Genomic DNA, 144,179 nt, shown 5'->3' on the forward strand with positions numbered 1-144,179 from the left:
AATTCTTCCATCTGTTTTAGTTATTTCATGTTTGGTGTTTTTGTTGCCATTTTAAAGCATTTGCAATCATTTTAGCTGAGCATCCACAATCAACTTTTAATCAAATAACGTTGTTCCTTCAAGCAGTGTTTGGAACGGCCAATTTTACTTAAAAATTAAATTGTATATTTTTTGTTTAAAAAAATAGACATGTATAGGTCATTTTTTCTCATCTAGAAAATACATCTTGATTTTTTTTATATTTGTACTAAAAACAAGACAAAACACTTTGCCAATACACTCTTGTCCAATCAGATTCAAGGCTTGGAGCTAACTGTACTTGTACAGTATATAACCACATGACAGATTCGCAGAGTACACTTTTCAGTGTTTGGACTGGGACTTTCACTTTGCATCTATTGAAGGTGAGTAGCCTATTCTCTCAATCTCTGGTCAAATATATTAGAGATCCTCTAAAATTCCATTAAAAATAACTAAATCAGCTACACTTAGCTATACTTTTTTCTAAAAGAAATAACACAAATGAATATAAGTAAAAATCTGTACTTTTGGTAAGTTATATTTTACTTCACTCTTAAAAATAAAGATACTTCACCTTTTTTGGTTTTTCAAAAACAATTTCTTTATACATTTTTATAATCTTAAGAACCCCTTTTCACCGTAAAGAACCTTTTGTGAATCAGAAAGGTTCTTCCGATGTTAAAGGTGCTTTAAAGAACCATTTAGAGAGAAAAGGTATGGAATCGTGAAGCACCTTTACTTTTTACCTTTATGTGTTTAAGAGCAACCTATGACTGGAATACACAACTGGTTTAAGATTGTTTTGCTCTTTAAATAGAAAGATCATTTGTTTCATTTAGTTTGTATTTGTGATATGTGTCTTGTTATATTATTACATAATGACAGCTTTGTTAATCATATTTTACTTTCATGTTCTTTTCTGTCTCTTGTTCTGCTACAATTAGCCATAGTTACTACAAAAACACATCTAATTTTCGTAAGTGAACTAACAGTAACACTGCAAAAAAATTACATAGCTTCCACATTTAGGGTGAATTCCAAACAGCGTTTTGCAAACTTGTAGGGGACTTTGGGAAAAGGACGCTATAAACAGACACTCCAAATAAAAAGAAAATTAAGTTTTCATTGCTCTATTTGCCAAGTGTATTAATGGCCACACTATATACAATCACGCAAATCCCTGCAAAATTTATGCATCAAGAGCTTTGATCTTTGAGGAAAATGTGGCGTATAGGGATGATCTCTTCAGACTGAAATTCGCCCCTTTTTACTGGTATTTTGGTACTGATGTGTGAATGATATCTTACTGGTAAAAAGACGAAATGTCATTGCTTTTGTGAACTACACATTTGTGTAGTTACTGGTAAACTAATTCTTGTAATTTCATGGTAATTTACAGATATAACTACTGTATGTGAAAGAGCCGTTTTTGTAATTGGCTTTCTAAGACCTGAGTCTACTCTAGGCTAATTCCAGGAATGTTCCAACTCACAAATTTCCGTGGGATAGTCACAGAATTTTTTGCTAATTTTCCCGTGGCATTCTCATGGATCTCCGCATTTTTCCATGGCCCTCCCACGAAGTGTCTTTTTCCGTGGCATTCTCACGGATTGGTTACTCAACTGTTTGTCCTATTTTCTTACCATTGTCGCTTCGGTTTAGGGTTAGATTTACATAAAATGACATCCTTGCCCAAACCCAACTCTAACCCCAACGCCAGGTGACAATTGTTTAAAGTTTATAAAAGAATAAAGCAGAAAAATAGTATAAACCAATACTTAAAGTGACATTCTAACGCAAACACCAAATCTAACCCTAAACCGAAGCGACAATACTTTGAAAATAGGAAAAAGCAGTCAAGTAACCAATCCGTGAGAATGCCACGGAAAAATACAGCCCGTGGCAGGGCCACGGACAAATGCGGTAATCTGTGAGAATGCCACGGAAAAATGGGCAAAAAATTCTGTGACTATCGCACGGAACTTTGTGAGATCATGTTGAATGTACAGTTGTGTTCAAAAAATAGCTGTGTACTAATAAAAGTTAAAAAAGTTGGAAATGTTATAAATAGATTTTATTTCCTAATTTAAAATTTATTTAAAACATTACACATTCCATTCTAAACGAAGCATTACCACAATGTATCATGTCTGTCTTGTTCTTTTAAAGGAAGCAAAGAAAGTGAATATTAAATAGCTGTGTCAAAATTTTCTTCAAAACTGAAGAAATAACTTCACTTTAAACTACTTATTTACGAATATTTAGTTGCATAACCACTATTGTTCCTAACTGCTGGCATAGACACAGGTATGATAATAGTAAGCAAGTAAAAGCGCAGACGGTTTTCTTTTTGGTTGAGCTTGTGAATGCAGTCAGCACTTTTATAACTGATTGTGTTTAACCATGTGGTACACCAGCTTTAACTCAGCTTCTGTAACCTATAGTATTTAAGTCTAGGATCCACATTTACTGTGAATTTTTAGGTTTTACTTCAACTGTATTTTTATGTCACCCCACAAGTTTTCAATGGGGTTTTCAATGCCATGTTAGCAAGGCCGCCTTAATGCACGGGCTTACCAGGGCTGAAGTAGATTGTGGGTATACCTCATGCCATCTAATAAAGAAGTGGGTATACTCCGTATACCCTGCACTACACCACTGGAAAACGTCATATTGGTTTGTAACTTGTCAGGTTTTCTGTCAATCAGTTGCACGTTACATGGCTGCAGATTGGTCCGTGGTAACTTACCGTGAAATAAAATGTCAGTCAGACAGAACAGATTTTTCTATTCCGCGTAATGTAATTAAATGCGCGTTGTCAACTTGGCATTCCTGAATTTCATAATAAGCACTAGTGAGGTGCAGGTCTCTCTCTCTTTCGCACGCGCTCGCTCTCTCTGTGCTTGTGCAGGTGAGTCTCTGGCTGCGTCCGAAACCGCATACTGTATAGTAGGTACTGAATTAGATGAAGTACCTACTTACTTGGCATTAAAACAGTAGGTACTGTATAGTATGAATCCTGTTAGTATGAATGAGATTCGGACGTACTACATCCGCCATGTTGCTACATCACGTGACATACGTCGTCATCACGTCATGTCATTTCAGCGTGAAAAGAGCCGCGTGCCTCTTCTTCTCCGTTGGATAACTCCTCGTCCGGGGCATCATGGGATAGTGAAGCGTCCATTGTATGCACACTGCAAAATCTAACCGGAAGTAGTAGGTCATCCGGGTACTTTTCGCATACTGTTTTTCGAATACTATGTATTCGGACATACTACTCGCCTCGCCTACTGCTTTTCGCGTACTTTATAGTATGTAGTAGGCGGTTTCGGACGCAGCATCTGTCATGCAGAAAGATCTAGTTTGATGCGACGTTAGCTCACAGTACACACATTCTGTTGGTTTAGAAAGATGACGTAACGGTAAAGGTGCAAGTCTAGAAAGTAAAGAGCGACAAAAGATCTTATATACAGGTATGTTCCCTTACAGGTATGTTCCCTGTCTGTTTTGTGCATATTCATACTTGTTCGTTTTACTTTGCATAAATACTAAATACACTGCATACTATATCTTCAATAGCCTACAAAATAAATAACTGATTAAAAAACAAGATTCTGTCTATAAAGACTTATATTTTGTTATCATTAATGCATTTTCACTTCAAAACTAACTTTTTTAATGCGTCTCCCCCTGTTATACATGTTATGTAATGTTGTATGTTTTCTTTAATGTAATGTTTAGTGAACATGCAATAAAATAAATAAATAAATAAAAAACTTCTTACATTTTAAAACTATGGTGAGCATTTAGTTAGTGAGTGGCAATTTTCTGCAAATTTGTATATTCCAAAAACTATATTTAAGCAATATCGCTCGAGTAGGAGTGTGATATAGCTCTATATCATGATGATATAAGCTATATCACACGACTCCGAGAGCGATATTGCTTTTATACAACACTTCAACGGCACACGTTTGAAAAACGAAAACTAGAAAACAACAGCGGAGTTATTTTAAAAGCCTCTTTGTTTGAGAACTACTTCTTCCGCCACGGATTCGAGGGCGGCCAGAATGACAGGTAAAACTTTCGGCTGCTTTGAAGCTCATAACAACTCAATGGACGGAAAAGCCGTTACTTTATATTACCGTTTCTTGGTCACAAAGTGTAGTTTTAAGATTAGTTCAGTCGAGAATGTATATGTAATATATTTAAATCTGCAGTCGATTAGTAAAGATAGCGCCTGTTTGAACGTTTGCTTAGTGAGATTTGGTACGAATGAGAACCAAAGCATGAGCGGACATCAGTGTTCACTCGCCCCGCTGACCACCGCCCTCTCTGGGCTACATCTCTGACAGAGATACCCTGGCTCTCATGTTGGCCTTGTTTGTTTATGATCGTCAAAATGAGATCAAATCAGCAGTATTTGGTGTCATGGTCAAACTATTACTTGTTTTTTAATTCATATTTAGTGTCTTTTGTGTTGTTATTGTTTTGGCACATATAGCACATATAGCACATAAAAACATATAGCTTATAAACAATTTCACTCATTTTGGTTTTATCATCACCACAAGTTGCTGTGTGTGGTTGTTAAATAAAGTGTCTTGTGTTTATGCTCAAGTGGGCTCAGTGATATGTTAATAAAAATATTATGGTGTTTTCTGGGTCAAAGAGGGAAAACTCACTGTTGTATGTCTTAAAAGAAACTAATGCATTTTGTGATGTAGATTACCTAGATATTACACTTTTTTTTAAAAATTTGACTATAAATCGAGGGTATGGGGGGCCTCTTAGCCCCAGGGCCTCACATTCGGTTAAGGCATTTCCTCTTTGGAAAAAGCTACATATTTTTTTTAAGAATTCTGATGTGTTCAAACTAATCTATCAGTGATTCTTGGGAATTTGGATAAAACAGGTTTAAATTTTGAAAAAAAAGTTAGTTAAATTACAAAATCTGAAGGCATATCATTATAGTCCAAGGTCTTGGCTGTTCAGCATTTACTGGTGCAATCTCCCCATTCGTATTTTTTTCATAAAATAGGCGTTTTTCCAGTTATTACTCATACAACATTTACTTTAAGCCTAAACAGAAAAAGTAAAAAAAAATATTTAATAAACATATTTTTGTATTAATAACTCAAGAGCACTAAAGAAACATATTGTAAGCATATTCATTTAAAAAACAAATAAAACTCCGTCTGACGGTGGTGACATTGGCCCTTATTATTCCAAAATGTATACCACTCAAGTCAATGGCTGCTTGCTTAAACTTTATGTAAATATTTGGTCCAAAAAATAACAATCCTGAACACTGTGATGACCAAATATCAAATCATAACTTCCGAAAATACAAGGGGTCGCCTGATGTACTGTTGATTTTTGACCATCCTTGTTCTTTCTAGAGGTGATGAATGGCTGAATCTTTGCATCTGTTTTAGTTATTTTATGTTTGGTGTTTTTGTTGCCATTTTAAAGCATTTGCAGTCATTTTAGCTGAGCATCCCCAATCAACTTTTAATCAAATAACGTTGTTCCTTCAATCAATGTTTGGAACGGCCAATTTTACTTAGAAATTTAGAGGCAGGTATATTTTATAACAATGGGTGAAACATTTGCTTCCCCTCTTTCTTAATAAAGAACCAAAAGTTAATTTGTATTTTTCACAAAATTAAGAAATTTTCATTTAAACTTCACACTTTCAAAGAATGACTCAATTACTCAGAACAGGTAGTGTGGATATCATTACCATCAGGTCTATTGTTTTTCAATTACACTCCTAAATCTGAAAAGTAAATAATTTGCAATGCAGAAATATTACTACTACTAATAACAATGTCTTATCAGGTTACTGACGTATATAGAAAACAAAAGCTTTTCAAGCCGTGAACAGACCACCTATCACTTGCAATTTAGCATTTTTATTTACATTTTACAGACTGCTGCTTCCAGAGATAACTGCACGCAACAATGCCTAAGGTATGCAAATCTTAATTTTTGTAGCAACACCATGTTTTTTTTGTGGTAAGGTATCCATACCAACTCATAATGGGTAAAAATGGGATTCAAATTGTGTAATGAAAAAGATCTCAAACCTACTAATTTCTAAACTGTGTATTTGTTCTACAGACAGAAGTCAAGCCTTACTGGGATCTCTCAGTCAAAGTTTTACGTGGGAATATCAAAAAATCATACGACTACTGTAAGACAGAAGTCCATTTTATCAGCATCCAAATTATAAAATACTAACTTCATTTTTGTACCATCAATTTCTAAAGGATTAAAAAAATATGCTAGAAAAGCAAGTTCAAACGTGTGTGTTTACAGTTTTCAGCTGTGTTGTCTTTCAGACTTGCTCTGTGTTTGTATAACATTGGCTGCTTACACAAAGCGAGAGTGAGATGAATCCATGTGCTTACACAAAGCGAGGGTGAGATAAATCCATGTGCAGGAGGTTTATTATAAAAGTAAATCCACACAGGCAGGCAAACAAATCCAACAGTGGTTCCCAAACTTTTTTCCTGTGCACCCCCTTCTATATCCCAACCGGGTTGGCGCACCCCCAATCCCCACTTCAAAAAAAACAAAGCTTTGTTTTCTCGCCATAAAGACATCATGCGCAAATAACCAGGGGCCGGTTGCACCAGCCGGATGTAAATTCAATTAAATTTTATTTATATAGCGCTTTTCACAAGTGTTAATTGTTGCAAAGCAGCTTTACATGAGTAGATGTAAAGGAGAACACAGAAAATCAATAGATAATATAAGAAGTAGATATAGTGGCTAAGGTTAAACTGTACAAGCGAGCATATTAATAATATAACGTATACAGTAAAGTGCTATGTTAAGCCAAAGTTGGCTGACTCTCCCTGGAACGAAAAAACCGGTAGGGATAGGAGGCGGGTAAGCGGATTAAACTGGTTTGCCGGTGGTCGTTGGTCAGGCATCGGCTGGTCATCACGTTGAAGGACAGCCAGTAGATCAGTGGTGCGATGACCTTCACAGCAACAGGAACTGGGTCTGTTTGTCTCATTGTCCTCGGGGTCAAGGACGAGACAAAAACAGAGTTCTATTAGCGTAGGGGCCGTTCGCATGTAATGCAAGTGTCATACATCATAGTGGTTTAAGTCCGCTCGGTTCCAGACAGGCTAACTATTGGGGCAATAGCCTATTACCCATATGAGGTATGTGAGTGCTTTGCTCTAGACAAAATAACTACTGCGGGAAAAGTACATTTACTGGACTTTTATGTGAATGCTTTGTAAAAGAAAAATGTCTTAAGTTTAGATTTAAATTGATCGACTGTGTCTGATAATCGAACATTATTTGGTAAATCATTCCAGAGCTTAGGGGCTAAGTAGGAAAAGGATCTACCACCTTTAGACACTTTTGATATTCTAGGGATAATTAAGAGGCCAGAATTTTGTGAGCGCAGTTTACGTGATGGATTGTATTCTGATAGTAGTTCTTTAATATACGAGGGCGCTAGGCCATTTAAGGCTTTGTAGGTGATTAGTAATATTTTAAATTGTATGCGATATTTAACTGGTAGCCAGTGTAAAGATGCCAGAATTGGACTGATGTGGTCATACTTTTTAGATCGAGTAAGCACTCTTGCGGCGGCGTTTTGAACCAACTGTAGCTTGTTTACCTGATTAGCATGGCATCCCCCGAGTAACGAGTTACAATAGTCTATTCTAGAGGTCATAAAAGCATGGATAAGCTTTTCTGCATCTGATGCAGACAGCATATGGCGTATTTTTGAGATATTTCTAAGATGGAAGAATGTTGTGCGGCAGACGTTGGAGATATGACTATCGAAAGATAGATTGCTGTCGAACATCACGCCTAAATTCTTAACCGTGGAAGATGGCACCACCGTGCAGCCATCTATGGGCAACTTGTAATCTGACATATTATGTTTGTAGCAATTCGGTTCAATAATAAGTATCTCTGTCTTATTGGAGTTTAGCATAAGAAAGTTATGTGCCATCCAGTCCCTAATATCACTAATGCAGTCTGTTAGCTTAGAAAACTTGTGGGTTTCGCTAGGATGCGACGAGATGTAAAGCTGGGTATCATCCGCATAGCAGTGAAAACTTATGTTATGTTTCCTGATAATGTCTCCTAGAGGTAACATATATAACTAGAATAGGATAGGGCCTAGAACTGATCCCTGAGGTACGCCGTATTTAACGGGAGAGTGATATGACTCTTCCTCATTTACATAAACAAAGTGATATCGATTGGTTAGATACGATCTAAACCCGGCTAACGCCTGACCACTGATGCCAACATAGTTTTCTAGTCTATTGAGTAAGATTGTGTGATCTATTGTGTCAAAGGCTGCACTAAGGTCTAATAATATAAGGATTGAGATTTCACCACGATTGGATGTTAATAGGAGGTCATTTGTAACTCTAAGCAGCGCTGTCTCTGTGCTATGGTGGGGCCTGAATCCTGATTGGAACTTTTCATATGTATTATTATTTTCTACGAATGTGCGTAGCTGGCTTGCCACTACTTTTTCTAATATTTTAGAAAGAAAAGGTAGATTTGAGATTGGTCTAAAGTTATTAAGATCTCCCTGGTCAAGGTTTGGTTTTTTAATGAGCGGTCTAATAACTGCTAGTTTGAAAGCTGTTGGAATGTATCCTAATTCTAGAGATGAGTTAAAGATATTTAGTACCGTGTCTAACACTACATGAAATACCTCTTTTAGTAATTTTGTGGGAACGGGGTCTAGTATACAGGACGATGATTTGGATGACGTTACTAATTTAGAGAGGTCTTCTATTGTAGTAGGTTTAAATGACTCAAAATGTTCGTTTGGTAATCTAGTGGAAAATGTATTATTGGGTAGAATGGTGGATGCTTGCGTAGTTTCTATGTTTTTCCTAATAAACATAATTTTGTTAGTAAAGAAGTTCATGAAGTCATCACTATTGTGTTGGAGTTTACTATTGGTTTCTGTTTGTTCTTTGTTTCTAGTCAGTTTCGCAACTGTGCTAAATAGGAATAGAGGGTTGTTATGATTTTCTTTAATAAGCGTACTGAGAAAGGTAGATCTGGCAGTTTTAATAGCCTGTCTGTAGTGTTGAACACTCTCTTTCCATGCTGAACGCCATACCTCTAACTTTGTGCTTCGGTAGTTTCTTTCCATTTTTCTAGCTACTTTTTTGAGGGCTGCAGTCTGATGGTCATACCATGGAGCTGGCGGTTTTTCTTTGATTCTCTTTTTTCGAATGGGAGCAACGGAATCCAACGTGCTAGAGCAGACGTTGTTCAGGTTTTCTTTTATAATATCCAGATCTTCACGGTTATCTGCTACATGTTTCATTTGAGACAGGTCTGGAAGAGTGCTAATAAAGCTATCTTTAGTGGTGGAAATTATTGTTCTGGCTAATCGGTAGCATGCTGTAGACTGAGCGGTCCTATCTAGAAGGATTGTGTATGACACAAGGCAATGGTCTGAAACGGCATCGCTCTGGGGTGATATTTCGATGTCATTAATATTGCGTCCGAGTGACAGAATTAAGTCTAATGTGTGATTACGAGTATGTGTGGGCCCTGACACGTTTTGTTTAATGCCGAGAGAGTTTAGAACATCCATAAATAACACAGTCTCACCCCATGTCGTCAATATTTGACGACACTTGACCATTCGTCAATATGTGACGCGGAGGGTATACCTTTCGCGTCATTTTTTGACGAACTGGGGACTTCAATACTATTACGTCCGTTGCATTCTCTTCTCCTATTTTCTTACCATTTTCGCGTCGGTTTAGGGTTAGATTACGCAAAATTAAACAGTGTACGCGAAATTAAACAGTGTACGCGAAATTAAACAGTTGTCACCTGGCGTTGGGGTTAGAAACAGTTGTCACCTGGCATTGGGGTTAGAGTTAGGTTTGGGTAGGGATGTCATTATGTAAATCTAACCCTAAACCGACGCGAAAATGGTAAGAAAATAGGAGAAGAGAATGCAACGGACGTAATAGTATTGAAGTCCCCAGTTCGTCAAAAAATGACGCGAAAGGTATACCCTCCGCGTCACATATTGACGAATGGTCAAGTGTCGTCAAATATTGACGACATGGGGTGAGACTGGGTTGCCATAAACGACGTCCTAATGCATCTTTTGGATTATCCACATGGATATTAAAATCACCAACGATAAGAGCTTTATCTACAGTGACTGTAAGCTCTGATAGGAAGTCCGCTATTTCTTTAAGAAAATCTGTCTGGTGGCCCGGAGGCCTATATATGGTAGCTAAAATGAACGAAAGCCGTTTGTTGTTGCGATCAGTTATTTCCATATTTAACAGTATTATTTCAAATGAATTAAATTTTAGGTTGGATTTATGGTTTACTTTGAATATTTTATTGTATATTGTAGCTACACCACCCCCTTTTCTTTTTAGATGAGGAACGTGTTTATAATAATAGTCTTGTGGGGTGGATACGTTTAAACTGATGTAATCATCTGCTTTAAGCCAGGTCTCTGTTAGACAGAGTGCATCTTAGTTTTGGTCAGTAATTATTTAATTGACAATAGGTTCTTTATTGGTAAGCGATCTAATGTTAAGAAGGCCAACTTTTAACATATGAGTTTCATCTGTTAATGTATTGTGTTCTAATTTTATGTTAATAAGATTTGTACGAGACGAGGTAAACGGTGCTCTGTATTTATTTGTTCGAGGAACAGACACAGTCGAGATGTGTTGTACTCTGGTAAAAAAGGCTCTATGTGCTGGGATATATGTGATCTTGACATGTCAAGGCAGCTAACAGACTGATGGGTAAGCCTTTCTGTCTGTTTCCTGACCTGGGCCCTGGATAGTCAGACAATATCAAAAGTAAGACTATTGATCAGATTTCTAGAGAGTATAGCACGTCCTTCCGGAGACGGATGGAGGCCATCTCTCTTTAGCAGGTCAGGTCTTCCGCGGAAATGCTTCCAATTGTCTATAAACCCTACGTTATGCTGAGGGCACCACTTTGACATCCAGCCATGAAGAGACACTAATCTACTGTAAGTTTCATCCCCTCAGTAGGCGGGGAGGGGACCAGAGCAAATTACATTGTCTGACATTGTTTTTGCAATTTCACACACCTCTTTAATAGTATCTTTGGTGATCTCCGACTGGCGGAGTCTGGTGTCATTCGTGCTGGCATGAATAACAATCTTAGAAAACTTACGTTTAGCATTAGCCAGCACTTTAAGTTTGGATCTAATGTCAGACGCTCTGGCTCCCGGTATACAATCGACTATGGTGGCTGGTGCCTCAATGCCAACGTTCCTGAGTATAGAATCTCCAATAACCAGGGCACCTTTAACAGATGTCTCAGCCGGTGTATTGCTGAGTGGAGAAAATCTTCTTGATATTAAAACAGGAACGTGATTTGGATGCCGAATGTGACTATGCCGCCTGACAGTCACCCAGTTAGTCAGCCACCTTGACTCTGAAGTCGGAACCGAGCCATGTGTATTACGCTTAACACTAGGCGCACCCGAAACAGTGTTTGTAACATTAACATTAGCGGTCTTACTGTCCTCAACTAGCGTTCGGATGCGCGCTTCTAGTTCTGCAACCTTCTCCGTCAGCCTTACTACTTCAATACACTTAGCACATGTAAACCCCTCTATGCTGACGGAAGAAGCTAAACTGTACATGTGGCAAGTAGTGCAGGTTACAATGACAAGCGGAGTCTTACCGTTTTCATGCTGGGCGATGGCGTCTCCATTCGCCCGAACGTGGTCCGTGAAGCTGCATCGAGATGGGTGCTCGCTCGTTGCATGCCTCGGTCGTCTCCGGGTGTCTGGAGCCAGGGTGATGTGAGGCACGCTGTACCGCCTGGTGCGAACGCCGGGCCAAAACTCCTCCGCAGCTTCCCGCTCTGGTGAGGAAAGGTCTGAAAAACATACATCGGATGAGTCCGCCATTAGATCGAAAAGGAAGGCAGATTTACAGTAAACAGACAGTGAGCAAGTGCTAACTTCAGCCGGCACCGTTTGCTGATGCTAGCGGGCTATATGCTAACACTAGGTGTTTACTAGTGATAGATCGTTTTACTTATTAATACTGTTCAATAATCGTCACGGTAAAGTATTTCCTAAGATAAACTAGTACGTTATATTATATAGATAGGAACGAGATAGTAAGAAAATAGGATTTAGATGATGAACTCGACGGAGCTCCAATGCACGGAGCAGCGTTGCTGCGTTTGTTGATGCTAGCGGGCTATATGCTAATACTGGGTGTTTACCAGTGATAAATCGTTTTAGTTATTGATACTGTTGAATAATCGTCACGATAAAGTATTCCTAGGATGAACTAGTAAGTTATATTATATAGATAGGAACAAGATAGTAGGAAAAAAGGATTTAGATGACGTCTCTCTCTCTTGCCCAACTTCTTAAAGAAGTGTTGGGTGTAAGCATAGATATGTATAAAGGCTAGATGTCCCGCCCGGGTGAACGTGATTTCACCAAGTAAGATGTGATCCTGGATCAACATTTTCATTAACCAATCAGATTGCAGGATTATGATTAGTGTGTATGTTAGATTTAGGTTTAGAATTGGGTTAGGGGCTTTTAAGAAATACTCCTCAAACTATTATTTCACACTAATTTGAGGGTTCAAAAATGGTTAGGGTTTGAGTTAAGGGTAGGTTTGGGTATCTTTGATTAAAACGTTGATCCAGGATCAACAAAAAATTTTGATCCAGGATCACAACTTACTTGGTGAAATCACGGCGACCGTGTCGCCCGCGCTGCTGGCCAATTTAGTGGAATGTCCGCATTTTGGCGGCCATCTTACCACAGGACGCTCGCTCACTCGTACATTGAGTTTTAATGGTACATGTACTTTTAAATGACCATGACTTGCTTAATTAGGGGTCAAGCACCGAAGGTGCTGTGACACCTATTGGAATTGTTAGTATTATTATTATTCTGCTTCTTCTTCTTCTTAGCCATAGGCGTCTATGGCAGCCCTACGAACCGTACATAGGAAAATGATGAAATTTGGCACAGTTGTAGTGGTGGTCTTAAAAAGTCATGTGACTAAAAATGGGGTCTCTAGTACTAACTCTATAGCGCCACCAGCAGTGCAAAAATTCAATGTTCAAATGGTTATAACTGCTGATCCGCTTGATCTATGAAAATTCTACTTAGTACACGTGATTGCTCTCCTCACGCTTGTTGTTTTTAATACCTTACAGTAAAACTCCACCCATTACAGTAGTGGCCATTTTGAAATGTACAGTATTCCGTTTATTCGCTACTCCTCCTTCAAATTTGGTTCAATTGTTATGAAATTTGGCACAGGTGAACTTTGGAGTGAGCCGCACAGAAATGACCAAACAGAATTTTGATATTTATCTTTATTCAAAAGTAATAAATGCGGAAACCTAACGAGGTTGACGCAAAAATGGTTCTGAAGCTGTAGCTCGGTCATTCTTTGATCAATTGAAATGCAATTTGGTACACTTCATGTGGACCATGAACTTGGGGTTCATGCCAAATTTGGTGACAGCGCCACCTATGGGTCATGAGATATGAAAATAGGCTATTTTTGCCCATAACTTCTGAACTGTTTGTCAGAAAATTATGATCTTGATGTCTATGGATTGCTTACCTCATGCCGCATCTGTCGATGTGTATTATGCCGGGTTTGACCGAACCGCCTGTCCGCCATTTTGAAATTTCACATAATTTGTTATATTTTTTGAACTATTGGACATATCCGCGCAAAAATTAGTAAGGAGCTTCGACATGATGTCCTGAAGGTACCTGGGAAGTCAGAGTACAGCGCCACCTAGGGGTTATAAACTATAACAGTTCTCATGGAACTGCTTATAACTTCTGAATACTTTGTCTGATATTAATTTCTTTGTGAAATTGTATTCACTGGTTCATGCCGATTGCAACGATGCCTCGTTTGTCATTTTCCAACATTCTGTTCATGTGTTATTGTAAAGCATATGGTGTATGATTTTTTCGCTACTCCTTTTACAAATGTTGTTTATTTTATGCCAGGTACTGCTCGTATAATGTTTGGAGCAATTCGCACAGAAATGACCGAACAGATTTTTGATATTCTGTTCTCTTTCTTAGAAATACCACTCCAAAGTTGACCGTGCCTGTGACGTTGTCTATTTGTCATAGTAAATTAATGTGACTGTATATTACATTGTATAGCATTACTATACAGAATGATGTTCTTGTCTTCAATCTCATTTGAGCTTTTTGATTCTCATATACATTGTATTTCTGATAGTTCTGGTCTGCACTGTCAGTTCTGCATCTGTGTTGATTGGCACATGTCAATCCTTGAAGCACCTAAGCTGTTTTTTTGCTGCCCCTTGAGCTGTGTTAACTGAGTTGCACATCTGGTTAATCACATGCCATGAGATTCTGAGGTCATGGGTTCGAAACCCATGTGCAGTGGAATTTTTTTTTGTGATTCTCATACTATACATTGTATTTCAGTTATTTGTGCTCTCTGTTGTTATTTCTACACTTTTGGTAATTGCTGGATATCAATGTTTATAGCTGTAAAGCTGTATTCTATAGCTTGGACACACCAACTCAGTGGTTTAATCGTTAACTCAGTGGCGCATGCAGTTAGTGCCGTGCTTTGGGAACCTGAGGTCATGGGTTCAAATCCCAGCTCTTATTTTCACTTATTGAGATTTCCTTTTGTGTTCCCTTTAACACGTTCTTCTCGACCTGTCTGGTTTTCCACACGTGTTATATTTTTGCCATCTTTTCTGTTGTTGCTCCGCACTGCAGTGGTTCTGCTCTGCATTTGCTTTGCTTCGGGTTCGGGCTCTGTATTGCGTGCTTTCTGCGCTTTGCGCATTTGCTGTGTCGTGTGGTTTTTGCTGTGCTTTGGGTCCTCATTGCGCTGAAGGTGCTTGACCCCGCAATTGCTGCTTGCAGCTATATTTTTTTTAATTGGTTTGTTATAAACATCAAAGATGTACCTATGACACTGCATGCTTATACTAAAAAAAAGAAAAAAATCATGAACATGTTAAAGCATCCAGAATTATAGCTACGTTAATAAAGTTTGTAAGAAACCAAACCTTTTGAAAATTGGTAGAAAATTGATCAAGTTATGGTCATTTAAAAGTACCTGCACTATTAAACTCAATGCTACGAGTGAGCGAGCTTTCTGAGGTAGGATGGCCGCCAGGTGAGGACGTTAGAGACTCCGCCGTAAGACATCTAGCCTTTATACATATCTATGGGTGTAAGTCCTACGTCGGGCTTAGCTACGTCCGACATTGTGAAAAATATTTACGCCTGTTGCTCCATCTGAAACTACGACCAGACGCAGCTACGCTCAGCGTAGATGATGCACACCCCCGTGTATGCATTTAACCACTATGATATTTAGATGCCATTCGAGTTTACTATGGTAAAAAACGTAGCCAGCTAATAGACGACATATGAGAGCTTTCCTCATGTTTACCAGTGCGCTCTCCCTCAAGATGCGTGCGTTACGTGCAGACCCATCAAACACATTTACGAAAGCCTTTACTGTTCGCACAAAAGGTATAATAGTTTGCCGATTCATTATAACAGCTCAAGTTTCAAACAAAATTAAATGAAAGCTTTTAATAAGTTCTCTACAGTGTCTTTGTAAGTATTTATGTATTTTATTATATAATCGTTGGCGTTCTCTACTATGCATGAAACCACATTGCTTGCCATCCTGTGCATTAGACACGCCCATGTCTCGTCCCATTTGATTTTTTTTATTTTTGCCATAGAAAAAGTCTCTCTCTCTTGGTCCCTCTCTTCCTTCGTGATTAACAACTTTATCATAAGAAACTAGACAGTTTCCCTGATTTCAACCAGTTAAGCATATTTATAATATTTATGGAATGAATGAAACGAATTGGCACGCATATAGAAGCTGCAGTCGACGTTTCTATCAAATCCTAATAAATTATCGTTTTTTATTTAAAATAAAAGCGATTACAAAGGAAATGTTTACTTATGTTTTTATTAATTTATTGTATGGAAAAATCCCACTTAAAGAAACAGACCGCCATTACATTTTTCCTCTCACTTTGGGAATCCCTGAAATAGGGCAATCCAAATAGCGTAATCCAAATTAACAGGCGTGGGTCAAAATCCAGAATGTCATGACACGGTAGGAGAGACAGGACGCAAACGCAAAGTTCGAAAATAAATATCATTTAATGATAAAACACGAGGAATGACACGGTGAATACAGGGAACACAGGAACATCAATACCGGGAACAGACGAGGAAGCAATGACAATAATCCACAGGCTGACAGAACAAAGGCGTATAAATACAAACACAATCAAACATACAACAGGTGTGTTGGCGTAATGAGTCCATGAGAGTCCAGGTGAAACGGATAAGTGCAAAACATCCGTGACACAGAATATCCAAAAACAAGAACAGGAATACAGAACAGGAACAGGAACAGGAACAGGAACAGGAACAGGAACAGGAACAGGAACAAGACAAAAACCACGATACGCTTGGTAATGCAGCAGGAAACAGAATACTTCGCCGAGTGATATGAGTTTGAACCAGTTTTATAGTAACAAACAGGAAGTGGAATGTGAAGCATGGCATGACATGATTTCAAAATAAAAGACAGGAAACAGAACATGATATCAAAATAAAAGACCTGACAACAAAACAAACAGAACACACGACAAAACCCTTACAGTTTGTAAGAAAGTGCTTTATGTTGCTTCTTCAATTTCACTTTTAAAAATAATGTTATGCAGCTTCAACAAATTTCAGATTTTGTTTATGTACGTTGGGTCATATAAATGAAAATGTAAGCGTTTAAATCACCCTACCATTTCTAATCCTATCCAATTTTTTTCTTAGTATCTGAAGCTGACTGCTATGTTATCTTGAACTTACCCACGGCATCTGCTCGTACATATCGCACCAAGACGATTGATAATAACAACAATCCTGTATGGAATGAAACCTTCCACTTCAGGTTGCAAAGCAATGTCAAGGTAAACTTTCAGGGCAAATGTGTCTTTATATTTTCTTATGTTGAGTCTGGTGGTATGTTATATTGGTTAAAGTAAAATTTAGGCAAAAATAGTTCTTAGCATCGTGAAGCACCTTAATTTGTAAAAGTGCATTCCTCTTTAAGATGCACCTTGAGTCATTGAGTTTAATGTCACCTCTCTTCTCCACTACGCAGAATATTCTGGAGCTCCAGGTCTATGACAATGACCCGTGTATGAGAGATGATCATATTGCCACTGTCCTGTTTGACATTAATAACCTCACACCAGAAAAGATGGAGGAAAAATGTTTCATTTTAAATGATACGGTCAGTGCTATGTGGAGATATCATGGCATACAATTGAAAAGAAAACTTCAATGAAATGTAATGTGTATTATTGTGTATATGTGTCACCTTTTTTACAGACAAAAGATGAGCTGTGGGTGGAGTTTGAGATGACACAGAGGTAAGGACTGCCTGATTTTATGGTCATTTGTAAAATGAGTGATGTTTTATAGCTTGCATAGTTCATGTTAAGAGCAATGTCCTGATAAATATGAACTAAGCAGTGGTCTTGCCTGTGTCTGCACATTGCAGCTCTGAGGTGCCGAGCCCATGCGTGTCTAATGGGGTGTTGGTGGTAAGAACCCTTACTGCAATTTTATTACTAGTCCTTACAATAATATAGTGCTTTTATAAGACAATGTATATTATGTCTCATTTAATGTTAAAGCTGAAAAATGTGCTATAGTAAATGTGTCCCTTGGCTATGTTCACATGGCACCAGAATATTGTTGTCAAACATGTACAGTATTTGACTCCTTAATATGGTTGCATTCACAAGGCAGATCGTTTTTTTTTGTGGGTGTGAAAAATCACATTCTACAACTGAACTCACACCTAATAATTGTCATGTCTCACAACTACATTTACAGATAAGCTCTGATGTGTGAATTGTACTGGACAAGTTGTCTGTCACATCATTGCTCTCTGTTTTGAGGCTGCTTTCACTTAGCATTAACATGCGTTTTCGTCGAACGGATCACAAGTGGACGACGTTAATGCCAGGTGTAAACGGTGTTCAAAACGTTTTGAGCTCGTCCACTTTCGACCACTTTCAACCACATTTAGAGGTAGTCGAAAACACTTTCGATCGGATTGCTTTTGGAGTGTAAACGCACATGTGGTTGAATGTGTTCGAACAGCCAAACACGACCGCCTTCTTTCTGCCCATTTATCTAATCTGAGGTACTGAGCACAATGTTTTATGTCTTTTCTGACTTCTGACGCGAACACACGGAGAACAGCGCTATTATTAGCCTTTCACACATTGCCAAAAATGACTTTCTTAAAATGAAGTTTTTTGTCTTGTTTTCAGTAGAAATATCTAAAAATTCTTTAATCAAGATGTATTATTTTGTGTAACAAATGACCTAAGAAAATAACTCTAGTTTTTAGACAAAACATATCAAATTGAAGTGAATTTGTGCTTAAAACAAGAAAAAAAAATCTGCCAATGCAATAAGATTTTTTGTTCTTGAAATTACTAACACTGTGCCGTACACGGTACACCCCCTCCCTTGCTGGTGAGGCTGCATTACGTCATTGTAACTTTGAAGCATTAAATCTTCAAAATATACGGTCATGTGGCACATCGTTGGAAAGCTTAGACTTTAGGGATTCCATTAAGCGCACACACAAAGCATAATATGATTTTTAGCAGTCATAAAACTGTAATCTAGTTGTTAGCTACCTGAACCGGCGGCGCCGATTTAGGATATTTCCTTACCTTCAAAATCTTCCCTTTATCCGCTTCGGTGAAATTGTCCAAAACAAATTGTTCATAAATCCCCAAAAGTCCAAGGAAATGGAATATCCAAGCCTTTTAATTCAAAACGATTTGTTCATCTCACAATCTTGACGTTTCTGACTGAATTACGATATAAATGGTTTATACAATTAGTTCACATTCGTTCGGAAAATATATAATGAATATATTCAGATGTCACGTTTATTGTGCAACGTCTGAGGAACAAATACGCCCCCTTGTGGAATTTCAGCTGTTCCATAAGAGGCTATACTACAAGAAAAAATCAGCAAAAATGTCTTGTTCCATTGGCAGATTTTTTTGCTTGTTTTAAGCACAAATTCGCTTAAATTTGCTAAGACAAATTTTCTTAGGTCATTTGCTCATCAAGAAAATACATCTTGATTTAAGAATCTTTTGATATTTCTACTGAAAACAAGACAAAAATGCTAAGTAAGAGTCATTTTTTGCAGTGCATTGATAAAATTAAAGCGGCTGATCTCCGCAGTTTCATTTTGCAAGTGTATGAAAGTTGTGCCATCTTATTTCATCAATTGCGCTGAAATATCAGAGAAAGCTCTATCATATTCATGTACAAAACACTGTGCAGCATGTTTACTTAAAACAGTGGTTCTCAAACTGGGGGCCGGGGCCCCCAGGGGGGCCGCGAGATGGGGGCCCCCCAGTTTTATGACATTTTATAAAATACATTCATTTATCATGAATTCTGTGTAATTAAACCTAAAAAATAATAAGCCAACTAACCAACAGCACTACTAGGTATAATTTAATATTCAATTTTAGAACTGTTTTTGTCATAAATTTTCTTTCGGGGGGCCGCGAAAGAATGCACCGTACACAAGGGGGGGCCGCGCGCAGAAAAAGTTTGAGAACCACTGACTTAAAACACAAGCAGTGGACTCTGACATACACTGCAAAAAATGATAAAGAAAAAATTCGTAGCATTGTTGTCTTGTTTTCAGTAAAAATATCTAAATATTCCTAAATTAAGATGCTTTTTCTTGATGAGCAAAACAACCCAAGAAAACGAGTCTAGTTTTTAGACCAAAAATATCAAATTTAAGTGATTTTGTGCATAAAACAAGCAACAAAATCTGGCAATGGGGTAAGCAAATAATTTTTTTAGTGTAATAAATTTAGTGGTTAAGAAAAATGTTCAAGATTTTTTTTTTTTTTTTTGCTTGTTTGATCCACAGGTTCACTTAAATTTGATATTTTTGGTCTAAAAACTAGACTCATTTTCTTGGGTCGTTTTGCTCATCAAGAAAAAGCGACTTAATTTTTGGATATTTTTACTGAAAACAAGACAAAGATGCTAGGATTTTTTTTCTTGAAAATCAGTTTTTGCAGTGTAATATTTGTTCGTGTCCATATAAACTCGTCATTACTCCCACTCGCGTTTCAATGACAGCGGAGAGACTCGCCCACCGTCTCAACAGACCATCCCCACAGTATTCAGGACAGAAGCGGTCGAAAGTGGACAAAAGAGACGGATTTACATACAGGTGTAAACGTAATGTGTCTCTCCCCTCTACTTGTGATCTCATCGACGAAAACACATCTTAATACCAAGTGTAAACAGCCCCATAGACTTTGTTCAATTGGCACCACATTACGGTTTTCAAACATGGTTGCGTGCACACGCAGGTCATTAGTAATTCCCACACAGTAGATAACATATCTGGAGCGATCACTGGACATAGCTTTTCTGTCAAAAGAGAATGGAAAAATCTACTCATTGTTTGACCATAGAGACAGAGCGCAGCGTGTCATAACCTGAAAATCACGCCCACCGGGGGAAAACATTCCAACCGTCTCGATTGACTTTGTATTGCGAGAGGCCACCTCCTTGTCATTTCTGGCTTATAACAAAAACAGAATAATGGCTAAAAGCTGATGTGTGACAATATGTACAGCTAACAAGCCAAAAAACCCAGAAATACGTTTTTATGAGCTGTTGAGACGTAAAACCCAGCCTTTATGGAGACAAAAGTGGATCGCCGACTACGTTTCCCCCTAGTGGCCGCAGTTCTACTAATATGAGTACTATGAAAAGTTGCCTGTTTCCACTTTTGTGTCTTTAAACACTCGTTTTTTGGGGTCAACAGCTTATAAAAACATATTTCGGGGTTCTTTGGCTTGTTAGCTGTACATATCGTCACACAGCAGCTTTTAGGCATTATTCTGTATTTTGTTATAAGCCAGAAATGACAAGGAGGCAGCCTCTCGCAATACAAAGTCAGTAGGTGTGTTCGACATCGGCTGCGGCTGGTTGTAACCGATCGGCGAGATTAGCCGCGTGCAGGCGGGGAGGAGCTGAAAACGGAGACGTGAAGTTGGACGGGCTGTGGTTCCCGTAGCTTGCTGCACGCATGGCTGATCACGTGCCGTTTGCTTGCTTAATCGCATTAAACATGATTTGTAAGATGTAAACTACATAAAAAGTGAATTATACTGTTTTAAATGTCCGTTTATGAGCATGAGTGGAACTGAAGAGGCTTACAGCATCTGTTTTTACAATAATAAAGTTCAACATAAGCATATATTATTTAAATACCAAAGTTGTGGGGTATACGTTTTTTATCCATTTTAATTTGATAAAGATGACACAATATAACATCGCGACTACATGAAAATAGCTTTAACTGTTATAAAAATACAGATTTGTGAGCATTTGTGGAACTGATGGCGTGAAAAGAAACACGAAACACACGTGATTGTTGTCATGTGGTGAATCCGACCAATCGTGAAGCAGCTGTGTCGTCATTACAGCCCGTGCAGCTCCTCTTCGCAAGCTGCGCTGGCTGACTCCGGCGGCTGATCTTGAATCGCTCTCGTGGTACTTAAAAACCACATGACACAGTCACGTGCCTGCAGCGCCAGCTTAAGTCGGACAAAATTACTAACCGGAATGCACTGCTTCAAGTCAGCCACCGATCGGTCTGCGCAGAGCCGCATGAAGTCGAACACACCTAATGGAGACGGTTGGATTGTTTTCGCCCCCGGTGGGTGTGGTTTTCACATTTGCATAACTGCGCTCTGTCTCTATGTTTCAGACGTAGCTCATTGGGACTGATATGAAACTCTATGGTTTCAAGAATAATAAAATACTGGCCATTTGAAACTCGAAATTCATTTATTTTGTCCCATTGTTTTCCATTTTGCGGGTGGTAAAACTACTGTGTACGTCGTTCAAATTAATTGAAATTTCGTTTACTTGTAGTTTAGCAATTAAACTTAATGTATATTACAATTTCAAGAATGTTTTCTGCACCTCGCCTGAGGAAATCTGAAGTTGCGTCGAGGGAAACCAAACTGACAGCCGCGACAGCGGAGATTATCACGTACATACATAAGGCTTGCGTCTTGTAGTCTCTGCTCTCGGTGGGACGAATTAGGAAGCGTACATTAAGGGTCCTCTGAAAAGCCACAGCCAAAGGATTAAATTAAATCAGTTCTGGGCGCACGGAGAGGTGCTGGTACGCTCAAGAGCTATTTTTGGAAGTGGCGGTACTGAGTACAGGGGCGTTCCGGCCCACTTAAAGCACTGGTCGTTCCCCTAGACAGATATTTATGAGAGAGTTTCAGTGCTGGGTAGCCTAATGGTGCTTTTCCATTGCATAGTACAATACGGTTTGGGTCAGCTTACTTTAGGGGGCTTTTCCACTGGATACTGTAGGGGAGAGCGGGGTAAGTTGTCACACGGGTAAGTTGTCACACTGTTAATAACTCCAACACTAGAGGCTCTATCTCAAAAATCAAATAGCCACTTTATGTGACTTCTTCTTCTATAGTGAACTTCCTGTTCACATGTGGTCAAGATCACTGTAATCTGAGGTTAGCACAATTTTCTTATTTTTCTGCTTAAAAAGTAAAAAAAAATCACTTTACATTTTATGCAATACAACTTTGTTAGGTGTGAATGTTTAAAATGATTATTTTGCACAAAATAGAGGAGACCGTAAAGTGTCTTTTGATACTTTAGCTAAAGTGATATGATGAGCTAAACTTGAGATTTAGACAACATTAGCACACAAGTAAGTATGGGGCAAGTTGTCTCAATGACTTTGGGGCAAGTCGTCACATCTGACAACTTGCCCCTGTACAAACAAACACATCGAACATGCTCAGAAAACATGATATAGAAAAGAATAAGCCTCAATCTAGCAAAAAGCTGTTTCAAAAGAAAGGGAAGCAGAAATCTGGACCTATGAAAAACAAGGCAGCTAAAAGAAGAAAAATCATGCAAGAGTCATCATCAGATGATGAAGAGTGCTTCTGCCTCGTCTGTGTAGAGCCATTTTCAAAGAGTCGTCCAAAGGAGACCTGGGTAAAATGTGTAAAATGCAACAATTGGGCCCATGATGCTTGCACCTCAGGCCAGGCAATTTATGTGTGTCAGAATTGTGATTCTGGAGATGAGTCCTATTAGTCATACAGGGCATCTGTTTTGTTCAGAGGTTAAACATGTTAAGTTAAGCAAGTTATCTGCAGCGTTCCATTCAGTTATCTGGTTTTATGTGAAAGCCATAGAACATTTGAACCAAAGTTCAAAGTAAAGTGGTCTTGCCACTTAATTGAAATGTGCATTATTTGGATTGAAATAATTGTTTTTCCAGATTCTCCAGGCACGGATGTTTATATTTCCAGTTTGGTTTGAGTTTAAAAATTAAAATCAATATTCACAATTAAGTAGTTGTGTTCTTATTTTTAGATAATCTAGTGTGACAACTTACCCGCCCTAGTGTGACAACTTACCCTCCGATGGGGCAAATTGTCACAAGTGCACAGTCACTATTCAACAGTCTACAACTCTGTAATGAGATAAGATATAAAGATGTTATGAATACAACATATGTGCCCAGGACTTCCTTCTTTCATTTGGTATGAGATTTATACCATTTTGATGTATGGTGCTCAGTAAATGTTACACAGTGTGAAAAGTGTGACAACATACCCCGCTCTCCCCTACTTAGTACTGTTTTTTTAGTATTACCTCAGTTGGGGTTCCAAGCGAGTTGAGCTGATACTTAAACGTGACGTGAAAACACTATAGATCACTGATTGGTCTGAGAGAATTGTCACTACCAGCCTAATGCTAAACGCAAGTCAAGATTAGCTTCATGTGTGCGCTGTCAATCAAGCCTGTTGTCATTTGTGCTTTGTTGTAAGTTCCCAAACTCCCTTTTAGCAGTAAAACACATCCACAGGTTGAGAATCAGCAATACAATACCAGTGTTTTCCAGGCTTGCGGTTTGTGACGGCACATAAGTAAATGTGGATGTCACTACCAAAATGTTGCCATGTGAATGCAGCCTTTTTGTGACATTAGATTAAATACTTATAGTTTCACTAGGCAACAAGCTCTCACACCACCAACCTGTTCAAATAGCAAAAGAATGTGTATTAGATCATCTTTTCAGATAAGCATTTTCTTGTGAAACCAGGCAGGTCCTTTTTGTGAGCTGACGGTGGGGTTAGACATGCTTCTTAAGAACTCTGGAGGTAAATGAAGATATTGACTATTTGTTGGTCTAAAGAAAATGTAATAGAAAACCAATATATTCACAGCATGCATTTTCACTGGATAAAATTAAAAAAAGTGCTGAGGTTAACAGCAATTTTCACTTTAGAAATGATAAAAAATATGATCCTATTTTTACGTGAATCTTTTTTTTGTATCTTTCAGCGATACGTAATATGGTGTTGAACCTGAAAGGGGCATATAAAGAGGATCATGTCATCTCACAAGAGAACAATCAGACATTCTTAGACACATTATGTTATTACATCAACCGAAACATGGAAACTGAACTTAATCTCACCTCTGTAAGTGTAATCTTCAGTAAAAATGTGCATACAATAGGCATTGTTCACACACGTCACACTTGTGGAAGTACCCACATGTGTTTTTCATTTTTGCTGCTATAAAAACAATTTATTAACAACAAAATGTATTATTTACATTATTTTGCTTTTATACCATGGGTCTGTTGAATGCTTTATGATGATTGGATGAGAAATGTAATAATGGTGTTGATTATTTATAAAACTCACGTAACCTCTCAAATGTCTTAAAATAACCATCAGAGCAATGTTTTGTGGTAACTGTGCACTTTTAGAACGGATGTGTTGATTCTGGGACAACACACTAAATGCATTGCGTTACTTTTAACAAAACTTTTATTTAAACACAAATTGACACATAATGTGTTAAAATTACACATGTGTTAAAAGCTTAACACAAAAATATGTGTAAAAAATTAACAAATACTTTCTAAGAGTGTGGTATAAGCATTAACACCTTGTGTGTATTATTTTTGAATAATTCAGTGGCCTGGAATCAGTTTGCAAGACTCAGTATGTGAACAGATTTTTAAAGTTTTTTTAAGTTCCAACTTTAATGTTTTGTTTCATTTGTTGTGTTGTTTGTCCAGTCTGAGGGATATCAAGTTGCAAATCAAAAGACTCAAGAAACTGGAGCTTCTATCCCTTTGAAACCACTACCAGCCCAACACCAAATTACAGTGTCTTTGCCCCTGGGAGAGGTGAGTACTGGCAAGATCATTGTATATATTTGTGTACATATGTATATTTGTGTGCATTGTATGTGAACAAACCTTTCTAAAATATTTTTAAAGGAAAAAGTTGACGTGGAGCTGAAAACAGATGATCGGTAACAAACCTCACATTGATCTTAAGTAATAATACTGTTTAGGTGTAAAACAGTGTGTTACTAGACTCATTTAATTACGTTTATGTGTACGTTTATGTGTATTTTAGTGATACCGAAGAACTCGATGTACGTTTGGCTTTTAATATGTCGAAGGAAGAAAAACATTTTCTGGCAAAGAGGAGTAAAGTTGTATCAGAGGCACTTCAGAAATTTCTAAATCTCACCACTCCACCTGATCCCAGCAAGGTACACTCAGCACTTTTTATGTATTTTATATACTACATTTGTAATATGTGTAACTTTGTTATAAACCATTCATAGTCTCACTCTTACACTATTTGATACTATCTTACCTTCATACTATTTTTCTAAAACAGTCTGTGCCCATTTCTAGTTCAAACATGATGTTTTTCGATTACTGAAATAGCTAAATTATTTGAAATATTTTATATTATAACATAAACATATAGTTAGAGCTAAGCTAGAGCAGAGGTCCCCAACCACCGGGTCGCGACCCAGTACTGGGTCGTGGACTAGTTGCCACCGGGTCGCACGAACGTCCCGGATTTTTTTTTTATAATAGCCACGTAATAGCTTAATCGGGTATTTTGTACTTTAAGAGCTGACTTGAAATAACATCAATCATTTCCACTGTTGTACAGAGTCGCACTCTCTCTTTTTCTTGGTGTCTCTCTCTCTCTACCAGCGCATCAGCGATCACATTGCTGTCATAAGAGTTTTGAGCATACAGTACTTCTAAAACACAATCGATCAAAGAATTGCAGAGTTATAACTTTATGAATAATTTGCAAATGTACCTCGCAAATCATGTAAATACGCGGAGACGTTCAACTGTGTGACATGGACATCGCAAATGACTGAAAAGTAATTATTTTATTCTTCTTTAAAACAACTTCAGAATTATCCAGCGATCGTGGCACCATGATCATAATAAACTATTAATCATATTTTAACGGCTGTGCTTTTAATGTAGGTTTGAAAGGAACCTAAACTGTCCTATGTCAATCATCATTAAAATCATATGGTAAACATGAGTCTCCGCGCCTCTGCGCCCAGCCGCAATTCTTCCTAGCATCTCTCCTCCTTCACTGCATTTTTTTTTGTTCTGTTACTTGGACTTGGGGCTCGAGCCCGACCAAGATTTGAGCTGCCTTCGAGAACAGCAAGCCAAGTTCATTACCATTAATTATTAAGACTAAATGGACAGGTAAACTAGTGAAACAATGAAAGTAAAAAAACAATCCGCCAAAATATGGTTTTACAGATCTATAGAAAATATACTATAAATAAAGCAATTTGTTATGTTTATTCCGTTTAAAACGTTATACATTTCAAAAAGAGATTTTTCAGCAATTTCTTTGAACAGCAACTCAGCGACCAAGACCCCCCTCCCCCAATCTAACCCCCCGGTACGCAATTTTTTTAAAAGCTGGAACCGGTCCGCAGTGTAAAAAAAGTTGGGGACCCCTGAGCTAGAGCATAGAGTAAAAAATGCCATAGAAAACTCATGGACTGATTGAAGATAAAAGTATACCCAATACTACTGTAAGCTTATTTGAAAAAAGATTCATGTCAAATGCATTAATTTAGATGGCTATAAAGTGTGGTGTAAAGTGCAGAATTTCCATGTTAACTCAATCCCATGTCATTGAAAGCTCCAATGCCCCCTGTCCCATTTACTTGGAGGGCCCAATTTTAGAGACCAAGATGGCAGTATGTTTACATCGCGAGGCTCTGCATCTCCCCAGTTTGTGCAGTTTTATAGTATTTTTCCTACTCATCTCGGCTCTGTTTATATATTTATTGTACATTTGTAACATATTGAAGTTATATCTTATATATTCTGTACTTACTGCTTATTGCACTTCTGGTTAGATGCTAACTACATTTCATTGCCCTGTACCTCACATGTGCAATGACAATAAAGTTGAATCTAATCTTATCTATTGCACATTTGGTCTGATTAGTCTGATGTGATTGATTAATGTTTGTGTTTGACTCCTCAGGTTCCAGTGATAGCTGTGGTGTCTTCAGGAGGTGGGACTCGAGCAATGACGGGCACCTATGGAGCTATTAAAGGGCTGCAGGAGATCCAACTTCTTGATGCTGTCAGCTACATCACAGGGCTTTCTGGCTCCACCTGGTAAGCAAAAGAAAGGCTACAGGCACAACACTTGTGTGCATCAATGTAAAACCTAAAAAAAAAAACATTATAAGAACCTGCTTGGTAAAACATATCTATAATAGATTATGTGCTTAATTTCAAAATTAGAGAAGCCAGTGGGTCACCCTGATATGATTCAATAATATGAATCTCATGTAAAATGTAAATGTAAACAACAATACAAGAAAACAAACCACTAAAACAAGATTTTGGCAGATCTGTTGTTAAAGATGTCAAATAAGTCTTTGGTGTCCCCAGAGTGCAAATGTGAAGTTTTAGCTCAAAATACCATATAGATAATTTATTATGACATGTTAAAATTGCCACTTTGTTGGTGTAAGCAAACATATACAGTTTTTGGTGTGTTTTTAAAATGCTATTAAAAGGATGGTATTATCTCCTTCTGACATCACAAGGGGAGTTGCTGGGTTGTTCTTTTTCACATTTTTAAGGTTGAAAGAAGCACTGTGGATCCAAATATAGCACTTCAACACTAAAAAAGTCAGATTTTCATGATATGTCCTCTTTAAGAGCCTTTTCTCTGTTTTTCAGGACTTTGGCCCAATCCCATTTCTCTGTCTTACCCCTTCCCCTTACCCCTACCCCTTAGTTTTGCATGTTCACGTGAGAGTAAGGACCAATCAAGATAGCCCTTTCGCTCTCGTGAACGTGCAAAACTAAGGGGTAGGGGTAAGGGGAAGGGGTAAGACAGAGAAATGGGATTGGGCCTTAATCTTCTCTTTACTGCGACCCCAATTGGTCTAAAAGTGACATCAATACGTTTATAGAGTCTTCAAAGAAAGAGATCTCTAAAAGTAAATTCAGTGTATTTTCCCGTAAGCAGCTGTCATACTACAAAAAGAAGATGGATGAAAGAGAAAAAGAAGGGCATACCGTCTCTCTTATTGATATGTGGGGTCTAGCTATAGAGTATCTTATTCAAGGACAGGTAATGAATACAGAAAGATTCCTTTGTATCTGTGTTGAAACAAAAGTATATGTTGTATATGATGTTGGATAGCAATGATAGTTTTTTTAAATGAGGCATTATCTAAAATGTTAAATGTGTAAGTGGGAGTGATTTAGTAAACAACAACCTATTACATTTTAATAATGAGTAAGAGTGAAAATGACTAATTAATTAATATATTTCTTTTATAGAAACCCTTCGGTACACTGACTGAAATGCAGAAGGCAGTGTCAGAAGGCCAGAATCCTTTACCCATCTTCACAGCTGATAATATGAAGGATGGCAGGTCAGAATGTACAAAAGAGGCGGCCGGTATGTACTGTACTGTATTATACTGTACATTGTACTGTATCAGCAAGGAACAAATATACAAAATACTAGATCATTGCTGTTCTGTTTGTAGTCAAAAAAATTGTCAAAAAATAGTCCCAAGCTGTCACTGGTGCAGTACATTTTGAAAAATGTGGTAATATGTAGCACTAGATACAGATATGTACCCATGTACCTGTGAGGTACTAATATGAACTCTTTATGTGCAAAGGTGTAAGTGACAGCTAGGGACCATATTTGTCAATTTTCTATCACACATATAAAAGCTTTTTTTTATTGTAAAATTGTACAATTATTTTCCAAAATTTTTGTGAAGGCAACTGAATACTACTCTGTTTGGATAAGTGACCTGCCAAAAAAAATGCCCACATATTTTGCTATATGTCATATTTGCTTTTGGCAGTCCCCAATAACAGGTTTACATGAATATATTTTATAATATGCATTTTATTTTTCCAAACGAAATTAATCTTTCATCTTGCCAAACCCCCCCCCCCCCCCCTTTGCATGACGTGACGCTACTCTGCTCTGATTGGTAGTAGTTGCACATTAGTCTGTGTTTACAGTGGAAAGGAACTATAGTGTATGGTGCTCGCATCACGTTGTTATATAAATAAAGCCTCAAAAGGATGTTGCTTAACATTTAAGCAAACCAGGCCCACAGCTTGGTAGCAAACACCCAAACAATATGTTTGCATTAGCCGAAATAACACAGAGTACATATAAAGCACTGCAGTTTGTAAACCAATGTATTGCTCTATCTTTCATCGTGAAATTTTGTTTTCATTATGGGGAAAAAATGGATTTCATAGGGCCCTACATACTGCAAACTGAAATTAGTTAATTGAAGTTAATTTTCATGATGGCATGATATGTGCTCTTTAATAATTTCTTTTCAATTGTCTGAAAAACTAAAACTTATTTAGCTTATTGTTATTTAAACTTTCACTTGTTTAATTCATATGTATATAGTGCTTTCTCACAATGTTGCAATTATTAATAAGTGGAACTGGAATAGAATAGAATCATTGCACTTTTTTTTATTATTTTATAAAAAAAAATAATCAATAAATCAATATTTATTTTCCACTTGTGGCATGGCTTCTTGTCATTTCATTTTTCTGGTTGTAAAAAATATCTTTTAACCCAATGCCCATTTTTACACATTTAGAATGGTGTGAGTTCACCCCATATGAAGTTGGCATTCCTAAGTATGGCGGGTTTGTACCTGCTCAGAACTTTGGGAGTGAATATTATCTCGGTCACCTGGTCAAGAAACTTCCTGAAACTAGTGTGTCCTATCTGTTGGGTGAGTTTGAATGTGTTTGTGTCTGTGCTTATATACATACTTCTGTTTGTAGTTTTCACTAGTTGTTTGTTATGAGTGGAATTTAGTGCAATGTATATTCAGTTTATAAACATATACATACATACATTTTTGTACTGTATTTGTGCTTATGTAGGAATATGGAGCAGCTTTTGTTCAGCGAATCTGACAAATGTCTGGGGTGCCGTCACTGGCGTCGCCCCCTCATGGAGCCCTGAGACTCCAAATGAAGCGAGTAATACAGGTAAGAGTTTGTTTACACCTGGTATATAGATGCATTTTGGTCGATCAAATCACAAGTGGACGTCACTAAAGAGGTGTGTAACACGGTGTGTGAAATGTTTTGAGCTAGTCCACTTTCGCCCACATTCAGAGATAGTTGAAAACGCATTAGACCGGATTGCTTTTGTGGTGTAGGTGCACATGTGGTCAAATGCTTTCGAAAAGCCACAAAACACTGCCTACTCTCCTCCTAATCTAATGTATAATGTATCGAGCACAATACTTTAACATAGGACATGACTTCTAGCGCTAACCATCAGTGTAAGGCGCTATATTTAGACTTTCATTGATGAAACTAAGCGTCTCTCCACCATTTTTTTTTTACATTTTGCATTTTGTGAAAGTTGTGCAACCTCATTTCATCAATTGCTCTAAAATATCTAAGAAAGCTCTTACATATACATGTACAAAACTCTGTGCAGCATGTTTACTATTAACACAAGCAGAAGACTCTAAAATTAGTTTGCATCAATTTAAACCCATCATTTCCTCTGCGCGCGTTTAAACGAAAGCAGACGGAGTCGCCCACAGACCACCCGCTCTATAATCAGGACAGAAGCAGTCGAAAGTGAACAAAAGAGACGGACGTCTCATCCACTTGTGATCAGATTGACCAAAATGCATCTAAATACAAGGTATAAACAGCCTCAAAGTAAGATTTTGCTATGGAATAGGTGTTCATGATTATACACAGTTATATGTTAATGAGTTAATGATTATGTATCAACTATCTGTCACTCTGCATCTTTTAAAGAGACTGAAAATAGGACAAAAACACTCGGCACGTCCGTGTTGAGCCCAGTGGGTGACTTTGCAAGTATGATAAGCGGTTTTATGACCAGTCGCCCAATCATTAGCCAGATGTCCAACTTCCTGAGGGGTCTGCAGCTACACAGGGATTACAACGAGAACTCTGCCTTTGTTGCATGGAAAGGTCAAGAGCATTCATATCACTGAACACAAGTGTGCATTCCTAACTATTTACAGTGTTTAAGTGCTATGGTAAAGTAGAAATGGTTAGATGAATCAAGTATTATTAATTGGAAAGTGACTTCTGCACAGTGGCGGCTGGTGCTAAAAAAAATGGGGGGGGGGGGGGGGGCGCAAACACACTAAAAATCAAACTTTTACTGTAGTAATTCAGTACTCTTAATAGCCATTTATCAGGTGATGAGTATCATTAGCATTTAATGCTGAAAATGTTACAGTTGAAATCAAACGCACGAAATAAATGTAATATGAATCTGTAATTAACTAATATCAAGGTAATCATTCACACGCACGCACACACACACACAGAGAGAGAGAGAGAGGTTGCGATAGACATTTTCAATCATTTTTTTTTGGAAAAACAGCGTTGTAAAGAGTCCTTCACAGTCATTTATTATCCGTCATTTCATGTTTTAATTATTTTCATTTTCGTTCACATGTCCATTTCTAATCATAAACTTACAAGACGAGCATACAAGTCAAATGTGTTTATTCATTTGTTTAGAGAACAGATAAATGGAGACCGTGCATCACTTTACCATCACACGAAGCAGATGAATTAATGTTTTTTTTCTCACACTGACAGCGGAGGCAATAAAACACGGAGCTTTATGCTGAACAGGCAAATATGAACAAATCAAATAACAAAATACTACTGCGATTAAAATATCAATAAACATGTAAAAATCTGAATTGAACTAAACTCATCTGAAACCATCTTATGTAATAAACGCATGAAGGCAGAATAATGCAGACTCTTGTCATTAGATTTTGTATCTTTACCTTAGACAGGCGTCTTGTGCAGCGCTCCTGTAGTGTTCAACTTCAGCAGCCATGCGCAGACCAATCAGTGTATGACATCAAAATATCACGAGAATATCTAGAAACCAGGGCGTCATTTGAGCAACACACTGCCACCAACTGGACATACATAGGAATTACATTCTCAAGTTGAGTTATATGGGCATCTGCCAAAATGGCACTCATATTTTTCTTTATCCTGCTTAAATTTTCTCCGTCAAAGACTTTTCGTTTAACGCGACTGAACACACACAAAAAGAGACACTAAAGTTGCCTAATCACAGGCTCGTACGTTTCTTTTGGCTTTTATAGCAATAGCACAAGCACATTTTCCCCTCACAACAGACTAAGTAACGTCTCGGTTACATATGTAACCCTCGTTCCCTGAAGGAAGGAAACGGAGACGTCACGTTGTGACCGACGAATTGGGAACCGCTTCGCGGGTGACCTATCTGCTTCGAGAAACCTTTAAAACGCCAATGAACTTGGCATGCAGATAATTGCATCTGCCGGCGCCGCCCCGCCGCACAGGTATTTCATGAGCGGCAGGTGCAGTTATCAAATCAGCTATTTTTTTGCTGAGAAAGCTGGACAGAAAGAAAAATGTCCGGCCGATATCAGCAATGGAACAGCAAACTGTGGTGACAGGACATGACATCTCCGTTCCCCTCCTCCAGGGAACGAGGGCCACACATGCAACCCAGACGTTTCCTTTCAATCGGTCACTACGACTTCAACGTCGTGACCAACGAATTGGGAATCCCTACCAAAGCGCCACTGAAGCTGACCCTTCCAGTGCCTGCGTAAACCCTCCGACTCTCGGGAATCCTCCTCAGGGGAATCCTCCAGGGAGGGGCTGTCGCGAGGAGAGTGAGCTCTGGAAACCAACTCCTGGTGGCCCAATATGGAGCAACTAAAAGAATGTTCTCCTCGTCCTCCCTGACTTTGCACAATGTCTGTGCAATGAGGCGCACTGGGGGAAATGCGTATTTGCGAAGACCTCTCGGCCAGCTGTGCGCCAATGCATCCACGCCGAGTGATCCCTCGTTCAGTGAATAAAATAGGTGACAGTGGGTTGTTTCTGGAGATGCAAACAGATCTATCTGCGCTCTGCCGAAACGTCTCCAAATCAGCTGGACCGACTGAGGGTGGAGTCGCCACTCGCCGGGGCGCGCTGCTCGGGAAAGCGCGTCTGCCGCTGCGTTGAGCGACCCCGGGATGTGAATGGCACAAAGAGACCTCAGATTCTTCTGACTCCAAAAAAGGAGATGGCGGGCGAGATGCGACATGTGACGAGAGCGCACTCCGCCTTGGCGATTGATATACGCAACAGTCGCAATGTTGTCTGTGCGAACTAATACATCTTTGCCTCTGAACTTGCTGCTGAAGCGGACGAGCGCAAGATATACAGCCCACAGTTCTCGGCAATTTATGTGCCAATGCAGCTGGGGTGATGTCCATACTCCTGAAGCTGCAAGCTCGCCATACATGGCTCCCCACCCTGTGTTGGAGGCATCTGTGCATACTATTGCATGTCTGGAGACCTGTCTCAGTGGCACCCCCGCCCTGAGAAACGCTGGGTCTGACCACGGGGTGAAAGTGAGACGGCATTTGGGTGTGATTGTGACACGGTGAAAGCCGGTGAGCCACGCTCTCCTCGGGACTCGGTCGTGAAGCCAATGCTGAAGCGGTCTCATATGCAGCAAACCGAGCGGTGTTACAGCCGCGGCTGCAGCCATATGCCCCAGTAGTTTCTGAAATTGTTTCAGAGGGACCGCAGTCTTGCCCGAAAACGTATTCAAGCAAGCCAGAATCGACTGAACGCGCGCCTCCGTGAGGCGTGCTGTAAGATTGACCGAATCCAATTCAATGCCGAGAAAAGAGATCTTCTGTGTCGGGCACAGTTTGCTCTTCTCTCGGTTGACCTGAAAATCGAGACGGGCGAGGTGTTTGAGCACCCGATCTAGATGAGTGCAAAGCATTTGACGCGACTGTGCTATAATGAGCCAATCGTCGAGATATGCCAAGATGCGAACACCGCTCTCTCTGAGAGGCTTTAAAGCGCCCTCTGCTACTTTTGTGAAGACGCGGGGAGAGAGAGAGAGCCCGAACGGTAAGACTTTGTACTGATATGCTCTTCCCTCGAACGCAAAGCGGAGAAACGGCCTGTGCCGGGGAAGTATTGAGAAAGTATGCGTCCTTCAGGTCGATGGCTGCAAACCAATCCTGTGGGCGAATGCATTGAAATATGGTTTTCTGCGTAAGCATTTTGAACGGCATCTTGTGAAGTGCTCGATTCAGAACGCGCAGATCCAGGATCGGTCGCAACCCGCCGCTTTTCTTGGGTACGATAAAGTAAGGGCTGTAAAACCCTGACCTCATCTCGGCTGGAGGAACCGGCTGAATCGCCAATAAGACAGCAATCTCTGCACGTAGTACGTGCGCATCGGCGGGTTTCACTATAGTGAAACGAATGCCTGTAAATTTGGGAGGTCGCCGGGCGAATTGTATCGCATAGCCAAGACGGATCGTGCGTAAAAGCCAGTGCGACGGACTGGGACGTTGCTGCCAAGCTTCCAGATACCGGGCGAGGGGAATTAACGGCACAATCGTAGTACCCGCGGCGAGCGGAACGGCGGTGCTCGATGACGCGCTCTCTTGGGCTGCGTTGACATGTGTATTGTGAGAATGAGCACTCACCTGACTCCGCTGATGGATGGCTGCGCGGGGAAGACTCTGATGAAGATATCTCGGTGCGCTTAACACATCCGCTGGCGAGAGAGGAGGGGGAGGACGTAGGGTTATGAGCCCATCCGTCACACCCGACTGCCTCTGATGACCTGGAGGAGGAAGAGGAATTCGCTCTTTTTGTGGTTTTGTGGGTGCCGGCTGAAAAGCCGGCAGAACGGAAATTAACGAAAACCAAAGATTCCCCACCCGGTCCTCCTCCGGGGGGGGGGGGGGGTGGTGCATTCACCATCTCCCGAAGAGCGATCCCCTCCACCTCCAGGTCGCCCATCACAGCTTAGTGGGCTGAGCGGGCGGCCCAAAGTACCAATCGTCTAGGCGGGACGGTACGTCTAGGCGGGACGGTACGTCTAGGCGGGACGGTACGGGAGGGGGAGAAGCTCTCCACTCCAACCCGACCGCCTCCGCAGTCCGAGCGAGCATGGCCGCCATCTCCGGGTCAAGATCGGGAACCACAACCCTTCCCAAAGGAGGGAGAGGATCCGGATCCACGTCTGAAAATGACGGCCCCCCCTCCGATGTTACGACAGACACAGAATCCTCGGGAGGTCCAACAGAGGCAGAAAGCGACGCAGAACGCGCGCTCTCCGTCTCCATCGGAACCTCAGATGGTTGCGGATCCGGTGGCTGAGAGCAGCTGGACGAACCAGCTTGCCGATTCAGCACCGTGAGGCGGAGGTCGTCTCTCCGTAGCTTCACAGCCGCCTTCTTAGCGGTGATCAGCAACGGAGGGCGGTGTTCCCGGAGAAACGCCACACGACCCCGCAGATCCGCAAGAGTCAGGCTCTCGCAAGCGGAGCATGTCCCTCCCACGAAAGCCGCCTCAGCATGCTGGAGAGATAAGAGATAACATAAGAGACAACGATCGTGTCCATCGCGAGGACCCATGTACTTGCCGCATCCTGAAGTTGAACACGGACGAAAAGACATCTTTAAAAAGACGCTTTAACGCCCGTGAGCAGTGAACGGCTGTCTTTAAAAAGACGCAAGTGTTTTAGCTGTGTAGTTGATGAAGAACACAGGGAGGAGAACGCACACACTCAAATAAAAGAGAGTGAAAAGAAAGGTGGAAACACTCGCGAGCCTCGCTGTGGTGCCTTCGCCCAACCAACTGACATGCAGAGATGTATTCCTGAGATTAGAGCAGCTTCTCGTGAGCAGTGTTAGTCTGCCAGCTTTCGAAGCTAAAAAGCTGATTTGATAACTGCACCTGCCGCTCATTAAATACCTGTGCGGCGGGGCGGCGCCGGCAGATGCAATTATCTGCATGCCAAGTTCATTGGCGTTTTAAAGGTTTCTCGAAGCAGATAGGTCACCCGCGAAGCAGTTCCCAATTTGTCGGTCACGACGTGACGTCGTAGTGACCGACTGAAAGGGAACTGTTACATACAGTCCATCAGCTCAATATACGCTTCGTGAAGTTTCCTTAAAAACAGTGGTTTTCTCGTGGGTGCTTTTTAAACTCTACAACAACAAAACTAACAACAAAGTTGACCAAGCCACGTAATATACAGGATTATATGAGCAGCACTCGCTCTCATTATGTCCACGCAACACAAGCTCAAACGTGCCACAAAAGTTCATGGCGTGCACGTCTATCACGCATTCAGACTTTAAAACAGCAAACAGGGAAAAAATAAAACTCAAGAAGACTTACATGATATCCAGCTAGCCAACTCCGTTTGCCATGAGAAGTGGTGGAGAACACAGACTGCCATCAATTGACTCCGTTGGTCGATCTGGTCCAAGCTTCTTAATCCTTTATTTATTCATCAATTAAATACTTTGTATAGGGTGATTTTGTAAGGATAAAAGCATATTTTCCTTCATCTCAAGATATTTCACTTGCTTTCACCGATCTGTACTGTAGCTATCAGTTAACACAGCAATCTCCAACGCGGTTATAAGACTCTTCGAACCATCCAATCACAGGAGGTAAAAAACATTAAAAGCAATATTGATTCGCTTTCAACATAAGTGGGAGTGTTTGGGACGCACAGTCTTGCGCCCCAGGGTGGATCCGAAACCAGCCACTTAGAGCTCAGCCTCAGGTCACATGTTTTTACCCTTTTTCCTGACCTACATAGACACTCATTAGGGGTGCGCCCCAGACACACAAACATGACACACACACAACAAACTCAGTTTTGATTTTTAATTGTTTTAAATAAATTATAACATGACTAACAGTGAAATAGTACAACTAAATGAATTTATTTTGTATTAATTTGCACTATATATTTAACTTTTTGGTAACATGTTAAAGTAGCTTTCCTCTCTGGCCAGCTTTAAGGGGGCGGCGCCCCAGCGCCCCCTAGTGACCAGCCGCCACTGCTTCTGCATATGTTTCGATTATGTTGGCATCCCGAAACAGCTGTCATTAAATACCTGTAATTCAGTACTCACTTACTTTAATTATTTAATAATACAGTAATGTTGCAGCAGTAAGCATGTCAATGAGATGATGTAATTTAGTGTTGTCTGTTATTACGCGAAATATAATCATGGCTTTAAATCTAATCTGATTCTGTGTTGGCATGCAGTAGTTCAATGTAATATTACGGATTTGTTTGCAGAAAAGCACCCAGATGCCTTTCCTAACACCCTGACTCCAATGGATCCTCAGCTTAGCCTAGTTGATGGTGGATTTGCCATAAATTCAGGCTATATTCCTGTGTTAGGCTCTCAAAGACATGCAGATGTTATTCTGTCTGTAAACTTCTCCTGTGACCCAGACCAGTTAATGGTAAGTGATAGCTGAAATATTGGTAAATGTTTGGTTTAAGAAGGAAATGCATTACCAGGATTATGTACAATTTGGTGTTGTTAATGTTTTTGTAATGTTTGAATGTGCCCAACAGGTCCTGAAGCAAACATATGATTACTGTATGGATCGCAAGATTCCATTTCCAAAGATTGATTTCAAAAAGGTGGAGTCAGAGCCGTTGCAGGAAGTTTATGTGTTTGAGGATCAAGAAAATCCAGAGGCTCCAATAGTGATTCACTTTCCCTTTGTCAACATCACATACAAACAATTCAAGGCTCCTGGTAAGCACTGCCAACACTCTGGGCATCTCATTCTGATTTATATCCAGTTTTTGTAAGGTAGCTGCACTAAACTCCTTGCACTAAGTATAACAATGATGTGTTTGATGCAGGTGTGAAAAGAGTTGGCGAGAAGGAACTGAAGGAGGGAGATGTTAATGTTGACATCACTGATGGCTCCTCCCCTTACATTACTCGCAACCTTACATACACACCGGAGGACTACGACAAGTTGGTTAACCTCATTTCCTACAACATCGTAAACAACAAAGATGTTATTTTGGAAACTCTGAACCAAGCGGTTAAGAGGAAATCCGCATAAAGAGACAAGTTCATGTCTGATAGATCCAAGTAGAAACATACATTTGTGTTCTATTTCATCTATTACATTAATTCATTTAGCATAAATTCAATTAAATCTTTCATTTATTATATCATTTTATCATTTACTTTTTTCTTGTATCATTCTTTTATATTACATTAAAGGAGCATTTTACCCGTAGACACATTAATCTTTATTGAAAGTGTGTCATATTTGTAGTCAAAATGTAACATACATTTCGAATTTGGTGCCTATTTGACAGAGAAAATGGGTGTTTTTTTAGTCTCACCCTCTCAACAAAGATATTGGACTTCCTGCTTTCAATGATGCAAAATGATGATTTTTACATCATTAAAAGAAGGAAGTGCAACACTGAAATCTGTATTTCTCCTGTCTCAGGAGGAAATGATGCACGACCATTCAAAAACATGATTGGGGTTCTAACAATACAAAGCTTAATGCAAATGGGTGAAGTGTCCCTTTAATTGTCATTTTATGTACACCCTAAAAACAAACGGTACTAGCACTAAAAGTGGTTCTTGTGTTCAGTATGAACCCAGCAGGCACATGACCGACCTTCAACGTTGAATTTTGGTTGAAATAAGGTCAGTTGTTTGTTCAACAATGGTTCCTCTATGATTATGAGCCAAGAACAACTTTTAGTGTTATTTAGCACCGTTTGTTTTTATAGTGTAGTTATTCTATTCTACATTACTTTTTTAAATTTTGTTTAATCTTATGTTGGCACTGTATTGCCTTTTAATGCTGATATGAGTCTCCAATGGTCTTGAGAATGTTCCACTGTCTTTGTTTGTTATAATACCTAAATCTGCTCTTAGTCCGACCATTGACAAAGTTAGTCAGACCATCGAGAAAGCAAATAAGATTATTCAATAAAACCTCTCAATTTTATTATTACATCACTTCATCTCCTGCCTGTTTTCTCATTCATCTCTGCATTGTGGCTTAACTCACAACAGAGTTTCAGTTACGGACTAAGTCATTTTTCCCTGACATGAGAGAGAACTAATGAGCTAAATCTTAGGTGGATCTGTGCTATCTAACAATTTTGGACATAGCCCATAGTTGGATCAATTGTGTTGTTTAATAAAGCTTGCTAACAAAAGCACAAAAGTTTTAGGACCAGTGATCTGGACCTTTATATTTGCTTATAAATGTCCGTCCAGAAAAGTAATTTAATCCCTTGCAATGTCAGTGCTATTTAAAGGCGGGATGCATGAATTTTTAAAAACACTTTGGAGAAGAGAGTCGGGCCGAGTATTAAAACACACTTTTAGCCAATCAGCAGTAAGGTGCGTGTCTACTAACCGGGTTGCGTATGTGTGAGGCGGGCCTATCAAATGAAGGTCCAGATTCTATTGGGCTGAGGGCGTGTTTGTTTAGGTGATTTCAAATATCAACATTGGCTTTCAGAGATCATGCACCCCGCCTTTAAATGTATTAAATATATTTGCAATATGACACTGTATGCATATATATTATACTGATGTTCAATGTATGCCATTGCTTTAAGACCTTAATAAAAATGAGAAAAATTATCACTTTTTATGTTTATATTTGATCATTTTGTTGGTAATTTAGCATACAGTAGCCGAGAACTGAATGCATTTACATTGTCATGTTTTTCCATTGTTTTTCTAGCGTTGGGTGTGCCAAACATTCTTATTCATATGACATAAGTGAATAGTTTCACTTACTCTCCATCAATCCTTATCTTTGCTGAATTGTTGTAGAAGCAGGATTTGCAAGCTTGTTAACCATCTCTCAACACCTCAACACACCAAAACAACATCAGCATCAACACCTAAACTCTTTTATTGGGCTAAAACAGAAAAGTCTTATTATCAATTATGGTGGATTAGTAAACATTGTTTCCCAGTGTAGTGTTGGGTAGTTCTTTTAAGGCGATTCTAGTATAAATGAGATGCATTTTTCCAATCTTTGGGAAAAGTTACTAACAACTACATTTTTCAATGAATAGCTCTGTGTCTAAATGCTGATTGCTTAATGGCTCTTCATTGAGCTATTTTTAGTATCTGCAGATTAGAATTACCACATCTTTATTTTTTGTTGCATAATAATATAGTCATGTTATTTTTAATTGTATGCGCCAACAAAGGAATGACTCTGCACTGTCTCATGCCAAATAATAGTCAAAGCTTATGTCATGAAAAAAAAGAGTAAATTATTTGTTGGAAATGGCTTATAATGAAGGATTATAATGATCTCAGTTTAATTCAATGATAAAGGGCTAAACTTGAATGGGTGGACAGGTCAAGGGTTATTTCAAAATATGTGTTTGTTGCATCATATGACCCATGTGCATCATGCTCTTGTCAAAATAGCTGCACAGATGTCAAAAGGATTTATGATAAAAGAGACGCTCATTTTTAGTTCTGCTAAAAGTAAATAATATGTCACTGTGAAGTACGTGTTCCTGGATCATCTGCATCTTTTCTTGGCCCTAAAACAACATTTTGGTCAAGGAAACATTTACATTTATTAATTTAGCAGACACTTCTATCCAAAGCGACTTACAAATAAAAAAGCATAACAATTTGTTTAAGGAGCCAAGAATAAGCACAATCTACAAAGCTATGTCTACAAGTAGTAGAGTTAGGAAGCTAAGAGATTAACAACATAAAAGATGAGTTAGATGTGCATTTTGTTTCATGTCTTTATGAAGGTTCAGTTGCCATTGGGTGGTCCACCAGAGAAGAGCTGAATACTGTAGGTACATGTTTTGCCCATTCCTTGCCACTTAAATTCCAGAAAATAATAGCGTGATAAGAAAGTGTGTAAAAGGCCCTTATCCAGACCAATCTTAAATCTAATACTATTATGTGATTGGTTGATAGAAACGTTGGTTCAGGACCAACAATGATGTTGATGCAGGGACCTGTTGTCATACATGGTGAAACCGAGTTTACTGCACTGTAAAAAATTATTTGCTGCCTTAAATTTTTTGTTGAATCAACTCATATTTAGAAATCATATCAACTTCCTATTATTTGTCTTGACTAGAGATAAGTTGTTATAACTTATACAGTTAAAATATGTCAACTTCATTTTAAGTTTGTCAAGATAAATAATAGTAAGTTGATATGACTTGTAAATCTGAGTTGATTAAACAAAAACATTTAAGGTGGGAAATAATTTTTTACAGTGTGGCGATCTTTAAGGAACATTGACATGTTAGAGAAAATAGAAACTTTCATAAACGTGGCATGAGATTAAGATAAAAATGAAGACAAACCCAAAACATTATAAAACATTTTTATCAGGGCGCGTAACACTGTGAACAAACAAGTTCCACAGGTTTTCTGTATTATATTAGACTATTAGTAAGACATACCATAATGTTATTGTATATTTTGGCTTTGACACATAGCTGTAGTCGTACTCAGAAGGCAAACATGCAGAAGGTAATAAACATTTGCTTACATATATTTGACTATGATGAAACAACCTTATTATGAAGTATTAAATGTACACTTTATTATTTTATATATTTTTATATTTTAAATTTTACTCTTTATTTAAATTTTATGTGACTTGCTGTTGTTTTATGTCTGTCCTGGAAGCTTCAAGTAGCAAAGAAAATTCCTTGTGCTTGGCAATAAAACTCTTAAAATGAAATACATGTATTTTACTGGTGGAACATGTCACAACCACTTTTGACATATATTAAATGATCCATGCACCTTCAACTAGCGCGTGCTAAAGCACTGTGAAGAAAGAAAGCAGTTAATAAAACAAATGTCTCTTGTCAGTTAAATGATGATGAAAAGACAAACCACCACATTAAACTGGTTTAGTAACATTAGATATTTCGGTAACACTTTATAAGGTTCATTAGTTAACATTAATTCATGTATTAACTAACATGAACAAACCATGAGCAATACATTTGTTACAGTCTTTATTAATCTTTGTTAATGTTAGTGAATAGAAATAAAGCTGTTCATTGTTTGTTCATGTTAGTTCACAGTGCATTAACTAACGTTAACAAGTTTTTAATAAAGTATTATTGTTTAAAATAACATTAACAAAGATTAATAAATGATGTATAAGTGCAGCTCATTATTAGTTTTTGTTAACTAATGTAGTTAACTAATGTTAACTTATGAACCTTATTGTAATGTGTTACCAATATTTCTGTTGTTTTATCTGTGATTACAACAGAATTGTGTGTGCTTCAGATTTAAAGACTGATGCTATTTTTTCATGTTTACAGGAGTTCATGCCATACTGGAACCTCAATGTCACAGTGTTGAGAGCAAAATTCAATCAGTCACATGACCTATGTGAGCCAAACCAAAAAATCAAATATACAATTTTGTAGAGGGACTAAGCACTTAATTTAAATACTGTGTATAAACTGGATTTGATTTGTTATATACAACATATGGTAGCATATTCTACAAAAAAATATGTTTTTTATCTTTCTCTTAAGTGACGAATTCTGACTGCTACGTTGTCTTAAAAATACCCACGGCTTGCACCTGCTCTCATCGCACCAAGACCATCACAAACAACAATGCACCAGAATGGAATGAAACCTTCCGATTCAGAGTACACAGTGGTGTCAAGGTACATAATTCAGTTTGGCTTATCCAACAACAGTCACCCATTTCCTATCCTTTCTGTTCCTAACTTAACCAATACATATTATTTTAGTTACATATTGTTGTATGAGATATATTCTTTACACATAATGCCATTGATGTTGAAATGATCCTATAATGAACAGTAAAATCCTGAGGAAACTGTACAAACATGCAGGTTATTATTTTGGATGCCCTTGGTCTCTAACTATCACCATATAACCCCAGAGATACTTCATTGTATTTTTGCTTTGATCGCGAGACTGCGAAATATTTTACACCTAAAACTTCTGTAACTTATCCATTGACTTTACTCGATTAACATGCATGTTCTTGTTTTCTCAGAACATTCTGGAATTCTACATCTATGATGCTGACACCTTTACAAAAGATGACTGCTGTTCTACCATCCTGTTTGATATCAGTAACCTCACACTTGGACAAAAGATGACAAAATGCTTCATTTCTGATGATGATGAGGTCAGTTCTTTTAAAATTGTAACATGCATGCACAATAGTTTTTAGAGATTAGGTTTTACAGATTTACGGAAAACAGCATTGAAAATATTTCTCTACAGGCCCAATAATCGCATTTCTTTACGATTGCATTTTATAGTATATTTTCTTCATCTAAATTCTGTATTGGAAAAATACATTTTCGTTGATTCTGACTAAACGTGTGCACTTCTTTGAATCAGTAAACATGAATTTGTAATTTAAATTAATATAGGGTGTAGTCGGTTAAATTTGCCTGATTGTTTTCATTGTTTCCTTTCAGAAAAATAATGAGTTGTGGGTGGAGTTTAAGGTGACACCAAGGTGAGTAAAAATTGTTAAACGTTTGGGAAAACAGGTAACACTTTACAATAAGGTTCATTAGTTAATATTAGTTAACTACATTAGTTAAAACGAACTAATAATGAACTGCACGTATGCAGCATTTATTAATCTTTGTTCATGTTAATTTCAGCAATTACTAATACTTTATTAAAAGCTTGTTAACGTTAGTTAATGCATCATAAACTAACATAAACAAACAATGAACAGCTTTACTTCTATTAACTAACATTAACAAAGATTAATAAATACTGTATCAAAAAATGTATTGCTCATGGTTTGTTCATGTTAATGAATTCATTAACTAATGTTAACTAATAAACCTTATTGTAAAGTGTTACTGGAAAACATTTGCAAAACAGTAATATTGTCCAGTTATGCAGTACAAACGAAGGGATTTTACTGTAATATGCAAATATATTGATTATGGTATTGTACTGTAGGTTTTTACACTTTTACTGCTAAATCTACAGTATCTACAGTGTGTTATTTGTTACGAATGCCATCTGTTCCTTTCCTTATGTACTATATTAAAGCCCTGAGAATCCTGTGCAGTACCTCTCTAATGGAGTGTTAATGGTAAGAACATTCATTACTATTGTGCTACACTCAGTATAAACTTGTTAAAATGTTGTACTGTATATATATTTTTTAAATGATGATATAAAAAGGACATTTTCCTAGTAAACTCAGATATATTCTTAAAAATACATAGACTTGCATACATTTAAAAACAGCTTTTCCAACAGAGTTTTATCACTCTGACTTGCATATTGTATCCAGTAGAACACTAAAGCTTTTGTGTCCTCATGGCTCGATTATTGTAATTCCCTTGATATGTGAATAAGTCAATCAAACATAAATCGACTCAAAATTGTTAAAAATGCAGCTGCCAGACTTTTTGTTCATATCTGCCCTGTTATGCTCTTTGAACTGGTTGCCAGTATAGAATTGAGTTTAAAATCGAGGGGTCCTATTTTAACGATCTAAGCGCATTGTCTAAAGTGCATGGCGCACGGTCTAAATGGGTGTGTCGGAACCCAATTTTGCTAATTTAAGGACAGGAAAAATGGTTTATGCACCAAGCGCACGACCTAAAAGGGTTATTCCTATTTTCGTAATGAGTATTGGGTGTGTTTTGTGCATAACATGCAATAAACCAATGAGAGTTTCAGCTCTCATCCCCTTTAAAAGCAAGTTGCACATGCAATGGCTAGGCGCCATGCCTAAGCTAGAAAGCGGAATTTGTAAACTGAAAAACTAAGCGGAGGAAGAAGACCACCAGTTTAAGATTAATGTTAAAAATTGTGTTGCTTTTATTTGTATTGAAATTATTATTTCTTTTTTATTAAAACCTTTAATAGCTTTTTTCTTTCAGTCATGCAAATAGCCTAAAACTAGCAGGCTTTTAATTGCTGTAAATGTTTTGATATCCTACATAATAACTGTAATCTCATAAAATAATTTGCAAATATCCAAGAAAAGGTTTGTACTTTAAAAATACAAACAAGAGATAAAGTTTTTTTCCATTTTAATCCTTTAATTATTCACATTTAAAAGTTTTTTTGTGTTGCTGCGGATCCATGTGCTTGATAACCAAATCCTGTTGTGGTCCCGTTTATAGGCGCATATTTCTATCACGCTCATTAAATAACAAAAACACGATATCGCCATTGACTCTATACTGTACCCAGGTTTTTGTTGGTCAATGGTGTAGTATATTTTAGTTGCCTCAAAATAGCAACGCGCCAACAATGCACCTGAACACACCTCGTTTTTAGATCAAAACGCCCATGGGCGCAAAATGGGGCGCAAATGCATTTGCTATTTAAATAACGTGGCGCTAAACGTGAAAATTATCATTGCGCTGGGTTGAAACTAGCAAAAGACACTTGCGTCGCCCATTGCGCTGCATTGCGCCGGGTGTATGATAGAGCCCATAATATTTGTTTTTAAAGCTTTAAGTGAATACCTGAGTGATCTTTTATGCCAAAATATATTTGCTAGACCATTGAGGTCTTCTGAGAAAAGAGTGCTGATGGTTCCTAAATCCAGACTGAAGCTGAGGGGTGACCGTGCCTTTTCAGTCGTTGGGCCAAAACTGTGGAAGAGTCTCCCACTGATTAGTTCCATCAGAATCTGAATTTAAATCTAAATTAAAAATGTAACTTTTTTCCAAATATAATTTTCCGTAGAGTTAGATCCTAGTCCTTAGGATCTTTCATCTATCAGTGATTTTATTTTCCGTCTTAGTTTTGTTAGTTTTTGTCTTTTTAGCAAGGTTTGTACAGCACAGTGGTCAACTACTGTTGATTTTATTGTGCTTTATTAATACATTTTGATTTGATTTTGATTAAATTCGCTTTATATTTCATTTCAGGCAGCTCCGTTGTGTGCACTGGAAGTGAAAGCAGATAATCTAAGGACTAATGGTAAACAAAGGGGATTCCGATCAGTTTTTAGTTCAGACATTTAAAACTAATGTATGCACTATCTCTGACAGTAATAATTAAATAAAGAAGAGAATCGTAAATACTAAATATACTTTACTCAGGCTAATACAACATTTTGATTAATTTTATGACCTGTAGAAATAGATATTGAAGCATTTTCCCAGACAGGGTTTAAATTAATCCGGGACTAGACCTAGACTAGAATAGTTTTTACACAAAAAATACTGGAGTGCATCTTGAGACAAAACAATGGCACTGACATACTGTATGTTAATGAAAGATATTTTTAAATGAGGGCAGCTCAAACATGCATTTTAGTCTGGGATTAGGACAAGGCATGTCCGGGAAACCACCATGCTTAGGTTTTCTGTATATGTATATATTGCTTGTACATGTGTCTTTGTTTATTTCAGTAAACAACCTTCTATTAAAACTGAGAGGTGCGTTTAAAGAAGACTGTGTGCTGTCAGACTCTATGTCCTACTACATCAATCGAGACCTGGAAACCGAATTTAGTCTCATGCCATCACAGGTGAGTTCTGACTTACTGTAGACTGACATTTTTAATGTATATATAAGTTTATTGGTGCTATAAATGTGTTAAAATAGTGGATTAGATCAAGCTTAACAATTGTTTTATCATCTGTCCATTGTCCAGGATGTAACAGAAGTAGATGGTGTATATGTCAACCAGCTAAACCCGCTGTCCACTGTCCCTATAAAACCTGTACCAACTAAAAAAAAGATCAAACTCTCTTTGCCTGTTGGAGAGGTGAGTACTAAAAGTATTTTTTCCTCATCCCTTTATAAAAATGGTGTTAAGTACTATCACAGTAATGTTTAATGTTTAAAACTTAACATAACAACCTTTTACATCTTCACAGGGTTCAGTACATCTGCAAGTAAAGACAGAACACCGGTAAACCGGATTTAATCATTTATTAATAATCAATAGGTTTGTTGGTACTAAATGCTACAAAAATATCTAAAACAGTTGGTAATCGTCAAAGAAATATGTTAATATTGTGTGTGTTGAAGCTCGAGTGAAGACATGAATGTACGCCTGGATTTTGATATCCCAAACGAAGAAAAGAATTTTATGGTGATGAGGAGGAAAGTTGTGTCACAAGCGCTACAGAGAGCTCTGAAACTCACCTCACCACCAGAACCCAGCAAGGCAGGAAACAGTACAATAAATACAGTCAACAACACAGAGATATTATTTATTTATTTATTTGTTTGTTTTGTGACATCTCAGGTCCCAGTGGTGGCTGTGGTGTGTTCTGGAGGTGGGTCTCGGGCACTGACGGCCACATATGGAAGCTTTCGAGGTCTACAGAAGCTCCAACTCCTTGATGCTGTCAGCTACATCACAGGAGTTTCTGGCTCCACCTGGTGAGCAAAAGCAGAACTACAGGCTCCTATTTAACCAATTAGAACCCATTTATATTGTAATTACGTCTTGGAAACCTATATAGTACTGTATAAGGCAAAATAGACAAACAAAACACACTCAATGCTTTCCCTCTTATTTTTCTTCTCGTCTTATAGGGCTTTGGCCTCTCTTTATGGTGATGCTGACTGGTCAAGCAATGACATGAACGTGACTATGGAGTCTCTTAAAAAAGAACTCTCTAAAAATGTGTCAAGTTTGTTTTCTCCCGAGCAGCTGCGACACTACAAAGAAAAGATGGAAGAGAAAGCAAAACAAGGACATTCTGTGTCTCTCATTGACATGTGGGGGCTGGCTATAGAGTACCTCATTCATGGGAAGGTAATGAATGTTAGTTTTGGATCTATTTCTGAATTGTTGTGCAAAATCGATCTGTTTATGCAGTAGAAAATCTCTCAAGGGCTCCAGGTGTCAAAAATTACAGTTTTTATTGTTCAAACAACAAAGCTGGGATGCCCAAAAACCTAATCCCTCTTAATATCTGACTCCCTAATTTATACACATCAAATCATGATTTCATTATCAGGTGACTCACACTCCCTTTGCAGGCTCTCGTAGGGTCTGCAACTATTAATTATTAATTTTCTATTATACTTTAAAGGCGGGGTGCATAATCTTTGAAAAACACGGGAGTCGGCCCGAGTACCAAAATACACACTGTAAAAAATTCAGTAGAAATTACAATGTTATTGTACTTGCAGCTGGTTGCCGGTAACTTACCGTAGATTTAAATTTATGTTATTTACTGACAACATTTTGTTCAAAGTTAAATGAACATTAAACATTTACAATCTTTGTCTTTATAGAGTAAAATTAAAATAACAGCATCAAGCAAAGCATTTTGGGAATTAAAATCTGAAGCAAAAAAACAAACAGAAAAAGATTGATAATGATTTCTGGTTCCCAGAATGCTTTGCAAGAGGCTGTTATTGTATAGTTTTATTCTGTAAAGATAAAGACTTGTTAACATTTAATATATTTATCTTTGAACAAACTCTTGCCATTAATAACATGAATTTAAATTTACGGTAAGTTACCGGCAACCAGCTGGAAGTAGGGTGACCACCTGCTAATAAGCCCAAGGGGGGACAAGGGGTATGTTTCGAGGGACAATGGGATACTCCCTGGCGCGGCGGTGCACCCAACCCACGGGCAAACTTATCTATAGTGGTTTACCCATTTCTAGCACCTTACACTGCAAAAATGATTTTCATTCTTAGTATTTTTGTCTTGATTTCAGTAAAAATATCTAAAAATTTCTAAATTAAGATGCTTTTTCTTGATGAGCAAAACGACTCAAAAAAATAAGTCTAGTTTTTAGAACAAAAATATCAAATTTAATTGATTTTGTGCATAAAACAAGCAAAACAATCTGCCAATGGGGTAAGCAAAAAATCTTGAAAATTTTTCTTAAACACCAAATTCAAGAAAATTCATTGGCAGATTTTTTTGTATGTTTTATGCACAAAATCACTTAACTTTGATATTTTTGGTCTAAAAACTAGAGTTATTTTCTTGGGTCGTTTTGCTCATCAAGAAAAAGCATCTTATTTTAAGAATTTTTAGATATTTTTACTAAAAACAAGACAAAAATAGCCTACTAAGAATTTTTTTTCTTGATAATCATTTTTTTGCAGTGTACATGGCACATTAATAATGCCCTATTCCCCTAAACATGATGTATGCTCATGAATAGGCCAACCAATGTATATTTTTTTTTATAAAGATTCATAATATTTTGAACATTCAATGAATTGACAGATGCACTTCCACTTACGATTTACTTTAGCTAGCCTATTTAATTTAATTGATTTTTAATTACAATTTATTCACTTTAAATAAACTATAATATAAAATTATAGGATTAACACGAATTGTAGTTGCTCAACAACACTGGAACAGTTTTAAAAAGTCACAACTCCAGAGGTTCACGGAACGAGAAGGGGGAGGAAGGATGGTGAACTTGCATGTTAGTAAAGGTGTAACAATCAGACCTATCATCTGAGTTACAAAAGATAAAAAAGGGTCAGATTTTGACTGTGTGAGATTAAAAGAGTTAAAATGACGAGACAAACCAGTGTAATCAACTTAAATAAGTGTATTTACAAACACAAGGTACTTAAAACAACACACTAAAACTTAAGACTGTTAAAAGAAGGAAATATAAAAACCAAAGCTAAAACAATCTAAAAGTCCAAGTGTGCTAAAAGTCCAAGTGTTAAGTGTCCTCCAGCGTATATACAATAAAAGTGTAATCCACAAAACGTGTTTGGAAGGGTAAGTCCACAATGAAAGGTAACTCCACAATCCAACAGAGGTTTAGCTTTAGCATATGCTAACAATGTGCTTCTGCTGCTTCGTTTTATACTGGCATTGTTTCCTGTCATGTGATTACTCACATGACAGGCCGCCCAAACAAAATAAAAGACATAAACACATAAAATAGCAAAAGGATTCAAATGGAATAAAATGGCTAAGAAAATATGTAAAACCTATTTAAAACTCAAATATACATAAAACCAGAATACAATGTATAAAATGAGCGTTAACATGTTTCTTGTGTGACAGTGTCACAAAGGCAGGCGCAGGAAAAAAATGTTAGGTGTCCTGGGGACATCTTATGGACTTTTAGCCACAAATATTTATTTTCCCAGTTTTTCTTGTACCCACACCTTCTCTTTTTAATTAATGATATCGGTGCAGAGTCAGACTCCGTCTCCTTCTCCATTTTTCAAATTGGAAAGCGCACATCTAAAAGTTATGCACGTGCGTGACTGCGTGCGCACTGCGCTGTCATGACAACAAATTAGTCAGCAGTTCAACTGAGGGGCAACAGTAGCGTGCGAGTAGCGAGTGGCGAGTGACGTTTGGCTGCCTGTAGCTCAAGGATATAGAGAGACCAACTTTTTTTTGAGCAAGCATTGATTATGCGTGACAGGGTCTCAATTTGCGGGACGCATGAATTGTGCTTCAAACACTGTGCGCGCACCCGCTACACCGGAAGGGTGGTCACTCTAGCCTGAACTGTCAAGTAATGTTTGTTTGGCTGCCTGGGGCTCGAGGATATAGAGAGACCAACTTTTTTGGGGAAAGCATTGATTATGCGTGACAGGGTCTCAATTTGCGGGAAGCAAGATTTGTGCTTCAAACGCTGTGCACACACGCGCTACGCGGGACGGGTGGTCACCCTAGCTGGAAGTAACACTGTAATTTCTACGGAATTTTTTTACAGTGCACTTGTAGCCAATCAGCAGTAAGGTGCTTGTCTACTAACTGACATCGTGGCCTGGTTTGCGTATGTGTGGGGCGGGTCTATCAAAAGAAGGTCCAGATACTATTGCGGTATTAATTGTTTAGGTGATTTCAAATGTCAACATTGGCTTTCAGAGATCATGCACCCCGCCTTTAACTGTGGTGAGAGCACAAAGTCAGTATATAAAAGTATCAAAAAGTTCTTAGGTTATTCTTAAACGTGCACATGTCTTCTCAAAATTGTAATATATTCATTTATTCAGTGATACTCATATTCAATGAATATATGAAAGTGAACCATACATTTATAAAAATATACCATAGAATCAGATATGGTGAATTTTAAAGTTAAGGTTACATAGATGCTTAATTTATTGTAAGCTAAATAAGAAAGCATATCATTGTGTTCACCAGTAATTCTGTATTAATCCAAAAATTCTTTGAATTCAGAAAAAAATGGTTAACCTGTCTGACCAGCAAACAGCGCTGTTAAAGGGCCAGAACCCACTTCCAATCTACACAGCTATTAACATGAAGAATGACAAGAAAGGAAGTACAACAGAGGCTGGTAAATACTGATGTCTTGATGCATAGAGTAACCAGTAATCCTGATATAATGGGCTAAATGGAAAAAGGAATTTAGAAATATTTCATATTCTTTAACTGTAAAACATTTAATCAAATTAGTTAAAGCAAGTAAATTCAACTTACACTGAAAAAAATAAAGACTGGATTTACTTAAAAATATAGTGCATAATTTTTGCATTCATTTTTATTTATGCAATTGTTTAAAAGTTCAAGTAAAACTTATTCAATAATAGTGGATGCAAAAATGATGCACTATATTTTCAAGTAAATTCAGCCTATTATTTTTTTACAGTGTACTACATTGTTTTTTAATAATGATAAGTTCACATAACTAAAACTAGATAGAAAAAATAATTTAATTTAATTAAACTGAATGCTTTTATTGTCATTGCAATGAAATTAGGAGCGCTACTCCTGATTGGTGTTCAACATAATAGCCACAGACAATAAACGAGGACCAGAGACATTAAACATATAAGTACAGACATTAACCTTAACTATAAGACTGTACAGTACACTTTTACACATGTTACCCATAGTGATATTCACATTATGCAGTCTGAATGAAGTGACATTTTCAAATAAAGTGACTATTGTTATATAAAGTGACTATTTAGTAAAGTGACCATGTATGATATTGCACATTTCCAGTATTACATAAATAAATAAATTAATAAGTGTGCAAACGGCAATATTTCAGACATAAAGAAGAGATTTTGGTAAAAAATCTCTTTAAAAAAATCTCTTAAAGTAACATAAAGCCATATGTTGATATAAGGTAATGTATAATATGCATTCTGGGTTATTATTTGCTGTCTTTATTTAGAATGGTGTGAATTCACCCCATATGAAGTTGGACTTCTCAGGTATGGCGCCTTTATACCTGCACAAAACTTTGGGAGTGAATACTATCTTGGTCACCTGGTCAAGAAACTGCCTGAAATCGGGATGTCCTCACTATTGGGTAAATAAATGTAAACTTTATGGTGACAAGGCAGCAAATCAACTTGTTTTTGAAGTCAAAAATAGTAATTTATGATTCCTTATGTTTAATGTACTTGATACATTTTACACATTTAATGATGCGTTTTATAATGTGTGCGTTTGTGTTTGCAGGAATATGGAGCAGTGTTTTCTCTTTTAATCTGACTGAAATTTGGAGTTTTGTCACTGGAGTTACTCCATTCTGGTCCAGCAAGATAGGAGAAAAAGTCACACACACAGGTGAGAGAAAATGGATAAAACCACAAAGTATAGGGTTCACACATTTTTGCCACACCTGCCAATAGTGAGGGAACTAAGATGATATACTGGCCATAATTTTCTATGATACTGGCCATAATTTTCTATGATACTGTATTTTGCCTAATGTATTTTATTTGAAAACTTCTCATATATTCTTTAACTGTAGACACAGATGGTAAAGCATCAACGCTGGACACGGTCCATGTCAGTCCCATGACTGAACTGGCAAAAAGACTAACCGACTTTCTTACCAGCCGCCCCATTATCAGCCAAGCGTACAACTTTCTGAGAGGTTTCCACCTGCACAAAAACTACACTGAGAACAGTGACTTCATCGCATGGAAGGGTCAGAAAATGATTTATTTTGGTATAATTAGTATTGAGACCTAACAGTCAACTGTATTAAATTAAGAATAGCAATATTATAATGTGATCTCTCTAATGTGTCTGTAGAAAACCACCCAGATGCTTTCCCAAACTCTCTTACACCAGCAGACTCCGCACTTGGCCTTGTAGACTCTGGTTTTATGCTCAATATAGCATTTCCTCCTGTACTACGCCCTAAGAGACGTGCAGATGTTATTTTGTCTCTGAACTACTCTTGGAATGTGGACCACTTCAAGGTGAGGAAGACCTTAAGGCCTAAAGGGTTACTGTATGTATTCTTCCTCATAATTTTTCACCATTTTAGGTATTTTAAACCATCAGAGGTCAAATGACTAAAGTCTTGTGATGATTTTTTATTTCAACCATTTAAGAAGTCATGAAAGATTTGTAAAAGCTAAGTAGTTACATGCAATCAAAGGGCAATACTGTAGGTGTTGTAGCCTCTTTTTCCTATTTGAAGTGAAGATGAGTGGTACCCGGTAGGGTCTTCTGCTGTTGTAGCCCATCCACCTCAAGGTTGTGCGTGTTGTGGCTTCACAAATGCTTTGCTGCATACCTCGGTTGTAACGAGTGGATATTTCAGTCAAAGTTGCTCTTCTATCAGCTTGAATCAGTCGGCACATTCTCCTCTGACCTCTTGCATGAAGAGGTCACAGGACTGCCGCATACTGGATGTTTTTCGCTTTTGACACCTTTCTTTGTAAACCCTAGAACTGGTTGTGCGTGAAAATCAAAACAGTAAGACATTTAAAATCGCAATGAAAAATAAAGAATTAATGCATTTGATTTAATTAAAATAATTTATGATGTGTTAAAACAGAAAAAATGAAATCAAAATGTCTTAATCATGTTTTCATAATGTTTGAATGTGTCGTATAGGCCCTGAGGCAAACTTATGAGTACTGCATTGATCACAAGATTCCATTTCCAAGGATTGATTTCAAAAAGTTGGATTCAGAGCCGATTAAGGAAGTTCATGTGTTCGAGGATCAAGAAAATCCAGAGGCTCCTGTAGTGCTTTACTTTCCTTTGATCAACATCACATTCAAACAGTTTAAAGCTTCTGGTAAGCACTGCTTTGGATACCATGCGTATACACAGGGACATGTCTCACACACGTTTTAACTCGCCACCTCTATTCCTGCCCATGTTTTTTGTTTGGTACTTAAGCTGCGTCCAAAAGCTTAGCCAGCTGACCTGTTGCCTAATAGACAGCGTAACATAATTCTATTTGAAATATTAACAGAGATAGCCTTTGTGATAATTACATTTTAAAAATACAATACAAATTTCTTGCTAGAAAGGCAAATTAAAGGGTTTAAAAACGTAAAATAAAAATTCCCGCATGCTCACACATATAATTGTGAGACCAAACGATGAAGGTATCTTAGGAGACGGGAAGTAAACCAAAATTGGATTCGGACTTGCCTGATGGCATGTTAACTCCGATTAATATCATTATCTCATTTGTGACGGAGGTAGCGTTTAGCTCCTTCACTGCCAAAAATGATGTTAATTCTTTACACCTTGTGTGTGTCATGCCATTTAAGACATTATTTCATGTAAAAAAATGAAAGGGACAACACAAGTTGTGTTAAAAACAGTGATGGGAGTAACGCGTTACAATTAATTCTGTTACTGTAATTCCACTACTGTAGGCGGTAATAAACATGTAACAAAGTATTTTTTTAAATCAAGTAACGCAGTTACAATTAGTGAAATTTAAATGAGTGGGTTACTCACGTTACTCTATTTTGTGATAAATGAACTAAAAGTAGTGGAATTACAGTAACAGAATTAATTGTAACGCGTTACTCCCATCACTGTTTTTAACACAACTTGTGTTGTCCCTTTCATTTATTTTAACATGAAATAATGCCTTAAATGGCATGACACACACAATGTGTAAAAAATTAACACATAATTTTTTGCAGTGTTATAGCATATATCAACTGACCCCTGTCACCCCACTTTTAAGATGCTAACTACACCCCTAATGTAACATTCACAGTATTATACCATTATTGCTCACAGTAACATTTATGAATGCTTTAAATTTTAAAGGAAATCTTCTTCAAAATGTTTCTGTTTGTCTATTTGCGTTGTAGGAGTGAAGAGAGAGGGTAAGCTTGAGATGAAGGAAGGCGATTTTGATATCGACTTCACTAGTAACTCTTGTCCATTTGCTACGCACAATTTTACTTATGAACCTGAGGACTTTAAGAAGTTGTCCGACCTCACCACCTACAACATTGTAAACAACAAAGACATTATTCTAAACACCCTGAACAAAGCACTTAAGAAAAACATGAAGTGAACCCAAAGTGATGTTATGTCAGAAAGGATTAATCTGGGGCTGAAAGAAGCACCAAAGTGAAATGAAGTAGCACATTCAAATTCAATTAGCAGTATAGGATGATTTTAACAATAATTTAAACTGTATATTCTTTACTAAATTTACAAGCTGTTACCCACCTTTGTAGATTTTATTCCAGAATTTGAAGCAGATGAAAAAAAATGTTGTGTTAAATCTGTAAGATAGTTATTTAAGGTTTGTATTTTACTGTTTGATTATAGTTGATAATGTGTGACAGTGGTTAATGCTACTTGCTGTTAAATTTCTGTCCACTAGATGGACCTTCTTAACTTTTGATTGCAAACTTGGCAAATTGAGTTGTTTTTCTGAATTTATTCATTTCAATTTTTATTAAAAAAATCCTACATATCATGATGTGATCCTACATAATGTATTATGATGCGATGTGATAATATAGTCAGAAAACTTAGCTGAGGACAATTTATCACTAAATAAATTATTAATTAGAAAAAACGCCACAGTTTTTCCAAATGTTACTATGTTCTTACCTCAACTCAGACGAATTAATACATAATCATCTTTTTTCAATGTGTACACTTAATCTTTTGTGTTGTGAATGTGTTAGCATTTAGCCTAGCCCATTCATTGGGATCCAAACAGGGATGAATTTAGAAGCCACCAAGCACTTTCATTTTTTTTCTATTTAAAGACTGTTACATGAGTAGTTACACGAGTACGTAGGGTGGCACAAAATAAAACATGGCGTTTTATTAAGCGCATAAAAATGAGATCTATATTTTATGGCGGAAAACATGAAACCATGGAAGTGCTTGGTGGCTTCTAAATTCATCTATGTTTGGATTCTGAGGAATAAATGGGGCTGGGCTGAATGCTAGAACATTCACGACACGCTGAACAAAGATTGGGTGCACGCATTGAATGAAGATATATGTATTGGTTCGTCTAGGCTGAGGTAAGAACATAGTAAAATATTGATAAACGGTGGTGTTTTCCTTTAAGACGATTTGTGTGGCTTATTAAGCTGCCTTAATTCTTTTTTTAATTGCCATTTACTGTATTGTTTCCCATCTGGGTGTATGAATGGAACACTACTTTCATAACTGTGTGAACTTTGAATACCGGCCACACCAATGAACATACTGTACAAATTAGTATCAACACCCTTTCTGAAACTTTCATCATAGCAACGTACTGTTTATATGTCAAGCCTTATAACAAAAAGATGTCTCTCCGTCACATCATGTCTTACAATGATCTTCAGATGTAACTACATTCAAAACAGCATCACAGCCTTTCATACTGTAAACATGCTGTAAACACACACACAGAGAAACCTTGTGTGTGGGACTATACTTTCCCATGTCACGGACAAAGAAAAGCCTATGTTAATAATTCCAAAAAACATCATGTTATAACAAGCCTAAGGCCTTTTCTGAGGAACTACTTTGGTAACAAGTGTGAACAAGTACAGCGTGTGAGAGCAAGTGATACTTACTGTAGCTGTGTTGTGCGCTATAGGCTTGACTAATAGAAAGACTGATTCATGTTCTTTATACAGTATAAATAAATCATTCACTTACCAGTAAAGTTTCACTTAATAACTCACCTGTTTGCTTTGCTCTTCTCAGCTTTGCTTTGCTCTTTTAAATTACATGTACATGATCTTATGAAGAAGCTTAATTGGAAAGTGAATACCAGTATTATTTGAAAAACATGTATCAGATTTAAATTATATTCAGAAGCGTAATGATTTTGCCTGAGGCTGGAAGGATTATAACGTTCCCAGTTTATTTAAATAAGAGGGCTTGGCTGAAACTGGATGGGCTACATGCACCTTAACTGTAAGAATGAAATTGCAAATAACACAAGAAAAACTGAAAACTGTTACTCATGGAAACTTAAAACAATAGCATGATCTTAAGGCTTAAAGGAGATATATTAGGAAGAAACCAAAAACTCGATTTACATTTTTTTTTTAGGGCGCAAAGGGCTAGTGACTAACAAGTTCTTCAGGTTTTCAGTGTTATATACACAGACTAGTGAGATTGACATTTCTTCTTTTGCCTTCAAGTGTTGACTGTGGTCTTGCTGAGAACACAAACATGCAGAAGGTAAACTTTTCCTCACAAATATTTGACTTTGATGAATTAACCTGATTGTTTGATAGCATTATAACCTTACTAACATACCTTGCTATGTGATAAATAGACCTTATTGACATGATTTGCTTCAGCATAATGCAAAATTTTCCTGCATCAGGAAAAAGAGCTAAAGGCAGAAATAAAGTTTAACAAAAGCATTAATGTGTTATACTGATCAATGACCGCTGTTCATGAAGCGGGAGCAGAATTGTGTTTGTTGCATTTATGCAGAAATGTTTAAGTAAAGCAACTTACAGTGCATTACAAGCTATGTTTTTCAGTCAGCATGTGTGCATCTTGGCGGAGTGCAACTCTATACCGAAAGCAGTAGTTGTCATGAAAATCGTGCTTTTGTTTGTTTACTTTTTTCTTGACGTAAGGTCCAGCTTAAAAGAATGACTGCCATTGCCAAACTTTAAAAATGTTGTTGTTGACTGTAGATCGGTGCTTGGCTTATATTACATAAACATACAAAATATTGATTTCTAGACCCTTTGTCTATGCATTTGAATTCACAGCTCTTGTTTCATCTTATACACATTTATCTGTTTAAAGTGTTCTGTTGACAGATTTCTACCTGAATTTTGTTTTAACCTGTTTTATAGGAGTTAATGCCATATTGGAATCTCACCATCACAGTGTTGAGAGCGAAATTAAGTCAGTCACGTGATATATGTGAGTCAACACCTTCCTTTGTTGTATTTAAAGGGATAGTTCACAAAAATTACTATGATGATAAGCACATGGTGCCCACTGACTTCCATAATAGCTTAAACAAATATGGTGGAAGTCAATGGGTACGGTAAACTGTGTGCTTACCATCATTTATCAATTTTTTTTAGTAAATCATTACAGATTTTTTTGTGAACTATCCCATGATATGCAATAAATAACATTAAGAATGTACTTCTCTGGAAATAATGTATGAGGCACCTGCATTGTATTTGTTATAAGAGTTATATTTTAGTCTTATTAGCTATGATTCGTTGCATACTTTCCTCTTAAAATTACTGTTTTCCCTCTTCAGTTTCTAAATCTGACTGCTACGTCCTCTTAAAATTACCCACGGCCTGCGCCTGCTGTCATCGCACCAAAACCATCAAAAACAACAATGCACCAGAATGGAATGAAACCTTTCGTTTCAGAGTACACAGTGGTGTCAAGGTACATAATTCAGTTTGTCAAGCTTGAAACTAAGCTATATAACTTTAAACCACACACTTGCTGTTCCTAATTAAAAAAAGAGCGTCTAAAAACTTGCATTTCTTTTCCCTTGGAATAAAGATCCAACCAACATGATCTCACAAAGTTCTGTGGTATAGTCACAGAGTAGTTTGCTCATTTATCCGTGTCATTGTCACGAAAAAGAAAGTCCGTGGTACGGCCACGGAAAAATGCAGAGATCCGTGACACGAATAAATGAACAAAATATTCCGTGACTATACCACGGAAATTCATGAGATCAGGGATCCAACAAAGATGTGAAACCTGAACCCTTTTCTGCGTGCTTTCAGATGACTTCACCACTATCTTCTTGATTCCGCAGAATATTCTGGAACTCTACATCTATGATGCTGACTTTATTACAAAAGATGACTGCTGTTCCTCTATCCTGTTTGATATCAGTAACCTCACACTTGGACAAAAGCTGAAAAAATGCTTCATTACAGATGATGAGGTCAGTTCTCTGTAAAATTCTGACATGTGTTAGTAATGCATATTAGTAGCAATAAATAACGTGACACATGTGGTTTTTTTATATACTGTATGGTTGATACATTTCCACATTTTTTAATCAATAAACAACAGCAAATATCACTCCACAGGCCCTTATAGACCTTAAAGGAAAACACCACCTTTTTATATTTTATTATGTTCTTACCTCACCTTAGACAAATTAATACATACCTATCTTTTTTCAATGCGTGCACTTTTAATCTTTGTACAGCGCATTGTGAATGTGTTAGCATTTAGCCTAGCCCCATTCATTCCTATGGCTCCAAACAGGGATGAATTTAGAAGCCACCAAACACTGATGTTTTCCTATTTAAAGGGGACATTTCACAAGACTTTTTATGATGTTGAATAAATCTTTGGTGTCTCCAGAGTACATATGTGAAGTTCTAGCTCAAAATATTGTATAGATAATTTGTTATAGCATGTTAAAATTGCCCCTCTGTAGGTGTGAGCAAAAATGTGTAAATTTTGGGTGTGTGCTGTTAAATGCAAATGAGCTGATTTCTGCACTAACTGGCAGTGCTGTGGTTGGATAGTGCAGATTAAGGGGCGTATTATCCCCTTCTGACATCACAAGGGGAGCCGAATTTCAAAGACCTATTTTTTTACATGCTTGCAGAGAATGGTTTAGTAAAACCAAGTTACTGGATACATTTCATTTTTTTAGAAGCACTGGGAACCCAATTATAGCACTTAAACACAGAAAAATCTGATTTTCATGATATATCCCCTTTAAAGACTGTTACATGAGTAGTTACACAAGTAAGTATGGTGGCACAAAATTAAACTTTTGTTTGGACCCATAGGAATGAATGGGGCTAGACTACATGCTAACACATTTAAGAAGCGCTGTACAAAGATTAAAAGTGCACGCATTGAAAAAAGATAGGTATGTATTAATTCTTCTAAGTTGAGCTAAGAACATAGTAAAATATTGAAAAACGGTGGTGTTTTCCTTTAATAATGATTGTTGCATTTAGTCATCATTGTATTTGCGTAGTTTAAATATTATTTATACTGCTGACATTAGAAATGTTTGTTGTCCATTCCTTAATCAGAGGATAAAAATCAGATGCTAGAAATGTTTTTAGGTGTAGTCTGATCCTTTAGTCTGATAATTATGCATATGATTTTTCTAGAAAAAGAATGAGCTGTGGGTGGAGTTTAATATGACAGAGAGGTGAGTAATAAAAACTGTAAACAATTTGAGAAAATATCTGCAACCAATAATACTCTTTTGAATAGTTGATATTGTTAACCAATTATGCAATGACATTATATACAGTACTGTGCAAAAGACACCACCATCGCATAATTAGATTTGTTGTTTTTGCAATTGTGTAGTGATCATATATCATTATTTCTTAGGTTTTGTATTAGAATACAACCAGAATACAAAATACAGGAAATGTGTATGTAGTATTAAAAACAGTATAAAAGTATAAGCTATAGTGTCAAGTATTTAGGGTAAACTCCCCTTCCACTTGAGCAATAGCGACAGCTGCAGAATCTAAATGAAATTAAATCCTAATTTCTCATTCTAATCAAATGACTTGACTCAAAAAAGAGAGGTCACACTAAATACTGACTGATGCCTGAAAAAGACATTTAGTTCTGAAAATTGTTTTGTTTTTGATTTTGTGTACATATTTCCGGTATTTTCTGTTTGTATCTTCATAAAAGTGAATTAAAAGTGAATTAATTATTAATGTATTTAACTGATACATTCTCATATATGTATTTAACTGATACATTCTCATATATTTCTTCTGTATTAAAGCCCTGAAAGCCCAGAGCCTTACCTATCAAATGGAGTGTTGATGGTAAGATCCTTTATTTCAGTTTGGTTACACAAAAGAACAGGTTCCAATACTTATCTGAGAAGTATATTTTTCTTAAGAAAATTATAATAGGAAACATTTTATCCATTTGAATTTTGTTAAGATATTAAAATATACTTCCCCAACACAATTGTAGAATTCAGTAAATCTGAATGCACAATCCTAAACCACTTTTAATTTTTCTAGGCAGCTCCATTCTGTGCACTAGACGTGACGGCAGAAAAATTACGGACTGATGGTAAGCAGTGGAGAATCTTTCTGGGTTTCAGACTTTCAAAACTAATTCAAAATTTCTTCAAAGAATATACTGATCAGCTCCTATCCATACACTGTAAAAAAAGTGCTGTAATTATGTAGCTGGTTGCCAGTAACTTACTGCAGAAGATAAGACTGAAAATGTTTAATGTTCATTTAACTTTGAACAAACTGCTAGCAGTAAATAACATACATGTAACATCTACAGATAGTTACTGGCAGCTATAGTCGCCACTAATACCCCGTACTACGGTAATTTCTACAGATTTTTTTTTATAGTGAAAGTGAGTGCTAAGCCTCTAAAATTGCTATATTGTTATAAGTATGCGTGTAACCAGAACAACTTCATTATTTTTTGACCTGTATGCTCATTTTCCTATGATGCAATAATACCTACTGTGGAAATAATTTACTCAGGTGTTGATAAACAAGTACTGTACAACCACAAGGATTTTTTTTTAGTATGACTTCAAATAAGCTGCACAAAATCTCTACAGAAACTGTAGATCATCTAGGGCTATAGGCATTTCTTGCGTAACTAACTGCAGTTTCATGCTACGTTTTGCATACTAATTTTCTCATTCCATATAGTATGATAGTAGATGATTTCTTAATAGAAAGTTATCTAATGTAAACATTGCCTATCCATTTATAATTTGATATGTTTATACCAGTAGCGTTACAGCGTACATTTTATTTTGGTTAAATGTACATTTTACAATTCTAAACAATTGCATGTGTGTTTTTTTGTTTGTGTTTACCTCAGTGAAAAGCCTACTTTTAAAACTGAGGGGTGCGTTTAAGGAAGACAATATCATCTCAGGCTCTGTGGAAAATCCCAGCTTCTCACAAACTATGCGCTACTACATCAATCGAGACTTGGAGACTGAATTTAGTCTCATACCATCACAGGATGTGTCCTCACATTGATATTTGATATTCTTACCTATTTGGGTTTGCACCTTATTAAGTGTAGCAAACACATCAACCATCAATATCCATAACAATTCTGAATATTTTAAACTTTAATTAAGTCACTACATTTTAATGTTAAATATTGTATTTGATTTTGCTGTAGTAGTAGTAATACATAGATGTTTTCACTTCAGTTATTTGGTTGCTATCAAAGTATACGAACAATGTTCAGTGTGATACCTGTATGTTTAAATTCCTGAAATATCATGATCTGACCATTATCTATTTAATATTTGTCCAGGATGTGAAAAAAGAAGATAGCGTAGATGGATCTACTGTAAACCCCTTGGCCTCTGTCCCTCTAAGAACAATATCAGCTAAAAAACAAATCAAACTCTCTATGCCTGTTGGAAAGGTGAGTACTAGCAACTGTTGGTACACTTTGATAAATTATTTGTAGTGACTTATATGCAAATAAAGTATGTATATTGTTATAAGTATTTAAATATATAAAGGAATACTACCTAAGATGAAAATATACATTTTTTTATAGGGCACATTAGATCTGCAAGTAAAGACAGAGGACCGGTAAACAGTTTGAAAAATTTATCCATAACCAGTGCAAAAACTTCATTTAAGTTTGTTAATACCAAAATGTCAATATGTTGAATTTTTAGAATAATATTGTTTGTCTCTGTGTTTTTAAGCTCTAGTGAAGACATGAATTTACGACTGGGTTTTGATATCCCGACGGAGGAGAAGAATTTTCTGATGAAGAGGAGGAAAGTCGTGTCACAAGCACTACAGAGAGCTTTGAAACTCACCTCACCACCTGAACCCAGCAAGGCAGGAACACATTAGCCTAAAAACACAGTCAACAAACACAGAGATCTATTGAAAACAGATTTGTTCATTTTATTGTTTGTTTGTTTGTTTTGTGTGACTCCAACAGGTGCCAGTGATAGCTGTGGTGTGTTCTGGAGGTGGGTCTCGAGCAATGACGGGCACATATGGAGCTCTTAGAGGTCTACAGAAGCTCCAACTCCTTGATGCTATCAGCTACATCACAGGGTCTTCTGGCTCCACCTGGTGAGCAAAAGGGGTCCTACAATTTGAATCGGAATACAATTTGACAAGACCAATGTTGAAAATTTAGCACAACAGTAAAAATTTGAATTTCCTCGTAGGACTTTATCCTCTCTTTATGGTGATGCTGACTGGTCAAGCAGGGACTTGAATGTCACTATGGAGTCGGTTAAAAAGGAAATCACAAAAAGCATGTCTAGTTTATTTTCCATGGAGCAGCTGCGGCACTACAAAGAAAAGATGGAAGAGAAAGAAAAACAAGGACATCTCGTCTCTCTCATTGATCTGTGGGGTCTGGCTGTAGAGTACCTCATAAATGGAAAGGTAATGAAGACAAAGTTTTGGCTTTTGGTTTTGCATCTGTTTCATAGATAACACAGATAACATTGTATACATAAAGCAGAATATCATTATCTCCATTAAATATGTATTTTTAAGTTCATTCAAATATTTATTAATTAAATAATGAATTATTTCTTATTCAGAAAAAAATGGCTACACTCTCTGAACAGCAGGTGGCACTATTAAAGGGCCAGAACCCTCTTCCAATCTATACAGCTATCAACATGAAGAATGGCAAGACAGGAAGTACAGTAGAGTCTGGTAAATACTGACGTCTTGAGAACAAAGTCTTTAAAAACTGAAAGAGCATGCAAAGCTGTTTCTAAATGCAAAGGCTGCAACCTCCGGAGGTCGCATTTGCGCGCTGCATGTCATTTCGCTTGGTTTATTTAAGTTAAATAATCATTTTATTGCCAAAGTTATAAGCATAATATAACAATTAACTGTTAACTAAGAATAATAGTCAACTTTATAATTGTTAATATTCTGAAATAGCCTACGTCTTTTTGAGGCATGCAGCCTACAAATGTGACCTCGGAATTTGCCTGCAGCCTTCAGATTAAGAAACGGCCTGCATGTTGTCCGAGTACATATCAGTAAATAAAGAAAGTATTTTTAAAAACCTGCATAAATCTGCATGTTTTGATTTGGTATAATGGTTTTAAATTATCTTGAGATCAAGGGGGCCCCCTAGTGGTGCGGGGCCCTATGCAAATTTGCGTATAGGAAAGACCGGCACTGAGCAGAACAAAAAAATGTTTACAAGTTTGAAACAATTTAAGGGTGAGTAGCCTAAATGATGTCAGAATTTTCTTTTTTGTGTGAACTATCCCTTTAAAGGTACAGTGTGGGTTTTAGCGGCAACTGGTGGTCAGATTGCTAATTGCAGCCAAACTCAATTTCGAAATACAATGAGAAGTTACGGTAGCGGTCTGAGACAATGGCCTTGTCCCAAATGGACTTATGGACTTCTTCAGATTCAACACTTTGATGACATCATGTAGTGCAGACCTTAGGGACCCTTGACGCAACTTGGGACAAATTCAAACATCATGCCGGAAATAAGTTGCCCATCAGTATGAACTCCTCTCACCCATCGTCTGATTCGTCTGATTGCCCTTTCGCAAGGACTTCTGGGTTGGTAAAGTGCGTGAAGCCTGCTGCAGTGCGGGCTTCGCCGAAGACTGCATCAAGGGTGTGAAATGGGCGCTGATGAGCACACTTCGGGGCATATAAATGACAGATGGGACACCCTACGGACTCGTAGACTAAGCGAGCACGCACAATTCAAGGCCACAAGACCGAAAGTCCACATAAAGTGCGCCATTTGGGGCAGGACCAATGTAGGGACGAAAAACACTCTGTAGGACAGTTTGTTCGTTTAGGGCTAATGTAGAAACATGACGGTGACTTTCATGATAGGAGACCCGCTGTGTATATGGCTCTTTGTAAGATAATAAAAACAATACAGTACCACTTATTATCTAAGGTCTTCATACACCACTGATAATATACAGTACTGTGCAAAAGATTTGTTGTTTTTGTAATGTTATAGTGATCATATATAATTGTTTCTTTAATAGAATACATATAGAAAATACAGGAAATGTGTATTAAGTATTAAAAACTGTATAAAAATGTAAACTGATGTGTCAGGTTTTTAGGGTAAACTCCCCTTCCACTTAAGCAATATCAGGATCTCTAAAACCAAAATAAAATTAAATCCTAATTTCTTATTTTAAAGAAATTAGTATTTTAACTTCATTCTGCTCCAAAACGCTCAAGATGTGTTTAATGCAAAGAGAGGTCACACTAAACACTGACGATGCGATGCCTAAAGAAGACATTTAGTCCTGAAAATTTCAATTTTTGTACATAGTTCCTGTATTTTCTGTTTGTATCTTAATAAAATAGGTTGAAAAATAAATATGGATGGACATTAAAACTTCTAAAACAACAAGTGGCGGCCTAAGACTTTTGCACAGTACTGTAGTTATGTATATTATATTGCATTTCTGTCATGAAAGTTACACCTCTAAAGATGTAGAACAAAGAATAAAAGAACAGCAAAGGTCAAATCTAAAGGTTCATACCGTCTTTTCTGTCTTTTTTTAGAATGGTGTGAATTTACCCCATACGAGGTTGGATTTCTGAAGTATGGTGCCTTCATACCTGCACAGAACTTTGGGAGTGAATATTATCTTGGTCACATGGTCAGGAAACTGCCTGAAACTGGGATCTTCTCTCTATTGGGAATATAGTTTTTAAGTCTCCAACAGTGGCGGCTGGTGACTGCTCTTCCGAGGGGCACAAATTCAAAATATGTGTCATGTGTGTTGCTCGTGTTTTCAAAATATGTGTTTGTTGTGTCATGTGAACCATGTGCATCACATGTTAAAAGAGACGCTCATGTTCACAAAATACACGCAAGACATTCCCTTAACAGTAAACTCTGATTACGCATGAGATTATGGGAGTATCTGGCAAAGTGAGTGTCTTTTTTATTTTAAACCCTTAGGGGCTGTTTAGACTTGGTATTAAGATGTGTTTTCATCGATCGGATCACAAGTGGACGAGAGAGACACATTACGTTTACACCTAGTATTTAAATGAAAGGCTAAAAATAGCGCTGTTCACCGTATGTTTATGCCAGAACTCAAAAAAAGACGTAAAACTTGTGTTTAATATCTCAGATTAGATAAATGGGCGGAGAGAAGGCATTCGCGTGTGGCTGTTTGAACACATTCAACCACATGTGTGTTCCGCAACTCCAAAACGATCCGATCGAAAGTGGTTTCGACTACCTCTGGATGTGGTTGAAAGTGTTCGAAAGTGGACGAGCTCAAAACATTTTGAACACCGTTTACACCTGGCATTAACGTTGTCCACTTGTGATCAGATCGACAAAAACGCATGTTAATGCCAATTGTAAACAGCCTCTTTGACGCATCTGCAGCAGGCACTTATTTTGAGAAAACACGTGATGCACATAGGTTCACTCGACACGCAGAACACGTATTTTGAAATGACGAACCACACACATGATGGTCTACATGCATGTTGTGACGAACTTCGCATCGTGCGACTTCGAAAAAAGAAGTCACCAGCCGCCACTGATCTCCAATGGTTTTAAACAGGAAATTAGTTTTAACTGATATGTTTATTATTAAAGTCAAAAGTTATGATTGAAGCTCGGTATGATGCATTTAATGGATTTCACATGGGTGTTTGTTTGCAGGAATATGGAGCAGTGTTTTCTCTCTGAGTCTGACTCAGATTTGGACTTGTGCCACTGGAGTTACTCCATCCTGGGCTGACCAGGTTGGAGAAGAAGTGACGAATGCAGGTGAGGGAAACAAAGGTTTTGATCTGTGTATATGCAAATGATGAAACTGTAATTTTAATTATTTTGAATTTTCATTCAACTTTAGACATAGATGATAAAGCATCAACGATGGATACGCGTTACGTCAGTCCTATGACTGAACTGGCAAAAAGAGTGAGCAACTTTCTTACCAGCCGCCCCATTATTAGCCAAGCGTACAACTTTCTGCGAGGTTTCTACCTGCACAAGAACTACACTGAGAACAGTGACTTCAACACATGGAATGGTCAGAGCATGGTTTATGTTTTGTATAAATAGTATTGCCATGTGTGAAATATAGCATTGGAAAACTGTAAATAGCATTTTTATAATGTGAACTCTGTACGGTGTCTACAGAAGACCATCCAGATGCTTTTCCGAACTCTCTGACACCAGCAGACTCTAAGCTTGAACTGATAGACTCTGCTGTTGTGATCAAGTCAGGATTTCCTCCTGTACTACGCGCCAAGAGACGTGCAGATGTTATTCTGTCTCTGAACTACGCTTGGGATGTGAACCACTTCAAGGTGAGGAAGACCTGAGGGACTATTAGATAATGTGAAAAATGTGTACAAAATGTGTTTTACTTTTTTAAAGCAACACTATGTAGCTTTTTTACCTTTAAATAATGTCTCTAAAATTATTTCAGTGATAGAACAACTTAAAGCTGGACAAATTGTACTGTTGCTGCAACCTGAGCAGCCTCCTAGCTGCTACAAGCACACAGTGGCGGTGGAGGGTAGAGCACACAGCCCTGCCCCTCCCCCTGCCTGCAGAAGAGTGTCTGATAGCAGGCACTGTTGCACTTTGCAACCACATGGGGAAGCTGTAAGTCATTTTTACATGGAAACTACATAGTGTTGCTTTAAAGTATTTTTTTATAAAAAAAATTCATTCTAAAGTTCAGCAATGGATTAGTATAGTTTTAATTTCTATTTTGCTTTACATTTATATTTATATGGAGCCCCTAAGGGGAGATGGAGAAAAAATTAAATAGTTTAGTTTCGCGTGCGCACGTGAAACTATTGTGTGCACACATAAAACTATCGCGGTGAAACGTGGAACTATCCCGTGAAAGTATTTTCACGTGAAAGCGAACGTTTCATGAGCGCACGCAAAAGCTTCATGTGTGCACGCGAACATTTCACGTCCGCACACGATAGTTTCACATGCGCACACGAAACTAAACTTCTAAAATTCTGCACATGAAGGTTTCGTGTCAGCACATAAAAGTTTCACGTGAGCATGCAAAAGTTTCGCGTGAGCACGTAAAAAGTTTTGCATGAGCACATGAAACTAAACCTTAGATTTTTTTACTTCAATGTCACCTTAGAGGCTCGGTATATTTATGCATTTGGCAGCTTTTATCCAAAGCAACTTACAGTGAATTACAATGTATACATTGTATCAGGATGTGTGTTCCCTGGTATCAAACCCATGACCTTTTGCAAAACAAACGCAATGCTCTACCTAACTACTCATGCTCCTATTAACTCATTCCCATACAAGTAACGTGCATTACGTAATAATATTACTTTTCTGAAGTAACGAGTAAAGTAATGCATTACTTTTTAAAAGTACACATTAATATTTGAGTTACTTTTTTAAAAAAGTAATGCAAGTAACTTTTTTAGTTTAGTTAATTCGATAAAAAAATCATGTACTGAATTAAACTAAACCTAGTCACATTATGCAATCTATGCACACAAGCCTGTGTGGGAAAAGTTTGAGTCCGAAACGGAGATGGAAGGCCAGATCTCGACATTTTTGTGATGAAATATGCAAATTGTGAATGCAGAACTTTTCAGTCATAAAAACACCTGCAAGGCCTAAAAGAGATCAAGCCTCAGCCAAGAAAAAGTAACGGAAAAGTAGCTAAAAGTACTTTCCATGAAAAGTAACTAAGCAACGCAATTAGTTACTTTTTTGGAAGTAACTTAATATTGTAACGCATTACTTTTAAAAGTAACTTTCCCCAACCCTGCTTATTCCCCGCCAGCCATTTTTCAAAAGTTGCCCGCCAGCATTTTTTGCGATTTTTATAAAAGTTTTACAAAATGCCTTCCAGGAAAATTTAAAAAAATATATAAATATAAAAATATATAAAATGAAAGAACAGACCCTCTGATTTCAAACAAACAATAAACAAACATAACGGGAAAAAACTTTCATCCTATTTATATTTTTATAAACTCTTAAATATGGGTATTTTTCTTTAAAAATAATTGTGTTTTTTAGCAAAATGCTAAAATAATTGCATTTTTGTGAAGGAATTTTGTTAGAGATCAGATTCAGAACGATTATCAAAACACACACAGAGTTTAAAATGAGTAAATAACGTTTTTGCTTCAGTTTTTTCATAAATTGGTTAAGTGTACCATCTAGTGGATAATCATTAAAAAATAACACGTTTTTTATGCAAATGTTTTTTTTAATTAGCGAGATAACTCGTCAATGGCGGGTAAAGAGTTAAAAAGTGATGCATCATCAAGAACTGTAAAAATATTCCTGTGCGTGGATCATGTGTTGTAATGTTTGTGTATGTGTCCAATAGCCCCTGAAACAAACTCACGAGTACTGCATCGATCGCAAGATTCCATTTCCGAAAATCAATTTTAAAAAGTTGGAGTCAGAGCCGATGAAGGAAGTTTATGTGTTTGAGGATAAAGAAAATCCAGAGGCTCCAATAGTGATTCACTTTCCCTTGATCAACATCACATTCAAACAGTTCAAGGCTCCTGGTAAGCACTGCCAACACTTTGGACACACCTACTGTATTTTCACAATATTATTTTTCACAGTAACTTATGAGAATTCTTTTTTAGCATGAAGACCTAAAATAGACCCAATTGAATAAAAATACAAAGGGAATCTTTTTCGACATCAAATTAAAATGTTCCTGTGTGTGTATTTGTGTGATAGGTGTGAAGAGAGAAGGAAAGATCGAGATGAAGGAAGGTGATTTTGATATTGACTATTCCAGCCTCACTTGTCCATTTGCTACGGCCAGACTGACTTACTCACTTGAAGACTTTCAGAAGTTGTCCAACCTCACCACTTACAACATTTTAAACAACAAAGATATAATTATGAACACATTAAACAAAGTAGTTAAGAAAAACATGGAGGGAACTCCTGTACAGACACAAATGACACAGTCTTGTGATGCCAGCTTCATTAAGGGTAGATCTGCAGCTAAGTTTTAATTGAAAACCTTAAGGGCTGTAGGATTCATATATAGGGCTGGGATGCTAATGGTAATTCATACTGCAGGGGTGAGCGGGACACAAACTACTGTAACGCAGGGTTAATTATAACAGCTATTTACATAGTTACACAGGGCCAAGCAAGCTGTGCTTTTTATCTTTTTCTCTCACTGTTAGAAGACAATCTCCTATTCATTTGTGAAAAGTTTTGATGCGTGTACCAAATCCATGTGTTTTGTAGATCTTTATAGATGGTCACTTTGTGTGACGGCTTTCTCCAATGTATTTGACTGTTTTATTACACACATATACGCACGCACGCACGCACACACACACCTCCAGTATTAACATTATACTGTAACTATTAAATTTGTTTCATGAAATATACACTGGAAGCTCTTGTGAGTCATTAGGTTTCTATTACACATATGTTGACTTAAGTTGAATGATTAATTCTTTGAGAATGTTGGTTACTGTTCTGCCATTTCGAAAAGATTTGGTTGACAAAACCGAGCTCTCATGTGAAGCCAGACTGATGATTTAGGATGAAAATACAGTGCTTCATCATAAGCATGTTCCATTTTTTTGCAACTCTTTAGCAGCTGAGCTATTTTTGGACAGATAACAAAGAAACACGAAGAAGGTGGGGATTTTCTATTTTGGCAACCAATATTTCATACAAACTTCCCCCTCAAAGTGACTTGCTAGTTTACTGGGAAATATTGCAACACAAAAATGACAAGTCTTAGAAGATAAGATAAAACAGTATGTCTGTAATCCGTCTGTTAGCTTAGCTTTATCCAAATCAAATACAGCAAAACAGACAAACAAAACAGGAAAAAACAACTACTTTTCTTTCAACAAACAACTAGGAGCAAAACAAGCGGCACAGTAAAGCCATGAGCTTCATTTGCTGTGAGAAAATGTAGATCAAAGAAGCTTTGAACAAGCAGATTTTGTATATGTCACATACAAAATAGCCTTTAAACAAGAAAATAAACTATTTGAAAATAAATGTGACAAAATATAAAAAAAATAATAGTTTGTTGAACAACAACAAAACAACAACAAAACCAAACAAACAATATTACAAAGTTTTGCAAGCAGATCAGAACACTCAAATCAGCTCTATGTGAGATGCAGGCTGATCTCACGAGAATCCATACATATTTTACAATTTTGCTAATTTATACAAAGTGAATGGTGCAAAAGTATGATTCTTATGAAAAGAAAAACCTAACCCAGCACCTAACCCCAAAATCACAGGGGTCAAAGCAAATGGTACAAAAACTTACAAATGTGGTCGTATGAATAAATACGATTTAGCCACTCCCGTGAGATAGCATGAACTTTACATTCTCATCTTACTGTAAGCCTTGCAAAATGTCTAGAACTACTGTAATATTATTACTAATAATTCTTTCATGTATTAGAAGGATTCTAACACGTTGGCGAGCCCAGTGCTTTAAGTGGCCCAAAAGTAGTGCCGGTACTCTATTATTTTTATTTTATTTTTTTGCTGACTCGACTCCTCCACTGAGGTAACAACAATTATTGAAGGGGTTTTATATACCAAAAAATGAAATGTGGGGTTTAATTAAAAATATCATGTCATCAGGTTCCACACAATTTGATTAAGTAATCTCAACAAACAATAATTTAGTTCATTTTACAAAAGAAGTTTAAGTAAACGTAACAAACCTTAGTAGAGTCAACAAATAAAAATTGAGTTAACTGTACATTTTCTTTATTAATGATGACATAAAATTTGAATAATGCCATTTTATAAACTCTTACCCTCTTAATTAGAATTTAAGTCAACTTCTTTATTTTATTACAGTTTATCAAACATATCACAAACATATTCGAAATGCAATGTAACATTCCAAACCGTTTCTTTGTTTTGTTCTAAAATATATATCAGAACAAATTCATTGACTCATATTTGCACACTTATTACTCACTTACTTATCTAATGGTGCTACACTTCTCCAAAAGTGTGCCAGAACAACAAATACCCAAAATACACTGCAAAATCCTCAGCCAATGAGATGCAAGTCTGTATTGGTTTTATTAATCTGTTACTTTTATGTTATGTTGGCTGAACAAATAAGTTTTAGGTAAAGCTGACAAGACACACTTTTTTTGTTGAATGAACTAGATTAAATTAACTTCACATTGTTAAATAGATTTTTTTAAGTTATCACAACATGAAAGATTTAAGTAAAATTGGCAAACGTGAAAGTAAATTTTTTTGAGTGGCAGTCAACAGACGACCTTATAAAAAATTATAAATAATTTTATTAGTTTGTGGATTTGCTTGAGCTATAAATAGCTACTGAACATTTTGAAAAAAATACCCTTAGAAAGAACTACTGTAGAAAGAGCTATTGAACATAAATAACATGTGTAAAAGGTAGGTATGTGAGTAAAATTTTCAACATGGTTAAATGCTAAAACTAGCTTGAAAAAACTTTAAAATGACACCAAGGCCATATGGGTTCAAGAATAAAAAAATACTGCCCATTTGAAACTCGATAGTCATCACTTTATTTTGTCCCATTGTTTTTCATTTTGGTTGTGGTAAAACCCTGTGCGCGTCGTTCAAATTCATTGAAATTTCATTCACTTGTAGTTTAGCAATTAAACTAAATGTATATTACAATTTCAAGAATGTTTTTACGCCACACATGGCCTTAGGAAATCCGAAGTTGCGTCGAGACAAACCGAACTGACAGCCGCAACAGCGGAAATACCTACAGAAGGGTATTGGAGAAAGCTTGCGTCTGACCTGCAGTGATATCATTCTGGCTTGGTGGGATGTCAGCCAGCGAGTCCTCTGATTCTGACCTTGTTCATTTACTACTCATAGTCTGAAGCCAGGAGGGCATATTAAGTGTTCATTGTATTTTTTATTTTTACCGAGCAGCTATAGACCCTTTTACAGCGCATGTGAATTTTTGGCAACGGAAGTGGTGTTATTCCCCATTGGTTCTAACGTGTTAGGAACTCAGAAAGTTTATCAAAAAGTTTCCCAGAATCAAAATGTCTGGTTGTTGCATTTGGTTGCACTAATTTAATACTAATATACGTATATATGTATCTGGCCACTTTATATTTGGGCATCTGCTAACGTCTTCTTTCCACTCCACTATAGTACACGGATCTGGTAGCTGTGTTGAAAAAGTTGATAAAGGAATTTAACTTTCTCTATCTGTGTTACTTCACTGCTGATTCTCACACAAACACACAAACACACACCTCCCCGGACCATTTTAAGTTGTTGACACCGACTGCAGCAAAAGCGGCGCATGCACTTTTAACTGGTAAAACTCTAGGGTGTATGGGTAATGTAGTCTCTGCTTTCGGTGGGACGAATTAGGAAGCGTGCATTGTGAAGGGCGCTCTGAAAACGGCAGCGCAGCCAAAGGATTAAATTAAACCTCTGATTTAAACAGATGTGCAAATGAGCATACCGGTATGCTAAAAAAGCACATTCTGGGCGCACAGAGAGATGGTGGTATGCTCAAGAGCTATATTTGGAAGTGGTGGTACTGAGTACTGGCGCGTACCGGCCCACTTAAAGCACTGGGCGAGCCACTCAAAACTGTGCTGCCAAATTTAAGAAAATCTAACAAGGTATATATAACTGATTTGAGATGAGCACAAAACAAGCTATCAAGAAGATATTCCATAGTGCAAAAACATTGACAAGTGAGATAAAGTAATGAGATACTGTATGGATTTGTGACCCAGCACACACTCTTAGAACGGATGTGTTTAAAACAACACATTAGTGTTGATTACGGGACAAAACACTAATGCGTTGTCCCAGAATCCACCCATCTCTGTTATTATTCAAACAACACATTTTGTGTTACTTTCAACACAACTTGTGTTTAATTTTAACACAAAATCAACACAAAATGACACATAATGTGTTAAAATTACACATAATGTGTTAAAAGCTTAACACAAAAAGATAAAACTTTAAAAAGAGAAAAAATTAACACATCCTTTCTAAGAGTGCAGGGTCATTGTCTGTTTTCCATAGCGGCTGCGTTTTCTGCGGTCATGTGATTTTGGTTTGAGATTAGCATTTGGCCTTGTGACCCTGTGGTTTGATTGAAAACTGCAAATGGGGGAAACAGTCATGATCTGAGGATGAAACCACAAGAATGAGGGAGGCAAGGATGAACAGAGTGGAAAAGTCGGATAAAGTGTTGGATGTCGGATTGGAGGAGGGTAGTGTCAGAAAAAAATGAGATCAGTGGGATGGTAAACAAGTGTTTTTATAAAGACAGAGATTTGGAAGGAAATGACAATCGATAAGGATAGAGGGAAATGAGAGTAGATCTCAACCTGGACCCCAGCATGAACTTACAGTGGATGTCAGAAGGTTCACTGTTCTCTGGTACACAGACCTCTTAGTGACCTTTTGCCTCAATACTCTCTCTGCATCTTCACTCCATTCTCCCAAATATGGACATTTGATGCTTAGCAGAACATGTTGTGAGATCTGACAGCTTGCAGATCGGATGCATTCTTGAACAGACTGGGAAAATGTGATATTATAAATCCATAACATAAACAGTGGCAGATAGTTATGCTGAAAATGTGTTTGAGGGACAGTAGATGGTTTATGTAGCTGTTGAATTACATGACAATATTGACTGAGAACACAACAGACACTTCCTTGGATTTCTTTGCCTTGCTTATTATAATAAATTCCAGCCATTGTTAAACAAACCGTTTTACTACTAATTATAAAACCAAACATCAAAAATCAATATCAATTCTTGATTGTATCAAAAGATGTTGATACAGTATATAAAACCCTTCTTGTTCTTGTTTATACTTGTGTTCTTGTGGACTTCACTTGTGACACGCACTCACTGCCCAAATACTTTTCCAATTCCAAGTTCACATCAAACCTAGTTCACAATACATACCCGAATACTTTTATAGCCTAACTGTGCATTCAAACCAGATGCAGAATAGGCATCAAAAACACCCTATTCGCACGTAGTTGGACATTTTGAGTTTACTCGCTTCTTTTGCGCATGAAATTCTAGTCATTTAAGACATTCACGCGTATATTCGCGTTGGGGGCGGCTTATATAGCTGAAATTGAGTAAACTTACATGTTCAACCTCCTCACTCTTCCAAACAAGATCCTTTTAATTCTTGTAAAAGTATGAAGATGTCTCATGTAGTGATGATGATTGTCCTCCATTGTTGTTTTGTTTTTCTGCCTCCGCTCGCTTCTTGTAATCACATCATTGCTACAGCAAGCTCCTGATTGGTTAACGCAGTGCGAAAATCCACCAAAGCTCAGATTTTTCAACTAGTGCAGATAACGCGGCAATGCTCATTTCGCGCGCCATAGTTTTAAAAGTTCTGCATAGTTCCTCTGCACGCTTACCGCGCCGCAGGATGCCTATTCGCGTCTTTGCATTGACTTAAAGGACAAGTTTGGTATTTTACACTTAAAGCCCTGTTTTCAGATTGTTTATGATGAAATAGAACAGTTTTGACTGAAATTTCGACATATGCGGCTGCCTCAAGAATTTTCAGGTGTTTGTGTTTCACCTCCCACCTTAACAATGGGTTTATAGGTGCACCGGAAAAATCCTTCCCAAAATGCACCAAACCTTTGTCCACAAAGACGTGAATCCCACCGAGTGGTCAGGGGTGCTCACTGACATGCCCACACAAAAATCGCCGCAAAATATGCACTCCAACAGGTTTTATCATAGTTTTTGCCAACTCTATTGACTTGTATTAGATGTGCTGTGAGGTACAGTATTACTCCGCGCCGGGAACTTTGTTTCTATTCTTGCAATTGGCAATGGCGGATTAGCGCCACCACCTGGGCTGGAGTGTCTATTATTCAAGCTCTAAGCGGAAGAATATACGGGTGTGAGGGGTTTGGAAAAATAGGTCCACAAGTTAACAACGAATGCTAAAACACCTGTTGGAAAGCATCTTTTGCGGCGATTTTTGTGTGGGCGTGCCGGTGGGCACCCCTGGCCACTCGGTGGGTTTCACGTCTTTGTGGACGGGGGTTTAGTGCATTTTGGGAGGGATTGTTCCAGTGCACCATTGGGCCCATTGTGGAGGTGTGAGGCGAAACACAAACACCAGAAAATTCTCAGGGCAGCCGCATATGTCGAAATTTCAGTCAAAACCATTCTATTTCACCATAAACAATCTGAAAACAGGGCTTTAAGTGTAAAATACCGAACTTGTCCTTTAACTGATGTAAATCATTACATTTTAATTGATGTAAATCACTCGCGCTTGCTGCCTCTTCCACGTCTGGTGTGAATGCTACATAAGAGGTTTGTTTACAGTGTTGTGTTGCAGGAGTGCAGCAGGCGAAAGTAGTAAAAACACGAAAAGGAGTTGTATGGACTCCAAATGAGTCAAGTGGAATGGATTTGAGGAAGCCACAGCATGGAAGTCAAGGCTGCAGCAAAAACACGGAACAGAGTTACATTTATTAGGGAATTCCTCTAGTCTAGTGGAATATTTGACTGACGGCGCTCTAACAAAAGTAAACAGACATATGTGCTAAATTAGAGAAAAAGTAAATGGGTCCCATATCATTGGTCTTTAAAATTCAAATGTAAATGTTAAATCTGTGCTTATCAGTTAAAATAGTGCCTAATAAAAACCAGAGAGCAGGGTATGATGACAAAACGTTATTTTTTGTACCTTTTGTACCTATGGGTATACAACACCCATAAATATTATACCCTGAGGACCTATTGTGTTCCTTTACAGGGACACTCCCCTTTTTTGAAAATATACTCATGTTCCAGCTCCCCTAGAGTTAAACATTTGATTTTTTACCGTTTTGGAATCCATTCAGCCGATCTCCGGGTCTGGCGCTACCACTTTTGGCATAGTTTGGCACAATCCATTGAATCTGATTGGACCATTGGCATTGCACTAAAAAAATAAGCAAAGAGTTTCTTTTCCTATTTGAAGCTTGACTCTTTTGTGGTTACATCGCGTACTAGGACCGACAGAAAATTAAAAATTACCATTTCTAGGCAGATATGGCTAGGAACTATACTCTCATTCTGGCGTAATAATCAAGGACTTTGCTGCCGTAACATGGCTGCAGGAGGAGCAATGATATTACGTGGTGCCCGAAAATAGTCCCCCGTCATTGAAAGTTACTAAAGCCGTTTTCACACAGACATTCCGTAAAATACACGGGAAAGGCATCCGGGATTTTTCCGGGATCCTTAGATTTTTTGTTCATTCACACTGCCATGATTACCCGGCATCTGATGGTCCCGGAAAGACACATGACCTATTGAAAGTCCCGCCCTCTCTTCTACGCAGCGTCTGAAGTTTGCTTATTATATATTATTTCTCTCTCCAAGAACCACTCGCATGCATTTTTGTTTATGATAAGATTATAAAGGAGCGCGTGACGCGCCGTTCTAATGCTGGTGAATGATCTCAGCTTCTGAGTGGATATTTGACGAGCTCCCTGATCTCTGCTTTAATACAGTTTTCAGACATTTCTCATCGTGATTGTTTATATGCATTTAAAACTCGCATTTTGAGGAGCTGAACGATATATCTTGTTGGGATGACGCGCGGGTATTTTCGTTAATTATAGCTCATATGAGCATGTGACACGATATTTTTTATGCTGCTGAATGATCTCCGTTTAAACGCAGTAAGTAACGAGCTAACTTACCTGATATCTGCTTCAGTCCAGTTTGCTAACATTTCTCGTAGTGAATGTTGTAAATCCCTCATTTTAAAGAGTTGAACCAACTTCATGTTGCCATGACACGCGCGTCCTCACTATGGCTCGTGCGTCATTGTTTATACGTCTCATTTATCATTTCCTGATAACTGCTTCAATCTAGTTTGCAACATTTCTTGTGGTGAATGTTTATATGCATGTTATCTCTCGTTTTAAAGAGCTGAACCATAACTTTTGTTGTGATGACGCGCGCATCCTCACTACGACACGCCCATTACGGCATTCTTTCGGCTTCTTGTTCACACAGAGGGTTATCCGTGTATCTGACTAGGTCCTCTTTCCGGCAACGATCCCAGAAAATATGCGGGACGTGTTTGTGTTCACACAGACGCTTGTCTGGCAATTTTACAGGTATTTTCTGGGACCAAAGGTCTGTGTGAATGGGGTTTAAGGGGACTATTTTCTGCTGCTGCGTAATATCATTGCGGGGAGCTGGAAAATGAGTATTTTCAAAAAATGAAAGTGTCCCTTTAAGGACCGACAATATTGTGTACCAGTTAAATGTTAAGGGCACAAAACATTTAACTGTACCTATAAAGTTACACAATAGGTCCTTAAGGTACAGTAAAATTTACCCCAAAAGGTACAAAATTGTATTGTGTTTTGTATACCTGTAAAGGTACAAAACTAAACCTTGGGGTACCACTGTACAGTTTTGCACTTTTTTCTGACAGTGTAAAAGGTTAGTCAACCAACATAGGATCACAGCACATCTCAGTTCTCACAAAGAGGCATTCTTTGTCCTCACATCTTTCGAAGTTCGCTCTTAAAGGTTGCCTGGGACCAAGGTTGCCAAGGTTGTCTTCAAGTGTTGCGTTCTTGAAACTGAGAAACAGCTAAAGTGTCAACAGTACATCTGTTTTCAATTATCTAGTAACTGCTAGTTTTGATTATGTGTCCTTCCTAGGAAACTACCCCGCTGCTGTATTGTGAGGTGAAATTGTTTTAGTGAGTCAAAATGACATTAAATTAATTGCAGACATTTGTGTAGAAAAGTCACTTTGCACTGGCCAAGTGCATGTCTGGCATCATTTAAAAAAATGTTAAAACCCCCTTCAGCTAATACACAAAGTTGGCAACATAAACTAAATTAACAAACCCATACGACATGGGGAAATTTTGTTGAAGGACAGTCTCAACTAAATATGATGATGTTAATAGAAACAGCCAGTTTCGCAAGCCAGTTACACAGCAATTCTTTAGCATAGCCAGTTCATCAGAGCACACGATTTTATAACTGTAAACCACTGAGATTCCTGTAGCTCAGTTGGTAGCACATTGTAATAATGGTTATAAAATGTATACCTTGAATGCATTGTAAGTCACTAGATAAAGCACCTGCCAAATGTGTTAAAGTATATATCTTATCTGGCTTGTGCTGCATTTATCAAAAGTCAATTTTTCGTTCCTGAATTAAACAATACTCCACATTTGACCAATGCACCACAAGTCTGCATGCCAGCTAAGTCATCCCACATCTGTTCCCATCCCACAAGGTTATGCTTTGCATTTGTTGCTGTACCAGAACTTAATTTTAATTATTTTATTTTAATTTGCATTATCAACCATAAAAATGAGATTATGAAATGTCTAGGCTTCACTTGCTTATAGTAAACGTCCTCTGCCAGCTGCTTAGAGACATGATTGTTAAGTGTATGCACCAACACTCGAGGGACACGGAAGGTCAGTCTTCATTAAACTCTGGAATTATAATCTTCATCTCACAGGTATAGCAGGTCAATTAATTGTCAAAACCAAGTCTCTAGTGCAGTGGTTTTCAATCTGGGGTAGGCAAATTAAATTTATTCAAGACTTATTATTTACATTTCTATAAGAATCTTTGTAAAAAGCTTTTAGGCTTCATATCTGCCTTGGCAAGTTCTGTTTTAAAGGCATTACTTCCTTTGGCAACTATCTAGTGTACCTTTGTGAAAGTGGGCTCCACTTACTAGCAGGTACTATACGAAATTACTTGTTTCAAGTCAAATGTGTGTCACTTCACATTTCTTCAAAAAAGTGGGTCTTCCATTTAAAAATTATATCATTGTGATCTAACCAGTGTGATAAAAAGGGGTTATTTGTACAAATTTACAGGTTTTGCATGGATTGTTAATAAACCATGTATAGTATAATGTTGTACAATCAATACTTTGTGTAACTGTAGGATTATCCTCCTAGTGGATGAAGGCTCTGCTCTGTGGCCACACATTTTCGTTTACCAGGGTTATTTTTGCACTTATATGTGCACTTAAATGTTAAATATGTACATTTTTAGTAGAGAATAATTAAATGTAAAATTGTTAAAGGTCCCATTCTTATGTGTTTTTGAGGCTTTGGTTGCGTTTACAGTGCACATTGTAACATGTGTTCATGTTTCACGTGTAATAAAACGTGGTATTTTTCACACAATATACTTATCTGTATAACGCTGTTTTCACTGTCCTAAAAAATGGGCTGTCTTCCTTGTCCTATAAAGTCCCTCCTTCAGAAATACGTATCGAGTTCTGATCAGAGCCGGCACCAGACCATAACTAACAGGGGGGCACGCTGCTTCCAAAAGGGGGGGCTTATGTAAATTAAAACAACGCTAACTTACCTTTAAAAAAGCTGAAGGCGGCGTGTGCGAACATTAAAATTCCTTAAAACAGTGTCCTGTAGATTTGAAAATTCCGCCTCGACCTCTTATCTCCGAGTTTGAGCCTATCTGTGTTTGCATGAAGTCAGATGAAGCAGGCAGTGCTGGTTCGTTCTAAATGTTCTAATATCCATATTTTACACGATCCATAAAATGCCGCGAAAAAACACGTTGCTAGTATCAAGTCACATTAATATGCTAAAGACGTAAAGATGCATGAGACACCGCAATACTGTACAACCAATTAGAGAAACTGGTCTATTTTAATTTAAAAAACATATATCAACTATATTTTCCTCATTTGATTACATTAAAAGTCATGAAACATTCAATGTTTAATTTATTTTAATTATTCTTGATATATATTAAATTAACAAAAAACTGCGTAGGGGGGCACAGCAACCTGTTTGGGGGGGAACGGCCCGCAAAGCCCCCCCCCCCCCTTGACGCCGGCCTTGGTTCTGATTAGTTTGTTTAGTGTTGTGATTCGACAGCAGCTTAGCTTAGCAGAGCCGTTTGAGCCAAAGCTGGCGACTGACGTATTCCTGTGGGCAGAGTTTAGTCAAAAACTTTTTTATTGATGCATTAAAGCATCAAGTAGATGGCTGTAGTCCAAACCAGCCATTCACTGTAGGCTTTTGAAAGGGGAATTCTGTTAAAGAAAATATATCGCCTGGCAGTGAACTTTGAGCTTAATCATTTTGCATGTATCATTTATGCTCTTAGAGCAACATTACACACTAACTAAAGTTTGAAAAATGGGATCAGGAAGAACGTGACCTTTAAAAGCGTGCAAAACTGCATTGTTAATTTTGGGCACTGACAAAGATGTTTAAATTTAATTTTGTGTTTTTCTTCAGCCTTGTCAAACACAAGGGACTGTAATGTTTGAGGTAAGAGGATTTATGCTAAAGAACGAGAATTAGAGCAAAAATTAAAATCTTTAAAATAAACATAAGAGGTGGTCTCATGGCCACAGTAATGTTTCAATTTTTCATTTCCAACCACAAATTCAATAATGCTTAATATCAACATATATTCAGTTATGCAACCCAAATGATGCAGTCACTTATTTTGTTTATAACGTCCCTTAAAATTAATACAAATATTAGCATGCTACAGCTTAATTTTGTGACTTGCAAAACAGTCAATTACTACTGTTGTGTATATAGTAAAGTTTGTATAACTGTGTGTGTTTACAACAGTATGATTCTACTAAGGAGGTATGTGTCAGGAATTGCAGGAGACGAACCCAACCGCAGACGTGGATGTAACAACAAAACTTTATTTAAACTAAAACAGGAAAACAAAAACCCACAATGGGGCCAACGAGACAAACAAGGCTATAAACTAATGATATAATAAACACTAGACTGATACAAAAACTAGACTAAACTTCAACAAATAACACTGAACTTGACTAGACTAGATATATGTTACACAGTACTCACGGTAAACGACACAAAACGGACTCAGAACACCAGACACAAGGATATAAATAGAGGGTATGCATTGACATCACTTTCCACGTGATCACGCCAGAGCACGCCCTGTTGAGTGGCAAATGTTTAACAAAATGGCTGGTTTTCATAACAGCTGCTGCGAAAATGCCAGTAAAACTGACTATTATCAGCTTAAATTAAATTTAGTTGGACTTGATAGCAGAGGTGGACAATACTTAGTTACATTAGTTACATTTGCCAACCATCTGTGCTTTATTATGGTATTGGGAATAATTTACTTCACTACATACATTCTATGGCATAGAATCATACTGTGTATTCTTTAATATTGCATTTACTTGAGTAAAAGTACATTAATGTACTTAAATATTAAATGTAAAACAAAAACGTGTATTTATGAAATGTAATAGAGTACAAATTATGATAATATGCTTCGGAATGTATGTTTTCCAAAGAAAAACACGGATAAAATACAAATACTTGAAAAAATACTTTTAAGTAGAAAGTAAAGTGTCCACCTCTGCTTGTTAGTGAAAACGCATCTAAATGGGAAAAGGCTGTTGTGCGGTAGACTGTACTGTGTTTTCCCTGACTTCACACTGTATACAAATTCCACAAACCATTTGTGGACCCCATTTACTTCCATAGTATTCTTTTTCCTACAATGGATGTGAATGGGGTCCACGAACAGTTTAAACATTTCTCAAAATATTTTCCTTTGTGTTCATTAGAAAAAAGAAATGTATACAGGTTTGTAACAACATGAGAGTAAATGATAACAGAATTTTTATTTTAGGATGAACTATCCCTTTAAATAGTTGGCAAGTAACCATCAGAAAAAAAATGCCACAGCTTGACTCCTCTGACTGGAGTATCAAATTGATGGAACCCAAAGTCTAACATAAGGTTTCAATCCGCAAAGAGGCTTGTCTTCATAAAAAGATAAAATTATTTTTTGTAAAGTGCTTTGTTGTCGTAATGTATTAGGAATCAGGTATCATGTCAAAATGTATACAAGAGAGGGTTGCCTTTGGTTTCTGCCTGGAATGTATCCATCTGTCAAGCACACATCATCTGCTCCACTGTACTGTATATTGTATCTGAACTATAGATGAGCAGACGATTCTGGAATTTCAAATACAGTACAATACTCTACATTTCATTGTGTATAAAACATACCATATGGAGTAAACGGTTATTTCCATAGGTAAGTATGTAAGACAATCTGTCTCCCCTGTGCAATATATTTAAATTTTATGGACCACATCTCAGAGCCTCGGGTATCAACATTCTCTCAGAGTTTCCCAGTATAGCTTAAGAGGCCATTCATGTCCAATTTCCAGACAACATTACCTGACTATATCAATTTAGTGGGAATTGCAAAAACAACTTTCTGCTTATTTAGTCCCAGTCACTAGAAATATATCTCCCATCTGAGATCTGCGACTCTAAAACCGGGCCTATTAGTCCTTCTGCCTAAAGACCAGTAAAGCTTAAAATCAAACTGTACAATGTTTAATAGTGCTGTACAGTTGTTGCTTGTCAGATTGTTCAAACATGATGCCAGCTATAAACCCTGTCATGCTGTGGGATCTCAGCTGTCAATGTTAGACTGTACAACAGTCAAGACTCATTAAAAACAGACACACTGCATGTGTCTTAAAGGGGCCTCAACTATGAAGACTTGAATGCTTTAATACATTATATTTGCTGTCTACGGGTAAAATCCATGTAGTATATAAACATAAAATATTTGTATTACTTCAAAAAATATCAACATGTAATACTCAATTAAGGCCGAGGAGGGCGCCATTATGTTTTGCGCATAGTGCATTCTGGGTCGTTGCAAAATTACTATATAGTTACTACAGTCACTATAGTAAATATTATGGTATCTACTATAGTCTTTTATTTTACTCCCAACTCCCACAGATCGTCTTTATTTTGATTATCTTTCATTTGCATGTTTTCTTTATTGTTCATTATTTATGTTTTCTCACAGGTTTTATAGACGTATTGTCGTGGTTGCTTCTGGATGGAACTTAACTTCCGGTCTTTGTTTCTTAAATGGTCTGGCTAGTGGTTAAACTGAACTCTATACCTTGTCGAAAATGCAAAGACGAGCGGATCATGGATCACCGCTAGCAGGCACGTGCACAGGTAGGGCTTAACCTGTGCAGAGCACATGCCCTTTTCGTCCTTACACTCCAAATTGCCCTTTTTTTAGGTGTTTTATTTAATTTTTTTTATTTAATTTTCTTCAATAAATCAATGTTTTTGGTAACCCGCTTACGTATGTCTCTCTGTTTTACAAATATATCAAATTTAAGCGGATCCTTAAATCTTTTTGTATCCGCTCAAACTGTCAGTCAAACTTGGGTGTGTCTCATAAGTCTTGAAAAGTGAGGCTCTTTGATCGCCCCCTGGTGGCTGGCTGCAGTACAAGTCATTAAAAAAAATATTTACACTTCCAAAAAAAGTTTCCGAAAGATGGTTTTGGTCCTTTCAAGTATTTGTTATCACGCTAATATATGTTCAAGTGTGCATTTTTGTGATAAGTTTCATTTAAGCTATAGAAATGGGGCGTGTCGTCAAGATTGGCATGTTTGAATTGGTCGCGCAAGCATTTGGGCGGAAGTTTGATACCGCAGCTCTGCCTCTGGCTCCATGGACGATTCCTTCTGCGCATGCCTTGGCTCCAAACTAACGTTTTTACGTAACATGGCGGCGACCATGGTCGGACATTTTTGTCTTCAATTCATAACAATGGACGGAGGCGACGTTGCGTCGTCCATCTTTTTTTTACAGTCTATGGTCAAACTTCTTAACTCCGCCCCTGAGCTCAAACTGTCAATCAAACCTCTTAACTCCGCCCAATAAGTGCAGCGAACTGATATTCCACAGCAGAGCAGCTAAACGTCTTGAAATAAATATCTTGTTGTTTGAGTGCAACGTTGTCAACGTTCTTTAGGAAAGAAACACTTGTATGTCTATAACGGTTCATGTTTTATGAATTAGAGCAGGGCCTGATTATCCACTGACAGGACCGGGCGAGTGGGCAATTGGGGGGCACCAAGGGTTCCATACTGCAACCAAATGGAGTTTTTGACACAGCACAAGCAGAGTTTGACAACAATAAAACTGGATAGAAGACGAGAAACGTGTAAAGGATACAAGTATGTATTGCCCTGTTACATCTCAATTACACATTACAATATGCTATCTGGATTTAACTTATTGTATATGTATGTATCTTATGCCTAGAATTAATCAAGGGGGCTAAATGATTCTTTGGTTCATAACTTTCTATTCTGAAAGCAAGTGCATAAAGTTTATTAAGTCTATTTAGTATTTTTCAGTAATGCAGTTATTTTGGGGAAAATGTGTATAATTGCACGTTGATTTTAAGGTGTGCTAAAAATGTTCTGCTTGCACTCCTAAAATTTTCTCCTAATACCAAAAAAGTTAGCACTGAATGACTTAACTTTTTAAAATTTGTCATTGCTGGCTTATTTAAAGGAAAGTGTAGTGCATGAGAGAGAACAACCAACCTTAGGGGTTGTGCACACCAAAACCTTTAAACACGGCTGAAACGCCTGGAGGACGCCGAATGCCAGCTGTTTTTTTAGCTGAGTGCCAGCTTTCTGTGATTGGACAGCCATGTGAGAACTGACATTGACGAGCGGAGCTTTTCACCCAAAGTTGAATATTTCCTAGCTCTGGTTTTCAGCGCGGAAGAAAAACGCTAGTTGCTAGCCTCCTTAGTGCACTATCAAGAGACCAAGGTCCCTGGTCCTTTGCACAGTTTTTGCTAGGTAGGCAGATACTGTACATGTTGGATATGCTATGGTATAGCTATAGTATAATCTCCTATTTTGATCTTTAATCTTCTATTTTCCCCTCTTATCAATGACATACATAAACAACATGTTAACTAAATAATAAAAATTAGCTCATAAAACCAAACAGAATAGCTAAAAAATATTTTTATTGAACTTTATGTATACAAAGCAGAGAATTTTATATATTTTATAAAGAATTAAATAAGAGGGAGTACACAAGAGCAAACACATGACTCAACAAATAATACAAACAACCACCCAGAAATCTAATTGTTAGTCAAACTTTACATCTAGAAGGCCAAATATCCTTTGCACTGTATAATGCCAAGCTATGATAAAATTACATTTTTCATTCATTAAAAGTGAATGGTTCAGTCATTAATATAGTGAATAAATATAAAGCTTTTAAGACGATTATTATGTGCTATGTATTTGGAAAGGGGGTGCCTTTTTTCAGTTTCATCTGTAAAGGGGACATTTCACAAGACTTTTTAAAAATGTCAAATAAATATTTGGGGTCCCCAGAGCACGTATGTGAAGTTTTAGCTGAAAATACGACAATTTTTAGTATAAAATTGACACTTTGTAGGTGTGAGCAAAAATGTGCACCCTGCCTTTTTTCAGTTTCAGCACATGCCCCTCAAAAGGTCTGTGCACGGCCCTGATGTGAAGGGAGGTTTGGCAGCCGATCTGTAAAGGGGACATTTCACAAGACTTTTTTAAGATGTCAAATAAATCTTTGGGGTCCCCAGAGTACGTATGTGAAGCAGAGTCCTGCACGGGTCCATTTTTGGAGACCCGTTCCCGTCCGTACCCGCAAAGTTCAGCACCAGATACGTCACCCGTGCTAATATCAAAATTAAATCCGCCCAGACCCGTTAATATTTGGCCCGTTACCCGACCCGTAAAGTTACCCGCATAAATCACACACGCTAAAATCATTCCAATTAAAGTGCTTTATTTTTTTTATCTCGTACCTCTCTCAACATCACAACAGCGTCATGAATAGGCTAATGAAACCATATCTCAATGAAACAGGCTAAAGTGCGCTCTGTTTTGTGCCATTTAACTAAGTAGCCTATCGGCACAAATGGAACCTGATAACTATACACAAATAGACATATTAATGAAAAAAACAAGAACAACCTACCTACACAACCCCTGCTGTGCTCCTATAATGCCTAGCGTACACCAAAGGATTTTCACAGTCCCAGACTAAAGACCGGCAGTCTTTAGGAATCTAACTGGAGTCTCGGCGCGCTCCCGTCGTCTCGATCGTTAACTGTGAGGTGATAATCTGCAGTCGGCGACCCGATTTATGCCAGTCTTTCTTTAGTCTTTCATATCAAAAATGTTTGATATTATCGCAAGTCCCAGCGTAGTCTCATGACGTAAAACAATCAACAACCAATAAACTCGTTCTCCGGAAACAGGAAGCCATCAGTCACAACAAAGAAACATGTCGACGGACGTGGAAACACAACGAGCGCGAAGTAGGCGAAAATGGACCGTGGATAAAGAGGAGCGCATTGATGAGCGGTGGGCAGAGCAGCCGTGTCTTTTTGATGTAAACAGCCATACCACGACAGAGTGGAAAAAGAAAAGAAGTGGAGCGATATTGCCTGTATGTGTTAACATGCTAACTCTACCACTCTATTGAATGGCATAACGTGCTAATGTTTTCTGGTATGTGCTTACATTCTTCACACCGCAAGCGTGAGCAACGCGTAAGCGGCGCGTGTTTTTTTCGGCGCCCATGTTAACAAGTTAAAGCACAAGCACGTACACCGCACGCGTGCGGTCATACACGTGACGCCATAAATGTCATAAATGTGTATTTCAAACAGTCATGACTTTGAGCAATGTAAAAGAAAGCAATGAAATATTTAAAAACATCAGAAGACTGCGCTGTCATTCACTCTCTGCCCAGCAAATGAGTCCTCATATAGCTTAATACTGTTCAGAGAAACAGATAACGTACATCTATAAATCTAAATCTGCTTAAAATGTTGACGGGAAACACGATCGACTGCTTCATGCTGTCAATCACTGAGTGATTTTTTTTAATTTTATCTTAAAACGTAAGAGAAACAGATTTAATAATGTGCCAAGGGCTTTTTATGTCTATAATTGTGTATTGTGTCTATATCTGTCATTACACGAACCAGAACAGCACGAAAACAATGTTGGTTAAACAAATCACAGCTATATAAATTACACTGACAGTCAAAACCCGTCTTGAAGAGGTTTTGTTCATTAATGCATATAAAATAATGTGAACTTGAGATTTTTATACTGTTATTACAGCTTTTCTCAGTCGCTTGGTACATTTCTCGAATCATACTCACAATTTGCAAAACAGTAAGTGCATTTCTCAAAACAATTCGGACAAGTAGCAAAACACCATGGATAACCTGCAAAAGCCAGTCTCTTACTCAAAATTCATCTCTCAAATATCTGTGTCAATGAACATGTCGGTGCCATCAGAATGACAAGTCAATGTGTCATTGTGCATGGATAAGACAGTCAAATTGTTTAGTCAAGTTGTCAATATAACAGTTTACTCTGAAGTGATTTCCTGATGTAAACTATCGCTAAAGTTTTGACGACAAGTATTGTAAATTGTAATTTACACCTTATAGTGTAAGTTATGTGGGAGTTTGATTGCAAGAGACTAAACAAAATTTACATTTACGCTTTTACTGTTTGTACTGTAATTCATTGACAAACATGTCATTGCCATACAGAAAGGAAAAGCACTGCATAGCCCAAAGAAAAAAAGTAGAAATGTGAACATTGAACAATATCTTTAGGGAAAACTGTACATGCAGTGTCTTACACTGAAGTCTTCCTATACCTCCTGACCTAGCAAGCATGTTTGGCTAACAAGGCTAAATTTGGGCTGCCGGTGAAAGTCTAATAGACATCTAACCATAGCCAAAAAATAGACAATGCAAATACTTTTAGATCATGTAAAAGAAATGAAAGCAAACACCTTGACCACCTGTTGGAATATCATACATCTTCAAGTTATTTTGGCAAAAATGGCATGTAACCAAATTCAAGGTTATTTAGGGTAGAAGTGGGTTACTATTGGGTCTATAATTAGCCGTCATTTCAACATCTCAGTTTTGGCTTGCTGGGGACGTTTCTGTCTGTTAGAGAAAGTCAAGATTCACCTGGGAGCAATTTACCAAGTCAGGACAGATTTAGAAAAAACTTCTAATAGAAATTTATAAATAAATATGTCTGACCGGCACAATAATGAGAACTGTATTATGAGAACTTGTTCAATAATTTTGCATGTAAAGACTTGTACTATGAACTGATGCCTAAATGTTGTGGGGGGTAAGACTATTCAACAGAGACCCATTATAATACATTTTGATCAACATGACATAAGCAATCGATAATGTAAAAAGCAGAGAATTGTACATAATCATTTGCATGGATGTACCAAAGCATTTGCAACTTGTTCAAAGAAATAAGAAACTGCTTTTTTGATGTGCACAAGTGACACAATGATGTAAGAAATGAACAAGTACTTTTGAGAATTTCAATTCTGATCTGAGAATTGTACCAAAGCGACTGAGAAAAACTGTAAACTGCACAGTATGTGCTGCAAACGCAGCTGGTGTGAAAGCACAATGGACACGCGCATACATTTTTGTTAAATCACTGCTGAGCATGATGATAAAAAGCTAAAATAATCTTGTTGTAGTCTTGTAAATAGTGTCACTACAAGATTCAGTGTTTGTAAAATCTTTAGTCTGAGACTAAAAACTGTGAACCCAAGTCTTTAGATGTGAGCTGATAATCTTATAAAGTCTTTTCTAAATCTTTTCAAAGTCTTTAGGTGTACACAAAGCATTAGTCTCGTCTCGAAATGCTTTCTAAGAGAAGACGTTCAGCTTCCGGCTATCATCAGCAAAACTTTATGCCAGAGTCCTGCAACGCTCGCTCCAACTAGGCTACGAGAAGAATCAACAAAGGTTGCGCACTGTTGTTGTGGCGGTGACGTGATGGGTCAAATGTCATATGTTGCGCGTGTAATGGTAATTAGGGCGTGCACACCAAAGCTTTTACCCCCGCGGCCGTTTTTCAAATAAGCCAGCGGTCAGCGGTTTTTCTGCGCTCGGCGCTGAGCGTCGAGAGAGATTCAAGTTTGGGTGAAATGCTCCGCTCCTCAATGTCAGTTCTCACACGGCCGTCCAATCACAGTGGAGAAGGGGCGGGACAAGTATATCACAACAACCAACCGGCTCACAGCTTAGGTATCACAGCTAAAAAGCGCTTGGCTGAAAAAACAGCCGTGTTTAAAAGTTTTGGTGTGCACATCCTTAGACATACAAATTTTGCACATATTTTCATTTTCACTACTACCCGCCCACACGGAGTTAATTATCCGCCCGCGGCCCCGCCCGTAAATTTTAGGAATGTCACAGTCCACCCGTTTGAGACACTTTTACCCGACCCGTTGCAGGACTCTGATGTGAAGTTTTAGCTGAAAATACGATAATTTTTAGTATAGCATGTTAAAATTGCCACTTTGTAAGTGTGAGCAAAAATGTGCCATTTTGGGTGTGTCTTTTTAAATGTAAATGAGCTGATCTTTGCACTAAATGGCAGTGCCATGGTTGGATAATGCAGATTAAAGGGCGGTTACAAGGGGAGCAAAATTTCACTTTTGCTATTTTTTCACATGCTTGCAAAGAGCATGGTTAAGAATGGTTACCAAAACTAAGTTACCGGGTTGATCTTTTTCACATTTAGTTGATGCACTGGGACCCAATTATAGCACTTAAACATGGAAAAAGTCAGATATTTTATGATATGTCCCCTTTAACACTGTATACATTAATTTTACACAGTAAAATAAAGTTTTTAAAAATCGTTAGCTATGATTTGAACTACGGTTATCTACTTGTTATTTATTTTGCTCGTTAACAGAAATAAACTCTTAAAGAACTCTGTTGTTATTGATTCTTTGCAGAAGTTTACCGGCAAATACATTTGTTCCACGGAAGCTGTTTGTTTATGTTGTTACTGTTGAAACTGTCAATTAAAAGGGGGTTAACAAAAGACATTGATGTTCTTGTATTTTAATGGCACGGAGGAGTCAAGAGCACATAGAGTCACCCACTGTCTGTGTGCATTTATAACTTCTGTTTCATGTTATTTTACAATCTACTGATTAAAGGCTTGTTCAGCATGTTTACATTGCTGTAGCTTTAGAACATGTTTTAATTGCAATCTTTCACTTGTTGTGATGTAAACAAAAGGGTGGCCACCAAGTAAAAATATATTTTTTTAAGTTTATTAAAATTCTGAAATTTCTACAGTTTTTCATTTCACATTAATTTAGCCAATCCCAGCATCAATATTATAACATACCATTCTTTATAGTTGGGGTACCGTTTAAAAGTTCTTGCACGGCCAGTTATTGGAGAAAATTTTTTAAATTTTATCAAAATTCGTTATTAATAGCTGTCTGTGAATGTGTTAAACTAGAGATTACTGGCAAAAAATAGCAAAAAAATACAGATTTTGGCCTATACACTGAAAAAAATTATTCATTTAATTTAATACATTTTTTAAGGTATGCGGTTGCAATCAATTTATTTAAGCTACATTTAAACAAAAAAGATTAGTAAAGTAAAATAAAATATAAAACTTTTGTTTAAATGTAGCTTAAATAAATTGATTGCAACCACTTACCTTAAAAAAATTGATTAAATTCAATGAATCTTTTTTTCAGTGTACAAGAAATATTTAAAAATTGACATGATTTACAATTTGATGACCAAATTGTAGGTAAAATAATAATGTTGTATGGCTTAAATTCAGGATTTGAATGCTTGTGCCCAAGCAAAAAAAAAATTAAAACGACTAGCATATAGGCTGATTTGATGAGATTCATATACAGTCATCTCTGTTGCTTACTGTTTTGACATTTCATCAAGACACCAGGTAAGAGTTCCTTTAAGTAGACTGCCTGATAGCAAATTAGAGAGAAGACCTGAATAAAATATCTAAAAGTAATTGGATATTCTCATTGACTTGATTAACATCATGAGCTTCCTCAGAACAAGCAGGATTTCTGAGCAGTGACGGGTGGATCGGCATTCAGATGAGATGTTTATAAACAACTCGCTCACTCATGAAATTAGACATGCTTTTGTCATGAATATAAATTAAGGGGATGTGTCTTATTCAAACAACATTTTTAATCCCAAACACATGGGGCCAATCAAATTAAACTGTGATTTTAAGAGGGACTGAAAATATAACTTGCCTTGAATAAAAAGTTTGTTTTAGCTGAGTTTTGTGGCATTTCAAATGGTAAAAGTCTCTCTGTGGCTGTGATTCTCAAACATAGCACAACTCTTTAGCTAATTTAGTGGTGATTTTGGCTTCACTTATTATTAAAGCATGTGGAAAGAATTTCATAGATGAGATTGAGGAACATACACAAAATTACTAATAACACGATATACCACAAGACCAATATCTACTTCTTTAAGAAGAACTTTTATTTAATTATTTAATCTTTAATACAGCACCCCCTTGCTGTGAATAAATAACCAACTCTTTCAAACCAGGTGAATAATCTTGACTATTCAAAAAGGGTTTAATTGATCATTTGAGGATGTTTACTTTTTTGTTCTCTTTATGTTTTAACCAAAGTAAGCAAGAGATAGAGAGGGCAGAAGAGAGCAAGAGAGCGTGAACAGTGGGAATTTATTTGAAAACATTTTCACAGATGCGTGTTGTGCAAGCACAGGGAGACCACATTTGGGAGTTAAGTCTGTGTCTGCCAGCTTTCCATTACTATCTTTTATAAATCTATCTGTCTATCCTTCCAACCAAATAATTCGCCTACCAGACAGAGATAGGCAGGTAAATGTATTTGTTCAGACCACCTTTATTTAACACCTAGCCTAAATCCATTTGGTCTGTTTTCTGCATTGAACCTAACTGTTTAATTTCTGATTTTGGGATACAAACAGACCATTGAACAAATGTGAAGATGTGACAGTGTTGGTCAAATCCCATTTGTTATGGGGAATTAAATTTTGATTTCCCAGTGGGTAGCTCACTTTGAAGAGGTGGGCTGTTGACACTCATACATAGCAACACAGAGAGATATACAAAAAGACATAGATAGAGAGATTAGCTCTGAGACATGGCACTTAAAACTAGAGCATGATACTGCTACAACACACCAATATAGTTTTAAAAAGTAAAAAAAACCTTTGACAATATACATAAATTCATATTTTGTATTTACACAGCTGAGATTTCCAAAATAAAAAACTTATTGGACTGTACCCGTGTAGCTATAACCAGTGATGGGCAGTTATAATGTGTTACTGTAATCCAATTACTTTTTCCAAGAAACGAGGAAAGTAAGGGATTACAAATGCAAAAACAGTAATTAGATTACTGTTACTTCCCCGTAAGCAGGCTGCGTTACTGCATTTAACCTTGATATGTTTCGTGAGTCTGTCTCGTGTCGTGGCGTAAGTTAAGTGACAATGACGTTTGAGCACCGCGCTGTCAGTCAGTGTAGTGTTGAACATGAAGAGACAACATGGAGCGAAGAAGAGAACTATGCAGCGTTTAATACTTGAAAGTACCGACATTACTTTGAGTTTAACTCTAAAGGTGACAAAAACTTCAGCGTTCGCTGTACACTCTGCGTGGGAATAAAACTTTTATCTACAGCGAAAAATTCCACCTCAAATCTTAGCAAACACCTTGCAAGCCGGTACAGGAATGTGAAATTTTGTGGAAAAAAACCTGAACCCCCAGCTGACATGACCGCTGCGACTCCATCTCATATAGAGTGTTACAACGTAAATAGTCCTCAGATATATTATATTCTATTACAAGACGCTGATGCGAAATCTAATGTAAACAACAGACTATATATCTATATTTCATTGATTATACGCATTTGTGGATAAAAATGGTCATTGGATGTATTCCATTAGACAGTTTTTATGGGTTATTCACACATCTGAAACAGACTGGATTCCACTCGCGATCATTATATTAACACAAAGGTAAGAAGTCCCATTAATATTTTGCATGTTGTCATCTGGACTTCTGTCACAAAATACTACATTTATAATGCTAGAGCATCTGTATCTCAAAACAGACACCCTACACTGATGCTAAACCTGTAGACCTTTTAAATGATGTATAGTAATGTTAATATTATTAATGTTTGTAGACAGTAGGCTATATAGATATTGTTTACACCTTTAAAAAACCGACATCATCATGCACACAAATTAATGTGCGTGGAGAGGTTAAAAAAAGAGAATGTTTCATGATTTAGTTCAATTTTAGATGATGGAATATGCAGAAAGAATAGAATTAGACTGAAAGGTCTGTTGCTTTATAGCATATTCAGGTCGTACATCATGTTTCTGAAAAGTAACTTAGTAAAGTAACTACTAAAGTAACTAATTTCCTTCTAAAAATAAGTAATCAGTAAAGTAACTGGATTACTTTCTTGGAGAAGTAATCAATAATCAGTAACTAATTACTATTTCCAAGTAACTTGACCAACACTGGCCATAACTGATATAGAAACTGAATTTAGACAATCCAGCATTAAACAGCAATGATGCATATATAAACTCTGACTAATTTTTCCATCATGGTTATATTCAGCGATAATCTGGAAATCACTGTTGCTAAACATCTATTGCACAAATCAGGGATTGACCTTCTGACAGTGTGCAGACATGTTGAAATGACGCAAGAGATTACGTCATACATCAAATCAAGTGGACAATGAGCCAGTTCTGGACAAACAAATTTATGTTTACTAAGATCATTTCTGGCATAATGTGAATATTGTCCAAATGTGCACATATCCAGACATTGCGGTGCCTTTCCAGCAATGTAAGCACTTCCTTCAAGATAAGCAATATGGGAGCTGTGTGTGTGTGAGCAAACATGCTGCAAATTAAATACCTCATAACTCATGTAACTCACAATAAGGCTTGTGCCCACAGAATTCAAATATCCATCATTCACAAAGACTTACACATTCTGTTCTCTTATATATATATATATATACACACACACACACACACACACACACACACACACACACACACACACACACACACACACACACACACACACACACACACACACACACACACACACACACACACATAAGAAAACACACACATTTTCAAGTGTATGGAAGAAGAATTAAATGAATGACAGCGCACAAACATCACAGCCATTTTTAGATCAAGTTTATTCATTATGATTCTATTACAAAATGACTCCCACATGAGTAAAATCTATTTTATTATACTTTAAAATGAGTGTTTTTACATTATCATCTCTTATTGTCATAAGGACAAACCCTTAGCCTCTTTTCAATTAATGCAGCTTAATATTGTTTGTGTTGAGACACTGGACTGCTGTCTTATGTTTGTGGTCTGGCAAATTGCATGCCCACTGAGTGCTAGAAAACAGATAATTTAATTTGTATTCAATCAATAACAATTAAACTGTATAATGACTTCTATTTAAACAGCATGTGCTTCTTTATATCCCTCATTTATGTTGGCATCTCTGCTGTAGTGAATGCATCTTGTTTTATCTTTTCAGACTTTCCCACAGGAAAATGATCTGTCGTCTGCCAGAAGTTTAGACCGCATGAGGACAACTAGCTTCTCCTTTTGTTCCTGTTGCAGTGCGCTAAACCTACAGATACTGTATCATCAATCTAAAAGCTTTGCCACGATCCTTTGTGAATCCATCAAAGGGAAGATAAGAGTGGAGAGATTTTTTAATACCTTCCTGTATTATTTACAAAAATAACCAGAGTGCATACCTGTACGTTTCTTTTTAATGTGCTGCAACCGACTACATCCTGCTATATGAATTAACCAAAGAATATAAACAAGACAGTCAATTCGTGTAAACATGAGAGATAAGACAGCATTGTTCATGGCCTGCATTAAAAAATGTTCAACACAGATGTGAGGCATTTACAGGAAATTCAATTCACATTTATTCAAAATTTCACTATACAATAAATCTGTTCACAGTTCAGTTGGTTGGAAATCGAATTAGAAACACAAAGGTCATGGGTTCGATTTCTGGGAAAACACATATAGCTTAAATGCTGTAAATCACTTGTAAATGTACACATTGTGGACATGTACTGTGCAATTACTTTACTTTTATTTTAAAAGATTTTTAACAGACAAATCACAACCAATTTTACCCTCTCATTACAGTCTATTCTGTATTTTCCATTCAGTTTCATTATGAATCGGTTGAATAGTAAAAGGTATATTCATATAACCACATGAGGCTCGTGGAAGCAGAGCGCATCAGTTTCAGTATGTGCTGGATATCAATCCTACCCCCTCCAGAACCCCCTGCTACGAGAGAGAGAGAGAGAGAGAGAGAGAGAGAGAGAGAGAGAGAGAGAGAGAGAGAGAGAGAGAGAGATCAACACAGTGTCTGCTGTGACAGAGACAGAAAGGATTTGGTCCGTCAGTCGCAAGGAAAGTTGGGCGCATATTTTAATGTGGAGTATTGAAATATTCAAGTTGTCAGGGTAAGTTTCACACGCCACTGATATGTCATATTTATATATTTTTGTGAGCCGTTTTCTTTATATTTTTATTGCTATATATTTTTGATTCGGATTTTCTTTGTTAAAGATTAAGGTGAAGCGCTTTATATAGATAAAAAAGCAGCGTTGATATTTATGAAACGCTGTTTTTGACGTTGAATATTGACGCGTCAATCGGATGATTTTTGAAAGTCGTTAATCGCGTCACTCTTCATAAATCGCTGTTCTTATCAAGATCTTCACAAGCACAGTGATTCATTCAGATCGATGGAGATGCTTACAATAGCTGTGAAGGAAGATTGGCTGTCTATGGACCTCAGGCAAGTTCAGTTGCATGACACCGGCTTTATTCTCAAGTATTAGCCAGAAATTTACCGTGGTAACCACAGTCCTGACCAAAATACCATAATAACAGTTATTCTTAAGGAAATAAATTGCCCAGGCATTTCATTCTCACAGCGTATTAGGTTGAATTGCTTGAACTTACTTAAAGTCCCCATGAAATCAAAATTTAGTTTTTTTAGTTTGAAAATGTATAATTTTGTACTGTGAAAGCTGTCATGCATAGCCGGAAGTGCATTGGGGTACTGAACCTGATGAGACTACCTGAAGGAGGTGGTCTGAGTTGGTTGCAATCGAACTGTGGGGCTGTTTGCGAGGATGTGAAAGCGCCTCAGACTGAGGTCCTCACACACTGGTCCAGGAAACAACCTACGCATGCATTTTAGACATTGATCATTAGTTTCCAATAGGACTGAAATGATAAATCGCGTGTCCCATTAAAAAGACTAAAATCGATTCTAAATCGCAAGGCTGCGATTCTGTGTTTCATGCGCAGTTTGTGCATGTACTACGGCGTTTTGGTCAGTAAGAAGTCCTTATCAATCTAAAATCATTTTAGTTGTTTATAACGTGCTTTTAAAAAAGACACATTTGTTAAGCAAAATCATTCATAATATTCTTTATTATCATGAAAATACATGAAACAAGAATGGCGATATAAATGAAGAGTTTGGTTCCAAAACGCGATAAACTGCTTTTTTTATGAGTTACCACCAAAATCAGTATTATATTATGTCAGTATTTAAAAGTAAATTCTTAATTTTATGCAAAATACAATATCTGCCGTTTTATTGTGTCATCTTTTCCCAAAACGCAATAAACGGCACTCCTCCTTTTCTGCAGAATGCAATAAATCCGAAGGCACGTTGAATACACGGAATCCTAGTTTTCCCTCATCTTGTACGACATGATCAACAAACAAACAAAATAATACTTTGATGGCATTGATAAACCTGTGGTGGTTATCTGTAATGGGAAAGAAACGTAAGCCATCAACATATAATACTTTACGTGAGAGGCACTCGGGAGAAGGAAAAATGTTGGTTGCTTGTTCTCACACGACAGCATTAAGCTTCTCTAATGCTAACACATGATCCCAGGGATCTAACGAAAAACTTTCCATTATTTTACTTGAAGCCAACGAAAATCGAGCAGAAGCGAAACATTTTACAGCTGATTGCTCTGACGTGATTGCTGATGACGTGAGATTACGCAACGGGGTTCGATAGAAACCAGAAAAATGCTGCGGGTCATTTTGCTGCACTCGGAACGCAGCAAAAGAGTCCAGTGTAAAAACGCTCTAATGGCGCTTTTCCATTGCATATTATGCCACGGTTTAGGTCGGGTCAGGTCGGATCAGCTCACATCACTTTGGCTTGATTAGCTTTTCCATCGAGTTTAGTAACACTTCGGAGTGGGAGGGATTATAGGCGTGTTGTTATATTTGCGCTGCCTGCTGTGACATCATGCAGTGAGAGCATTGTTGGAATGCTATACATCCCCATTCATTAATTTGTTTTTCAGTCCGCTACAAAATAAAATTATTGACCACCCGAAATAGATGTACATCGCATTTATCACTACCTCTGTCTCACATGACAGTTTCTGTACAAATACTGTACAAGTATTTGAAAACAGTAGGCGAAAAGTTTTCTATTCAAATGATGTACATAAGGAAAAGTTCTCTATTCAAATGAATATATGTACATGAGGAAAACCGTTGTTCCTTGTGGTTTAATTGTGCATGTTTAACATCTTCCAAGTTAATGGCTCTTTTGATGCCTGCACTCTAAAAAATATTGGGTTGTTTTTAACCCAGGGCTGGGTAACTATAGGACAGAACACATTTCTGGCCTGGGTTAAAAATGACCAAAATAGTGGGTTGTTTTAACCCAACTGCTGGGTTATTGTTAATCAACCATGTTGAAACAACCCAGCAGTTGGGTTAAAACAACCCATTATCTCGGTCATTTTAACCCAGAAATGTGTTCTGTCCTATAGTTACCCAGCCCGGGGAGAAAAACAACCCAATATTTTTAGAGTGTGAATTTTATTAATACTACTCAAATTCATACTATATGTTTAAACGGTCGATATTTTATCTAATTCAGTACGTGCTGTCACAGTATGCAATTTTTATGACATCATTCTGCACTTCAGCTTCTCATCAGATTTCAAGTTGTTATTTTATTCTTTTACCTTTTGTTCTTTGTTTTGTTTAATAAATTGTTATGTCATATTTTGATGTGATTTCTTGTCTTGGTCTTTAAATTATAATGTGACTGCCAATTGAAAAGACTCCATGCTCTGAGGTAAACTTACAGTAAACACTATTGGCTATTTTAAACGGAGGAGGGGCTACTCAGTACAGTATGTCCCACTCTAACTTCCTGTTTCTGTGGAAATTACATCAACCATCAAACTAAGCCACACATTTCAAGGAACTTCAGTGGGTATTTTGACTCTAAAAAATACTGGGTTATTTTTAACCCAGTGTTGCGTTTAAAATTGATATAATTTAACCTATGCTGTGTTGTTATAACCCAAAATCTATCTAAATAGATTCGGAAGATATGAAAGTGTTGCTGTTGTTAGTGGAAATGACTGTGGCGTGCTTTCATGTTTATCGTGGCCACTGCACTCTGGAGTGTCTACATGTCTGTGATGTATTAGTAATTGTTGGCACAGGAAGTGTGTATGGAATAGTTGGAGAGTCATTTCCTTAGAAAGACATAGTAGTCCAAGATCTTAACAGCTGCAGAATAAATAACTCTTTGATGAGTCAACATGACATCCATACCAACAACCTTTCTATATCAACAACAAGTGCTCTGACCCTCTGTCTTCCTATACACATATAGACTGAGCTCATGCCTACAGTACAATCCATGCCACACTTTCTGCAGAGTATCACAAGAGTATAAACTTCTGTGTGACAAACATACATGTAGACAATTTTTAAGATCCAAACTGTGTAAAACATTATTAGTACAGAAGATCTGTTTTCTGTGAAATTAGTCATATTTAGCAACTGATTTAAAGCTTATGTTTCTGTTCCACTTGTTACCCTTAGCCTAAAATTGCAATGGTGTGGAATGACAAAACGTTGATGATATTTGTTAATGTTTTTACATCATAATTCTGTCCAGCATGCTATTCCTTAATGTTCTCAACTCTGGCCCTCAAGATCCTCTTTCCTGCAGAGTTTAGCTCCAGTCCTGATCAAACACACCTGAGCAAGCTGATCAAGGTCAGGAATACCAGAAAAGGTGAGTTTGATCAGGGCTGGAGCTAAACTCTGCAGGAAAGTGGATCTCGAGGGCCAGAGTTGAGAAACTCTGCCTTAAGGTATGTCAGAAGAGTTCCTTTTATTAAGGTGATTTTTGTATGGAATTCCTATTGCTGTCAGCAGTGTTGGAAGTTAGCAGTGAGTGTCAGCAGGGTTCAGACTAGGGCTTAGGGCTTTTATTGACATTTCTTTTCTTTATGTCTTGTGAGTGTCACAAAGCTTTGCCTGACAGGTAGACAGAGACCCTTTGGCTTCTGACGTGTGTGTGTGTGTGTGTGTGTGTGTGTGTGTGTGTGTGTGTGTGTGTGTGTGTGTGTGTGTGTGTGTGTGTGTGTGTGTGTGTGTGTGTGTGTGTGTATTTAAGTTTCACTCACCTACAGTATGCTTGGTTACGGTTGTCTGGTTTTGGATTGGTAAAGTGACTAAAAGCAGATGTAAAAAAAGGGAAATTAGATAAAATTCTTTGATTTATGGCTCATTATATTATCTGCTTAATAGCATGATTATGTAAATGCTTTGCATCCTCTCTTTGTGCAATTTTATAGTAGCAAATCAGATATTATACAGCTTTGGATTTTTATTATTGTGATCTGTGCAAGAGAAAGATAGAGAGAGATCTTTTAAAACCAGGGCTTTGAACCAGATTTTTTCCCCAATTGGTTCGTTCCGAACAGAAACAGTATTCTAACGTTTCCTGTTTTTGGTTCAACCCTAAAATTGATGTTCCTGAACCGGTTAGAACAAAAAACAAAGTTCCTGAACCAGTTAATAGCGTTCCATGTCAGCTGTGGGACATACAAATAAGTAGGCTGATCATTAGGACATTAAACTTAAATTATTACATAATTTTCCTTAAAGGTGCAATTTGTAAGATATTTGCTGTAAAATGTCCAAAACCCACTAGGCCAGTGTTATATATTTTGTCCAGCTGATTACTATCAATATCTGTAATGTTTTCAAGTCCTTGTAAACCGTGAGAAAATTTCCATTCAAAACATTGACACGGGCAGTGCAGTCTCCTGTCAATGACGTTAATATCCATGTGACCCTTTGTCACCGCCTTTACGGACGTAAAAACCACATGACAACAGTGGTTGAGATCAAAAAAATAAAATGGTGGCCAAGGAAGCGACTGGAGCACAAATTTAGTGTAAATAAACGTATATTTTCACTTGTATATTTACGTATATTTAATTGCATTTCTAGCGAGAAATAAGTATTGTTGTTTTCAAATATGTGATTAGTTATCACAAAGGTGCTCTCTGTTTATATTTCAAACACGCTGCCTTTGAAGTGCGTCGGAAAGCCTTTCTCTGAGCTGCCTTCATGCCTCCGAAGTCATTTCCTCATGAGGCAGCGAGGCAACAAGTCACTGCCTTGAGTTTTCGGACGCAGACAGTGTCGTGGACAAATGCGGAACTATGCGATAGCGCCTGTCGGGCTACGCACTTGCTTATGGACTTATGGATATAAGTCTGTCACTGGTTCTGTCAGCAAAGACAGCTCCCGTAAGCGTACGGGCCAACCAAACGACCCAAGAAGAGTTTGGAACAAAACGAGAGTAAGAATGAGGATCAATTTGGTGTTGCATTATCTGGATAGAGAGAGCTTCACGACAACATTTAACCAGACAGAGATGCTGATCTTGCTTGTGTTTTACACGACGGGTGAGTTGTTTTGATTCGTAACCTTTCAAAAAACGTATGCTATTATATTGGTCACAACATTAGTGTGTAGACTGTAATCAGCGCGTCTTCCCGCGGACGATATGCACATCAAGAGGTATTGTACAGCAATCTAAATGGTAATTTTAAGACACTTCACAATAAGATTTGTACTGTCAATATATTATGTGAAAAATCTTTGTAGATTTTAAGTTGAAAACTTAATTCTGTGCTGTGTTAACCATCGAATTTGGACTAATACTGTAACATCTATGACTAACAATTTTGTTTTAAACATCACATATAAACTTACATAATGAAATAAACAATGTCATCAAACGCAACATTTATAAGACTTGATTACCTTATCCGTCAATGTGATTTCTCATTCGCGTCTGATTGATGGCCATCAGCGGTTGAGTTAAAGACTACAAACCCGTAATTCCACAATGTTTCAGAGCGTCATTAAACAACGTCATTGTTGTTGATTTGATCTGCCGCCATCTAGCGGCGCAGATAATACAAATTGCATCTTTAAGTCTCTATCTCTTGTTATCAAACATTAAAAAAGACACAGTAGCGAAACTCTCTCTCAAGTTTATACATCAAGAGTTCTGATCTTTGAAGGACATAGAGATAATCACGTTTGATTGGAGTTGGACCAGAAACATTCAACCGCATTTGCGTCTGTGCGTACAGAAAATTGCTCACTTTAGCGCCTTTTTACTGTTAAAATGTTTAAAATCAGTGCAAGTGTTAACATTTGCTAGCCGTGCAAATGATCAACTTTCACCCCATTTAAATGTGCGTATTAATCCGCAAATCACATGCGAGCCGAACCGTGGGTCGTGATCTGTATGGATCATGGATCAACTGTGATCTGTTAAGCCGAAAGTATACTAGGGACGTCCGCGTATGCGCGCCGTCCGCATGACGTCATTTTCGTCATCAAGAGGGTCCGCGGCCGGACAGTGCGCGTACAGTTCGCGTACAACAGCGCATGCGCGTGAAAATATTTAGACAGGGCACTCCACTATAAACAATTAATAATAAAGGAAATAGACAGCATTTGCACACACACTATCCTTTTTCTTCTTTAACTTTTACTTCTTCCAAGAACAGAAAGCTCTGGAGCATGTTTGTTTGATTCCTGTTCTTTGTTGTCTTGTTGTTTGTTCTTAACTGTGTTTGCAATGGTGGATCAGTTACTTTTCTTCACCTATTCTAATGTTTTAATGTACTGTAAATGTCACCAAATCAGTGCTGCCCTGACAGCCTGTTAGACTAATAATTTGAATAAGAAATCATTTGTATTGTGTATAGTGTCGAACGCGGCCATCTATGGCGTAATATTTGTGCCTCAATCCTGAGCGAGCAATTGTAAGTTTTGAGCACAGAGAACTATATTTTGCAAGCACATTACTGTAATGGTTTTGTTCTGTGTTTACTTGTGTTCTGTGTTTTTTTGTATTTTGGACTTTTATTTTGATACCCTGCTCTGTTCTGGCTTTTATTTTGAAATGCATCCTGCCATGTTTCAATTCATACTTCCTGTCTGTTTGTATAAAGCCACTTCCTGTACTCCAGTTCAAGGCTGATTATTACATCGCCATCCTGTCTGTATTTCTGAATCTGTTATCTGTAATTCTGTTTTTGTATCTGTTCCTGTTTTTGACCTGTGCCTGTTATTTTGGATTTTGCCTGTACTGCCGCCTGCCCTGACACATTGCCTGTATTTGGATTCTGATTTTGGATTTACCCTTTGGATTTGTTTGCTGGCCCTTTATGGGATTTTACAATAAACACCTTTTGCACATGGATTCACCTCTTCTCTGCTTTCATTAAAGCACCCGTTACAGAATAATCAGCCTAACCCGGAATCCAGCAAAGGTTTGTAACTTCCCACCAGCACCATGAAACCTGTTTATGCACTACTTGCACTCCGTCAGAACCACCGGCCCATTGAAGATTATGTAAGTGACTTTTTGGATTTATCTAATCGAGTACATTTTGATGAGGACACTCTGAAACCCATTTTTTACAATGCGTTGGATGAATGGTTGCGTCTATGTATGCCTCATGATATGTCTGCCTGGTCTCTGGAAAATTATATTGACTTTGCCCTGTTGTTGTGTGGCTCTCCCTTCACGGTGGGTGTTGCGGATAGCAAACCAGAGGCTATTCCCAACACGCCACGCCATGTCCTGCCTGTTATGCCCACACCTGTACCAGTTATGCCTGCTCTGTCCATGCCTGTTCCCAAAATGGCCGCCACCATGCTTGCTCCCAAAATGGCCGCCATCCTGCCTGTCCCTAAAATGGCCGCCACCCTGCCTGTTCCCAAAATGGCCGCCATCCTCCCTGTTTCTGCACCTGTACCTGTTTTTGAGAAAACCACCACCATTCCTGCACCTGTACTTCAGAGAGCCATCATCACCACCACACCTGCATTAATGAGAGCTATTGTACACCCTGCACCTTCCGTCAAGATGGCCGCCCTGCCTGAACTGACAACCCCAAAGGTATGTCTCATTGACTCAGTTATTTCAGAATTTGCCATAGCCCTTTGGTGCGTCTGGTCTGCCTTCTGCTCTGTTGTTCCCGAGGTTCCTCAAGACCCTGAACCTGAACCACTTGATTCATCTGATCTGCCCGACTCATCTGATCTGCTCGACTCATCTGATCTGCTCGACTCATCTGATCTGCCCGACTCATCTGATCTGCCCGTCTCATCTGATCTGCCCGTCTCATCTGATCTGCCCGTCTCATCTGATCTGCCCGTCTCATCTGATCTGCCCGTCTCATCTGATCTGCCCGTCTCATCTGATCTGCCCGTCTCATCTGATCTGCCCGTCTCATCTGATCTGCCCGTCTCATCTGATCTGCCCGTCTCATCTGATCTGCCCGTCTCATCTGATCTGCCCGTCTCATCTGATCTGCCCGTCTCATCTGATCTGCCCGTCTCATCTGATCTGCCCGTCTCATCTGATCTGCCCGTCTCATCTGATCTGCCCGTCTCATCTGATTCGTCTGTCCTGCCCGACTCATCTGATTCGTCTGTCCTGCCCGACTCATCTGATTCGTCTGTCCTGCCCGACTCATCTGATTCGTCTGTCCTGCCCGACTCATCTGATTCGTCTGTCCTGCCCGACTCATCTGATTCGTCTGTCCTGCCCGACTCATCTGATTCGTCTGTCCCGTCTGATTCATCTGATTCGTCTGACTCACCTGATTCACATGATTCGTCTGTCCTGCCTGATTCACCTGTCTTGTCTGATTCACCTGGTTCAACTGAATATTCTGATTCATCTGGTCCACCACCTGGGACATCGCCACCCTGGGCTTTGGGAGCTTTCCCAAGTTTTTTTTGGGGGGGGGTAGTACCCGGACACAGGGAGGAGGCAGAGGACACCAAGGCGGAGGCCGAAGTGTGCTCGGACCCTTCCTCTCCCTGTGTTCCAGGTCTATTCCTGCCCCATGATATAGCTCCAAGCCTGCCCCATGACCCAGGTCCTAGCCTGCCCCATGACCCAGGTCCTAGCCTGCCCCATGACCCAGGTCCTAGCCTGCCCCATGACCCAGGTCCTAGCCTGCCCCATGACCCAGGTCCTAGCCTGCCCCATGACCCAGGTCCTAGCCTGCCCCATGACCCAGGTCCTAGCCTGCCCCATGACCCAGGTCCTAGCCTGCCCCATGACCCAGGTCCTAGCCTGCCCCATGACCCAGGTCCTAGCCTGCCCCATGACCCAGGTCCGCATCTGCCCCATGACCCAGGCCCGCATCTGCCCCATGACCCAGGCCCGCATCTGCCCCATGACCCAGGCCCGCATCTGCCTCATGTTCCTAGACCATACTGGCCATATGACCCAGGACCTCTCCTGAACTGCCCTGCCTTCGCCAAGAGGTCCTGGCCCGCCCGCCCACCCTCTATTGGACTGTATGTTTTGTTTGTTGGGCTCCGGGAGTCGCCCTTTAGAGGGGGGGTTCTGTAATGGTTTTGTTCTGTGTTTACTTGTGTTCTGTGTATTTTTGTATTTTGGACTTTTATTTTGATACCCTGCTCTGTTCTGGCTTTTATTTTGAAATACATCCTGCCATGTTTCACTTCATACTTCCTGTCTGTTTGTATGAAGCCACTTCCTGTACTCCAGTTCAATGCTGATTATTACATCGCCATCCTGTCTGTATTCTGCCTGTATTTCTGAATCTGTTATCTGTAAATCTGTTTTTGTATCTGTTCCTGTTTTTGACCTGTGCCTGTTATTTTGGATTTTGCCTGTACTGCCGCCTGCCCTGACACATTGCCTGTATTTGGATTCTGATTTTGGATTTACCCTTTGGATTTGTTTGCTGGCCCTTTATGGGATTTTACAATTAAACACCTTTTGCACATGGATTCACCTTTTCTCCGCTTTCTTTAAAGCACACCCGTTACAATTACATTATATTTTGAACAGAAATTAACAATCGCAAAAAAAATTTTTGTTTGAGCAAATAAAAAACGATTCCGTGTTTAATAAATATATTTGCTTGTTTGCTATTATCCATATATTTACGTGCAGTAATAACCCGTGCTCTCTCACAAACCTCTCTCTCTCTCTCTCTCTCTCTCAACCTCTTCTGTGCGCGCTCAACTCGATGCACACGCTCGCTCAACTTACAACAGCGTTACGAGTGTGCCACAAAATCAACCAATCAGAAAATTAAAGGTAAATTTTGATTGGCTGTTGGTCTCCAACCAAATCGCTAGTATAACCATGTGGCCAGTTGCATAAACCTTTAAGACTAGTCTTAAAAGTTAGTCATGAATTTTTTTCTTCAAGACTGATCATAACTGTTTTAAGTATGTTCCATAGAAAGGTAGATTGGTCTAATTTAAATCCAAATAATAAGACTGATTAGCCCTAAATAATTGCTAGTTAGTCAGAATCATTCTTAAGACGCAGTCTTAAAGTCACGGCTATGTTTATGCAACTGGCCACAAAGCCTGTCCGGTAGAACTATCTACAGCATCCCGAAAGCTTACTGAAACAAATCTAAAAAAATAACTGACTACAGCACTAATGGATTAAAACACATTTTGGTAAGTTGTTTATTATTAACTTAAAAGTGCCTTGATAGTTTTGTGTATTATAATGCTGTTGTGTTGTTTAACTTACAATATTATATTGTGACTAAAGTTAGCTTAACTTATCCTTTTCAAAGCACAGCTGCAGACAATGTCATCAGAACAGCAACCCCTAAATGTCTCACCAAAGCCACATTTGAGTAGTTTGTAATATTTTGGTTATAGTTACTGTGTTTATTACCTTTATTTTGTTTGTCTGCATTCTTAGCGTGCAAACTACATTTCGTTGCTTACGTTAACTAATTTTTTTTTTTTTAAATGAATTACTATTTTAATTCTGCTAATAATGCAAAATGTTACTTAATGTAACTATTAACATATCTGTTCTTGCTCCTGTAATGGAATACATGTACTTTGTATGTTGATTGCAACTCTCATACATCCTCCCTAAGCCTCAAGAAGACCAATTTCAATTTAACATCTGAAATTTCTGGCAGCAATGTGCATTCAAGGTAACGTTATAAGTTTAAATAACGTTTAAATCATTATGAAGAACAAAGTTAAGCCTTTATTGTTCGCTTAGTTTGCTAAATAAAGTTATCCTGGGAGTTAGCCTACTGCTTTTTTATATAAATTAGTTAACGTAAGCAACGAAATGTAGTTTGCACGCTAAGAGCAGACAAACAAAATAAAGGTAATAATCACAGTAATTAACCAAAATATTACAAACTACTTACATGTGGCTGTGGTGGGACATTTAAGGGTTGCTGTTCTGATGGCATTGTCTGCAGCTGTGCTTTGAAAAGGATAAGTCAACCTAACTTTAGTCACAATATAATATTGTAAGTTAAACAACACAACAGCATTATAATACACAAAACTATCAAGGCACTTTTAAGTTAATAATAAAAAAAAAACTTACCAAAATGTGTTTTGATCCATTGGTGCTGTGGTCAGTTATTTTTTTTTATTTGTTTCGGTGAGCTTCCGGGATGCTGTAGATAGGTTGTACTAGCGATTTGGTTGGAGACCAGCAGCCAATCAAAATTTGCCTTTGGTTTTCTGATTGGTTGATTTTGTGGCGCACTTGTTGCGCTGTTTTGGGTTGGGCGAGCGTGTGCATCGAGTTGGGCGCGCGCAGAGGAGGTTGAGAGAGAGAGAGAGAGAGAGAGAGAGAGAGAGAGAGAGAGAGAGAGAGAGGTTTGTGATGAAGCACGGATTATTTCTGCACGTAAATATATGGATAATAGCAAACAAGCATATACATTTATTGAGCACGGAATCGTTTTTTATTTGCTCAAACGAATTTGTTAATTTCTGTTCAAAATATAATGTAATGTTCTTGCAAAATATAGTTCTCTGTGCTCAAAACTTAAAATTGTTCGCTCAGGATTGAGGCACAAATATTACACCATAGCCATCCGCGTGTAGCCGCGGGGAGTATACTTGAAAAGCTGCGCTGATGCGTGCGCGCGAGCCGGACGCGGACGCGGAAAAAAGGTATACCCCGGCCTTTACACCACTAATTGGTAAAAAAAACATCTTGAGATATTTGGTAGCCAACAATATTTCCCTCTTATGATTGAGCATTAGAGACATGGGCTTGAGTTGCTACTTGCTGGTGGCAAGATTCTGATTTCTTCAATGAGTCAACGATGACCGGAACTGAAATTCACCAAGTCATATTGCACAGAAATCTTGTTAAAAAACGAAAAAAAAAAATAACGGTAATAACCAATTACTATTATTTTAAATAAACAATTCTGTTCTGGAACATATATTTTTTGAATGTTTCTGATTTGGATTTTTGTTCCTTGCAAAACATCAAAAGTTTCTGGTTTTTGTTCCGTGAACCAGTTCAAAGCCTTGTTTAACTCTTTCGCCGCCATTGACGAGATATCTCGTCAATCAAGAGAAAACACTTCCCTGCCAATGACGAGTATTTCCGGCTTTCCGCAATACCGCTATTTTTCACTAGGTGGTTGTGGCCCTTCCGCAACTTTTTAAACCCGGAAGTATTGCCCTATGGCAAGCGGCTGCGTGTCTGTTTTAAAGATCGCTCTGAATGGGATCTCTATGAAAAGTCCGTCACAAAAATGGAATTATCTCAGCTTTTTGCTCAAAATGTGGTGTTTTTGCAGAAACCTACCCATATTCAAAAGCTGATTACAAAAGAACTACTGAAAGTAGGATTCAACTTTTTTTTGTTGTTGTTGTTTGAAAGCAGAGGGTCTGTTCTTTCATTTGGTATATTGTATGTTTATATATTTAAATAAAAACATTTTCTGGAAGGCATTAAACTTTTGTAAAAACCATGAAAAACGCTGGTGCTGGCTGGCAACTTTTCTTAAAAACGCTGGCGGCGAAAGAGTTAAAACTGACAGTAGCTAAACTCAAGGAATCAACTCTTGCATATTCTGAAACATGTGTTTTTACACGTTCTTTCTTGTGTACTGATTTTTAGAATCAGTAAGGGCTTTATTCCCAAGTGTGCTTGCATGGACATGAACTCATGCTTATGTTTGTATTAACCTCCATGTTGTGTTTCAAACAGTGTAGCCTACAAGCAGAAGACCATGAGTGACATTGCAGTTCATTTAAGTTCATACATATTTCCTCTAAAAACAAACACTGCTTTAATTTAATGGCCTATCACAACTAGGGCTGCCACAACTAATTGATAAAATCAACAATAATCGATTATGAAATAAGTTGTCAATGAATTTCATTATCATTTAGTTGGTCGGTGATGGAACATGCTCCCACACCACTATCAGACAGATTATTCAGCTAATAATGAAAAATGTTAGGTCTCTTCAAGGTCTTAAGAGAAAGAAAAGTTTATTAATCTGTGGATGAATTTACTCACCAGCACATCCCTGAAGACTCAGGCTTTGTCCACACGAAGCCGGTGCATTCCCTATCCGATAATTTTTTCCCTTGTTCTAAAAAAATAATAAATAGTTAAAGTAAACACGAAACCACTGAAACCGACTGAAAGCGGTGTAGTATATATGCCGGACCAGTATGGGGCGCTGTAATTCTGCCACAGGTATACACTATACACGGAGAAGAAGACTTTGAGCATGCGCATAACCGATCTTGTCCATTATCACTTGTTGCTCACCACAATTGCATAGAAGCAATAGATTTTGCTGTAATAAAGCTAGTAGGCTTTAGTAGCTTCTGTAGCACGAACACAATCACGTAGTCCGCCGTTATTGTTGTTGCTGTTACGTGTGACGCTTCCGACACGTGATGTGATGACGTTTTCGCTTCTCAAAATATACTGATTGGCTGTACACACGAAACCGCAAGGGTGTAGATTTCAGATTTATCCACTTTAGGACCCGGTTTCAAAAAATAGCGGTTTCACTCTCTCAAAACGCCGGATCCGTGTTGACGAAACGGCAATACGATAACAAATTTATACGTATACAGTGATATGCGTCTCCGTGTGGACAGCCCCTAAATTGTGCGGTTTCCCAGACAGGGTTTAGGTTAACTCAGGACTAGGACTTATTAATATTAGGTAATTTAAGAAGTTTTTACAAACATACCTTACAATAAACAATGTGAACGAAAAATGTTACAATTAAACAGAACATGGTGTTTTTAAATTAAAGCAGCTCAAACATGCATATTAGTCCGGGACTAGGATAAGCCCTGTCCGGGAAACCGCCCAAATATGTTTTGTTTATTTATATTTTGACATTTTAAATATTTTACTATTTAAAAGCTGCACACATTTCTTTTATTTAAGACTTTTTAATATCAAAATCAAAAAAGGTTATATTAGTAAAACTCTGTAGCAGTGTGTGGCTTTTGCACTTTTAAAAGTACACTTCTAGACGGGAATACCCCAATTTACTACCTTATTTAGCTATAATAAGTAAAACATCTAAAAGAGTAAATATTTAGGTTTTTATATGATTAATCTGAAAAATAATCGTCCGATTAATTATGAAAATATTAGTATTAGCTCTAATCACAACACAGCATAAGCAGATGCAAAACCCTCTTGTATTTTTTATCAGGCTCTTATGTTTAGGTTGAGTAATTTCAGTTTAATGGCTATGAAAAGGAATTGAAATGCCTTATTTTCACAAATGTCACTTTAGACATTTAACTGGTATTGAACAAATTTAAGCATCTTTTACTGCTTGCAAACTTTAAAAAAATGCATCTCTTTGGTCAAGCCATAGTTGCAAAATCACTAAAGACGCAACTAGAAACATTGCAAATGATGAAAGTCAAAATTCAAAAGGTGAAAAGTTTCAATTTAATCCATGGTCGTTTCACGTTCATCCTCTGTGCACTTTGAGGACTTTGCTAAAAATCGACGGGGCATTTAATGGATTCAACAAACCAGTATTTCTGAAATTGAAGCGAATGTATTAGATATTAGTTAGATATTAGTTAATTATTATCTCACATATAACCTGCTCCGTACCTCACTCCTGTGACAATAATAGACCTAATATGTAGCATAGTGTGATGTAATGCTATTTCTGTAATTTACAGTAATTCCAATTTTGGGCACTGGAAGGGGGCACTTGAAAAAAACAAAAAGAAAACACTTATATTATAATCTTTATTTTTTTGTTTTAATCGATCTACCTTCAGCTATTTATTTGGTAGTCATTGTAAATATTAAATCATGCACATTTGTTTGTATTAACCTTCATGTTGTGTTTCAAACAGTGTACCCTACAAGTCCAGAAGACCATGAGTGTCATTGTAGAGTAATTTGTAAGCAGCATTAGCTTGCCTGAGTGGTTTTTGAGAGTCTTAATGGTGTCAGAGTGGTATTTGTCCTTGTGTTAAGCAGGCTGAAAGAGCCAAATAGGGAGACGCCTCACCCTCCTTCAGTGATCCATATTGGGTTGTGTTAATGGCTCGTTAAGTTCAATCATAACATATTTCTGGGAACTCTAAAGTGACTTTGTGACTTTTACGGCAAGGGACTCACCATACGCTTACAATACACTATTTCCTGTTTATTTTTGCGCTAAAACAAAATTTTTAAGTTTTCATGGATTCTTTCCAGAGAGAAACAATGCATGAGTACTTTGGAAAGTTAGTGGGAATTACTTGATGGCCCATTCGACTAGTGTATTTCATAAGGGTGTCACGATTTCGATTTTAAATTGAAACCGATCAAAATTAAGTCACAACTTCGAACTTTGAATTAAAAAAAGGGATCGTCGATGCTGCCCCATGTCACGTCCGGTCGGCTTGCCAAGCGAGGGAAAAACCTCTCAAAGATGCCTTTAAAAACATCAGTCCAGCGGAACGCGATCATATTTTAAACACGAGGGATGTATTGCTACAACTCCTTGAAATGCATATCATAAACAGGATTACTAGTGATCTGACTTTGGACAGAGCGCAGCTCTCTGCACGTGCGCGAGAGTGAGGGAGGCGCAAAGATGCAGCGGGTTATATCTTAAACAAAGGGATAGTTTTCCTTAGCTCGTATGAAACGCATAAAACTGAACAAATACGTAAGGATTAGTACTTTAGTTTATTTAGACTTCGGACAGATGCGAGAGCACGTGCACGTGAGACTGAAAGAAGCGCAGCTGCTTATGATGCTGGATTTATTTCAGATGCTTGGAGTACAAGATGCCCACATAAAGTCCATGTGCGTGCAAGAAGGAATCCTCTCTCTAAAAGCTCTCACGTTAAGTGAAGCCCACAAACCCCCATGCGAGTTGTGCAATGTGCAGGTTAATGTTAAACTATAGTTATAATAATAAATAATGGCATATCATTTTTGTCTTTCAAAAAAAATGTAAAAATCGAGAATCTAATTGAATCGTGACCTTAGACTCGAAAATGTAATCGAATCGAGGATTTGGAGAATCGTGACACCCCTAGTGATTCATTTTGCAGGCACCTTGAGAATTTCACTGTTTTACGTTTTGATAATACCAACATGCGCATGCAAATAATCTTATGCTGCGTTTATACAAGCCGCGGTAGAGGCGGCAAGCGCGAGTGATTTACATGTTAAGTCAATGCAAAGACGCGATTAGGCATCCTGCGGCGAGGTACATGCGGTAAGTGCGGCGCAAATTGAGAGTTGCCGCAGGAAATGCGCAAGTTGAACAATCTGAACTTCTGCGGATTTCCGCGCCGTGTTTACCAATAGGGACCTTGCTGTAGTAGTGACGTGATTACAGGAAGCGAGCGGAGTCGCAGAAGCCCCTCCCATGACGCGAATTTCTGCGTGAATATCTCAAATGACTAGAATTTCATGTGCGGCTTTCACGCGCGAATGAAGCGAGTAAACTCAAATGTTCAAGTGTCCAACTACGCACGAATAGCTCGTTTTTGCCGCCTCTGGTGGGAATGCACCATTACAGTTTATTCCTGACAGAATGTTTTTATGTAATATGGGTACATACTATAGAGTGAATAAATGTAGTTAGATGTATGCTTTATATTTTAGGTAAATAAATACTTGGCTGCTGGCAATGTATCGCACAACTACAAATAAAGATCGGACTTATAATTTAAATTTACTGGGGCAGAGTTTTACACCCAGTCATGTTCCTTTGGACCAGACACATAAATATTGTGAACCGTACCAGTGGTGCCTGATCCATAGGGTGCATGAGTTTACTGCTCTCGCTCTCTCTCGCTCGCTACTGGTCATCTGTGCCAGGAGCTTTGGTCTGCTGCCCTCTTTAATGATGCATGGAACATTTGCCAGCCACTATCCCAAGATAGGAAGGGGACGATGACATTTTCTGGTTAAAAAGGCTTCATTGTTGCAGTTTAGAATAGCATGGCCTACTGAGGAAGGGTACATAGTGTGCTGTCTAATCTGAGTTTGTTTTCTAAAATTGCAGAAGCACACAAAGAGTTCAGATGCAAAACCCTCATCTTGTTGTAAATATTTTTTTATCAGGCTCTTATGTTTAGGTTCAATAATTCACTTTAATGGCAATGAAAATAAATTGCATGCAAACTTTTTTTGTTTGCATATTTAATGAACATGTAACACGTGCTAAGAGCATTTGGTTAATATCATTATCTCATTTTTGACTGAGGTGGCATTTAGCAGCTTTTGCATCTGATCTCTTCACACACAATCTGCTCTTTACCTCACTCCTGTGACAATTCATCCGGCACCCCTTCTCCACCCCAACCCCGTAACGCAATGAGACAGAACTCTTTGGTTTATTTATAGTTCACAGTTTTCACTGGCACAGAGAAATACACGGAGTCTCTATTCCCTCTATGTTCAGTTTTATACTTCTCTTTTTGCATCATAAGTCTCCTTCAGCAGATTTAATTAAAGGGTTGAGTCCCACGTATAGTTTATTTATGAGATCAATTCAAGTTGCTGTTATCTTTCAGTTCAGAATCAGTGTGACCTGACATTTTTTGTGCACCTCTGACATTGGCTACATATTATCCTTGTGAGTTGTGCATTGGGGTGGCAACAAATAAGAGGCTATTGATTAACTGGCAACAGGAACTTGAATGTATTGTTGTATTGTGTCCGCCTCTGGGACATAAATGCTGTTGAAGAGCTTGTCCTAAGTTGCCCATCAAGAACATAATAGTGTTTCGAGAAAGCATTATCAGGAAGCACATAATGGTTAAACGCATTATTATGTTGCTGTTAATGAATTTTAAATTATGCTGTGGAAAATTTGTCAGTGGATAAACAAACCAGTTACACCATGGCTACGTTCACACAGCAGCAAAACATTTCCAATTTAGTGTGCTAAATATGGTTCAGTTCATTTTGATTATGAATGAGAATGCCACCCACATTCTATCATTGAAGTGAATCCCTTAAAGAGCACATATTATGCAAAATCAACAGAAAAGTGTGTTGACAGTGTGTGAACATGATGAAAAAAATCCACCCTTGCCTTCTTTATTTAATCCCCATTAAACCAAACCAGTCTTATTAGACATGCTGCTTTGATTTTCTTGTTAATGTGACATCACACAAACAAAGCCCCACCCAACTCACTGACTGACTGGTTAATTTTACCCCAAAGCTTTTCTAAACGTGTTTGTTTGCACTAGGGCTGAAACGATTAGTCGTTGCAGTTGACAAATATCTTTGTTGTCGAGTAGACATTTGATTTCATTTAACATAATGTAAGGGCTTGCAATGTCATGATTTGACATTAGTGCTAATTAGCTGTGCTAGCGTATAATGCAACCCTTACAAATTTGCGACAGAAGAAGATGAAAACAGCGTGAATTATGGTGCAAACCAGTGCAGAGCGAAAGTTTCACAAAACTTCAAACCAAGAATGCTGTCGTGTGTAATAAATAAAAGACTTTCACTGGAGCACAACGTGCACGTTGGAGCACTTAAAGAGGAAATATCCTGGCGCAAAAGGAGCTGAGTGGTAAGTGTTCTCCAGCTGGAGATATGTTAACTAACTTAGAGGTAAATCTTTATTAGATAAATGAGAATGCAGTACTAATATTGTAGTAATAATATAAACAGTAATAATATAATGGGTATACTTTGTAATAAGGGTCCATGAATCATAATTAACTCACTTTTACTTCAGCCTGAACTAATGCTGAGTTAAGGCATGTACTAATTATAAACTAATGAAGATGAGTCATCATTAAGTACAACGTGACATGTTTTTTAGATGTTAGATAATGTATTAAAGGTGCAGTGTGTAATTTTTGAAGGATCTCTTGGCAGAAATGCAAAATAATATACAAAACTACATTATCAGTGGTGTATAAACACCTTTCATAATGAACCTGTGTTTATTACCTTAGAATGAGATGTTTTATCTACATATACCGAGGGTCCCCTTACATGGAAGTCGCCATTTTGTGCTGCCATGTTTCTACAGAAACCCTTAGGGACTAATGTTTTTTTACTAAATTGTCTCAAATTAAATGTTTGTCCGGTGGTAGTCTCAGCCTCAGACATCACGCCCACAAACTGTTGGCTGAACGTCTGATGTTTTTCGTACAATTTTTCTGGAAACCCTGTGGGAATGTCGAAGTCATCTTTTTATTGGTTGAAATAAACCGGATTTCCAGGAGTGTCGCGATTAGTTTCGGTCCCTGGAAAACAAAGCTCTGACGTTCCATTGAGGAAGAGAATCAGTCGTGTTCACGTGGATAATAATGACCAGTTATCTTGATCAGCTAAACATTGGATTCTCAAAAATATGCAAAGTTCGCAGCATAGACTCTCTAAAAGACGTCCAAAAGACGGAGTTTTGCTTGAGGCAGTTAGTGGAGTCAAAAAGTTCAGTTCTCCTGAATTGCTTGTATGTGTTAAAAAGTGGAGAGATAGGCTATGCTTCAAACAGACATTTAACAGGAGCGTCTCATTGGTGTGGCTGTTGATGAAGTGCACTACGTTGTAGTATTGAAGGTCTGGCTATGCGAGACTAGTCCGGTGGTAACTACCGTAGCTTCTCTATGTGATTAAAAAACGAGGGCTACGCAGTGGACTGAGCCATTGGTTGCAATTCACCAGCATCTCACCACTAGATGCCGCTAAAATTTACACACTGCACCTTTAATAAACAATGAATTCATTTGTTGAGTCATGTTGTAGTTACTGATGACTCTTCATTTCAGTTTATGATTAGTACATGCCTTAATTTAGATCAGTTCATTCTTCTATCAAAAAACAAAACAAAACACTAACTCTCTTAACAGGTATTGTTTCGGATTTGTGAAAACTTGGTTTAAACACCTCTTGTATTACTGCCTCCTTATGACAAATCGCTTGATTGTCCTCATCTTTGTAAGTCGCTTTGGATAAAAGCCTCTGCTAATTGCCTAAATGTAAATGTAAATTATGGTTCATGGACCCTCATTATAAAGTATTACCCATATAATTACAGTAATGTGATGATTTATTTTTCATAGAATAAAGCCTGATCGAGCTTAGGAGTCAGGATAGTGATGATAAATATTATACTAAAACATTTAGGTCTCAGTCTGTTTTAGAAAAGAAGCTCTTAATACTGCTGACAAGAGATGTTTGTGTTAAGAAAAATTTGTCTGTAATGCTGCTTAGTTTTTGTTTTTTTTTTATTGAAAGAGAACAGAATATTTAAACAATGCTAGGGCATTTGTGTGTAATTTGAGTTGCACAGAAATCTGAAAACGGAATGACCTGCTCAAATTTCATTAAAACAACTACTTCAAATGTGTAAGGGATTTTTAAAAAATGTATTAGGTAGAATATGTATAACTTAGGGCTCTATCATACAACCGGCGCAATGCGCGACGCAAGTGTCTTTTGCTAGTTTCAACTCGGCGCAATTATAATTTTCACGTTTAGCGCCACGTTGTTTAAATAGCAAATGCATTTGCGCCCAATTTTGCGCCCATGGGCGTTCTGGTCTGAAAACCTACGGTGGCCCTGAAGTGCAAACCACAACAACAAATTAAAAAACACCACAACAAATAAAAAACAACAACAAATTAAAAAACCACTACAGCAAATTAAAAACCACTACAGCAAATTTAAAAACACTACAACAAAATAAAAAACAAATACAAAATAAAAATAAAAAACACAACAGCAAGTTAAAAGAACACTACAACAAATTAAAAAACACTACAACAAATTAAAAACACAACTACAAATAAAAAAACACTACAACAAAATAAAAAAAAACATAACAAAATAAAAAACACAACAGCAAGTTAAAAAACACAACAACAAATTAAAAACACTACAACAAAATAAAAAACAACTACAAAATAAAAAACACTACAACAAATTAAAAAACACAAGTACAAATTAAAAAACACAACTTCAAATTAAACACAACTACAAATTAAAAAACACAACTACAAATTAAAAAACACAACTACAAATAAAAACACAACTACATTAACATACCAGAAGAGGTAGCTACCAGTGGGCCATAGACATTATATACGTAGACACCTCTTAGGGGCCAGTCACACCAAAAGCATTTATGGCAGTTGCAGGCGCCTTTTTTGAATGATATTCTATGGACAGGGCGCGTTTGCGCGCTGTTTATGCGCGGCGAGCGCCTTGCGGTTTTCTGCCGCCTGCCGCGCACGCGTTTTTGAAGGAGCGCTGAGAGCGGAGAAGCGCCTTACGTCATTCGCGTCTTCCATTGTCCAATTGAATGAGGGGAGAGGCGGGCCTTACGTTGTGGTGAGGGAAGTTTACAGTTGCTTTGAAGAACCGGACTCCACTCGCTCACTCTCTCCTGCGTGTTTGTGCACCTCTCACCCTCAAACAAGGTCAGAGCAAGCACCCTCTTTTTAAAGTTTCTGCTAATATGACAGTTAACAGCAAAAGAGCGCTCACGCTTCAATATTTGATTGACAAGACAGCTGACTCGTTGGTTGCTTAGCAATATGAAAATCCGCGCCGCACTGCTCTTTTTAAAAAAAGGCAGTGCGTCGCGCCTTGCGTTTGCAAGCGTTTAAAGCGCTTTTGGTGTGACTGCGCCCTTAGAGTGAGCTGCCTATTGGAGCTGACGTATCGCGTGGCCGCCATCTTGGATGGGTCTCCAGTGTGCTCCCTTGCATTCATTTCTAATGAGGAACGATCACAACTCCCCCAATCTTTACCGGATTTTCACACGGTTTGAGTTGTTATAAGCGGCAGAGATTTAGTTATGATACAGGACGCTGTCACACATTGAAAAATACTGCTTTCATGCTAAAATTCTTTGCTCCTTAAGTATAGCATATTGACAGAGGCAGACACAACTTAAGTATTTTACTGTCTACATAAAAGTACATTTTCAAGTATCTGTATTTTATCAGTGTTTTTCTTTGGAAAACTTATATTCCAAAGCATATTATCATAATTTTTACTCCACTACATTTCATAAATTCATAAAGTTTTTGGTTTATATTTAATATTTAAGAACATTATACATCTACTTTTTTACTTTTACTTAAGTAAAAAGTAGTTTAGTAATTAAATTAGGGGAGTTATGATTATTCCTCATTAGAAATGAATGCAAGGAGACCCATCCAAGATGGCGCATAAACCATTTTTCCCGTTGTTAAATTAGCAAAGTGGAATCGGACACTCCGAACACCCGTTTAGACCGTGCACCATGCGCTTTAGACAATTCCCTTAGATCGTTAAAATAGGGCCCTTAAAGCGTAACTAAACCCCTGGTCAGAGCCTGACTCCACCCACTGGCAATATTTGAAAAATGCAAGAAAAGTGGGCAGATCCCAACGGAGATAGAGGGGATGAACTAAGCTCGTACCAAGTGTGTGGTGAGATCATAACAAGGGCGTGGTGAGCTTGAACCTGCTTACGTCACGAGTTCTTTTTTGGACCCAACATCCAATAGAAAATTCAACTGCAGTAGCCACCGTTCAACCTGAGGGCAGCACTCGGACGTTTTTACACAATATATTATAGTATTGAAACACTTTATATCCAAATGTCAAAAAACTTACTAAAATCAATGAACAGCACTAATAAAGCATCATTCTTACAGATCATTAACTTAAAAAAGTTGGTTAAGGGTTTAGTTACTCTTTAATGTTTTAACTAATTTAAAAAGCTGAATAATCGTTCAAAACAGACTGATTGGTTGTCGAAATAATCGACGATTAGTCGATTAATCGGTCAAATAATCTATAGATTAATCGATTGTCAAAATAATCGTTTGTTGCAGCCCCAGCTGCCACATTGTAGTGTTAATGTGGCTAAGACTGTATTTACAGGAATCTGATTATATTTTTTAATCAAAAGCTCTTACTGTCTGTTGGTAAGGGAGTGAAGATCTGAAGCTCATTTGAATTTAAAGGTACACACATGAAAACAGCGTTTCCCTCCACCCAAATAGGGGCATTTTGGACATGCTATAAAAATGATCTGTGGGGTATTTTGAGCTGAAACTTCACAGACCATTTTAGCCACACTTGAGACTTATATTGCATCTTGTAAAAATGGGACATAATAGGTGACCTTTAAACAGGTGACTGTATAACTGAGTTTTAAAGTTTAGCTGCTCTACTCCGTCTCATGTTTTGTTGTGGGTTCTGGTAAGTCACAGATATGGAGATATGAGCTTTGTGTAAATTAAAGGTTTGGATTGTCGTCTTTCACCATAGCGGCTTCCACCCATCTGGTTGAGATGCAAGGGTGCACTCAGTTGCTGTCAGTTAATTAGGATTTGATGAATGAACTTGTGGTGCGAATGGACTTATGGTTCGTTATAGTGAATAATGTTGTGTCACTTATGCCAAGACTTTCTGGTGCATTTTTGTATTTTTTTACTTTAGCCCATCTATCGTCTTTCTTTCTTTCTTTCTGGTAATTCATCTAAGCGAAGCACCCGAGGGAATGTCCCTCCTCTCGTCTCTTTTTTGTTTATTTACACTTTTTCTTCTCCGGTGTGTTATTGCTCATTTCATTGAGGATTACATAAACATATCTCCACTGCTTTCTCGCTCTGGTGCCACACAAGGCGTGCACCAAACAAAGTGAAGTTTTCTAACAAAACCCTGACAGTCTGAAATCAACTGCAAACCACATCCCTCGTGCCTTATGCGCTGAGACGCAAACATCTTCATGTTGCAAAACAAATCTATCAAACACAAGTCTATTATCATATAAATACGCATGCTGGGTGAATATCAGTAAGAGAAAGACGTTCATAACATTGCCCATAAACACACATGTCGGCCAGATGTGTCCCACTGTCACTAAATTAACTGCCTTATTATACTGAATGCCTAGGTATCTGCTTAAGAAAACAATCGGTAAATGTCAGTTGTTTCTGTGCCCTACTGAAGTATAAATAACAACTGTTACCGTACTGTCAAATGAAACATACTGTATCTGTATAAAAGGTTTTCTTTATTTCTTTTATCCAATTGTTAATACAGAAAAAGAAAAAAAGAAATAAGATACACATTCTATTGTTGCTTATTCAGATGTGTTTTAATAGCAAAATAAACCTAAATGCCTGAGCTTACATTTCAGACATGCAAAATGGCACTCTCTTCAGTTTTTGTGGTTTCTGTTAATAACACCTTTTTTATGGTCATGTCTCCATAAAAGTGGAAAATAGGAGCTTGTCAATGCAAGTGATTTTTCAAGCCTGAAAGTAATTTTGAAAACGCTAACGCTTTATGAATGAATGAAAGGTATTATTTGTTATGTATGATATGTGCTGATTGCTTTCATTATGGTGAAACGGAAACTTGACAATGGCGAATATGCAGCTGGATATGCAACTGAACCTAATAGGTTTTATGTTGTATAGCTCAGGGAGCGTCTGAGTTTTTCACGGCACAACAGTATTAATTGAACTGTCACTCTGGAGACTAAACTGTTATCTCTGGGCTGTTTGTGTCACACATCACATTCTAGTACACAGAGGATTTATTCATAATAGCTTTTGATTTATTTGATGTCTTCTGAATGTTTTTTGCAGGAAATGGTTAAACAATAAACACAATTGTAGTGCATTTAGTTACCGTTTTATACGGTGAATAAGATGAGTGTCTCATTTGTTTAGTACGTTCTGCTTTCGCCTCAGTGATGATGAGTTTAGGGGCGAGGCTACATTTTTGCATTTTTCTATAATAATTGTAAATTTTTGTATGATTCACTTCATACGAATTGAAGTGAGTCAGCCACCTCGTAAAATGTACACAAATTCCCATCAGTCTGTAATTCAGAGGAATAAAGATTCTGAACCATTATTATTATTTATTATTGATTAAAATGTTCTGTTCACTTTTTATGTTGATAAACATTTGCAATTAAACCTAATAATTGAAGGGACTGAGCAAGATTTAAGAGATTTTACACAATGCTTCGAAAAGGTGACTTGAATAGTTAAACCACCTTCTTTTAGCACAGATTATTTGATGTAATCAGTATATATTAAAAATAACAGACTAATGTTCAGACTCGGCTCCACTAAGCTTCATTATCTATTTCTATCAGCTGCCACATTTCTTAATTTCCTCTCGCTTGGACTGACTGTGGGATAGATGTTATCTCTGCGTGTTCTTCCTCTATTGACACCGAACAAATTGAATGTGTACTTGTCAGTCGGTATGTGTGTGACGGAACTATAGGGGAATTTAGATGAGCTAAGGCACAGATGAGCCGGATTCTTCAACACCAGTTTTTCGTTCCCTGCTGTAGTGATCTTTGGCTTGTACACTCGAAAAACAGATGTGTTAAAAATGTGTTGTCCCTAACTAACACATCTCTGTGTTATTGGAAAAACACATTTTGTTGTTTTTTTTATTTCCGTTTTATTTATTTTAAAGAGCAAGTAAGATAGCAATTTTAAGCATCCTATCAGTAGCTGCGTTTACATGGACATTTGTAATCCGTTTAAATGATCAATCGGAATAAAAATGCTCCATGTAAACACCTCAATCGGACTAAAACGTGCCAATCTGATTAAAAATCGAATCCGCTTGTTAGGGGTGGTTTATACCATTTGTAATCTGCTCAAAATGACATGTATACACTTGATCGGATGGATAACTGAAACTGGGATGCTCTGCGCATGTGCCATCTTTTCTTTTTTTAATGGCGGTTGGCAAACCTACTGAAAGGTGCATTTCCGCCACCTACAGGACGGGAGTGTGGAGCATATGCACACGTGCAATGACGTAGAATTGCCCTAATGACATGTGACGCAAATAACTCGAGTTTGTTTTGTTGAATGAAGTCACAAGACGTGATTGTCTTGTTAATGTTGTTCCTATTATCCGTCCAATTCCCCATAAAGTGATACAAGACAGCGTTGTCCGGTCAGTCCATGATTTATTCTCTGATCCACAAACGCGTGTGTTTGGACTCGCTCTCGCGAACGATCCCTGCAGCACCACGTGAAGTAAAATACGCTTTTTGGGCACACGTGAATGGGTGTTTTTGCTGCTGCTTTATAATCAGTGAGGCACAAAGCAAATCTTGAAACAGCGTGAAACTATATTTGTGCAATGTGCACATGTCAAATGATCAAATCTGATGTAAATCTTGTGTCATATAAACACGCACATCAATCCGATCACATTATTAAGTGTTCATGTAAACGCTATGATAGGATTTATTAATCGGAAGGATTTTAATCCGATGGAGGCAAAATGTGTCCATGTAAACGTAGCTACTGTTTATAGGTCCCGGACAACAGGTTTAAATGCATGCAAGGTCAAAAAATACTTTAATTTTCTTAAAATATAAATTTAAAATTACCCCATTTCTCAGATCCACAAACGATTCGTATGAAGACATTATCAACATCAATACACATCATTCATCATTAATCCAAGCAATAAAAACAATGACAGAAACTAACATTCTACACTCATTTAAGCAAGTATGTAAGCTAACCGAACCATAGCTAAAATGTAAACACTTAAGTTAGTGCACATGCGTTAGCCGCTTGCTAACGTGACTCCCTGACAGTATAATAAGAGTTTAAAAAACAACCTCAATACACATCATTCATTATTAGTCCAATTTATAAAAACGACGACTGACATTAACGTTTTTTACACTCATTTAAGCAAGTATGTAAGCTAACTGGGCCATAGCAAAACCGTAAGTGCAGCATGCGTTAGCCGCTTGCTAACGTGACTCTCTGACAGTATATTAAGAGTCAACATCAATAGACATTATTCATTATTAGTCCAGGTTATAGAAATGAGGACAGTTCTAACATTTTTACACTCATTTAAGTATGTAGCTATAATCATACTTACAGGTTGTGGTTAGGAGACGCATGTTGTTTCAAATAAAGTGGGTACTGAACCATCTTTCATTGCCACACGTCTCATAAATCCCTCCATGAAAAAGTAATTTTAACCACTGATTCTTCACAGCCAAACGTCTAGTAAATCCCTCCATGAAAAAGTAATTTTAACCACTGATTCTTCACAGCCAAACCTCTAGTAAATCCCTCCATGAAAAAGTAATTTTACCCACTGATTCTTCACAGCCACACGTCTCATAAATCCCTCCATGAAAAAGTAATTTTAACCACTGATTCTTCACAGCCAAACCTCTAGTAAATCCCTCCATGAAAAAGTAATTTTAACCACTGATTCTTCACAGCCAAACCTCTAGTAAATCCCTCTGTGAAAAAGTAATTTTACCCACTGATTCTTCACAGCCAAACGTCTAGTAAATCCCTCCATGAAAAAGTAATTTTACCCACTGATTCTTCACAGCCACACGTCTCATAAATCCCTCCATGAAAAAGTAATTTTAACCACTGATTCTTCACAGCCAAACCTCTAGTAAATCCCTCTGTGAAAAAGTAATTTTAACCACTGATTCTTCACAGCCAAACGTTTAGTAAATCCCTCCGTGTAAAAGTAATTTTAACCACCGATTCTTTATAGCCAAACGTTTAGTATATCCCTCCTTGAGAAAGTAAAAGATTCTTCATATATCTTTATCCTTTGGTAGTGAAAACAACACAAACTGAAAACAGCGTGATATGACGTTTACACACTAACTAGCTGTGGGCAGGTCAGCGTTTTCATTTCTCCCGTGGGCAAGGCTGTAGACGGAGATTATTATGCAAAGTGTTGGTATTACGTGGAAAAAGACAGGCATGAGATTCAATCAATATGATGACTCGTTTCAGCGATTCAGAGTTGACTCCCTACTTTAGAAGCCAATAACTTTATTAATCGTGCACTTTTTGGTTTAAAGGCGGAGTCCATGATGTTTGAAAGCCAATGTTGATATTTGAAATCACCTAAACAAACACGCCCCTACCCCAATAGAATCTGGACCTTCTGTTGATAGACCCGCCCCACACATACGCAACCTGGCATTTGATTTGATTTGACTGGCTATAAGTGTGTTTTGGTAGTCGGCCCGTCTCCTTTTCCAATGCGTTTTTCAAACATCGTGGACTCCGCCTTTAACTACTTTGCACGTTGTTTACATTGACGGACAGCTACATGACACACTGCAACACAGATGGCTCTTTAACACCATAACACATAAATGTGTTAAATGGGATGACACAAACAAACTATTTGTAAAAAATTAACACATAATTTTTTAGAGTGTAGGTCTACAGGTATTTATTATAAGGGAAATATTTTTTAATGTCACTTTAAACAGAACAGATGAATGAGTGTGGAATTTACAGTAGATTGTTTACAGTACTGTGTTTTCTAATTCTATACTCTTAAAAATGCTGGGTTATTTTCAATACAATCCCAATCTGTAGGGTTGTAGTTGAACCTATGCTGGCTTGCTTCAACTCAAAATGCTGGGTTGTTTCAACCAATGGTTGGGTCAAATATAAACATTTTCTGGGTTAATTTAACCCAAAGGCTGGGTTTGTTTCTTTTGACCCAACGCTAGGTTGAAACTAACCCAGCATTTTCTTAAAGTGTACAGTAAGCTAATCTCTGTATAATATCCAACTAAATTGTTTTATAGAACTTAAAAGTATGTTGTATTTTGTGTTTAGTTTTCTCTTTTTAAGGTGTCTTGTTTCTATGTATGCTTCAACATGAGCAATGACTTTCACCCGCGACCTTTTAGGCATTCTCTTTCCATACAGATCCATTCCTGTGTACTCTGATCCATTAGTCATGGCAGTGCCTGGCACAGACAGGGCAGCTTCTGTGCTCAGAAGCAGCGGTCTTGCCAGTAATGCCCCAACACCCCCCCCCCCCACTCCTTATGACTGTGTGTTTGACAGGCAGGGTGCACAGAAAGACATATGTGCTCTAGAATTATGTTCATATTGAGCTTTTGTCAGGATCAGTTATTTGGGTTAGTGGATCGGTCCTTGGCTTGAAAAATTACACAAGCATTACATAAGAACACGTATTGGGTAATCACTGTTTTTTTGTGATAAAAGCAGAACTGTGAATGGTATTGTGATAGTATCTTGCAATAATATGTAGCCTTTACATGATTTAATACATTGCAGAGAATAATTGCATTCACAAGCACAAGCACTTTTTCATAAGACCGATTTTTCTATTCTAGTTGAATAAGATTAGATAACTACATAACCCAACATTAGCGGCCTGCTTTCCCGAAACATTGCTCTCTTTGGCGAAGCATCAGAACCAGATTGGACCAACTTTGGGTTAAGGACTGCTTGTCCAGCAAATCTGCTTGTCCAGGCAGACGAAGGGAGTAAAGATCTTCACTTAGATCCGAATACTCACGGGTCAACCCAAGCGGGTTTGGGTCTACAAATTTCACGTGTATATAATATTAACAGCCTCGAGTAATTTAAAATGAATGTGTTCTTGCTGAACGACCCGAGAAGACCCAAACTATATCACGCATGTGCATCGAGTTCTTATCCAACCCCTCCTTTGTTTGCTATGTTTAGATAATCGTTCTGAATCTGATCTGTAACAAAATTCTTTCACAAAAATGCAATTATTTCAGCTTGCTTATTTTCTTCTTGATAAAATTTTTATTTTTAAAGACAAATACCCATATTTAAAAGTGTATAAGCAGAGAAAAATATAGATTGGATGAAAAAAAATTCCCCTTTTGCTTGTTTGGAAAAGCAGAGGGTCTGTTCTTTCATTTAATATATTTGTATGTTTATATATTTTTAGAAGAAAATTTTCCTGGAAGGTATTTTGTGAAACTTTTGTGAAAATGCTGGCGGGTAACTTTTAAAAAAATGGCTAGCGGGGAGTGAGTTAAGGAACATTGCATCACTTACTTGTACGTTTGAATGTGCTTGCATAAACAGGATAAAACGCATCTTTAAAAGTGCAGTATGTGCTTGAGCTCACCTGTAGTTTTGATTGACAGGTATAATTATTGTGCTTCTCAGTAATGAATCATCGGGCTGCGATGTTCCCACAGTGAACGCTTATTTTAACTCTAACGCATCATCACGCTGTCCCAGACTCCTCCTTTACTTCAGTCAGATTCATAATGAAGACACACTCACAGATGGCTCATTTCCTAATACTTATATCTGGGTTTGTTATTCTAAAATTTATTTCAAGTGACAGCTCACGACATCAGCCTAACCCTGTGCTAAAGTCATCAGAAATTTAATGCTGATGCTTAAAATAGAAACCCATGCTGACATAGACGGATGTTAGCCTCCTGTTTCCAGTATAGTGAGTCCTCCCTTATTCCCAATTAACATGACTCAGACAATCTGTCACAAGGTTTTCATTTAGGGTCATCATGTACTTTACACATAAACACTCCTAGAATCTATTTACCATGGCAACACAGATCAATAACACCTGCCTTCATCACCATGGGAACGCACATGTCCTTGTTTGACTACCTCTTTTCATTTTTCATTAATCTTTCTCTCTCTCTCTCTTCCTGCCTTTTCTAAACCGTGCACAAATAGGAAATTATCCGTAATTTATAAGCCCCACATGTATTAGTTCAGAGTTCAGCATGGTTTACTGTGGTATGTGCGGCCTTTAGTAGAGTCACATTTCTGTTAATGACCTTCCTAGGGTTAATTTAACCACAGTTAGGCGGTAAATAACAGTCCTGAATGAAATGATGAAGGCAAACCCTCCGCCAGAGCACACAGTAGACTTTAATCTGCCAAAGTAAAAAGAGGAGATACAAGATCAACAAATTCATTTAAGGTTTTAAAAAGGGCCTGATCTAGAATTTCCAACCTTGCATATCCAGCAATAACAAGACTTTATTTCTATATCAAGGGGAAATGTTTTGTTATTCATTGTTGCGCCAGCGTTTTCTTTCCTCACCTGACTGTGAAGTTTAAAACAAATGATGGTGATTAAGAGTGCTTGAATTTAGTACACATACATGCTAAATGGAAATACTGGATACTATCAATGAGGTTTTTCATTTATGAGAATAATTAAACGTTTAGTTAAAGGTAAATTTTAGGGTTTTTAGATGCATATAGTGGTGAGATTGCAAATTTAAATCTCTGTAGACCAGTTTGTCCGTTTGGGCTACTGTAGAATAGAGGTCTTTACGGGTCCACTTAGATCTGAAAACCCGAGACCCGATCGGGTTCGGGTCTAAAAGTTTCACATGTGCCTCAGACAAGGGTCGGGTACAATAATAGCGGCATCGGGTCTCGGGTAATTTAAAATTAATGTGTTTTTCCCGAACGGACCAGAGAAGACCCAAACTCTCTTGCGTGTGTGCGTCAATGTCCTTTTTCAACCTCTCATCTGTTTGCCAAGAGCGCTTGCAACATTGTGTGGCTGGCGGTAGGTTAATTTTCATTGAGACAGACATGCCAGTCAACTTTAAATGTACATTTTAGCTATTACCTTGGTTTCGTCATCAGATAACAAAGTAACACAAATGGAGCAGCTCACCAAATTGGTTGCGAGTTTCTTTCCGACTGCTACGTGTTGGATGCACACACGTCAGTGCCGTTTTCATTCGGGTCCAGTCGGGTTAAAAAAAAATTCCCACTAGTTCGGGTCGGACTTGGGTCTAATTTTATCGGGTTTGTCTTGGGTCTTTCTTTTTAAAAAAAATATTTATGTCGGGTTCGGGTATAAAGTGATTTGGGTCATTTCGGGTCGGGTACATTACTTTGGACTTCCATGTAAGGAGACCCACAATGCATGTTGATAAAAAAACAGCTCATACGGTAATAAAAACAATACAGTTCGTAATGTTAGGTCTTTATAAACCAATGATAATATATTATGTATTAGGGCTGTAACAATACACCAAACACACGATTCAGTTCGTATCACAATTTTCGCCCTGCGATTCGGTTCGTATCACGATTCTTTGGGGGGGGGGGGTGAAGGAGAGGATAAAAAGAAAGATTTTTATTCAAACGATATTTTTTATTAAATAACATTTGAAAAACCTTTATAAACTGAACACCAAGGAACAAGATTAACTATGCAAATTATTAACAATATAAATAGCCATATATGAAACAAATACATATCCAAAGCTATAACACTTGTGTTTTCTTTTTAACAAAATACTGTTGAAAAACAAACAGAACTCCATTGTGGAGAGGAAGTTTTACATTAAATGTCTTTAATGTTCTTCAAATAAATTGTCAAGAGTTAACAAAGTAATTTGTTTTTCATAAAATTTTCAATTCAAAATGAAATGTAATAATTTTGTTAAATCATACAGTGAATGTGTAAAAAGCCTTGAGCATGCAAAGTGAAACTAAGATGAAAGAAATAGCATTGTCTTAAACATTGGTAACATGATGATCATCTGCCGACTCGACTGTTTCAGCACGTCCTCTACGTTATTAAGGAGTCTACTTTATTAACGGCTTTTCGTTTGCTCCACGAGCTAAATGTTTTTGTTCTGTACATTTCTACATATTTTCTTGTGAGCCACAAAAAAATCACTGCAAAGATCTAGCCACATGTAATTGGAGGACACTTACAGATAGGTTTACAATTAAATAATTTATCCTCAACTAGTATTGTGTTGCAACTTCAAATAATACTAATAGCAATTAAAAGATGCGGTAGCATTGGATCGGTTCATGGATCTGAGTTTTGCGATTTTGGTTTCATATCGCATATCATTACAGCCATATTATGTATATTATATTGCATTTCTGTCAAGAGTTCCTTCTAGAAGTTACACATTGCACCTTTAAATTTTATGGCAGCTTGCTTTTGTCCCTGTTGTTTATATGCTGATCATCCTCTCTGGTACAGATTAATTTTTTTAGTAACTTTAACAAGCATATTTTATGTCATCTGAATTTGGTAGTTTGATTTTCAGTTCTGCTTTATTATTTTATTGTACTTTTTTAAACTTTATTCAGGATTGTACTGTATGGTGGTTATGTTGTAGAAGTAAGTGGCCAATGCTTCTGCTGAAGTTATTTTATGCATAATTAAAGACAATAATGAAACCCCACCCCTAACCTTAATGTCACAGGGGTAAAAGCAAATAGTACAAAAAATGTGCATATGAATTAGCCACCTCGTAAAATAAATACAAATTGCAGTGAGATTGCATTGATATGGGAGCGAGCGAGCGAGAGATAGAGAGAGAGAGAGAGAGAGAGAGAGAGAGAGAGAGAGAGAGAGAGAGAGAGAGAGAGAGAGAGTGATGTTAAATAATAAAAAATAATCTGCTTGCAGCTGGTCTACTTTGATCTTAATTAGGCATGTCCTGAGGCTATCATGTCTGAATGGATTAAACACTAAACTCTCCAAAACACACATCACACACAGACACAATGCCCACATACATACCCACTCACACTGTATGCTACACACACATTCTGGCCTGTGTGGTCTTTGAGCCATTGTTCCTCTGATGTTAATCCAAACCTCATCACACTGTTATTGGCATGGCACATGTGGGAGATAAACAGATTTTTATATAACCGGCATCCAACCTCTTTAATGTCTAAGTTTGCACTCCTAGACCAAAATTAAATTCAGTGGAGAAAACAGCCTCTTAAAGGATTAGTCCATTTTCTTAAAAGAAAAATCCAGATAATTTACTCACCACCATGTCATCCAAAATGTTGATGTCTTTCTTTGTTCAGTCGAGAAGAAATTATGTTTTTTGAGGAAAACATTGCAGGATTTTTCTAATTTTAATGGACTTTAATAGAGCCCAACATTTAATACTTAACTCAACACTTAACAGTTTTTTTCAACGGAGTTTCAAAGGACTATAAACAATCCCAAACGATGCATAAGGGTCTTATCTAGCGAAACGATTGTCATTTTTGACAATAAAAATAACAAATATACACTTTTAAAGCACAACTTCTCGTCATGTAGATCCGGTCGTGATGCGCCAGCTGACCCCACGCAATACGTCATGACGTCAAGAGGTCACAGGGGACGAACGCAGTGTTTACAAGTGTCTTGAAAGAGGACCGTTCCTACATTTTTGTATGTCAACTTATACTACTTAATGTCTTTGTGGCAGTTTATTGTTTAAAATGGTCCGCAAATGTGCGTTTTATATATGTAACATGTGACCTCCCTACGTCACTACGCATTTACGTTAGGTCGCGCTGGACCGCACCTAAACGAAAAGTTGTGCTTTAAAAGTACATATTTTTTATTTTTCTTTCGTTTCGCTAGATAAGACCCTTATGCATCGTTTGGGATTGTTTATAGTCATTTGACACTCCATTGAAAAAGCTATTAAGTGTTAAGTATTAAATGTTGGGCTCTATTAAAGTCCATTAAAATTAGAAAAATCCTGCAATGTTTTCCTCAAAAAACATAATTTCTTCTCGACTGAACAAAGAAAGACATCAACATTTTGGATGACATTGTGGTGAGTGGGTTATCTGGATTTTTCTTTTGAGAAAATGGACTAATCCTTTAAAGTCCCCATGTAGTCAATAATTTTATCACTAAAAACTCAACTTTGTGCATCATAATAGCATAAAAAATATGTTTTTCCTGTTACAGTAATTTTCAGCATGCTTTAGAACAGCTTGTTAAAGATCAGATTCAGAAGGATGATCAAAACATACATAAAGTTTTTACTGTTTTTGGATCAGTGTGGATCAAGTTGGGTAAGCACGCCACCTAGCGGATAATAGCGGAAATATAGATTGCCGAAAAAACTCCCCAATGGCTGGGAAAGAGTTAAGAGGAGGAGGGGGCTAATTTGCATATTGAAATATATGGCATAAGTGATTGAGTAGAGGCGTGGACTAATTTGCATATTCTTTTTTTATTACATTTTAGGGGCTTTAAGCCTTTATTTGGATAGTGTAGTAGAGATATGACATGAAATATTTAAATGGAGACCAGGGAGCAGGATCAGCATAGGACCGCAGAGACCGGAATCAATATCAGGTCGCTGTGAGGGCACTGGCACTCTATGGGCTCTATCATACACCCGGCGAAATGCAGCACAATGCGCGATGCAAATGTCTTTTGGTAGTTTCGCTAAATATGTGGATTAGTCTCCACCGCCAACCTTTCCTATTTGTAAATAGATGCTAATTTCGGTAGTTTTAGACACATAACTGCCAAGTCCGTTTTTAGCGCTATTTTTAGCGCTAACATTAGCAGGTTAGACTATTACACACTGCACGTGAGTTCGGCATGTGCAAGTTCAAATGTGATGATGTGATTGGTTACGTGTGTGTAACGTAGCAAACCAAGGTGATTTTAAAGCATGGTAATGAGATGTCTTTGGAAAACTCAAATATTATGGATAAAATATTCTGCAATGGTGTTGAATGATAATTTGCACATGATTTGCCCTTAAGCATATTTAAACACTATGGGGCGGTTTCCCGGACAGGGATTAGACTAGTCCTAGACTAAAACATTTTTAAGAGCTCTCCAAACTGAAAACAACTTGCACTTATATATCTTAAAATACATCAGTGCCCTTTGTTTTGCCTCAAAACGCACACAGGTAATGTTTTTAGTAAGACATGTTTGTTAAAACTAGTTATTTTTCCTAATTAAACTTGGGCCTAGTCCTGGATTAAGCTAATCCCTGTCCGGGAAACCGCCCCTATAAAGTTAAAACCTAAAGTTTTTGTTGTTTTTAAGTTTAACATTAAAGTTTTTTCAGTAACAAACTCGTTTTCACACACCTGTCTCAGATGGCGGTAAAACCAACACTTAAGCCAAAATTGATACTCAAAAAAGTCTCCAGAGCTATAAAAAGCTTTTTCCTTTGGAACTGTCTCAATGTTTTTAGACAAGGCTCTTATCGATAAATTTATTTTGATTGTGTTGTTTGGTATAATTCTCTTTATCTGTCTTGCAGGAATAGCCGTTCTTAAGATCTAAGCTGCTGTTGGAACGTTTGTGACCTTCAGAACAAAATTTGCTTCGTTCTGCCACCGTGTCATTTGTGGCAGCTAAATTGAAGCAGCATTATAATCTTCTCCCACACGTCTTGCTCCTCGCCGTATGTGCTGGAAGCCCCGAGTGGCAGCTCTCTCATTCCACTGTCTGTCTCCCTGCCCGCAAGCATTTCATTACAAACAATGACCTGAAGCCACACAGCATCTGCTGTCTGAAAGATGATGTTTTTACTGCCAAAGCTCTTTTGGGTCACAGTGTACTCTAGACCAGTAGTGTGATGAAGCAATCTTCACCCTACAATAACTCACATCAATGGGGTTCACTTTATGTGCGAAGGGTGTAAAATTAACGTGACACAAAATGGACCACGGACATGGGCTTCTCAATGGCCTGGCTAAAAAACTGGAGTACGGTGAAAACAGGCCTGTGTTTCTAAACCTGGGCAACAGGTGGACGAGTGTTTTGACTATTATAAAATACAGCAGAGTACCACACCAGGCATGGGGCCGTTGGATAATGGGGTCTGTAAGAAAAATCAAAATCTTGAGCTTCATCTTTGGGCTTATGGTCACCGTTCTCATCATGGCTTCTTATATTTTGACGAGGGACCAGAAAGGACTTTTTCTAACCCCATCACCGTATCACCTTACTGTAATATCTCACCCCGCACAGCTGAATCTCAACCTGACCTCCATCACAGACTATACAGCTTTGAGAGAGATGGTGAGAAACATTGTGGCCAGAGTGAACATTGGAAGAAGGACAGTTCCTGATATCAAAGAATTGAGAGAGAAAGAGCCACATGTATGTACATTTGAATTATGTTATACATTTTTTTTTCAAATTATTATTAAACCTGTTAATAATAGTAGGCTATGTGATCCTACCTGTGAAAACAAGGTTAAAGTGTCATTATAAAATTGAGATTAAAAGCATTTCACATTGATCGTAATCTTTTATATGACCTTACTCAGTCAGTATTAAAGATATCAAGGTTATATTTGCATAAAATGTTCTTTATGTAAAATCATTTTATGTAGAAAACAGTGAATCTCAAGGAAAAAAAATCTGGGTTTTCACAGGCAGGGTCACATATTCAGGTGCTGGTCATATAATTAGAATATAATCAAAAAGTTGATTTATTTTACTAATTCCATTCAAAAAGTGAAACTGATATATATTTTTTAATTTTGATGATTATAACTGACAACTAAGGAAAATCCCAAATTCAGTATCTTGAAAATTAAAATATTACTTAAGACCAATACAAAGAAAGGATTTTCAGATAATCTTGGCCAAGTGAAAACTATGAACATGAAAAGTATGAGCATGTACAGCACTCAATACTTAGTTGGGGCTCCTTTTGCCTGAATTATTGCAGCAATGCGGCATGGCATGGAGTCAATCAGTCTGTGGCACTGTTCAGTCTGTGGCACTGTCCAGGTTGCTCTGATAGTGGCTTTAGCTCTTCTGTATTATTGGTTCTGGCATATCGCATCTTCCTCTTCACAATACCCCATATTTTTATGGGGTTAAGGTCAGGCGAGTTTGCTGGCCAATTAAAAACAGGGATACCATGGTCCTTAAACCAGGTACTGGTAGCCAAGTCCTGTTGGAAAAAGAAATCTGTGTCTCCATAAAGTTGGTCAGCAGCAAGAAGCATGAAGTTCTCTAAAACTTCCTGGTATATGGCTGTGTTGACCTTGGACCTCAGAAAACACATTGGACCAACACCAGCAGATGACATGGGACCCCAAACCATCACTGACTGTGGAAACTTTACACTGGACCTTAAGCAACGTGAATTGTGTGCCTCTCCACTTTTCCTCCAGACTCTGATTTCCAAAGGAAATGCAAAATTTACTTTCATCAGAGAACATAACTTTGGACCACTCCACAGCAGTCCAGTCCTTTTTGTCTTTGAGACGTTTCTGACGCTGTCTGTTGTTCAAGAGCGCTTGACACAAGGAATGCGACAGCTGAAACCCAGGTCTTGCATACGTCTGTGCGTAGTGGTTCTTAAAGCACTCTGTCTGAATCTTCCCCACATTTTTGAATGGGTTTTGTTTGACAGTCCTCTCCAGGGTGTGGTTATCCCTATTGCTTGTACACTTTTTTTCTACCACATCTTTTTCTTCCCTTCGCCTCTCTATTAACGTGCTTAGACACAGAGCTCTGTGAACAGCCAGCCCCTTTTGCAATGACCTTCTGTGCAAGGTGTCAATGGTCAGCAATCCTCCCCATGATTGTGTAGCCTACAGAACTAGACTGAGAGACCATTTAAAAGCCTTTGCAGGTGTATTTAGTTAATTCGCTGATTGAACCTTTTCACAATATTCAAACTTTCTGAGATACTGAATTTGGGATTTACCTTATTGTCAGTTATAATCATCAAAATTAAAAATAATACACATTTGAAATATATCAGTCTATGTGTAATGAAGGAATATAATATACAAGTTTCACTTTTTGAATGGAATTAGTGAAATAAATACTTTTTTTCATGATATTCTAATTATATGAACAGCACCTGTACTTCATAAAAATTTATATTTGCATAAGATCATTAGCAAGCATTTAATTTGATTTATTAATTACATTTATTTTAATTATTTTTGGGTAGTTGATGCTTAATATTACCTTCAGTATGTGATGCATAATGAAATCGTGTTGTTCTAATCCTGTATGAGTTTCTTCATTCTGAAGAACACAAAAGAAGATATTTTGATAAATTATTGTAAGCACACAGTTGACTTCCATAGTAGGAAAAACAAATACATGAAAGTCAATTGGTTTACAGTTTTAGAACAACATGATGATGGGTGAGTAAATGATGACAGAATTTTCATTTTCAAGTGAATTATCCATTCAATATTAATATTCAAAATTTACATTCGTAAAGCACTTTTATTTTAGTGTAAAAGGAAAGATTTATTTCTTAGGCCTTTTGTGACCCCCTCCTTTAAGTTCCTGTAGTGTGACGAATGATTTTAAGAGTTAGCAGAGACTACTGTTTATATATATAAACAGATGTTTACATACTTTCATAAGTAATTCACTACAACACGCATACGCACTTATCTCTTTCTCCTCCACATTTATTCACTGCCATTCCTCACAAGTTCCTTCCCAATCTCAAAAATCCATGTTGGTATGAGGAATTCTTTGGGAATATCACAGCAGATCCATATGGGAAAAACCTGTATGCGCTTTATTCAAAGCGCTTTCAGGCGATATATGACCACTTGCGCAGAGCTTTTCCAGCTCACCTTCATCAGTATGCGGGGAGACATTACCGTCTGCGCTGCCTGCCTTTTTTCTACATCATCGGGCAGCCCAAGTGTGGCACCACAGATCTCTACGACCGATTACGGCTGCATCCCGAGGTCCATTTCACTACTATGAAGGAACCACATTGGTGGACGAGAAAGAGGTTTGGTGAGTTTCGGATTCCACTGAGACTAAAAACTCATACGATTTAAATGTGAAGTTAAAAGATTTAAATGAAACATTTAAAAATCACAAGCTTGAAATGTGAATATTTGTAATTAATGATGATGTTTGGTTTTCTATGTTGGCAAGTCAAACACTCATCCATCTCTCTGTCGCTCTCATTTTCTTACTGTGCAGAGCATCTGCTTTATTTTTTCACAGATCATTGCGTTTTATCACATTTAATGCATTACACAGTTTAACAGCTACCAAACATCTGCCCTATAATTAGTGACGCTTAGACAAGCATCACTACAACTATTGCTTCTGCTTACAACGAAAATAGAGGTCTCACACAGAGGCACAAGATTGTCGAAGTGGGCTGTTTTGCCATACAGAAACTGCCATAACTGATAATCATCTCACATTTGTCCCTTGATTTCAGGTATCATCAGATTGAATAATGGTTTTCATAATCCATACCCACTGAAAGACTATCTGGATCTGTTTGACCAGGCATCCAATCATATTCAGGATCAGCTGATGAACGACTCCCTTCAAAGCCACCAAAAAGTTGACATTATAATAGGTAATTCAATTCAATTCAATTTTATTTATATAGCGCTTTTCACAATACTTAATTGTTTCAAAGCAGCTTGACATTAATAGAAGCAGTAAAAGCACAGAAAAACGACAGATAGCACAACATAATACACAATAGCATAAGCAGTCAAATTTGCTGCGGCTATGACTCGACATTATGAGCGAGCGTATTACTAATGCAACGTCTAGAAGAAGCAGCTAAATTAAGCCCAAGCAGGCTACCTCCCCGGGTTAAAAAACCCCCTAGGAAAAAAAAAAACCCCGGGTTGTTTAGCCGAGGAAATAATAAAAAAAGTCCTAGGAGGGAAAAACCCTTGGGAGATATATGTATATACATACATATAAACGGATAAGGAGATTAAGTGGAGATTAAGCGGAGATTAAGCAGAGATTAAGCGGAGATTAACCGGAGATTAAGCCGGTCCTGCCGGTGATCGTTGGTCAGGCATCATCTGGGCATCACGTTGAAGGACGACCAGTAGATCAGAGGTGTGCCGACTTTCACATCTACCGGAACTGGGTCTGTTTGTCCCATTGTCCTCGGGGTCGAGGACGAGACAGGGAGAGAAAAACAAAATCATATTAGCGTAGGGGCCGTTCACATGTAATGCAAGTGTCACACAGTGATGTGGTTTAATCAGCTTAGTTTCAGACAGACTAACTATTGCGGCATAATTATATTATCCACAGTTGAGGATTTTGCAAATTGGGGGCCCACTGCGACGGTATATATGGTAACTAAGGGTCACCTTCCGATCTTTAAGAGAAAATGAAACCTGTCGACCCGTTTGACTAAGGCCTGTAACCCCACTGTCGTCGTTAATGCAGGTTCAGTGGCAAACGGGTCTATATTGCATACTATTTACAAGATCACGAGAAAACACCAACATCGCAACCTGACCATACGTGTCAACCCGTTTGACTAAGGCTGGAGGCCCCACTGTCGTCGTTAATGCAGGTTCAGTGGCAAATGGGTCTGTATGGCATCCTATTCACAAGACACATGAAAGCGCCAAAATCGCAACCCGACCATACGTGCCAACCCGTTTGACTAAGGCGGGCGGCCCCACTGCAGTGAAAGAAATGATTCATTGAATTTAATCAATTTTTTTAAGGTAAGTGGTTGCAATCAGTTTATTTAAGCTACATTTAAACAAAAGTTTTATATTTTACTTTACTTTACTAATATTTTTTGTTTAAATGTAGCTTAAATAAATTGATTGCAACCACTTACCTTAAAAAAATTGATTAAATTCAATGAATCATTTTTTTCAGTGTGTCGTCGTTAATGCAGGTTCAGTGGCAAACGGGTTTGTATGGCATACTATTCACAAGACACACGAAACCGCCAAAATCCCAACCCGACCATACGTGCCAACCCGTTTGACTAACGCCGGGTGCCCCACTGTCGTCTTTAATGCAGGTTCAGTGGCAAACGGGTTTGTATGGCATCCTATTCACAAGATACACGAAAGTTCCAAAATCGCAATCCGACCATACGTTAAGATAAGGTTTTTATTTATTTATTTGGTTGGTCTGTGTTATGACCGCGAGTGCTTTGTTCCGTACAAATAACTATTTCGAGTTAAGTACCTTCACTAGACAAATTATGCGAATGTTACCTTTATACTGCGTTACTGAAAATCAGGTTTAGTCATTTAGAAACATGTTCACATTTACGATATTTCGATAATTTCTATAATGCAACATATACAGTGGCCAAAATTCTTAGAACACCTGATAGATCTAAAAATATTGACCTTTTTAACAGATGAAGTGAGTCAGACTTCACCCATTTCCACTTTTTAAAGATGTAAAATAAATCTTTGGTGTCCCCAGATTACGTATGTGAAGTTCTAGCTCAAAATACCATATGGATAATTTATTATAGCATGTTAAAATTGACACTTTGTAGGTGTGGGCAAAAATCTGATCTCTGGACTAAATGGCAGTGCCGTGGATATGCAGATTAAGGGGCGGTATTATCCCCTTCTGACATCACAACGGGAGCCAGATTTCAATGACCTATTTTTTTTACATGGTTTACCAAAACTAAGTTACTGGGTGTGTTTTTTTTACATTTTCTAGGTTGATAGAAGCACTGGGGACCCAATTATAGCTCTTAAACATAGAAAAAGTCTGATTTTTTATGATATGTCCCCTTTAAGTATATTATTTGGTATGTTCACCCTTTGCAGCAATTACAGCAGCACAGCTCTCTGGCAATGTCAATATATTTTCTCAAAACTTAATCAATAATGTTATCCCTCAAGCCAAAGGCTTTCCTTTGAATGTATAAAAGTGGAGTTTATTTTCCAACTTGACCCAAATTTGGTAGATGGGGTTGATGTCCTTATGATGGCGTTATTCTGATGACTAAAGAGGTAAATACGTTAAATATATGTATGTTATAAATATAAATTATAGAAATAATCAAGAAAAACCCCTTTCTTTGTCCATCTTTGCAACCTGTAACATCTCACAATCCTGTGAAATATAGCTCAGTATTCAGTTTAAAATATTTCAAATGGTGTCCTAAATGTGTTTGAAACCAAGTTAGTTTATTTTGTTAAGAAATTGTTTATTTTGTAATAATCATTGTTGTCAATAAAAGTCAGATTTTTTTGTTTGTAGAGCTCATTAGATTTTTTTCAAGATCAGATGTGATTTGTTTTCTCAGCAGTCGTCTTTTACAAAAACGTTTTTTAATGTAAGTCATTGGCTCATTGACAGGTGAAGCGAGCGCATCCACTATGTGGGACAACAATGCTTGGGTGTATTTTTACGACAATGGTACGGCGGTGGAGCCTCCTTTTCTGGTACAAGACTTCATTCATGCAGTCCAACCAGATGCCAAATTTATCGTAATGCTCAGAGACCCAGTAGAAAGGTACTATTTTCTTTTATATTCATCACTACAAGACATTATAACCAGAGTCTAAGTGTGCATGAAAATGCTCTTTAGATTCTCTTCTTACCTTATATTGTGTATTTGTGTGTGAGAGAGCAGGCTTTACTCGGACTATCTGTACTTTGGTATGACCAATAAATCCGTGGAGGATTTTCATGAGCGAGTATCCGAATCACTGCAGCTGTTTGAATTCTGCTTGGCTGAGAGATCCATTCGATCCTGTATTTACAACACCACTCTCAACAATATAATGCCTGTGAGTGTTGCTGCATTTGTGAAACCTGATTATGCATTAAAATACTATGGGAAAGTATACAGTGCATTTTACTTACCGGTACACATTTTACATTTACTATTTTTATTTCAAATAAATAGTTCACCAGAAATGAAAACCAGCACTTTGTTCGCTTTTGTGGTCGTAAAAAAAGGAAATAAAGAAGGTTAAGAAAATAATGACAGAATTTTCACTTTAGGGGAAACAATTCTTTGATTTATTAAAATGTTATTAGATCTTTTGAGTCATGGCTGATTCTCATTAGGGTCAAGCTCCTATGGGTGCTGTACTGAATTAAATTTCATTCAGTCGGATATGATGTAATTGGTTCAGCCAGGTGCACCCAGATAGATAAGATGCTGTTCTGAAGCTCTGAAGCCAATGTGAATTTTATTCATGGCAGTGATGCACCAGCAAAATACTTTTAATAGTGAATCATGGCTTATTATTTTCTTATTTATTTGTTTATTTATTTAATCAGGAAACATGCACATTAATAATACATCAATATTTAAATGTGCCAGATTTAGCCAATATTGGCTAATTTTCTTCAATAGACCCTTTTTAATAATATGGAATTGTATTATACTTTAATATATGACAAATAAATGGTATGTATCAGGTTTAGGTCAGAGTAAACTAGAGTTAAGATGATATTTTACTGTTAATGTAGCAGTGCAGAAAAGAACAGTAAATGGTTTTCTTAAAATTCTTAATCCTGACTTCTCTGCTGAACCTCCGAGTCCCTCTGCTGGTCAACATATATAATCACATGCTGTCATTCCTAACCCTGCAAGGTTTTTTTTTTACATCAGGGGTGCCCAGACTTGGTCCTTGAGGGCCAGCCACTGTCCTGCAGAGTTTAGCTCCAACCCTAATCAAACACACCTGAAAGCAGCTTATTAAGGTCGAAGGCCCTGTCCCAAATGGCGTACTTCATGTGGACTTTCGGTCTTGTAGACTAAGCGATCATGCACAATTTAAGGCCACGAGTCCATAGGGTGTCCCATCTGTCAGTTTTACATTTCGAAGTGTGCTCATCAGCGCCCCCTTTGCAGCCCCGATGCGGTCTTCACGCACTTTACCAACCCAGAAGTCCTTGCAAGAGCAATCAGACCACTCAGACGACGAAAGGGAGGAGTTCACACTGATGGGCAACTTTTCTTCCTATTTCCGGTGTGACGCTCAAGTCTGTCCCAAAATATGACTCCGGGGTGCCCTCATGGACTCGCGTCAAGGGTCCCTTAGGTCTCCCCTACGTGATGTCATCAAAGTGTGAACTCTGAGGAAGTCAAAGTGTGCCATTTTGGACAAGGCCTTACTAGGCACAGGGTTCCCACGGGTCCTTGAAATCCTTGAAAGTTTGTGAATCTGGGGAAAAAAATTCAAGGCTCTTGGAAGTTTTTGAAAATACATACATAGATACAGTTCATTGAAAGGGCTTGAATCTATTAATGCAATTATGTGTTTGACACCTGAAAACGTCTCGGGTTACGTATGTAACTGTTGTTCCCACATTTAGTCCTTGAATTTGAGGGTATTGGACCTGGAAAGTCCTTGAAAGGTCCATGAATTTTAAGTTAACTAAGGTGTGGGAACCCTGTAGGCATACTAGAAACTTCCAGGCAGGTGTCCTGTGGCAAGTTGGAGCTAAACTCTGCAAGACACCGGCTCTCCAGGACATGAAACAACAAAACGCTGCGTCAAAATTTCATGAGCAAATAAAAAACATGGATATACATGGCATATACTACAATATATATTGGCAGGAACGATCATTTAATTCCTGTTTTCTATAGGTGAGACTTCAGGTTGGGCTATATGTCATATACATGCTGGACTGGCTAAGTGTTTTCAGTAGAGAGCAAATTCTCATACTACGACTGGAGGATCATGCAGCTAACCGGAAAAATACTATGCGGAGAGTCTTTGACTTTCTACAGTTGGGTGAGGTTCATTTCCATATAGGCCCAAGTGTCTATCTGTCTGTGTGTCTGTCTGATCTTTATCGTTTGTGCTTTGTCTACCTTTCAGGACCACTCACTCTGCAGAAGGAAGCAGACATTACAAAGAGCCCCGCCTCCAACACCAGAAGACCAGCCAATCGAAATCTTGGCCCAATGCTGCCCATAACCAAGGAGATTCTGCAAAGCTTCTACTGGCCTTTTAACCAGCACCTTGCCCAGGTGCTTAAGGATCCTGCCTTTCTGTGGACGTAGTTGTGACAAGGAATTAAAAGACATGCATTGTAACGAACAAAAAAAGCAACAAATTCAACTCTTTGAGTTGTTAAGCCTGTGCTGGGTGGCTGGTTCACCTTTAAATTTAAATTAAGTATACATGTACTGTATAGATACCATTTTTTATTTTGTTATCAGGTGCTGGACACTTTCATCACTGCACTTTGCTACTTTGAGAGTATTTCTTCCCGGTGACTGACAAATAATCAATAGACAAGTTATTTAATGCAGCTGTTTGTAAGGATACTATGAGGTGTTGAACAGTTCTGTACAGCAAAAGAAGAGGTAGCCACCACTACAAAAATACTCATGAGAAGTAATAATGAAGAATATTTTGGATTTTACCTTTAATCCAAGTGAGTTTGGCTCAATAATTCTGAGATGGCTCCGTGTTCCCTCCCTGTCACTCAGCCTGGGACTTCTGACAATATAAAGGATTAAGGAAACAGCACAAAGTTATCATGTACATCGAACTTGGAAAATGACCGATGATGTCTGTTATGTAACTTTATAATGTTAGCTGATATTATGAATACAGAGATCATGACAAGAACAGATATCTTCCAGTTAAGTCATTATTGCAATTCAAAACATATCAAATATTAACTTAAAGTTTTTCTTTATATATATATTTTATTTCAACATGTGGGGTAAACAAGTAAATTGTTTTCAAATGCTCAATGCATTGATAAACTTTGAATGCATGACACATGATTGCCAAAATACAACCTAAAAATATTACCTGCTATTTACTAGTGTGCTAATGTACACACTATGTGTTCTTTTTTGATATGTCTTAAAGTGGCGAATTTCTTTCAGTCAAAACAGACATTATTTTGTCCAAACGACAACAGAAATATATTTTCTTCACAGCTACGTATAATGTCATGCAATACATGAATAGCCTATATTAGAACATGTTTTCAACGTTACTTACAACCAAATATACAGTCAGAATAAATTTATAATTTATAATAATTTCTAGACCAAAACTAACGAGATATATCTTGACCTGCAATCTTCGTAAGGTGACTTCAGTAATCTCTGAATGTCGTATGATTGGCTAACAATGCGCATGCGTGATGATCCATGTTGTCAAACGTCTTTTCCAAAGATTGAGCACTGTGACTGAGCAGGCGGGAGCGTCGAGAACTGAGGAGGACTTGTTAACAATCATTTACTGCTGTGCTGAAACACATTTGTCATGTGGATTAAAGTCTATGGTTTACTTTAATAGTGTTTATTTTGGTAAATCATGCGAGCAGCATTTTTTTTTTTTTTTGCATCACGGAAGACAAGAAAGTGATTCGGGGTAACGGCGACATTTCAAAGTAAGTACACGTTGACAGTGTGCACTTTTGGGGAAAACTATTGTATCAAAATGTAAGAACTTTGTTCTGTAAAAAATATATTTGTAATTGTTTTTTTACTTTTCCACTAGAGGGCAGCAAAGACCGTTTAAAAAGTCAAAGTCCATACGCATTATGGCTGCGTCCGAAAGCTTAGGCAGCTGACTTGTTGCCTCGCTGCCTCGTGAGGCAATAGCTGTGTCTGAAACCGTTCCCTCGTTCACTCATTCACTATTCCCTATATGGGGAATGAAAATTGAGTCCACTATATGGGGAAGAAGCAAATTCAAATAAGTAAGCGAT

General features: G+C 37.7%; 4 protein-coding genes across 4 annotated transcripts; all 4 read left to right on the forward strand.

The window, feature by feature from the left end:
• The first annotated feature begins 299 nt into the window (after positions 1 to 299).
• On the forward strand, positions 300 to 38,802 carry LOC129417614 (cytosolic phospholipase A2 zeta). Its single transcript, XM_073869349.1, is given in 21 exon segments — positions 300 to 404; positions 5,960 to 6,000; positions 6,151 to 6,223; positions 16,916 to 17,052; positions 17,247 to 17,378; positions 17,477 to 17,517; positions 17,649 to 17,691; positions 24,327 to 24,384; positions 24,569 to 24,708; positions 25,317 to 25,427; positions 25,521 to 25,555; positions 25,663 to 25,801; positions 27,583 to 27,721; positions 28,469 to 28,689; positions 28,902 to 29,022; positions 30,212 to 30,349; positions 30,504 to 30,611; positions 31,404 to 31,583; positions 37,765 to 37,934; positions 38,050 to 38,236; positions 38,347 to 38,802. Coding segments are annotated over 20 exon segments (2,391 nt in total). The 5' UTR covers positions 300 to 404; positions 5,960 to 5,991; the 3' UTR covers positions 38,556 to 38,802.
• A 3,131-nt stretch (positions 38,803 to 41,933) lies between these two features.
• Positions 41,934 to 56,579, forward strand: LOC129417612 (cytosolic phospholipase A2 delta-like). Its single transcript, XM_055172436.2, has 20 exons — positions 41,934 to 42,001; positions 42,814 to 42,883; positions 43,033 to 43,169; positions 43,529 to 43,663; positions 43,962 to 44,002; positions 44,557 to 44,599; positions 46,401 to 46,452; positions 46,887 to 47,005; positions 47,132 to 47,245; positions 47,358 to 47,392; positions 47,512 to 47,650; positions 47,732 to 47,868; positions 48,025 to 48,247; positions 51,629 to 51,746; positions 52,593 to 52,730; positions 52,883 to 52,990; positions 53,178 to 53,357; positions 53,465 to 53,634; positions 54,278 to 54,464; positions 55,507 to 56,579. The coding sequence occupies exons 1-20, from the start codon at positions 41,936 to 41,938 to the stop codon at positions 55,713 to 55,715; spliced, it is 2,421 nt and encodes an 806-aa protein (XP_055028411.2). The 5' UTR covers positions 41,934 to 41,935; the 3' UTR covers positions 55,716 to 56,579.
• A 958-nt stretch (positions 56,580 to 57,537) lies between these two features.
• LOC129417585 (cytosolic phospholipase A2 delta) lies at positions 57,538 to 71,010 on the forward strand. The gene is made up of 21 exons (XM_073869348.1): positions 57,538 to 57,577; positions 57,808 to 57,847; positions 58,483 to 58,552; positions 58,905 to 59,041; positions 59,424 to 59,555; positions 60,754 to 60,794; positions 61,395 to 61,437; positions 61,642 to 61,693; positions 62,477 to 62,619; positions 62,924 to 63,040; positions 63,179 to 63,213; positions 63,333 to 63,471; positions 63,578 to 63,714; positions 63,813 to 64,035; positions 64,197 to 64,314; positions 66,169 to 66,305; positions 67,291 to 67,399; positions 67,485 to 67,664; positions 67,775 to 67,944; positions 69,972 to 70,158; positions 70,340 to 71,010. Exons 2-21 carry the CDS (start codon positions 57,839 to 57,841, stop codon positions 70,621 to 70,623), a joined length of 2,463 nt encoding a protein of 820 aa, XP_073725449.1. The 5' UTR covers positions 57,538 to 57,577; positions 57,808 to 57,838; the 3' UTR covers positions 70,624 to 71,010.
• Positions 71,011 to 96,819: 25,809 nt separating this feature from the next.
• Positions 96,820 to 142,515, forward strand: chst15 (carbohydrate (N-acetylgalactosamine 4-sulfate 6-O) sulfotransferase 15). The gene is made up of 8 exons (XM_073869350.1): positions 96,820 to 96,964; positions 133,027 to 133,869; positions 136,164 to 136,505; positions 136,945 to 137,088; positions 139,836 to 139,992; positions 140,113 to 140,269; positions 142,087 to 142,234; positions 142,322 to 142,515. The coding sequence occupies exons 2-8, from the start codon at positions 133,428 to 133,430 to the stop codon at positions 142,504 to 142,506; spliced, it is 1,575 nt and encodes a 524-aa protein (XP_073725451.1). The 5' UTR covers positions 96,820 to 96,964; positions 133,027 to 133,427; the 3' UTR covers positions 142,507 to 142,515.
• Positions 142,516 to 144,179: the final 1,664 nt, after the last annotated feature.

This window comes from Misgurnus anguillicaudatus, chromosome 7 (genome assembly GCF_027580225.2).
Source record: "Misgurnus anguillicaudatus chromosome 7, ASM2758022v2, whole genome shotgun sequence".
Taxonomy (NCBI): domain Eukaryota; kingdom Metazoa; phylum Chordata; class Actinopteri; order Cypriniformes; family Cobitidae; genus Misgurnus; species Misgurnus anguillicaudatus.

What these genes read in the sequence shown, in the direction of transcription:
- LOC129417612 (XM_055172436.2), top strand. Translation starts at nt 41,936, where the DNA reads ATGTTATTGTATATTTTGGCTTTGACACATAGCTGTAGTCGTACTCAG. An exon ending in AGTACCTCATTCATGGGAAG is followed by an intron (nt 48,248 to 51,628) that starts GTAATGAATGTT and finishes CTTTGAATTCAG; the next exon opens with AAAAAAATGGTTAACCTGTC. An exon ending in AGAAAAAGTCACACACACAG is followed by an intron (nt 52,991 to 53,177) that starts GTGAGAGAAAAT and finishes CTTTAACTGTAG; the next exon opens with ACACAGATGGTAAAGCATCA.
- LOC129417585 (XM_073869348.1), top strand. An exon ending in AGAAAAATTACGGACTGATG is followed by an intron (nt 61,694 to 62,476) that starts GTAAGCAGTGGA and finishes TGTTTACCTCAG; the next exon opens with TGAAAAGCCTACTTTTAAAA. An exon ending in TCTCTATGCCTGTTGGAAAG is followed by an intron (nt 63,041 to 63,178) that starts GTGAGTACTAGC and finishes ATTTTTTTATAG; the next exon opens with GGCACATTAGATCTGCAAGT.
- chst15 (XM_073869350.1), top strand. Translation starts at nt 133,428, where the DNA reads ATGGACCACGGACATGGGCTTCTCAATGGCCTGGCTAAAAAACTGGAG. An exon ending in ATTGAGAGAGAAAGAGCCAC is followed by an intron (nt 133,870 to 136,163) that starts ATGTATGTACAT and finishes TTTCTCCTCCAC; the next exon opens with ATTTATTCACTGCCATTCCT. An exon ending in GTGGACGAGAAAGAGGTTTG is followed by an intron (nt 136,506 to 136,944) that starts GTGAGTTTCGGA and finishes CCTTGATTTCAG; the next exon opens with GTATCATCAGATTGAATAAT.